Source organism: Larus michahellis, chromosome 3 (assembly GCF_964199755.1).
Source record: "Larus michahellis chromosome 3, bLarMic1.1, whole genome shotgun sequence".
Classification (NCBI taxonomy): Eukaryota; Metazoa; Chordata; class Aves; order Charadriiformes; family Laridae; genus Larus; species Larus michahellis.
The window spans coordinates 16,595,873-16,740,051 of NC_133898.1; the positions used below are offsets into that span (position 1 = coordinate 16,595,873).

Below are 144,179 nucleotides of genomic sequence, written 5' to 3' on the forward strand. Positions count from 1 at the left end.
TAGCTGTAAGTCCCCAGGGATGCTCCTGGGGCCACTGCTTCTCCATCTTTCCTGGGACTCAAAATAAGGACCAGATTGCAGGTATTTCCAAGGAAAAAGCAATTGTGTGATACCCAGATGTTAGAACACTTGGTGGCCATCATAATGATTTGGTGGAAGGGAAACTGGAAAAGAGGCATAAACTGAGTTTCTCGGTATGGGATTGCCTGGGCAGTGCTGGTGCACCTGAGGGGACGGGATTTAGCAACACCTGCTTGCTAAATGGCTGAACTCAGATCCTAGAAAACATTTATCTACGGCTCATACTCTCAAGCTCAGTTATTCAGTTGACCAAGGATATGCTGCATTCAGAGTCATCTTTTGCTTGGAAGTTTAGATGTCTGGTGTTTGTTTTAGCTGTTTGGAAGTGGGTTTTGGCTAGCATGTTGCAATTTTTATTGTCTTCTTTTTTTGCTAACTCATACACTACTCTATGATGAAAGGAAAGGTTTTCCATCAGCAAACAAGGTCTGATGGAAGCGGTAGGGGTGGTGGTGTTATAAAAGCACATTAGAAACCTAAGGACTTTGTCTCTGCTCTTTACTGAACGTTTCATTGGAAGACTGTGATAAAATTGAAATTTTTTCTCCTTTCCTTTTGTTTGCATCTATGCTCATTTTTTAATGGATGCCATTATTTCGTATTGCTGTACTTCTATTGCTCACACTACACCCATCGTACCAAAATACCATGTAACATGCTTTGCAGGCAAAATAGTTACCGTACAAAGTTTCTACAAATGGGCAGCATACAATAATAGCGAGCAATCCCCAAACATCAATGCATTGTATTTTGTATTAGGCTTCAGAAAGGTCAGCAGTCTACAAGAAGCAGAGGAAGCCCCGCAGATTTCCATTTCTTGGGTTGGCATTAGCAGCCAGCCTGTCAGACCTGGCCTTTAGAGACAGATCTGACCTACGGTAAAACAGGCGGTTCAACGGGTGCCTCAACGGAGGGAGTCACTTGATAGGCAGCGGATCTGCAAGCTTCTAAAAATATTTTCTTGAGCAGCCTTTTGTGCGGGATGCTGTATTCATTTAGTCTTAGCCATCGCTTTCGTTCAGAAACACTGCTGGCCTGATTCCCTCCTCATACTCGTGTAACCCTACTGACTTTGACATTGCTGCTCTGAACACCAGTGTCAACGAATTAAAGAGCAGATACTGTATTTCTAAATAAATGTGTGAGTCACTGCTGAAAACATTTTGATATAGGACGGGCACTCGCCCAATTCGCTCAGAGTGCGCTGGGTCGGAGCACGTCAGCAACCCCATACTGATTCCTTCTCCAAGCATTTTAGCCGACGGAGCAATTCATCCGACAGAAACTTACTTGTCTGCCCGTATTCTTACTCTGCAAACAGTCCCATTGATTTCACGGAGTAAGGTGCTGAGAACTTCTCTTGGGAGTCTGGTCCGCAGTACTTCATTTGGATAACTATAAATTAGCCTGCTGCCCGGGTTATCTGCCCACTTTGGGGAGCACGGTACAATCAGACACTTCTCTGCAGATCCTTTGCCTCTGGGTATGCAAATACCACCACAAACGGAGTGCTCCGTGTGGGAAGAAAAATGATAACTGAGGCCATGCTCCCCAGTGCTACCCAGAAAACAACGGCAAATGACGCTGCTGCTGTCTTCCTAACTCGTAAAATTAATGCATCTTCACTGTCCAGCCCGTAAGCCAACAAAATAGCCTAATTAGCAGTATCGGGTTTTAAATAAAATGATTCTTAATACAGGCTTTCCTGGATTTTCCTTCGGAAGAGAAAATATTTCTTTGCTAGGAAGAAGTATAAATAGAACTTGGAAATAGTTGAAACATCTTGTTTTGTTTTGTTTTGATTTTTGCTGATCTTCATTTCAAAAATAGACAAGCTGATTTAAACGTTTTTGCTTTCAACTGACAAGAAATGCGATGTTTTTTAAGAAATGAGTGTTTTATAAAGGAAGCACTGACAAGCTGTCTCACTGCTTGGTACTGCCTGAATATCAAAACAGTTATTTTAAATGCCTGATCTACAAAAGAGTTATGTTTTGCAATCCAAAACAGTAAATAATTCTTTTTAGTAAGTGGTTTTATTTTTCAAGGTATTTAGCAACCTGGCGTCCTAGTGATGGCTGCACAGAAGAAGAGGTTCGTATGTCAACAGCAGGCCTGTAGCTGTCTCTCTGTCTTGCTTTTCCCTTTTTTCCCCTCATCCCTGTACATCTCAGATGACCCGATACATCATTATTTCTGTAACAAGAGGTAGAACATATGTCACGCTTCTGACCTTAAGAGTAAAATGCGCTCTTATTAAAAGTGAAAACTACTCAAATGCCTCTTTTTTTTTTTATTTTAACCTGCCAAAATGAGAAGCCCCAATTAACTGCCGCTTTCACAACTTAATGTGAACCCAAACTCTGAACGCAGAACTAATTGAGCTTCTTTTTATATTGAATAACATGGGCTGAGCAGGAGGTGATGTCAATCCTTGATTACCATTAATAACACCATTCTAATTGCCCTGTATATCTCACTGTAGCTGTCAGCGAGGTGATGCTCGTATACATGACTAAATTTGGCATGCTCTGTAAACCCAGTGCCACCGGGACAACCAGTCTGGCCAGCAGACTGGCAGGCGTTGCCTGATGCTTGCAGGAGACCGCGCTGCAGTGCTGTACAGTAACACAGGGCACGTGATACGAAACCACATTATGAGTGGGGACGGTGGTACGGTTATTTATGTTTTAAGCAGATAGAGGGGCCAGATGCAGTGGCACACCCAGACTAATTCGTTAGCGAATTAGCAGCATCAATAAGACAGGGCAATCTTCAACAAATATTTGCTGTTAAAAAGAGGGGTTTTTTGAAGAGACAAAGATTTCACAGATTTCAGTTTAAAATCATTTCCTCCCGAGTTCACCTGCACAGTTAAGCTGAAATGGATTAAGTTGATCTTCTTTTCCCATTATTTGCTTTTTCCCTTTTCTTGCCAGAAGCATCACATGAATGAGGAAGCGTCATTCTGGATGAACCTTCATTATATCAGAAAGCCTGATTAGAAAGAAAAGAACAGCTGGGCTACATATTTTATGAGCTTCCTTTGAAAGAGAGCTTTTTGAGCATGCTGCTGTCAGTCAGTATTCCTCTGGTTCCTTCAAGTTTCCTTTTCTTTCAACCAGTGTGTCTTACTAATAGGGCATAGAGAACTTACCAGAAAAAAGAATGTGTTGAAAAACAAGGACCAATTTAATACATAGTCTTTTATTCTTTTCTCTAAAAGAGATGTCTGGTTTTCTGTCTTGACCCTGGTACTAATCTTGCACTGCTAGTTGGGAGTATGGGTCCCTGAAGTACTGGATCCTTCCGCAGCTACAGAGTTTCGTGTCTGATGGTAGATGTGTTTCCATCAAAGGACTTCTGAGGATGTAAGTATGCTCAACAAGTGAAGACTCTGCTGGCATCACAGGAATGATCTTGGAACATTGGTTTGAACCTGGAAAATGTTACTAAAATAGAATAATAGGGCTATACTGACTTGAGGGCACGCTACAAGACTGGACTCAGGAAATAGAGGTTGGATGGCTTCCCGTGGAAGAAGGCTCTTCCCCACTTTTTTGACAGTGGCGATTCATTCGGTCTCTTCCATCTCAGTTCTTCCAAAAGAACAAGACTAAGGGCACTTGATGACTCCCTTTGTTTGCTTGTCTCAACTATGTCAGCCTGCATGAGAGTAGCTCTGTCTGTTGTCCCACTCCAAATCAGGCAGCTTCTTTCTCAGTTACGTTTTCATTCTCAGCTACCTTCTAGAGGCTGCTGCCTTAAAAAAAATAAGATATCTGTATATATATTTGGATAAAATCATGCCTATGAAGAAACAGGGAGATAGCCTGATTTGCTAAGTCTTCTTTTATTCTACTCATGGCACAGCCCAAGGATGGCTACGTGGCAGATACGGTAGGAATGTCTCTTCTTAGGAGCTGAGTGAACCTCATGGCACAGACAGGGAGACGGTTAAACAGGATATTTTCAAACAGCATGTCATTGAAATGTAGTCAGGAGTCAACTGCCAAAGCAGCAGAGATATCACCACAGAGCACAGACAAGGGTGTCAAATGCGTACGCTGCTATATTCCCTTTTTAATTTTCACATGCTAATTGCATTTCTTCCATTCACAACATTGAGAACTTGGCTCTAGTTATAAATACAAATTTCAAATCTTTTAGTATCTTTCAGTACATAGGAAATCGGTTTGTTTCCAGTGAATCTGGAAATCTTTCAGAAAGAAAGTAAAAGCATCTTAAAATCTCACTCTTTAAAATGTTAGGTGATGCTGCACATCAGAGAGGGATTAAATCTTATGCTGCAGAGTTTTCTATTAAGAAGCCCCTTTTCAATATAGAAAACATGGAGAGATATTTTAGCACACTTTCTTCTGCCCTTCCCCCCCCATCTTTTTAGATACAAGTATTTTGGCTTGGAAGCTTAGCTGCAGAAAATACCTTCACTGTCAATTTTGCCCCTAATGAGCTCTTATTTTACAGGAGCTTTAGGTAGTTTGCAGTGCTAAAATTAAACAGCACAAATTCTGAATTACGTGACTCCTTAGCCAACAGCTCCCAGGTGCACGGGAGGAATGCCTGTGCCTGTTTTCTTTTGTTTTTAATAGAAATAGAGCCAGAGACTCCAATTTCATAAAATCAATGTGTCACAGCTTTGTGGCAACTCCTAGTGGTTTGCTACTGACATCTTATCAAAGATGCAGCCCCAAAACAGCGAACATCATAGTCTTTGTACATATTTTATTGATATTATTGAGTTTTCATCGATTGCCTGCCACTGCAACGGAGTTGTTGTGATGTACGGTCTTCCGCCACTTTTGCAGAGCCGAACTTCTTGACCTGAAGGACCTGTCAAGTCTTGGGGGTGTATTTTGCAGCCTTGTATGCAACTTGACTCCTGAGCATCACTCCATTGAACTCGCTGTTGGGTGAAAAGAGCAGGAAGAGAAAGGCAGGTAAGAGGGGATAGAGAGATAAAACGGAGGGGTAAAGAAGGATGTGAGCCATTTTCTGAGATTCCCAGAGGCGGGAGATTAGCTGATGAGACTGCTTTATGTAGAGCGCGTCTGGAGGAGGCATCTTGTTGTTTCACATGTATAGGGTGATAGAGTCTGAGTCTTCTTGAAGAAGGGTGTTAAATGACTATAGAGTCTCGTTCATGAGAGGCTGAGGCACTGTGGAGATGGGAAGGAGGCAGTAGGAGGGGATTTGTGGAGAAAAGAGAGCTCTCGAACTGCAGTGAAGGATATAGGCTTATATTTGCTCTGAAGCGCCCACTCAGAAACCTAACTTCAGATAGCACAAAACAAATACAAGATGAAAATATTTAAGATGTAAAACGGAGCACTAGTCACAATCTGATGGTGTTTGGCACAGCACTGTTGATGTGCTTCCTTAAGAATATGCCATTTTTTCCCGGACTTTCTTGTGACACAGAAGAAAACATAACATTGAGCTACGGACCTTGTCCTTGCTAACCACATATGTACGCGTAACGTTTTATGTAAACAGTAAGTTAACAAGGAAGGTGTTGGCTTTTTGAGTATACATAACCATTCCCAAGCATATTTTAGTTACATAAAGCATACTTTTCTTTGCTTTCAGGAAAATAAGGGCAAATAAATCACACTCTCTTGAACCCTTTTACTTTGTTTTCCTTGATCCGGTCACAGTGAAAAGTGCTCGTGTCCGTCTCTAACGTGCTGATCTAGAATGCAGTTCAGAAATACTCTGATTTGCAGGAAACTTTTAGTTTTGAAATTTAACTGTGACTAAATCTGTTACTTAATCTTGGTTTCAAGCTGTATGTTGTTCCAGGCACAACCTAAAATGGGAGAGGAGGGTGGAGGTGGCTGAATGAGTGCAGCCAACACGCTGCGAAGCAGGAATTTTGTAATGTAATATATGTTGGTAATATCATTAACTCTCTGATCTTCTGCCATTCAGAGCAGGGGGTGAGAATGGTTTGCAGCAGCAGCTGAAGAGAGATGAAGAAAAATGCCAGGCTAAAACTAGCTCCTGCATTATTGATTATCTGAAATTTCTGACTTTTGATTTCTATAACTGAATTTTCCCACGGCTGTTTGCAAAGGTTTGCCACTCTTAAGAAGCTACTTCTCGTTACTTATTTTTTGAGAAACGCCTTTTCATAAGGAGTGTGGATACTCTAATTCCAATTTAAAAGCATCTTCTTTCAAATTGATTCTATCCATTTTGAAAATGGATTAATTGAATCCAAAATAAGGCAATCTTTTTTTTTTCTTGCCTTCTTCCCCCCCACCCGCTTCCCCCAATGGATGTCCCAACAGGAACTGTCAGTCTGTTCTCATCTCAGCCTCCAACTTATGCAAATTAATGCAGTTCTGTTCAAGAATTTGGTGGCATCAGAGTTCCCCTGGTTGAAAGGAAGTCAAGACAAGAGCAGTAGATTTTACACTGTAAAATGTCCACAACCTCACTTTGTTCTACAACAGCCAAAGTGGGACTACAGGTGTTAAGGACTTAAAAACCACAATGCGTTGGCAGAAAGATGAACTAACACTTTTGTGTGATTCTGTTAATCTAGTTTTCCATAATTTAATACAGCAACCAGACAAGAGCCTTTCAAAACAGTGCCTATGTATAAAGTAACGTATTAAGTTTTCTTTTGACTCCCAAGATTAGAGAGCATTAGAAAGCTTGTTCACTGTTAGCTTTGTTCCAGTTTCTTCCAGTAATATTAAAAATAACAAAACCCCAAAGGCCCACGCCTGTTCCTGTTTAAAATATTGCTGGTGGTCATCAGCTAGTACTTCAGGGGTTTATTCATTAAAATATTTTAATAGAGCCCCAAATAATTATTTTCAAGAGTGTCTGAAGGGCACTAGAGATCAGTAGCAAACAATAAATTAACTGAAAAAGAATTTAACATAATGTCACACAGCACAAATAATGGTATGAGTTACACTGACTGTAATTACCATTTAAAAAAGAAAACTGGGATTTGCATAGTCTTCTAATAGGCTAAGTTCTCCTCTTAGAAAGAGATCAAGCCTGAAAAACAGAACGGTTCTTCCTTGCTTTAAAAAGACCCCCTCTCCTGCCCCGCCTCGCCTCCAAAAAGTGCAACAAACTGGTGTATTCATAAACGTGTTGTCAGGCTGCCCAGTGTCTCTGTGCTGCCCTGCGCGTCACGCAGCAGTGTGGCCCCGTGTTAGGAGGTCACGGCACCACTGTGCCCTGCGGACGTCTCGCGCTCGTGCTGAAGAAGATGCAGGCACCTCCCCTCCCTCGTTGCTGGTCCCCTTCGCAGCTGAGCTGGAGGAGAGGCTTCAGCCGTGGGGAGAAAGGCAGCAGCGAGGAGCTTGGTCTCTCTGCCTTCAGCATTAGCATAAAAATTACACAGAAATAAAAGTATCTACAGCATTACAAATGCATACTAATTATACAAGAATAGATCGCAGCTGTTTTCTCATGATGAATGGCAGCTCACGCTGCAAGGATACTAATTGGTTTTAGTGGCAGCACTTCGGAGGGTCCCGAAGTGCTCCCTGTACAGAAATACTAATGAGAGTCATGTTAAAATATATATCCAAGTTTCTTTTTGGAACCTCTTCAGATGATAAATAAATATGTTGCTTGTTGTTTCTTGAAAAGAACTATATTAGTATGGAAAAGTGACCACATCAGCCAGAACCGAGGGATTATAAAACTGCCACTAGTTAAGGTAAGGCTATGGTAAGGTTCAAGTCCATAAGCTGGCCTGACCGCCGGTAGCAGACTCAGTTGATAGAGGCTTGTTCTGTTCGCATCTGCGACTACTGGGCAAGCGTGGGGATGATTTTTGGCCTCATGCATCAGTTCCTCAAATTGCCTGTAAAAGTCTGCATGGGTATGTTAGAAAAAGACCAAGCTCACACCTTCATCAGGCAATCCCCTAGGCATGTAGGTTGGGATTTTGCTCCAAAATTCATGCAGGAAGCATCTGATTATTTTTTTTCATATTTTTTTTTTAATAGTGCATACCTAACCTTCCTGAGAGCAAAGGTATTTTTTTCTGACGTGGGTGATGTTGCATGTTATGATGTGTCCCAGTCATATTGCAGTTTCGTTAAACAGGAACGGTGATGAGCTTGATATGGAAATGCTTTTGCCATATGTGAAAGGCAAGCTTCAGCATTAGTTTTATCTAGGTTGAAAAAGGAAAACGTGAAAGCTGCATGTCATTTAATTCTGAAAAATGACCTGACCAGATGTCAAAATTATTAAGAAGCAGCATGACAGCCCTTGGATGCCAGCCCTTGAAAATAAGACAAGCAAGACAAGGAGATATTTCAATATGCGGACTGAAACTAAACTCTGAGTGTGTATGTATTTTCTTAAAGGGACAACAAAAGTCTGTCTATAAATACTGGCTTAATCATTTACTTCCAGCAGTCTGAAATATCAGTTGATGTTTACCAGATTATGGGGAGCTGGAGAATTTCAACCTGTAACTTCGATGATCTGTTATTTCGGTTTTCTCTCAGGGAAGCTGTCTTGGATATATCCCCCAGAGATGATTTACAAAATGCATACACACTGTTTTAAAGGGCTTTAACAGGGGAGAGCTTTGTTTGACTATTCCTTGTTGTGTCCCTTTCCGTTCCCTACCAAAGCACGTTGGTTGCGTAGGATGGAGCGGGGGTGGTGTGTTTGTGTGAGGCTTCATTGACTGTCATCTCACTGACAGTCAAGGTCTGAATTGCCCCAAAAACGAGCTCTTTTACTTTCTTATCCCATGTATAGGTTACGTACGGTCACTTGCAATCTCACCCATAATGTTGACAGTGGAAACTAGATAAATAATTTACTTACTGCTCTATGAAGAAAATGTTTGGTGGTTTGTTTTGGGTTTTTTTTTGATCTGCAAAACACTTTATAATCGTTTCTCATAAACTCCACATTACACATATAGGGTGCCACAAGCAGATGTTTGTCCAACACTGAGGACAAAGTAGGAGTACGCACGGAAGTACTCACATCCTCTATTTGGAACTGAATCTCTGCTCTGTGACAGAACAACAGAGTGGTTAAACACTGAGTTGTTCTGCAGTGCTGCTTTTCGTTCTATTTCTAGTCCAGCAAAAGTAATAAAAAAAGCTGGTTTATATCTGCTGTCCTATTTTTAATTGTTTCTTTGGTGTAATCAGATCTTCATTGATTGATAAAAACATGAATCATGCATTTTTCTGCAAAGATAATTGATTTTCAACATTTATTTCCAAAGCAAAAAAAATTACAACTTCATTTTTGTTAAAACTTTTTATAAACTATTTTATTCTTTCCCACTGAAACTTAATTAAGAGCCACGTTAATTTTTTTTAAGCATCTCCTAGCTGTAGCATTTAATTTATGAATTATAATTACAGCATTTACCATCTTTCATCACTGATGTCAGTCATCAGCTTCAGGAACCTACAAGTTCAACGTAGTCTAATATTTGAAAGCTATACCCAGAAATTGGATATCAAAGTTTCTATAAAAAGAAAAAGGAAATAATATATGGTAATAACATATTCGGTGTGAGAAATCTGTCACCAAAGGAACAGAATTTTTTTAAGCACTGTTATCACTTGCTTGGGGGAACCTCTGAGTTCCTCCAGGCTTTCCTTTGGGCCTGGTTCTGCCTGTGTTACTTGATTCAGATCTTGCTAGTACTAATGTAAATCGCCATTAACTTAAGTCAAGATTAACTGCCTATACTGATGCAGATAGAAATGAAGTTAAGATACTAAGACTCTTCAGGAGAGGAGAGTGAGCAGTTATGATAAGGCACAAGATGACACCTTGCTAATATAGGCTTTGAGCTCATGTCTAGCCAGCTGAAACCACGGAGAGAGGACCTTCTGCCTGTCAGTCCGCAGTCCTGTGACCTTACCCTTGACAGTTACCTCGCATGCCAAAGAAAGAAGGGAAAGGAGCAGACTCCCAACTTCTAGCACAAAGTGTCTTGAAGCAGTGATGTTTAAGGGACTAGACAGGTAAAGATGTATGAAACAGGACAAGATTAGATAGACTTTCAAAGTGTGACACTTGACCCATGACCACCTTCATCCTATATTTCTCTCCCTGTCCTGCGGAGGAGGGGGAGTGAGAGAGCGGCTGGGTGGGCGTGTGGCTGCTGGCCAATCCACCACACGTAGGAAAGAAGAGTCCTAGCCAATCTGCAGATGTTCTTCATACCTTTATGTGATGAGGGCACGTGCTGATCTGATGGGGGTCCATCTGCAGAACCAGAGTCAGCACAGCAGTTCCCATTCTGCGCTAGCTGGGTCTCATGATCCGTCCTCTCTCCCTTTTCCACTGCTGAGCACTCATCCCGGCCTCCCCCTCCTCTCATCCCATCTGTCCTAGGCCACTGTCCTCCCAGACCTTATGGTTTCTGTTGCCTGCTTACCTCTCTCGTCCGGACTCTGCTGCTCAGATCTGCGTCTCCATTCTTTCTCAGGTGTCTGGTGCCATGGGCTTTGGCCTGGACGGGAGGACGAAGTACAGAGTATAACCTACGCACCCACGCAGCCTTTCCTGCTCCTTCCTGCCTCTCTGAAGCTCTCCCTCTGGGTCTTACAGCATGCCTGCTGCTCTTTTGCACCTTCACTTTGAGGGAGAGCTGGATCAGAGAGAGAGCACCCATGGGCATGCAACCCGCCTCTCTCTGCCGTCCTCCTGCAGCATGGTGTTTGTGCCCAGGACCAGCCGGCTTGCCTTGCAGAAAGCGTGTGTTGGGAACAGGCACCACCAGCCACAGCACTGTACGCTCCCCTTAACAGACACGTACCTTGCCAGTGGGAACTGGGGATCTGGCTTGACCTCCAGCATCATGCGGGTAGTGGGATTTTTTCCAGGCCTTCCTACAAAGCCTCAGGAACACGTGCTTCAGAGTGGCAGATTTTCCAGGAAAACAACAATCTTGAGGAAACCCAGAGCTAGAGAGCCTGCCACTTTCTCTAGTAATATATTATCATGGTAATTAATCTCACCGTTAAAAGGTGTGTCTTTCATTTTAGTATGTCTGGCTTTAACTTACACTTCCTTGTCCTTTTTATGATTTTTTTCATAGCTCACTATCTCTCATTGTCATCAATAGACTAACACCATCCTTTAGCAGAAGTTACCATTATCAATGGTAAAATAAGCGTTTGATTTTCAATAAGCAAAATAATGAAGAAAAAAAAAGCAGCCATTTATGTAAGGTTAATACATCACTTAGATCAAGATCCTCAAAAGCGCTGGAGAGCACTAAATGCCACAATAAAAAGAACTATTTTTCTTTCCAAGAGAAAAAAAAGAAAATATGTCCTGTACCATGTAACTAATATCAGCTTGGAAGGGATTCAAAGGCTAATATTGGAAATATGGCACCAGAATTAATTTCAGGACAAAATCCACAAACCTTCATTCTTTTCATGATTTTTTTGAAAAGGGATGTGTTACAAGAAAGCTGAGATCTTCCTTCAGATTAAAATTATCTAAAAATGAGAAAACACCAGGGTGCGTTCGTAGCTGGCAAACTTAACACTGTCTGTACCTCTACTGTAAAAGCTAGCATAGAATTTCAGACAAGGATTTGGAGCAGAGATGGAGGATGAGATGCGTGACCTGGGCAGGCCAGGCAACATTCAGCGTTTAGCAGTGATTATCTTTAGGAAGAAGAGCTCATGGCATTTGGATGGAAAGGTGTATGTGCAGGTAAAGGGGGCAGGTTGTAGAAAGAAGACTGGCAAGGTTGGAGGAATCTGCGTACAAGCGAGGGGGTGTGCATGTGTGTGCGTAGAAAAGACAGGATAAAAAGAAGAGCTAAGCGCACGTCAAAGTTGCCTAAAGTCCATTCCTGTCAAACCAGCCGCTCAAGTAGAAGGGAAGCGTTCAGGCAGCTGTAGTCTCCCCAAGCACCAACAGGACCCACCAAATAAAGCAGCAAAGACATTTTAATCGCCAGTGGATTGTCACAATTTTTGGTTTCAGTTTGCCCTCCAAATGTATATCAAACTATTTCAGCTCCTTGTCATCCGCGTGTCAGGACAGATATTTCAGAACTCCAGAATCAAAATGCTAATGTGGACAGAAATCCTGACTGCACCATGAGGAGGTTAGAGGGAAAACAAGAGGCTTTATGACTGTGCAAGCAGGCCTGACATAAATTTGGAACGGGGTGGTGATGTTGTCTCATGGCCAGCAGGTACCCAGGACACCTAATCCTCTTCTCACCTCTGTCACTTCTGCTGCTAGATGGGGAACACATCATTTCGCTCTCTGTGCCTCAGTTCCCTGCCTGTTTTTCAGTATTAGAAAAAATGGACGATGGTGGGGAGAAAAAAGGAAAAAAGGGGTATACAGAAATAGAAAAAGGCTATTCGATCATCTTTGAAAAGTATTTTGACAACCCTGATGACCTAGGTAGGATTGTGTGTCTTTGAAATACAGTTTACAAAAGCTGACATGCCTGTAGTTTCTATTTGGAGGTTTACTTTGCCGAACAAATAGCATGGGAACTCTGTTGCCCTCTCCTAAATGGGTCAAACTTTACAAGGTCCAAACAGTAGGACTCAGTTGAGCACTGATGGACAGGAAGCTTCGTTCTCATGAAAAAAATATGAGCTTCGTTCTTGTTAATCTCAGTGCTGCTGATTGCTGGGATGCGGGGTTCCAAAATCAGCGTTTGGCAGCATCCTGATTGGCAGCTGTGGTGGTGCAGCGCTGTGTCACAGGGCGGGTAAAGCTCAGTAAATCAGGTTTTAATTTGCATTGTAAAAAGAAAAAAACCCAACACCGCTTCTCTTTAGACAATCTCAAGGATGTTTTGTCAGAAGCAAACTGGGTTCAAAAAGCTGTCTATGACCCGAATTCAAAATCCCAATTCTGGGTCGATTCCAGGGAACTGAATTTGAAAGCTTAGAGCTGTGGTTCTGTGTTGGACACAGACTCAAAACCGGTAATGGCATAGGGGAATATGAACCAAGCTACTATGTGATCAAAAAAAATAGAAATAGAAAACAATACGTTAAAAAGGCAGATAATAACTGCTGGAGAGGGTACACCAAAGGGCTACCAAGATGATTAGGGGACTAGAACATCTCTCTTATGAAGAAAGACTGAGGGACTTCGGTCTTTTCAGTCTGAAAAAAAGATGACTGAGGGGGGATCTTATCAACGCTTATAAATACTTAAAGGATGGGTGTCAGGAGGATGGGGCCAGGCTCTTTTCGGTGGTGCCCAGTGACAGGACAAGAGGTAATGGGCACAAACTTGAGCATAGGAACTTCCACCTAAACATGAGGAGGAACTTCTTTACTTGGAGGGTGGTAGAGCCCTGGCACAGGCTGCCCAGAGAGGTGGTGGAGTCTCCATCTCTGGAGACATTCAAAACCCACCTGGACGCGTTCCTGTGTAACCTGCTCTGGGTGACCCTGCTCTGGCAGAGGGGTTGGACTAGATGATCTCCAGAGGCCCCTTCCAACCCCTACCATTCTGTGATTCTGTGATAATCTGAATAATTTGTCTGATAAATGATGGGTCTGTGAACATGGTGCCAGTCAGAGCCATGCTTACAAAATAGCATAACCTTTTTTTTCCTCACCCTGCCTCTGGGTTCTTGAGTACATCTTGACTGTAACGTTTTGATGGGCCTGATACTGCATGTCTGTGGTCTTGTCTGAATTGAGCAACAGAGTTCTTCCAGACTGCTCTGAGAGTCCTCAAGAGCAATATAGCTATGTCAGCCCAAAGCAGAGTCTGTGTTAGCTAGTGCTGGCAAGTGACAGGTCTTATTAGTGTGCGTGGGGCACAGTGTTAACGTGTCTGTGCTGCTTTTGTCTCTGGCAGACCATCTCCTCATGGCATTGCTCTTGGCAACGTGGATGCAACATCTCGTATGTGTGCTAGTGTAAGAATGTCTCTGCGTGGGATAAACGCATCTAGAATATCGAGGTACGGAGAAAGCGTTTTATTTCTTCTTTCTATAGTCTTTAAAATATTCTGGACAGGTTATTGATTTATTTTCAATTGAATAAGAAGGTGATGAACTCTACAGATAGATATGTGGGGATACGTATGTCAGTGTGATGAACCAGAACTCCAGAATCCTGATGTTGAGATGCTTTGCCCAAATGTTTTTTTGTGTACGTGTTCCTCAAATTACCCTTGGCTGTTAAGGTCGTGTTTTTGTTATAACCATACGGTTGGAGAAGAGAAGGCAAAAAGAGCCCCTGCCTACTCTAGCCCCCATAAGAATGGTCATGACGTAGCCCAGTGACCTACATGTAAGAAGAAACCTGCGTCCAGGTAAACCTGAGGCTGATCCTCTTTAAACCTTAGCATTTTGCCTCCTGAATTGAGGGAGTTGGTGAGCTTTGCCTAGTCAGAGGCAGCTGGGGTTGGTGGGGTAGCTAGTACCCTCCATGCCCATAACATTTTTTGGATTCAGGCACCAAAAATATACCCCTTGAAGACAAAACACTGTTTTGTGCTCTCCATTGTGTTGTGTACCATTCAGGGATGCACCCTCTTGGCGCTTCTCTTTTTGCACAGTCCCTAATGTAGGGATAAGTTAAATGCCAGTGTAGCCCTTGGTCATTCACCAGATAAAAAGGAAATGTAAACGTTACGATGGTGTGAACACTAAGTAGTAATGCACCTAATAAAATGTTCGGTGGTGGAGCTCTCTCACTGGCTGGCGAATGCCATGACCCATATTATTCAGTGTGCATTAAACAAGCTGTCACCTAAGCATATTTGTGAAAAATAATACTGGATGAAAAATGCACTTCGGGTATTTTGAATGTCTGCACCATTTAATGTCTGCTGGCTGTATTTGTCAGAGCCAGCATGAAGTAAGGGTACTAGACCACAAGGACAGTGTCCTCCTGTCAGTTAAGGTACTCATATATTGTCAACGCACAGCGCATCATGAATGTAGGTTGTCCCATAATGTAAAAGTATTGTACAGCATAGCAAGCTCACAAATTCCGAGCTCTTAAGTACATCATAAAACGCACACTGATATTGTCTATGAAATAATCAACAACTTTAAAGTAAGAATTTCTGGGGGAAAAACTAACAATCTGTGGGGAGGAAGAAATGGAAACTTTCCATCCTCTCCCTTCCCGAACCCCAACAATGTAGGGATAAAAGGTGTGAGATTTGGAATAGACTATAAAACTTTTTTACCTGTGGACTCCTAGTTCAAATTCAATTTAGGATACAAGCCAGGGAAGGTAATTAGCTGACAGCTATTCTGTGACCTGCATAGGAGAAATTAGCTAATGAGTGCTGCTGACCATTTTCTTCTTAGCGGACAGGTACCTCTATCTCACCCAGAATGAGTCAGCGCCTTCCCAGGTGATCCTACAGCGGCCAAGGACATCCCAGCCATGGAGGCAGAACTCACCCCAAGGTACCAACACACCCACGCATACGAGGTCATTGGGAAAATGAAGGAGAAACTCTGCACCTCTTCCAGGGATGGAAGGTCCTTCCACGAGTGTGATGCCTGCTTTTAAAAATGTGACGGAAGGAGGTAAGGATGGTTGATGGCACTGGTGAATAAATCTGTTGCCCGGGAGCAGGGTCCTTGGGTGCCACTCACTGCTACCCTGACCTGTCCTGGGGCCGGAGCAACGCCTGGGGGAGCTGAAGTGTATTTCACCTTCCCTGCTGGGAAGGCCTGAACCAGGGTCTTCACCTCAAACTACTACTTAGGGGGGGAAGCTGTAAGTAAGGCAGTCCCTCATTGGCAGGATATAAACTCAGACTGCAGTTCCATAATATTCTCCCTGCAAGACTTTTCTCTTAATAGTCTTTAGACTCAGTTTTCTGTTTTTGCACTTCAATAGTGCTGTTTTCCTTTCCCCATCCTCTGTCATCTCTGACTGCAGCCTCCTGGCACAGAAGTCGCTGGCCCCCTCTGCGTTTACTTTTCATTACAAATGGGTGGAGGCAATGTTGGCTCAGCTATGTTAAAGGAGTCTTTTCTGTCCCCAACTTTGTGGCATTTTATCTTTTCTGTTATTTTTGAGCTACGGTGCTTCACAAAGTTCTTTATTTGATTTTTCTTCGCTTTAATTCACACTGTGTGCAAGTACAGATGTAATGTGGTCATGTTGACTTCATGTCAGACTGGCAGACAATTCCTAATTTTATTCACCACTATTTCTCCCCATCAAATCTATCTCAGTTTCTATTCCACATCTTCCCGCAGCCACTCAAAGGCACCATTACTGCAGAACTGTCTTTGATACCTTGAAATAGACTTAAATACTTTTTCAGTGAATAGGCAGACATTACTTCATATCTCAATAAAGTAAGTGCTGGTCTGACATTTAAATGTCATTTTGACACACTCCTGACCTATATGTCTTTGTTCCTATGAAAAGCTTCAAGGCTGATGTCATATTTAAAAGTATTTAAATCAATCTTAAAGAAAAAAAAAAGAACAATTGTATGACACATTCTTGGGACCTATTTTTTATAAGCAAAGAGAAGCAGTGATTCTTGTTCAGCATTATTATTTTAAAAAGATTACAGAATACGTCTTAGTAGATATGACATTCACTTGAACTTCGTGAGCCCAAAAATTTGCTTCAAGAGGGGAAAAAAAAAAAAAATCATTTCCCAAACCCAGGAGTGAACTTCTCTAGTGCTATACGTATTCTTTGAGTAGAGAAAAAATTCTTTTCCTTTCCTAGTATCAGAAACTAGTGAAAGCGTCATCATAAATATCTCACATCCCATGATGTCACTTAAAGAAAACTTTTTGAATTCAGTGGAATTTGGCTCATCTTAGGACAAATCAGTGACTCCAACTGGGAGACGAGCAAGTTTGTGAGGGATATCTAAGACCCGATCTAATCTCTGGATCATTCTGTCCAGAGATAAAACGAGGGAAGTTTTCAGGATTAGAGTCTGCACATTTTGACATAGGGAGGAAGAACAACTGAAACTGTAGCAACAGGAAGAGTTACAGAGATGAAGCCTGATTACTACCTGGAAGCAAAAAGAGAACAATAGTTAAAGACTATTTTTTGTTCACTTTAGTAGGAGAGCATGAAAAGAGCATTTATTTGCGTTTCCCTGTAATCCTTTAAAATAACAGGAAAGAAATGTTTAAATACATAAACAGCTGTATAAGTAATACCGTCATTATTCCAGTCATATCTAGATTACACAGGAGTAAATATACATGGCAGTAATCTTTATACATTTATCTCCTACTAGGCTGTGTATTTTATCTCCTATCTTTGCAACATCATTTGCAATCTTCTGCTTCCTGCTTGTCGTCCAATTGGCAAGTTTTACATTCTGTATGTGTTGGCAGGGAAGATTTGCATTTTGAGGCAAAAGCCAATTTAAGTGCAATACAACTTTCTAAAAGACTTGGCTCATTTTCCTAACCCATGAGGGCATGAAATGAGATAAAAATAGCTGGGTTTGCCTGTTCCTCCGAAAATGCCCTTGACCAGTAAGACATGTCCAGTATTTCTTAGCTGTTCTTGTTTTCCTTCTGAACTGAGGAAAACAGGCTGTTGTGGAAATGTTTAAAAAAATGTTCTTTTGATAAAATATCTCTTTTTCCATAAAAGCTGGAAAACATCATAGCACACTTAAGGCCAGTGGAAGGTTCAGTGGAAGGTTTATGTCACTGGGTGTTACTTTACTCTAGGATGCCAGGTCTGGAGAGGAGATATTTGTAGCTGAGCTTCTCAGGAAGGTCCGATCAAACACTAAAGGCTCATACATCTGCTCTGGCTCCAGTGCTGTTCCCTGAGATGCTGTGACGTGGCCCTTGAGACTTCCCCTGCACACGAGGCAAGTTAACCGATAGAGAAGTGAACATTATGCGGTGTCCATATGCCAGAGTTTGCAGAGGAGTATGTGCCGTTTGCATGGGAGAAACGATCAAGGCATCTATATGTCCCAGTAACCGTGTGTAACCAAAACAAGGTTGTCACAACCCCGTGTTGTCAGCACGCAGCAGCTGGGAGTTGATGCAACATAAGCTACTATCATTTGGGAACTACCCGTAGGTCTGACCACGCGAGGAGGGAGGTGTGGTGTCCCTCACTCCTGTTTCAGTCTGGAAGTCGTGCACCTGCCTTAAAATTTTTGCAAGTCAACGTACCCCGCTGCCTGGCTGAGGACACCGGTGATGCAGATAGTATTTGCTTGCACCCATCTGCAGCAAAACAATAGCAAAATCTAACAAACATATTTGCACTAGCTACATGTTTGTAGCTACACAAAGTCAGGTGCTGTTGGAGAGTTTAGGTGGAATATTCCATGTTAATTCAAACCTATGTACGGCAACAGTATTTTCATTGCAGGGCATGTGTGGAGAGTAGTTTGAGGTTGGTGCTGTTAATGACAAAGAAAACCCCAGTGGGGGGAGTTTGCAAATAGAAACTGCTGAGCACAGTCACAAAGCACAACAGAAAGTCTTACATATGAAACAAAAGAAATCAGTGTGCAGAATGTGTATGAAGAAGTAATTTACATGTTTATGAGAGCCTATAAACTTTTTTATTGTATAAAAATAGGTTTTCAGCTTGTCTGCCTCTGAATAAGTCTTAAATAATAAAATTTATTTTGGATGACTGATTATAGGACTCCAACCCAGGCAGTTTAAATCACATCTCCTGTCCACTTTAGGAAACAAAATGATTTTCTAGCTTTGACATCATGCATCATGTTAAGTTTGAGCCATAATGTAGTGGGGGCCCAATTCTGTTAGCCTAGCGCGTAGCCACGAGGTCTGTATTTTTAGCATCATTAAAGCAGCCTCAGGTACAACAGGATAAAGCTGTTATCCAGGAATAGCAAGTTAACTTTTGGTCAGCCGGTAAGCATATTTGGTTATGGCTTGAAAGCAGGATGGCAGATGAGGACATTGTCGCTGTATGTGCAGAGATCCTTTCTATTTACTATCAGGAACGTTTGCAGGAAATTCATATTTTCCTTGTTAAGAGCTGTGTTTCTCAAAATCTCTGTAATTTAACTGGCAGGCTGCAGCCCAGGGGCAGTCTCTTGAAGGCTACAGGTAACAAGAAGGGCCGTGCAGGCATATCCGTATAATTGTAAAGGTAGATTACATTTCGTTATTATCTCAAGGCCTTGTCAGATTATTTGGTAAGCCTGTTCTTATTAATGCATTTATAATGGATGGTGAAAGGCAGATGGAGTTTGGATGAATTTTCCTTCCTAGTGCAATATTGCAAATTAAGATGTGCTTAACTTTTTTACGCACTATAAATGCAATATTCTTAATTCCAAGAATATCACAACATTTTTTGGTATTCTTTTTCTGTTTGAAACAATTAAAATGAGGTGTGATAGCTCTTTATTTTCCCATTTAGGAGGAAATGCAAGCACTAGTACGTCTCCCTAAGAGACTGGTAGAAAAGAACGAAGACCTGATTACTGAGCAGTCCTTCCTCTCCTTCTGTGCCGGACGTGTTTCCGTGCTGCAGAGTCCCTCAAAGTGCCATCTCGCCTCACGCTCATCGGCCTCAGACTGGAACTGAAGGGGGATGATGATTCCTCTCCCTGAGGACACTGACATTAGCAACAAGCAGTCAGTCCTAAAGATGCAACCAGAAAGGCAGAGGGGGAAAACGACAGTGGTACTTCCTAAATATTGAAGAAGCTACTCTAAGACAGCAGCAGAAGTATGTGTTGACAATGTTAGAAGATGAATGGCTACACAGTTAATTCCTTTTAGAGATTATTTTTCACAATTATTCATGTACTGTTCATATTTTTTCTTTTTTCTTTTTTTTTTTTTTCTAATTCCTTTTCCCCCCTTCACTATGGTATTTGAGATTGCCTACACTGGTTCTTCTGTGCTTTTATTCTGCTTATACATTGGTTGTCCAAGCTTCTTACAGTTGCCGAGGAGAAAAGAGCATCACCTAGGCATTGCTAGTTTTTATGCTTGCTTTATACCGCGTGCTTCTTCTGAGCGTCCATTTAATACAGGCACTTCTTGGGTAAATGCCAATTACTCGTTTCATTATATTTCAAGCTTGAATCTATTTGAGACACATCATGCCTGAAGTTAACTATCTGCCATCTGATTCCATTCAGTGAAGGAAGCAGCCTACGCATTAACTCACTTAAGAGCCAGTCACATCCACTTGCTGCTTCACGTAGCCATGCATTGGATTTGATTGTGTAGTATTATTTTGCGTCTGTTTTCGTTTATGTCAGGATTACACAGTGAATGAGTTACTTTAATTCTTACATTTCCAGGTTAAATGTTACAAGTAAGCTGCCACGGTTCTTTCTGTATGCAGCGAGCACATCAGCTGCAGTTCTTCGTACTGGGGATACTAATTTTTCAAGGAATTTATTACCATCACAAAATTCTACGAGTATAAAATTGAGATACGACTGCAGTGAGAGCGATCTTAATGTTTTCTTGGATAATGTAAAGACAAGTCTTAAAGGAGGGAAAATTTACTTTTGCTTTACATTCGCAGTGCTCAGGCACATTCAGTCATGTTAAAATTATCCTGGGTTGTTTAAACGAAGTGGTAGCTTGTGTTCTTCAGAAACAGCTTTTGACACATTATCTTGCTGGTGAAGCCTGTGTACTTAATGAGTCAAAGGGAACCGTTTTCCAAAAACCTCAGATATTTTGCATGGATATTCATCATTATCATTATCACCAGTCATCCTAGTGAACACCAGGAAAGCTGCATATTAGTCACAGTGAAAGGTGCTAGGTTGAGCTATACATCACTGCTACCGTCTAATAGACTTTGAAACAGGATAGCGTGATTTACATTTTTTCACATTTTGGAAAATCAGATGAAGGCTCTTTTTCAAGTCCACAAGCATTCACCCCGCCAAATTAGCACTGATTCTTTGCCAGTTCATTACGGGGGGTATGAGGGAACCTTTAGGTAGGGAACACGTTGTCCTTCCTTGCACCTGGGAGTCGTGAGTTGGGGTTTGAGATTGCTACCTGCTGAAGCGTTCAGCAGTCACTTGGAGGACCTAATGAGACTATTTAGCAGCATTGCAGCAGAGTCAAGGAGCTCAGTGGCTGTTCCCCAGCCTACTCAGATACACATTCCAACACGCTTCTCTCTAAACCCCCTAGATGTTGTCGACCTAGTGCCTGTGAACATCCTAGGCGCGGTAGCTCTGCCAACCCGTGCAGCACTGAGACTGGCATCTTTCTTTGCTATTTCTGCTGCCGCAGGAGTTGGCAATCGGTATGGTACAGGAGTCAGTGCAAACAGCAAAGGAGAAGATAATAAACGTCCTTGAAAGCGGGGCCAAACAGAGCCTCCCCTCACTAAGCTGCTCCCTCCAAGTGAAGGTATCTGCTCATTACAAGTCTGTTCACATGCTGATCCAAATCAGCAGAGAATTTCTCAGTCATTTTGGGGGAAATAGCAGAAATCCTGAAGTCCCTGAAAGAGCAGGACTGTAAAAGCGTACGGGCAGGCCCAGAAACTCAGTTCCTGGGGTTCCTCACATTCTTAAATGGAGAGATCGAAATGTGTCATCACCTCCAGCACATCAAATACAAGAAACCTTGTCCATACCAATAAAGCGCTTCTTCAAAGGTTTTTCTAAATCAGGTCCTAGCAGCAGAGTGGGTCTCAATTCAAACCTGTATTTTTCTCCTTGATGCCATTATAACCAGACATTATCTGAGAGGAATTTTGTATAGGTCACAGATAAGTCGTTTTGAATTAAATTTTGAATAGTCTGATGCTCAGAAAACAATTATTCAAATAATCTATCACCCTTTGCTATAATTTGATTGAATTTTTTTGGCTATAATTCAGGTAGGTAGCCACAAAAGGTACAAGTGATAGGCTCAATGGAAATAGAATAGTTTAAAAATACGCTGTCGGGTATCTGAAAAATCCTAACAATAGTAGATATTCTGTATTGTTGATTAATTTAGGGCTTATAAAAAGATCTATGAGAAATTACTACAATTGTATTCATACATAACTACAGCATCCTTACAGATACTTGTGATTTTCATTTTCACAAGCTCCAATACCCTTACACCTACCTGTACTGATTTTATAATCTGGATAAACAACACTGACGTGCTGCTCACCTACTGGAGAATTAGAAAAGGTGATTATCCTTTCGTTAATATGCACAGTAGCCATATCATCATTTTGGTAAAGTTACTGTTACTGCCGTCATATATTATTGCTATAATGCAACAGGACTCCTGAATAGTGTGGATGGAGCTCAGCAAATGATCAATCTCGGATTATTCCAGCCTCTTGCTAGCCACCTTCTCGGCACAGGAACTAATAGGACTAAGAGCCCTCTAACTTGGTTCACCCTTTCTGCAACTATGTAGGTCCAGTCACAGCTGTCTTTCATGTAGATTTATGAGGCTTTGTTTTCTTGTTTGTGGAGAAGTTTTAAAAAAAAAAAAAGGAATTGTTTCTTTAAAAGTTCAAGTTTTGCTTTAACCAGACAAGTGACAAACACTAATTCTCAGAACGAATCCCTCTGAGACTTTAATGATATTGTTGTCTTAATAGTAAAAAAGATAGGATTGGAAAATATTTATAAAATCTGACCCAGAAATCTGACCAGAATGCCGACTGTTCATGCAAAACAAGCCATCTCCCTTTACAACTTACTGCTCTGGCTTCCTCCCTAACACTCAGAATGTTTCTTCCATCTGTTTTACTTCACGACTTCTTGCTATATTAACCATAGTTCTCCGCTATGCAGTGAAAAGTGAGAACTTTCCTTGGCATCCTGTCTTCATGGTGCTGCTGTTCTTGCTGAATGCAATCTCAGTGGTTCACACTGGCTAGATTCACAGGTAACATGTAGTTGTGAGTAGTCATCTAATAAACTACATGTACCTCAGTCATACTGGCATCAGCTCAAGCTTCTTACCTTTGCTACACGGATTAAAAAAATGATTTAATAAGACAACAGATTCAGAAATGATAGTGAAGCCTTTCTCTATGAAGCTACAATAAGTAGTTTCTGCAACCTGGTAGCAGGGTGGAAGAAATATGTACATGAAGAAGAGGAGAACGTTACCAGGAGAGACCATCGATGATGGTGTTTGTTACGTGCAGCTCCTTTTGAGGAAATTCTGTGGTCTGGGATTCTCTTAACTATTGAAATGTACTGTCAGTGCAACTGACATACTGTAATCACTGAAGCCCTCTACTGAAACCACCTGATTGTACTTTTGGCCAACACTGGAGCTTCTACCTATGTAAGCAGAAAGCAATCAAGCCTTAACAAAGTTTTTAATGAACTCTTTTTAATGAACTTTTCTTATATGGATAATAAATATCAGGTGGCAGTGTAATGGTTCAGTGTCACTTGGAAGGGGGCACATCCTTTTATTACTGGGGCAATAATGCAAAGCCAAAGGCAAGAAAGAAACAAAAACGGAAGCGTGGAAATTGCCTGGGAAATAAGTACATTTCTAAACCACTGTCCTAATAAAGTATTAATTAATTTAGAACGTATTAACGCCAGTATTTTAACATACTGGCAAGGTTAAGCTTTGATAATGATGCATTAGATGGCTTTATTGATGTACTATTTCATCAGTAGAAAAACTGTCCTAACCATATAATGGGACACAGCCCCATATATAATGACAAATGAATGTGTAAATTCAGTGGTTTCAGGAATAATAGGCCATTTGAGGATATTGCTTCAGCGCTGTTTTCTTGAAATTAGCTCAGTGCTATCTGTCATTCATCTTGTACTTGCTGAACTAAAGGGGTTTGTAGGTTGGATAAGAAACTGCTGAAGGTTTTGCTTTGTTAGAAGATCTATTGATTTTCTCTGTAAAGAATGTTGAACTTGCATTGTGTTTTATGTCTGCGGTGCAAGGGTGCAGTATTCCCTATTGTAACTTTAATAAGTGCCATGTGACTGTTTAGAAGGACAGTTCCAGGAGACAGAAAGACCCATTAAACACTTAACGGTTGACAACAGAGTGTGTGTAAGCAAACGTGATAGAGAAAGACAAACTCTTTTCCCAGTTTTGAATCATGTTGGATTAATGATAGAATTAACGTTAGGGGATGCCTGTGTAAAGAACAACAATATTTTATTCCACAAAATTGGTGGCATATCAAAGGATGTCTATTATCTCCTCTTCAGAACCCTGTAGGACCACTGCCATTCTTGTAGGACATGCACGCTGAACAAAGAGCACAGAATTATTTTTTTTTTCCCATTTCACATGTCTTTTCCTACTTGTTGGGTATCCCTAGCAGCTGTCAGATATTTTAATGGCTGGTATCTGAACTGTAAAAGCTCTAAGGTGGAGAAGGAAAATTGACCACAGTTCAATCAAAGAGACAACGTTGCTGTGTTTGATCAGCACCAGACCTTTGACCACTCTGTAACTTAATTGGAGGAAAATGTGGGTACCTGTTGCTTTTGAGATACTTACCCCTCTCCCCCTTTAGACCACTGCACTGGCATATCACCACTGACTATATTTAATGTCCCCCTTGCCCCTGCCATGTATAATATCTGGTAAATTGCATCTCAGTATCCTTGTATTAAAAAAGAAGCTTTGAGGACTACCTGGGGGATGAAGGTAAACTAGGCAGCAATGCCCCTAAAAGTTACGCTCAGTGTTACAACAGTGGTGTCCTCTTCTGGAGCTAAGTGTTGTCAGAGTCTATCTTCAGCATAAATCTGTTCGTATCAGCTAAGGACATGGCCTTAGGAGTACAGGACATGTTCCGTCAGCTCCTTAGCTATTTCCACATTCTTCTTTTTAATGACATTTGCCTTTTCACAGGGAACTTTCTCATAGATTATTCTCCATTAAAAAAACAGATTTTTTTTTCTTCATGCTTTAGGGGATGTATGATGCTGAAATCATTATCTAAAGCGACATTTGCACTGTCTCTTAGTCAAGTCTCTGCATGGTTGTGGTTACTTACGCCATATTAGTTAGCTACGTCAAAGGAAAACCCTGATACTGAAGGCGGCTAGCAGGGACGAGCTTGCATTTGTACTGTTCAAGGTTAGCGCTGCTGGGAGCAGAAGGTCTGTGGCTGTACTGCCTGGAGCAGCCCACGGCGAGCGGCACAGCTCTGCGTCTGTGCTTCACCTCAGTGCCAGGCACCTGATTCACTCCCAATGGGAGCAGGGACTGGCGAGGCAAGTGAGAAACACGGGCAGGGGGCCAGAGGAATGGGCTAAAAAGACGGTGCGGGCATAGACTAAATCATTCATTGAATTCAATTTTATGTCAATTCATAACATTTGATCTAAACTTGTAAACTTAAATTTTGCCTTTCTATGACATCTGCATGGGACATATAGTGTAAAAAAATTAGCTTCCCTCTTGCTGTAGAATTTGTTGTGTTGTTTGGTGTGTTTTTATTAATCTGGATATTGCAACAGCAAATTTATTTCTAACTAGTAATACTTCCTTAATATTTATAAGCTGCAGTACCAACCAAGTGTTGCTGAAGGTCATAAAAAGGAAATGATGGAGGGCTTTATTCCGGTACCACACACTTGTACATCCAAACTCAGTAGCTGTTTAATAACCATGACTTAAGTAATTGAATCTGTATGGGTAACTTATTTGCACACAGGAATGAATCTTGCCTTGGTACACTGGCCAACCAGTTCATTGTTCAGCTCACATGAACGCCCGTCTTTTAAACTTCTAATAAGCACAAGCTCAGCCTTTGGAAAAATCATAAGAGACTAAAGGAGCTAAAAAACCCAACAATTCCAAATTTTTGCGCAAGCCTGAGTAGCCCACTGGGTGGGACACTGAAGTGTGACTCTGGAGAACTGGAGCCTGCATCAGCTGTGCTCTGTGATTTGTGGAGATTCACTTAATGCCTCAGTATCCTGTTGTAGCAAGTTTTCAGAACAGGAACTCTATACTGTATTACAGTGCTTAGCACAGTAGAACTTTAGCTAGGGGTGAGATCTCTACCGGAACAGTAATCTAAATAATCGTTTTCTATTAACCAACCTGAAACCACGACCAAGCTTTCTTGCTGCTTCAGTGCAAAAATCTTTAGGCATCTAAATCAGGGCAGAATCAATCTTGTCTGTCCTGGTATCTTCCCTTTATCTCTCCATTAAGTGCCACAGTGCAAGTTTCTAAGTTAGCTGCTACTCACTCACCGATGTTCTTCAGGGCCCAGGTGCCGAAAGAGAAAAAACCAACTTCATTTTACATTCATGTTGCAAAATCTTAATCCAAGCAGAACTTTAAATATTTGTATGGCCTTCCTTAGCAACAAATATGTTTGTTCTCTTTTCAAAGGCACGCCAGAGAAGGACTTGAATAAATGCGAAATGTGAATTGCTTTTTGTGCCAAGTTTAAGTGCTGAATCCCCCAAAGACCTTGTTGTTCTAGAATTGGGAGGACCAAACACAGAGAAGTTATCTTTCTTCCATTCTTGATAGGATGTCAAGTGAATTTCTGTGTTTGTGCTACAAAAATACATACGTTGCCATTAAAGGATTCCTAGATTATGAATGGTTTTTTTAGTTTTCTGTCTGGCTTTACTTTCTCAAAGGAAGTGCATCTCCAAGAAAACACAGAAAGAGCAGAATGGCAAATTGACTGGCTTAGTCAAGGAGCTTAAAATTATTTTTCTTCACACATCTGTGTCAGACCATTTGTTTGATTAGTGCTTTTACATCAGAAATGCTTTCCTTAGTTTTAAATTCCTGTTGGAGTGAAGTAGAAATTTCCTCTTTTTTATATTAGTGCTTTCTTAGCAGTGGTTCTGGTTCATGATGAACTGCATTCTTTATTTTTTTTTGTTTAGAAAGCAGTGCAAAATATTTATATATTTACAGAAATGTATGAGCTTCGGGATGGGATTTAGAAGTTTTTTTCTTCCCAAACCACAGATTCATACTAAATGGTTGGTGTTTGCTTTTCTCTGTTTGTTTTTTTTTCCCTTTTGGAATTGACAGACAAGCTGGCTAACTAGGCAGGGGGAGAAAGTAAGTTTTTCCACAATCTGAGACGTGGCAATTCATTCTGGATCTTCTCTTCTGTCATTTTTGTTTCTTATCTGAAATCCTCTATGGCTTTCTCATTTAGTTTGTTTTTTTTAGTGCCAAGGGATCTAAGCGGTAATGGGAGACCGCATTCTGTAGGTTTATTTGTACAGGAGCCACAACCATAAGTACGGGACATTTGAAATCATGCACGCGTGGGGATGGGTGGGTGGGTGGATGGATGGATGGATGGATGGATGGATGGATGGATGGATGGATGGATGGAGAGGCTTAACTGTCACAATATAGTGCAAACTGATGGCAACTCATTGTAAGAGGTGAATTTCAATATGAATTCAAGTCCTAGGAGCATCCTGTGCAGGGACTTTTATTCTACCTTAAGCTCTTTGTGTGGTTCCGTGTGTGTGTCCATATGCATGGGTGTGTGTGTGTCTGTGTAATTAAGCAAATGTGCCTGTTGACTTAAATCAATACAAAAATGTTAAAAATCCCTGTTCCCAAGGTAAGTTAGTTCTACCCTCAGACCTCTGAACTCTACCCCAAAAAGTGGATTATTTTTTTTGCCTTCATTTGTTCATTTTTATTTAAAAAAAAAAGGAAGGAGGCGGAAGTAAAAAGGTGTCATGTAACTGCAAGAGCATTAAGAGTAGGAGAAATAAAAACAACCACAGTGTTTTCCTTAACTCTTCATCTTGCTCTGTCAAAACAATCCCCAGCTTTCACGATCAGACAAAAGGGCTCTCCTCCTGCTGCCCTAGCTGCTGTTGGTATGTTTCTGACATTTAGCAAAATAGATAAGTTTTGCTAACATGGCACCCGTGATACACTCCTAACAGAATTACTCTAAAAGGAAAGAGCATCTACTAAAAATATAACTTTAAAAGCACTTGAGAAGAATGCGATTCCACTGCTGCAAATGGATAGAGAAGAAATGTTGGCATGCTGCTTTCTCTCGCTTATATTGGTGATGCAGAGTAGAGTAGGGGTGGATATGGTAAGAAGATGAATGCAGACGTTTGTTTTAGAGATCAAATGTCAGTCAGCTTGTGCTTCTCCACTGCCTTCCTGTCAATTAATTAATCTGGAAATCTGAAGAGTTTTTCCTTAATTTGTTAGTACTTAAAACTTTATCCAGCCAGCCTAGTTCCAGGCTCTTCTACTGCTTTGTTATTTGTATTGATTCTGGTCCCAGAAGAAGTACAGAGCTATAACAGAATAAAGCAAAAGATAAACTATTTCTATGGGCTATAAACGTGAAGCCTTCGAACACAGCCTAGCCCACTAATTCTGGCTGTTAGCTTAAAAAAAAAATATCCCTCTGAGCAAGTAATTTACGCTTTCTCTGAAGCATTGTGTATTGCCCGCTGTAAAGGATACGACTAGTGGAATAGCTGACCCACAGAGATGAGCAAGCACAGGATTTCCTGGAATCTTTGGATTTTAAGGCTAAAATAAGCTTTTTTGGTCTTTCAAAAAGTGGTTTTTCTGTTTTAGAGGAAGACTTGAGGGAAAACCCTCTACACTTCCTAAGTGATTCTTCTTTCTGCTATGGGTCAAAATTTAATAGATGTTTAGCTCTGTTGTGGCTCCTGTCCGTTTCTCATTTAAGTTGTTTCCTATTTTCTCTAAAATGATTTCTCATACATGTATTTTTGAGCGAAGCAATTGCATTTTCTGTAGCTAGTTTATACTTTGATGCAACACTGATGCTTGAGAGCACTCAGCGTTTCCTCTGAGGATTCAATTTTAGGCAACACCAGTTTATGCTCAGGTTGAACACTTTGCAAAAAAAGTTGTTTTGCTGCTTAAGTCTGGGCACCTAACTCAATTACGTATGTAGCAACCTGGTCTTCATTGGTTTTCTGTTCATGTAGTGGCTAAAGTGTGTCTTCTGTAGGAAGCACTTCAGAGCACGATCCAACTTGGTCTGAATTGATCTTATCAGTACCCCATCCATTAAACCCAAAGACCAGCATCCTAATTTAGGTGGCAAAGATTAGCTGTTAAGAAGAGCCCTCTCCTTTCCTGAAGTGATATGGAGCCACGTGCACTTGCGGCCTGAGATATCTGTTCTGACAGACTGCATTTATGATAATGTTAAATCACAAGGCAGGAACTTTGATTTATAATGGAGACTTGTATGCACTTTTAAAATCTGAGTGACCAGAAATTTTAAGTGGCAAAAAAGGACAGCATCTTCTTCTGATGCACCAAGGCCCCAAGTCTCCTCTTTTTTGGATTAGTTACCTCTTGCTTACTTTCCTTTCCTTCCACAATTAATAAAAGAGTAAAAATGAAAAAAAGAATAAAAACATCCCAGTCTTTTAAGTTCTAAACTTTCAGTTTGTCAGTCACATATAAATCATAGGTGTTGTCATTGAAGGATAATGTAAAATTCAGATATATACCTCACGCTAAAATAAGATTATCTTTGTTTTAATTACAATACATTTAAGTTGGCCTATTAAGTGAAAAAAGACTGTGCCTGCTAAGCTTGAAATCGGAAAAACCAAATGAAAGACACACAGCTGAGAAGTATTCTTTTCCCCGAAACACAGCAGTCTGTAAGAAAGAACAATTTAAAAAAAAAAACAACATAAGTGCTTTCTTTTATTTTATTGAATTTAGGATATGTTCAGCCTCATAAAGATCCTAGCATGGCCTGTGAACAACATTAGAGACTACCATGCCAAATATTTTTCAAACAGAACTGGAACTGGTTCAAGAAAACTCATTCAGGTAAAATAAGAACGATCTTGAACTTGACCTGAACACTTCAAAAATAAAAAAAATAAATCCAAGGATTTTCACTTTGAATTAGCATTCGTTATTTGCATTTCAGGTACCAGTTAGAGGCTCTGATTAACATCAAGACCTTTATTTTCCTTTGGCCATACAGTCGGAGATGCATCCTAAGAATTAACACTCTAACAAGGGTGTGAGAGACAAAAAAGATCTCTCACTCCTTCACCTTCTTCCTTTACAAGAAGGAAGCATTAGGCTCCTATTTTATAGGAGGGAAAACTGTAGCGTGAAGACTTAAGTGATTTGCTCAGAGTAAAACCAGTCATCACTGGGAAAAGTACCCAGCTTTCATCAGTCATAGACCATTAAGTGCAACACAGTCCCTCTTTCAAACACTACTTCTTTTGTCATGTGAGTTTTCTGTCTTGTTTCCATTCCTGACTCAAAGGAAAGCAGCACAGACTCAAGGAGAAAGTCTGCTCATACAAGATTCGACTGAGAACTCTTTTGAGTAGTTAATAAAAATAAGTATATATAAAACACCATTCAACCTGTTGGAAGGAAAGGAATGATGATACAAAACCATAAAAAGTTATTAATATGTAATGTTGTAGTCTAAAAGTTCTTCAGTTTTTAAAGGAAAAGAAAGGTGCCAACAATGTTCCTTTAAACCCTACGAATTGTTCTTCCTTGAAATAGAGGGAGAAATCTTCTGTAGGGTGTGGGCTTCTAATAAAACGCGTCACTGTGATTTTAAATAATTATGCGCTATCATAAACAACTATGATCGTTTTCTGAGAGTTCATTCAATATTAATAATAGAGAAAGATCAGACATTAATTTATTGTAACAGTAATTTTTTAGAAATATGAAGCCCTATCTATAATTCTTTGTCAGAATAAAAAGAACGGCTAACAGAAAAGACCATGCCTCTAACCCTAGACTTAACTGCAATAAATACAGCTGTTGGGTCAAAGTTATACCTCATTTTACTCCACTGACTTCAGGTGGATTTACTACATCAAAAATTAATATGGTCTAATAGTTCATTTTTCATAGCTTAATCTAATTGTATGAACTTATGAGATATACCGAGAAGTCCTAGCCAAACCATTAGGAGCAGTTCCATATTCCACATTAAAAATCAAAATTTCGTTTTCATTTAACAGCCAGCATTAAAACATTAGCATCATTAAAATGCCTTCAAGCTTGATAGCTGATTCTCACCCTGGATGCGAACAGCCAGCCAGACATTTCCACAGTACATTTTCAAACATCAGCTGCTTTCATTTATCAGAAATTAGACTGACACATCTTAACATTTTATGCAAAGTTAACCAAAGAAGAAAACAGTGTTTGCTCTGATCTCTTTGAAATTTGAATCACTGTACCAACTTCTTCAGGGCAAAAACTCCCCTTTAAAATCTGGATTAGCAGTAGTCAACAATTCCAAGTATGCGATACAAAAAGTGTATGGCAGGCTTTTCAAGATGAAAGAGGAGCTGCTCTGTCCTTGAGTCTTCTCGCTTTAAACAGAGAACAAGAATTAAGATGTTTTTCCATGTGATATGTATCAATCCTTCTTAACAGTATTACAAGGTTTGATGTTATTTTCAGTTCTCAGTTGCTGGCAATGCTAAGTCTGCTAACTCCAGATTCACAAGATAAAAGGCTTTATATATAAAAATGCAAGATACTATCCTTGTAATCAACACCACCCAAATATTCAGCTGAGGCAAATACTGCTCTTCAAGGATAGGTTAGTTGTCCTTTTGAAACAAACCATCTCAACTCTTGTTCCTCTGATGAAAAATACCTCTGTTCAGCTGATTAAATACAAGTCCAATTTCCATATGCCTGGGTTTTAAGAAATAGAATGAATTTATTAATATTCCGAGTTTTGAAAACATACGGATAACGTGTTAAAACTTCCCTCTGCAGCTGCAGGGGTTTGGAATATATTTTTTTTGTAATAAAATATGAGACTTTTTCTGCTGGGGCTGTACTTTCAGAAAAAAAGATGAGTGTGGTCCATGAGCTCCCTCAGTTTGATCTCTCTGGCACACAGAAGAAGGTGGAGATAGTGGTATTTTTCTTCACCATTTTTTCTTTTTCGGTGTTAAGGAGCTATTTAAGGTGAGGGACTTGTAGCTTCAATGGGAATGTGCATTATAGGAGGTAAGGACACCAACCAGCAAAGCACAGTTTTTCTGCAAGTGCAAATTGGCAGTTTTTATTAAAAAATGTTCTTTGAAGCAGTCACATCATATAATCTGAGCAGAGTGAGGCTAATGTAATGACTTGAAGCATTATTTTTTTTTCTCACCATTACAGAAAAAAGGAAGTGGTTGCTTTTACAATGTGGAGCAGCTATTAAATTAAATTAATAGATCTAATATGTCTAGATTTGTAGAAAGCTATTTGACAAAGTTTCCCTTGATAGATTATTGTAAGAGTTCTCTAAATATGGGTGAGGTAATACATTATTAAGATGGAGAAGGAATTGGTTAGAAACCAGAGACATGAATTAAAGGTATCTGTTATTCCGAGAAGTTGGTAAAAAGTGAAATCCCACTGGGCTCTAATTGTGTCGGTACTTTTTAATACTCATTTTAATGTTTTAAATAGAGCTGTAGCATTCTCCTTCTTCATATTTGTGGGTGTTACCTGAGAGAGAAGCATAGCTCAGTGAGATGTAGCCTTTATGGGCTTGAGCCAAAGGTTTTGGGGCAGTGGGTCAGGCCGCGGAGGATTATTTGCACCAGCGAAGTGAATGGCTGCACAGACAGAATTTAAGTATTAGCCAGCCAGAGCACCGCCAACCACTGATGCACACTGAAACAGAGAGGCGATGGTTAAAGGATGGATAGCAAAATATCCCAAACTACACTAAGGCAATACTGGAGAGGTTTTACAAATACAACTAGGGCCAACATTTTCACATTTGAGCAGGTCTGCCAGCCGTGGGAAAGGGAGATTTTGGAGCGACTGCACTGATGGCAGGCTGACAAACAGAAAACATCTTTTCGGGGCAGCGCTATAACATGTGTTGTCCTCTGTTGGCTTGTGCAGGCCATGGTGGCCCTCCCTACCATCCCCATGTGCTCAGATCAAGCTGCGGTCCCTAAAAGCGAAGCCGACCCCTGCACGTGATTTAGATGAAGAAGACCACTAGTGCTCAGCCTCTCACGTGTACCCTCCTAAATAGTCAGGTGCAGTCTAACCCACTGGCATACCTGGTCCATCACAGACCTGACTGAAATCCCAGTGAGGTCTGGAGATCACCGCTGCTGGATTTGGTGGAGTTGCGTAATGTTGCTGGTGACTGCCATATCTGCTCCAGGCAGCTATGTGTGTTTCTGTACGGAGCTACATGGGTAAAAGAGATTTGAAAGGAGTGATTTTCACAGAAGGAAGACTGTGCTTCAGCTTCCCCAGGAGCATGATGATTACCTGACAACTCTCAAGAAAACTTCCTAGACATTTAAATTTTCTATTGTTCCCTTAATAAAAAAAGCCCCTTTTATGTAATGAGATCAGCTATACCAGCTTTTCAGACAATTTACGCTGCTGTTATATATTCATATGGTACACAGTGACAGTGCTTAGAAATCAAGCCAGCAGTTGTGTTTGATCCACAGCGGTAGCTGAAAACAGCATACACCATCTAAACTGGTATATACAACCCCCAGGGGTGAGGCAGTGTCTGAACTTTAAGGACACAATTACTTTTCCAGAGATTGTGACATGAATATTTTATGTGTGGATCAAGATATATTTTTTTTCATTCAAAAGAAAGTGAAATGTAATTTGAATGCATGCTGTCAGATGAGTGACACCAACGGGGAAATTACAGGACAATAATCAAAGTCTGAGACAGAGGAACACTCTGTTTGACCCGGGAAGAAGAGATCACATAGACATTAATATAACAATAGACAGGACTTTTAGTACTTAGTACCAGCAGTCCTTCTGCACCTAAATGGGAGCAAGACAGCCTCAGAGACAAGAATAAATGTCTGTCTCTCTCATCAGTTTTTCAAACATTTCTAGCATTAAAAGTGACAGGTCACTTTTAGTTCAAGTATAACGTGGACGTACAGAACAAAACACTGGGAGAACAAAATGAGCTGATTGAGAATGTGACTGCATTTTGCTTTTCTATGTCTATCTTTAAAGAACCTATATTTGAAAAAAACTCAACCCTTTACGGGCTGAAAAAAGTCATGTGATGGCCAGGGGCAGGATTAGCTGGGGAAGTAGTTTGACTGTGTTAGCCCTGTTAGAGACAGCAAGGTAGCCATGGTAGCCCAAAGCATGATTTTTCTCTGCTGAAAAAGTCTATTGGTTGTCTGCAGTGTATTCATGCCCAGAGCTTTTGCATGACCCTATTCATGAAATGTAAATGTGCTTTTACGTTATTTTTTTTCCCTTCCTCTGAGGTCAGTGATATCATTGTGACTGGAAGAAAGTTAATCAACGTGGTAACAGATGAAAATTATTAACAGTTGTTTTTCCTCCCCCTTAGCCACAATGTGTACATGTGGACTCTCCTGTGACTCATGTTTCACTGTATTTCACGTCAATAAGAGAAAAGCAATGACAGAATTGGTTTTGATACTGGGGGATGGTTTTCTATATTCAGAATAAATATAGGGTGAAGGTTTAGGGGGGCAGGTGTTCATTAAGGAAAGGAAAGCAGCCTACGCAGAAATAAGACTACTATTTAATGAAGAAAGGGGTTTGCTGAGAATGGAGTATGGTGTCTCCGGGAATTTCCAGGATCTTCAGTGTAAGAGTTAAATAGATTTTTTTGGGTAGTAGTATCAGAAGAAAGTCAAATGTCTGAATACCTCCTTTGTATATGTGTGACCTCCTTTGCCTCTCTGCTAAAGCAAAGTCCGCAGGACTACACTAAGTGCTTGAGTTCCCTCTGTGCAGCTCTCCAGAGTACCTGTAAACTAGCAAAGTCATCAATCAGGAAACTATCTAATTTGCTAATAGAAAAACAGGGAAAATGGTTTTGAATTTTAAATCATCAGTATATCTCAAGCAGGAGTCTAAATATTTTGCTGAATGGTATCTAGAAATAGCTGTGCACACAGGATTCTCCTACAGGTAGATGCCTATTCACTCTTACATATGCTTTGCTTTCAAAACATGGAAACGCGGTGCACGGTTATTGTTTTCTCCTGGGAGCAGGAATTTTTGGCCCAAGTCCTAGATCTAAAGACTGTTAGAGCATTTTACAACGTACAAGCAAAATATACACCTTGTCCTTGGAAATGAAACAGGCATCTAAGACTTCCCCCTCCAGGTGCACCTCTGTAGTATTAGGCTAGAGAGACAGGTACACACTGTTGCAATTACCTATGTATCCTGTGCGGATAAGAATAGCTTCTATGGAAATATTGAGAATACATGTTCCACACTGCACGTAATATTCCGTCTGATTACTGAAATCAGACGAGATGGACTTGACCCATCAAACAGAAAGATCTGAATTCTGGTCTTCCTGGATAAAAGCCTTAAAAACGAAGCTGCTGTTTCAACTGATGGGATGGGGAACACCACCATCTTCCTTCCCTTGGCTTTGTCTTAAAAGCTATATTTTAGACAGTACACGCTGGTTCGTCTGCCATTACTTGCTTGCCAGATTAGGATAGGAAAAAATGGTGGAACACTTAGTTTGTGGATTTGGCTGGAACTTGTGTGGGGAAAATACTGAGTCACCTCATAGTGCTAAGGAGGAGAAATTTCTGCACATGCCTGGAGGTCTCCTTGGAGCTCTACTGTTAAAAATTGATCTCACTAGGGACTTGAGGCACTACCAGAGTTGGACCGCATTTGAATAGTTTCTGTGGGTGGCAATTTTGGTCATTTAAATCTGAATCCCAGCTAAGCACCAGCCACAAGACATAAGGATCAGCTCCTGTGAGGTATTTAGGTACTTAATGCCCACCGGTTGCAGTAGGAGTCAGGTGTCAAAGTACATTTGTAGATGTCAAAGTTCATTGTAAGCGTTTAGCTCAACCAAACGGTACAAGTTTTCTCACTATACATGAAACAGTACTCTAGGCTAGTTTTTATATCTGTACTTAAAGCCCACACGCTGTGCAGAGTCCTGCCATCAGAAGTGTTTAACCCACACAGTGTTCTTTTAAAGGAAAATTAATGTTTTCTTTACATAGCAGCAGGGATTTCACAGTTGAAGGCTGAATAATGTATCTTTTAAAAATAGCACTCTATGCTTTCATCTCCAAAGCCTTTTGCTAACACTGGGCTCAGCACTGCATTCCTCCAGGTATTGAACTCCTCTGACTATAGAGCAAGATAGAGCTACAGGAACTGACAGGATCAGTCCCATCCTTATACCCCTCCTGTGAAGTAAATTATTACCCTCTTGTTACAGACAGGGAGACAAATATAGACTGAAGTTGATTTTGTAAGATTACAACGCCGGGCAGCTGCTCACAAAATCAAGGCCATATTTCAAAACAGATTCTATTAGCTCGTTCAGCTCATAATTTTGCCAATACAGTACACTGTGAAACAGGAACTAAGCAGTAGTTTGGCAGTGATCTGTACTTTACTAGGATTAATATAAATTAATTCTGTATTTATACAGAGGTGCTAAAATTATTAAACTCATTAAGAATGTAACATTACAGAGATCCCAATGGATGACACAAAGATTTACAACAAATTTGTTTCAATGAATGAAAGAAAGCATGTTCTTACACTTATATCTTAAAAGACACACGCCCTGACTCCAACTGGAAACGCATCTCTGAATGCAGTTCATGACGATGGCAATTCTCTAAGCTGTTCTTCATCAATCACATTAGGACAGGGGCTCAGACTGAAGTTGTGTCCAGCCTCTAGGCTAGAAAGCAAATCTGTCTTGTCAGGACTTGCACTTCCAACCTGCCTGTGGGGCTTCCCTGTGGTGTCTGCACACAAGTCTTGGTTTTGAGAAAAGACATATGTCTCTTTGAAAGCTATGATTGAGCAGGAGTGTACTACAGCTGTACTAATGGTTTCCAAACATAAATGACCTTCTGTATTTAAAAACTGTATCTTAGTCTGTACTTTCTTGGCTTCAATATCCAGCTGTTGGGTCTTTTCGTAACTTCGCTGACTAAGTACATCATCAGTTAGGCACAACATCCATTGTTGCTGTTCCAAGTGTCTCGGTGACTGAAAGCAACCAGCGTAACTCCACTATTGGAGTAGAACATAAGACATGGCTGCACTGCCATCTAATCCTGTGTCCTGTTGCCAGTGGTGGCCACCAGCAGGTGCCTGGGGATGCAAGCCTCCAGTGACACCTCCTGGTATGCATTCTTACCAAGAATTTGCAGCTCATAGACTTCTCCAGAGAGGTTTAGCCAAATCTTTGTGTTTAACAGCTCAATTAGACTTCTTCTCCATGATTTCATACAGTGTCCCCTTGAGATCATGTAAATGGTTAGCGTTCATAGCATCCTATACCAAGGGTTTCCACCAGTTTAACTACATATCGTTTAACTACATATTTACTTAGTGTGAATTTGTTTCCTGCTAGCTTCATTTGATGAGCCCTAGTTCTTCCACTGGGAAAGAAAATAAGCAAAAACTTTCTGGGGCTATTTACGGTTTTATGTGGTTCTGCCACATATTTGACCTTTTCAAGGCTGTAGAGTCCTGGTCTGCACAGTCACTCTTCATTGGAAGATACACCATACCTGTGATCTTTGCTGTTCTTCTCTAAACCTTTTCCAGTTCTGTCTTTTTGAGATGAGGCAAATAAAACTACATATGCAACATCTGGGTGCAAAATACATTTAAACAGTTACTCAGTTTTGTAGGCACCTTCTGCAATTCTCGACAGTTACTCCATCCTGAATAACTTAACATTATTTGTAAACATTGATACCTCACCTCTCATTGACACCTATTCTTAAGTTGCTTATGAAGCTGATGAACAGCTTTCTGACCACTTACTCTTACATTCTGTTCCCTGTCTTTTGCCCAATTATTTACCCATGCAACTGTCTTCTTATACTGTCTTAATTTCCTTAAAAGCATTAGGTGAAGGATCTTCTCAAAAGCCTTCTGGAAAAGCAGTAGTCAAGCCCCTTATCAATATGTTTGTCAAGTCCTTCTAGAAACTAGAGGTTTGTGAGACAGGACTGCTCATCACAAAAACCACAGGACTCTGGCTAAGTATCTGATATAATGGTCAAAACTGCATTAGATACAAAATAAACTTCTAATACTAAATGAAACAAATCCAGACATTTGATGTGGAGAAGGAAGAAGACAGAAGCAGGACAGAGACAGTAATACTACTGGAGAAGAAAGCTTCGGCAGAGATGGTGAAAATCATGGAGGACTGAGAAACATTTCAAAGGGAAATGGAAGTAGCAGAGATGAAATTTAACTTGAAGTAAACACACATTAGCCTAAAATAATCCCATACTTCAATTACTGAGCACAATTACTGTGCTCTGAGAGGGCAGAACCTCTCCATAGGAGCAAACATAAATAGCAATATCAATTTCTGCCCAGCCTCCACCAGAAGTTAACAATACAGATAACATATTTTTAAATGAGCGGACGAAAATCGAACATATGACATCTTTATATTCTTCAATGCTATTGTTGCATTTGACGTGCTTTGCTAAATGTCTTTTCATTGATTTTAAGGTACAAGGGACTAGCTAAAATGCTATCAGGAAAAATAAGGTTTAGAGGTCCTTTTACTGTAGCATTTAGCAGCGTGAATGGAGAGAAAGAAGAGAAAAGAAGAGGCATGTTTTAGAATTATTGGGAAATATATTTTACATGTATAAGTAATCTGTGGGATTCATTCCTGCAGGAGGTAAAATGTCTGTGATGGCCTCGAATGACTAAATGATATATCCCAAAACAGGGTGAAGGAAATCATATGGGCAAGGACATAAATAGGAATCAGAAAAAGATATTCCACATTAATCTGTAGTATTACAGAACCGATTAGCCACAACAGGAGTCATTGCTCTTTTGAGGAGCTGTTCACTGGATGGTGCAGAACAGGGTGGGGTGCATGATTTTCCTTTTGAAGACTGCAAAGTAATAAATATGAAATGTTCAACATTTTTATTTTTCAAATCCTAACTTAAAAAATCCTAAATTATGGAAGAAGCTAAGGTATGCAATGTTTGATCAACCAGCTAGTTGTCTGCAATATTTATGGGTTTCATGGGAATAACGGTAAATGTCAGAAATAAATGTATGCTGTCATGGCCACAATTGGAAAGTCACAGTGACTTAATTTTTCAGGTCTCCTTTTTAGTGATACAAGGCTTTAAACGTTTTAAAATGCATTTAGAGAGTTCTTTGTTAAAAACCTTATGAGTGTCCAAAAGCTGGTATTTTCAGAAGATTTTGGAATAATGTATTATGCTAAACTGTCTGAGAATGGCTATGCATCATTGTAAGTATCAGTCTGGCTTATTCATCTTCCAGACACTGTGCACAATGAAGTCAAATCCAGAATTCTGATTTCATTGTACCTGCTGTGACTTCAGTGGAGGACCTTCCCGAGTATGATCACAGGATTAGCTGAATGATACGAGCAAGAGCTAAAACCGGTTTTCCTTCTGTTCAACAACTTGCCATGGCTCAAAAGCAAGACATAGGACAATAGATGAACAGAACGCAGGAACTTAAGAACATGTTCTGTGTGATGCTGAATGTCTTAACTTGGATGGATTTCAGAAGAAATGAGCTTAGGTAGAGCTGAAAGTCCTCTAGGAACTACTTATTTAAAAAAACAAAACAAAACAAAAAAACCCCAACAAACAAACCAAAATCAGAAAAAATCCCTGTCAATATGTGTGTATAATTCCTGATTTGGTCATTTTTCAACTTTGCATAAGAGTGAGCTACCAGCCCCTCCTTGAATATTATTGTCCTCTGGTCTTATATTCATTGATGTATGAGAGTTTGAATGATGTATAAAGAGAACAACTAATTTTACTGCAACAATGATGAAAACAGGAGATATTTTTAAGGACTAGATTATATGAATAAGTAGTAAAGCCACTGACCTCCCCATTGTCATATTAAAATAATTGTAACGTTTCATTTCTGTGATTGGTTTGTGAGGAACTAAACTTCAGTTTTATGTTATCTTAGGTAGTTTGGATATTTATCTACCTGGATCTGAAATATCTGTGCTCTTATGATCCAGTCACTTGTCCTGTATGTTGGGAACACTTAAAATTTTGTCAAATCATGTCAAAAAAAAAAGGTCTGTGTGAATGAGTAATTACAAGAGACAGTCATGGAAGGCTTTTCCTATTCTTAAAACTCTTTTTTTGTCAGAAGATACTTATCTAGCCAAATTGCTTTGCAACTCAGGCTGATCAGAACACGCCTGTTGTTACCATAGCTCAGCTGACAGGTAATATCTTATTAAGCTGCATTAGTTTCGCGTCTTAGGAGAACCAACTAAATTCCTGCTCTCTGCACCTAGAAAATGCATTCAGGTAGTATTTTTTGGGTATATGAACTTATAAAGTACCTCATCTTGATAAACAACTAAGTCATCAAACCTCTTCCCTCCACAGACAATGGAGCCCAGCCCCGTGCAGGACGCCCTCACCAGCATCTGTTGGTTCCCAAATGCTGCCTTATGGGGCCCACCTTCCTTGGACCGAGCGTGTCCTGGGCTTGTGAGGGGGAGGTTGTCATCCCTGGTACCTTTCCTGCCTCTCTGCAGACTGCTCGCCCATTAGACCTCAATTCACAGCACAGAAGGATGCTGTCTGAGTCCTGCTGACCCCACGCCAGGGAAGAGTAGGGGGTTAACTGGGTCCTGTTTTACAAAGAGTGCAATTAAAGGAAGCAGGGGTCAGAAGTTATGTTATCCTTCTTCCATAGGTGGTGGGCTTAGGGAAGCCACCCTGATGACAGGACTCCTGTGCAGCTGTGCAGCCACTGACTTCCTAAATTTGTGATAGAAAGGCCTTCAGTTTACAGAGCTTATACATTTTGGTTGCAGAGGATTTTTCTTCCCACTGAAAATATACTCTAGTTATTAGCAATATTATTTAAATTTAAAAATTTTAGTGCTGGTGAACACTCTGCAACAGATTGACAGCATGATAGTCTTTTCTGTTTTCTAGAAATCTTTCTCATTTCTTGAAGTATGTTTTACAGTGTATTTCTTAGTGTAATAATATCGTCTTAAACCTCAGCTTTTAAAACGGTTTTTGGGGAAAAAATCCTGCAACAAAAATAGAAATTCTAACATGTTTTATGGCAACAGTTTTAAATGAAACTGTTTCAGCATTAAAAATCCATTAAAAGTTAAATGAAACCTCCCAGCATAAAGACAAATATCTAGGGATTCAATTACTGAAACTGCTTGCAATCAACTTATTTAAGTGGAAGATTCTTTTTTCGAGCTTACAAGAAAAAAGAATTCTTGAAATAAAATAAGAGAAACCAACGTCAAAGTTTCTGTACATCACAAAGCAATAAGGCAATTTAATACGATATTAACATATGAAAAAGAAGTTAACTATGCTTTTCAAAGAGCTCTTTAAACAGAACTGGGGAAAATGGACTGATGATATGTTCTTAGGCTTCCGTTTTAAAATTGTAATGTTCCATAGTTTCAGAGGAATAAGTTGAGTAGGAAAGTTGGTTGTCTTGTACTGTGTTTGTGCTTCTGGACCTAATTCCATTCAACATTAGAAATAGAGAATATTTGACAAAATTTGTCAGATCTGAAAACAGATTAAGTCTTATCTGACTTATGAGCAAAGTGTCTAGGTCCTTCCTTCCTTCCTAATTAAGATAAAATGGATAGAAATATTTAGTGTTCACTCATATTGATCCAGAACAAATTAAAATAGAACACTGTGAGAATCTGTCATAGCTCTCTGTTACAAGAGGTCTGGAGTTCAAAGATTTGTACTGCTATACATTTACTAAGAAAATAATATCCATCATTCTGTATTAGCTGATGATTTCTTTACCTAGAAAAAAATAAAAGAAAATGAATTTTCTTCTAGAACATTAATTCTTTTGGGAAAGTTTTTCAACTGTTACTTCTTATCTTCTTAACAAAACTAAAAGGAATTCCAGCAACTCTTCTAACCACTCATAAATCAAACATACATACAAACACAGCAAGAGTAGTTACTGTTTTATATTATCTATGTACATTCCTCTTATTCATTTAGAGGTGAACATTTTCAGCCCAAGAAGAGTAACTGTAAGTAGCACGTCTGGGCTTCTACAAATTACAGGCTTAGTAATGTAAACTGGTCACTTCCTCAACTAACTAGTGGTTGAACAAAACCGCACATTGATTTAAATTTTCCAAGTGATGAAAAATCCTCCATTTAACCTGGTAAAACCTTCCAGTGATTAACTGCTGCCTTACTAACAGTATTATGATCTTGAAAGTTAGTCAGAGTCAACACATTGCATGAAAACGCAGCTGTCCTTTCCCTGACATGAGGTAGACAACATAATAATAACATTTTTGTTCAGCTCTAAAGAATCAGTTTGTAAAGTGTGTCATTTACATAGTTGAGTAGTTTGGGGTTTTTTTTATTATATACGTATAAGAAAAGCAAATGTAGGGAAGTAGGAAGTTACTGGAGAAGCTTGAAATGGAGGGTAAGTACTGACAGGAGAAGCGGATTATGAATTTCTGGCAAAGACCTACCTTCTTGTCTGTAAAACAAACACATCTCTAGTGTCACACAGCAGAGAAGGAGGAAAAAAGATAGCTGCAAAGAAAGGCAGAGTTGCGAGAAAAGCACAGACAAAAAAGAGTAATTGCCATGTTAAATGGCAAATAGGGGCATGCCTGCTGAAAGCAGTTTGAGTTCACATGGGTGAAAAAGAAGGAAAGCACTGAGTTCATATATAACTGACACAAATTAGTAATAAGCTATTTATTCTTGCTGCTCCCATCACCTTTGACTAATAATAACCTTTCACAGTAAAGTAATGATTAAAGTCTTCATGACCAAATTTAACCCACTGACCAAGAAGTCGGCAAATGAATCTGCTCTTGTGACTAAAGTCAAGAATGGCCAGTGGTACAAAATTAACCCAATCTTAATGATATTTGAGAAATGTAATTTCATGCTCCACCTCAGCTGGTTTGCCTTGCCTTGTTATATTTCTTTAGAATCACTACTACTATTTTTGAACAAGGGAGACGGCCTTTAGAAATTGAAAATGTCATCAGTGAATTGAAGAGAAAGTTAGTTTCATCCTCAACTCCTAAATGTGCTACTCCTGTGCAAGAGATGTCTAAATTATGGGGACATCACAGTTAAGTGACAGGAAAATCAGTGTCATCCTTCAGAACAGCTAATTTGTCAATGAATAGCACACTCTTCTTTGACATTTTACCTTTGGATTCAGAGAGCTGAAGAACTGAAAGACAAGGCAAACTCCAGCCATTTCCATCTATGGTAGAATCTGCACCAGGTTCTGAAGGTGGACGTCTTACAGGAAAGTCTAATGACAATTTTTTGACAAAAGTCTGACCCATAAGGCTGAACGGGACCGTGATTTGGTACTGTGTTTTGACAAATAGATTATACTGGGTGCAGGCATACATTATTGAAGAAAACTGTGCCATGTAGCAGCAGGACTATTTTGTAGCATGCAAGTCCTAAATGCTCCTTAAAATGAAGCGTGGGTCAGTGCTGCTGAACAAGGACTTAGGCCTGTGTCATACTGAGGGGGTGATGGCAGTGGGAGTCAAGGAAAACCCTGTGGAGAAGTACAGGTCTCACAAAGCTGAATACAGGCCCATCACGGCAACGACAGATCACAGAGGAGCATGGAAGAGGCCCGGCGTTAAATAATAATTTTCTAGTTCACGTTCAGGGCTTGTGTGAGTTCCTCAGTCTGCAGTTCTCCAGGAGGGCATGTACAGGCCACTGCGCCTTTAGCTGATTTGCTCCTCCACAAAGGCCTACAACGAGCTGGTTTACCACAGTGCGGTATCTTCACGTGTGCCACCCATCAGTTAATCATAGCTGCGTACTGGCCACAGCTGCTCTCGGGAACACCCGAAGTATATAATGTTTTATCTTCCTGCAGCAGGACGCTGTCTGGCCTCACAGGAAGAGCTTGGCTGCACGCGGCAGGCGCACACGGCGCTTCGCATGGCGGGAATGCCGGCCTATTCGAGGTGAGAATTAAGTTCGCAGCGTTCGTTTCCCGCCGCCGACTCCCGCTCCGCGGGGGCGGGAATGGCGCGAGGCGCTCGGCCCTCTCCTCAGGCGGGCGGGCGCGCGCGCGGGGCGGTGTCAGCGGCGCTGCCCGCCAAGGCGCCTCCGCGCAGCCGCAGTGGGCGCCCGCTGCCGGCAACGGCTGCGGCGCTGAGGCGGCCGTTAGGGCGGCAACGGCTGCGGCGCTGAGGCGGCCGTTAGGGCGGCAACGGCTGCGGCGCTGAGGCGGCCGTTAGGGCGGCAACGGCTGCGGCGCTGAGGCGGCCGTTAGGGCGGCAACGGCTGCGGCGCTGAGGCGGCCGTTAGGGCGGCAACGGCTGCTTTAGAGCTCGTTTCAGCTCTGCTGTGGCCGTCTGGCCCCGGCGGCGGCTGCTGCTGAGGCAGGCGGGGTCCCGTAGCGCAGCCGGGCAGGCAGGGAGGGAGCCGTTACCGGGGCGGGGGGGGGCGGTCAGCGGCTGGGCTGGAGCCATGTGGGGCTGCCTGGGTGTTGTGCAGCCTCCTGGTACCACCGAGCATTTTCTCTAGCGCTGAAGCCCTAAGCGCAGTGGAGGCCTTGATCCAGCTAGTGTTGTTGGGTGGCCGGGTGACGCTGCCCCAATCTGGGCCTCTCCCTAGGGCTGAGGCAGCAAGGAGGACCTCTCCTGTGGGAGATGTGACCCAGCACCTTGCCCAGAGCACCAAGTGGGTGCACACCCTCAGCCCAGCAGGGTGAATACTCTCAGGGAGGGTAAGGGGAGACTGGCAGAACCTGTGTGGAAGAGCTACAGGTGCAGTGGCCCCAGCAAGGACGGTGGCTCGGCATGAGGCCATGGTCAAACAGAGAGTAAAGGGTAGCTGTCAGAGGGAGGGCTGGAAGCTTCTGACTTCCAGCAACCAGAGGAAGGTTCCTGCTGCATTTGCAGAGCTGTAACTGTACAATGGTTAACAGTGCCTAGTGAGGATGAGCAAGACCTATCAGAGGACTCATCAGAGCTAGCTACATGGCTAACCTGTGTCCCTGTATTGTGCGAAAAGGCAGGTGATAGCTATAGGAGATGCCCTGCTGTGCAGGATAGAGGCACCAATGCTGATCTGATGTCTTGGAACATTTGGTCCTTGGCAGGGGTTGGGGCTTGGGATTGTGCAGAGATGCTGCCAAGGCTTGTTCAGCCTAGTTGCACTTTCTGCTCTTTTATGTGAGCACTGGTGGTACTGCTAGAGGTAACATGGAGCATATCAAGAGTTACTCCAGAGCGTGAAAGATGGGGATTAATTAGTGGCCTTCATCTTTCCAGCAAATAGGAAAGCCTTAAACAGAAACGGACTCATCCAGGTGCTGTTGGCTCTAGTCACGGGCAGGGTTTTGGCTTCTCAGACTGCAGGATCCTCTGAGGTCAGCCAGCCTCACCTCAGTCCCTGGAAAGCTTAGTGAGCAAATACTCTCTAAAGATGTTCTAAACACGTGAAAGGCAAGATGGTTACTAAGAGCAGCTAACATGGGTTTAGTTTAACCAGGGCAAATTAGGTAAATCATACCTGACCAACCTTGCTTTCTGTGATGAGGTGGCTCATGCTGTAGAGAAGGGGAGGGCAATGAATGTTCTGTACTAAAGCTGTAGTAAAGCTTTTGATGCAGTCTTCTGTAAGCTTATCATTATGTTGGTGAGATGCAGGCTGAATACATAGGCAGCAAGGCTGGAAAGTTGACTAGACTGTGGTGCTCCAGAGAGTTATGGTCAGTGATATAAAGTCCAGACAGTGGATGGTAACTAGTAGGGACCAGTTCCAGTTAATCTCTTCATTAATGACCTGAATGATGGGATGGGAGTACCCTCTCAGAAAGTTGTGGATAACACCATATTGGGGGGAGTGGTCAACAGGCTAGAGAGCAGGGCAGGCTGGAGAATAGGGCAGACCAGCACCTACGAAGTTTTGATAAAAGTCAATGTGAAATCTTGCATCTGGGATGAAATAATGCCATGTAACAGTACAGGCTGGGGTCCATCTGGCTAAGAAAAGGATCTGTCCCTGCGGAAATGGATCTGGAGGTCATAATGGACTACAAGTGGACCATAGGCCAACAGCATGCCCTTGCAGCAAAGGCCACCTGCATGCTGGGTGGTATTAATAAGAAAGGTAGATATTTTTTGTGTTTCCCTGAGTAAATGGCAAATGCAATTGCCAGTGAGATTGTTTTGGAGGCTGCTAACTGCTTACATTCAGTCAGTAGTGTACAGAAAATCTTGTTGCCATCTCATTGTAACTTGTTTTCCTTCTGGTATCCTTGAGGATCCGTCAATAAACACATTTTCTTCATTTGGCCAAGGGGTATCCCTTAGTTCTTCCCTAGCTCAGGTTTGAAGATCTATTACTTGAATACAGCCATGAATTTCCTTGGGACCAGCTAAACAGGAGGCTGGATTAAACCCTTCCCTGCTGCTTAATTCTAAATCCTCTTGTTCCATTAAACAAGTTTCATACTGTAATAACCTAGCACTAGTCATCCATTTAGAAGCTCTCTCAGTTAATAAAGCTTTAATTTGGTGCAAGACTTTAACAATGAGGGATCCTCCTGCTGTCAGTTTTCGAGCCTCGGTTATCATTAAAGCTGTAGCTGCACAATTTTGTAGACAATGAGGCCACCCCCTAGCCACCGGATCCAACATTTTGGAAAAGTAGGCCACTGGTCTTTGACTACCCCGGTGTTCTTGCACTAGAATCCCTTTAGTATAGCCTTGTTTAACATCCACATATAATTCAAATTCTTTTTCCTGGTCTGGAAGGGCTAGAGATGGAGCTTTGATTAACTTGTTCTTTAACATTTTAAAGCTCTGCTTCCCTTCTGGTGTCCATACTACAACGTTGGGGCTGTCTTGCATTAAGAGATCATACAGGGGTCTGGCTAAAGCAGAAGAGTCTTCAATCCAAATCCTACAATATCCTATTAGTCCTAAAAATTGTTTCAGCTCCTTTTTAGTCTTAGGTAATGGTACCTCTAAAACGCCTTAAATTTTTTCTGGATCAATACACCGCAAGCCTTCAGTCAAAATATGTCCCAAATATTTAACTTTCTCTTCCACTAGTTGTGCTGCCTTTTCAGATACTCTAAGCCCTTTTTTAGCTAGAAAATTAAGCAATTCTGCAGTGGTTTCTTCTACTACCTCCTCTTGTTCTCCTGTCAGGAGTAAATCATCTATATATTGTACCAACCTAATCCCTGGGGGCAGAGTAAATTCTTTCAGTATTTCTTGTAAAGCTTGCCTGAATAGGACTGGTGCCTCCGTGTAGCCCTGCAGAAGGACTGTCCATGTCAATTGTTGCTTCACTATTTTCCCTGCTTCCACTTGTTCCCACTCAAAGGCAAAATATTGTTTACTATCTTCTGTAAGTGGGCATCCCCAAAAAGCATCCTTTAAGTAGAGCGCTGAATAATAGTAGCGTGAGGAGGGAATTTGGTTCAGGATAGTATCAGGATCTGGAACCGTGGGATGCCTTGGTTTAATAATCTTATTTATTATTCTTAAGTTTTTTACCATCCTACAGGCTCTGTCTGGTTTCTTAACTGGCAGGATGGGAGTATTACAGGAGACATACGTGGCTACAAAAGGCCTGCTTCTAGCAGGGATTCAATAATGGGTTGTAGTCCCTTTCATCCATCTCTTGAAATAAAGTATTGCTTTTTAGAGACCACTCGACCAGGCTGTTTCAAAGTAACCTGAAGAGGTTCCATATCTAATTTTCCATATTTCCCTGGGACTGCCCTCACCTCTGGGTTTACTTTAGCATAAGCTCTATCAGACAATTTGCACAAAGTTCCAACAGTACTTGCTTCTTCGAGTAAAGGGAGAGTCCACTCGGGCTCTGTGGGGTCTCTCAAAATTGCCAGAGGATGCAGCCTCCTTTTATTTTAACTCACCGCCTGCATATGACCCTCCTCCTCTCCCCATTGGCTGAGGTACTTGGAAGGTACAAACTCCCCAGGCACCTACTGCATATTTCCCTCTACCATGTAACCCCCCCTTACATCATACATTGCATGTCTCATTAACTGTATGCCGCCCAGGGCAGAGAAGTCAATATTCGTAAGCTTATTAAGCATGTGTACTAAACTCAAAAGGTAAAAAGCTCATACTGTACTCAATTTCTGTGGTTTCATCTAACTTCTCTGGTACTCTAAGCTATATCCTTATTACATTGTGACATCCCTATTTGTAAAGACACTCCTATCTCTTATCTTATCAGTAGCCAGGTCCAGGAAAGTCATCCATCCCCTGTACTTGGCACTTGTGAGGCTGCCTGTGGAATACTGTCTCTGGTTTTGTACTTCCTGTACAAGGAGGATGTTGACATACTGGAGGGAGTCCAGTAGACCAACAGGATAGTCAGGAGCCTGAAACATGATGAGTGAGGAAAAGTTGAGTGAGCTGGACTTGCTCAACCTTAAGAAGAAAATGCTTCAGTGGGACCTTATTAGTTGTCTACAACTCCTGTTGCCCTGGGAGGTTGTGGTATCTCCATCACTGGAGACGTTAAAGGCTTGTCTGCCCATGATGTCTTACCCAGCGTAACGTAAACTAATTAGACCTGCTTTGAGCAGGGGTTTGGACTAGATGAATTCTTGACATTGAGTCCTTAGGGCTACTTTGAGGAGAATGAACGAGTCTTGACTAACTGCTTATTGAAAAGCTATCATAGACCTTGTGCAGGGAATGAAAGCAGAGAACTTAAGAAGTAAAATGCTTTGGCAGACTAGATCACAGCACATAGAATAAGGTTGGGATGAATTAAGACTAGTTTTGACTTTATAGGGTAGACATGCTTTTAATATGATTCTGTGTGTGTGTGAACTGAAACAACTGAAGAGCAGTTGATTCCTTAAAGTTGTTTGTAGTTTCATATTAATTCACTTGCATTTACTTTTATAAGTGAATATAGATAATTCTTGTTATTTTTGGATCAGTCAAGTATTACCTGGTCTGCTTATTCACCTTCAGACCTGCAGAGAAAAGAAATTTAAGAAGCCTTTCAAGTCTGAGATGTACATCAGTTACTTGTAATTATCCGCCAAGCATTATGAATTAGCCCACCTTTATCATTCTCTGTTTTGCCTCAGTTGGTTACCAAATAATTTTCAAGCCAGTTAAATTGCTTGACCCTCTTAAGTTTTCCCAGGCCGTGGTTTTTTTTTTTCCCTTCTCCTTCGCTTCAGAACTTACTACCTTCTGTTGAACTGGCAATTAATCATAACAACTCTGTTGGCAGGCGATTGCTTGCTCTTTATAGAACACACCGTATGTCTCTTGCTCACAGTTCTCTATAGTTTTTGGATATGTTAAAAATAAAGCTGGTTGCAAATAGCTGAGGTTTTTAGCTAGAAGCTGCTTTTTGGAGTTCTCTGTGTGATAGAAGCAGAGGATTTTGCGCTTCAAAAAAGATTACTGTGTTACAAGGAAAGGCATGAACAATAACCTTTAATTTCTTTACCAGTAAGAATAGATCCCATATAGTCATACAGTTTTGACTCAGATTTCCCTCAGATATTTCAGCAGTGTCGCCGATCTGAAATAGGACTGACTAACAGCCTGGATTCAGAGCAGAAGCGCTACCCAAAATGGAGTCCAGTAGGTATTTTAATCATGTATGCAAGCCCAATGGGAAGTAGCTTCAGCCTGTGCTTAAATCCATGAACAATCTAGAGAGCGTTTATATATACTTTAGAGGGAAGACTGAATGGCTTTCTGAACTGCAAATGAAATACTTAGAATGAATCCTGGTTATCACATTTAATACAATCTTGTGCCAGAAGTGGGCTTTGTTTTTCGTTGTCTTTGAGGGGGGTTGTTTGACCAAACGTAGCTCAGATGATAGTTTGAGAGTTAGGGCATTACTCAGTTTAATCAATGGCGTTACAATCTCTGCATTTAATTCTTCTAATGAATCCAAGTCTTCTCTCGGGTCAGACATCTGTCAGTGTTGTGGTTTAACCCCAGCGGGCAGCCAAGCACTGCACAGCCACTTGCTCACTTTCCACTGGTGGGATGGGGAAGACAATCAGAAGTACAAAAGTGAGAAAACTCATGGGTTGAGATAAAGACAATTTAATAGGTAAAGCAAAAGCGTCACACATAAGCAAAGCAAACTGAGGAGATAATTTACTATTTCCTGTTGGCAGGCAGGTGTTCGGCCATCTCCAGGAATGGAGATTTGGTGTGGGATATCCATCTGGTCAGCTGGGGTCAGCTGTCCTGACTGTGTCCCCTCCCAATTTTTGTGCACCCCCAGCCTGCTCGCTGGTGGGGCAGTCAGAGGAGCAGAAAAGCCCTTGGCGCTGTGGAAGCACTGCTCAGCATTAACTAGCGTGTCCTTGGGTTAGCAGCACTGTTCTCGGTACAAATGCAAAACATAGCGCCTGCAAGCTACTAGGAAGAAAGTTAACTCAATCCCAGGCAAAACTAGTACAATCAGATATTGCTATACCTGTGGATTTTTTTTTTCCCCATTTTTCTATGACTAAGTTCCAGGTGTAATTTTCAGAGTAGATTGCTTTGAGGACAACTGACCATTTATGTTCAATCGTTAGTACTTACTCTTTTTCCTTTGCCAACACAGGGCTATTTTGAAAGGAGTATTAATAATTAGCTAAAATACATATTAATATTTTTATCAAACAGTTAAGAACACCTTTTTCAGGTATGGAGAATAATTCTGAGTTTCTAGCATTTTTTCTTAACGGAGCTGTATTGTTCAAGTCTTTTAATGAATACTTGGAGGGGAAAAAAAAAAACCAGGATTTTTTTTTCACTGAAAAAAGCTGCTGTATTTTGAAATATGGGAAGGGATACAAAGAAGGATAAAATCCAGACTAAATGCAGCCTAAATAACAAACCATCCAGAACAATCCATAAGGAATTGATTTTGCCAACATGATGCTGCTGGTTGTTTTTATTTAAAGCAAAACAAAGCAACCCAAACCCCAAACAAACTATGAAGTATTCATATGTGCTAAATTTCATCACACTGGCACGTTGGAGTATGCAGAATCTCTTCAAGTCAGACTTGCTTAAGGCCATCTTCTGAATTGTAGTTTTAGTAATATTCTGACATGCATTACTACACCTCCTGGTGTTTTGGGTGGTTTAATGCTGTGCAGCAGTAGATTAACTTCAGCTCTGAGGAGTGCTGAGTCATAACAGAAGTGATAAGAAATACAGGCACATACGGTCTTCATGAACTTCATCCTTACTCAGGATTAGTCAGACACATCAGAAAGCAAGGAACAGTAGTCCAAGTGCTTTCCCAGCTTTCTTCTTCCCCATCAGGGGAAATCGGCAAAAGCAGTAGTGAAATAAACTCTCAACCCTCAAAAATACAGTCAGCTTTTTGAGCTTTGCTTGGAGGTAGATAATGTATCAAAAGGGCAAAAGATTAAAGGTTATATGCTGCAGGAATCTGAAGAAAATAGTGCTCTCCTGTTACAATCCTGAATTTGTGCTTGTCCCATTGGTGGCAGGAATTAAGTCTCTTTTTTTTTTTTTCCTTAAGTGTTTCTTTGTTGACCTCAGGCAGGCATGATTTGTGTAGAGGATCTGATTGGCTTCCAGCTTCATGCTGCTCTTCCCTTTTGGAAACCCTCCATTTAGAAATGTCCAGTGCGTAATCTTTGTAAAGGCTACTTCACTTTACCCCTGTAAGGTGGTTTTTTTTATGGATCTTTAAGTTTCCACAACAAAGACTCCAATCCAAGAAGCAAGGAAAAGGTGGAGAGATGAGTGCCATAGTCATATACGTTTAGCATGATCTCTGTAATCTTCATTAGCATGTGGAGGGGTGTGCGCTTTAATATGCGTTTTGCGGATAATGAAGCAAAGGTCACTTAGTGGACACAATGGCCTTCAGTACAGAGAACTAGCAAGCTCACCACACGAGTGGCAGAACTACCTTGTCTTCTCAAGGCAGTCCTCCCACTGCTTTTGAGGCACCAGTGAGCCTTATCAGTTCTTTGAACATCAGACCTGTATTATTTATTTCCTTGTCAGCGTTTGAGGCATTCCATTGAAGGCTTGGAGGACATTCTCTCCCTTGTGAGGAAATCTACAGGCCGTCTCTTACACTCAGTCATGAGGGGTTTAAATTTGCAAGTTTGTTCTTAATGCAGGCAGTAAGAAGGTAGACCAGCGTGGACATTTTGTACCCATTTGAGTCATTTGCTTGTCTAGCTTTTTGGTTTGTTGCGGACACTCTCCTTTCATTAGAGATAATTTCCAAGCAATTTAAAAGCCTCTTTTGTATATTTACATATACTTATGATTTTAAGGGTCAAAGCCATGGAGGGTAGAGAAGACTGAGAAAGCTGTTTAGGATCACCTCCTAAGAGCCACTAAGATGATGAAGAGCCTGGAGCATCTCTCATATGAAGAAAAGCTGAGGGAGCTGGGACCTTTTAGCCTGGAGAAGAGAGGGCTCAGGGGGAGCTTATCAATGTGTGTAAATACCAGAAGGGAGGGCATAAAGAAGACAGCCAAGCTCTTTCCATTGTTGTGGAAACCAAGGTGTGGGATTCGGATGATACAAGGCAGCGTGAGGATTGCCAACTGACATGGACAAAAGAAATTGGGACTTACTTTGCCTCTTTGTCTAGGTAGCAGGTTAAGTAGCAAAGAATTGTGACTTTTGTGACCTTGCCAGTTCATATACTTAGTCTGGTGTTCAAAGCTTTGAAAGCTGGACAGCAGAGTCTGATACATACCTGGGCTTCTTGACCTTCCGGGATTTTTTCAATTTTTGATACCCAAAAGCTCTATTTTTCTCTTCTGCCCTTTCTCTTATGGTATGCTTTCACTCTCCTCTCCACAGGCCTGTTTCTCCATTTTTCATTTTCTTGGAAAGATCCTGCAAACCTTTATATTCCACAGTGTTCTTAGATAGCTAAAGCCATGATCAACTCGAATCAGTTCTTATTTTAACCAGAGTGAGCTCATTTTACCTTCTTTCCTCTGAAACACTTTTCAGTTCTGGACATACCCAGGGAGTCTACTGTGCTGTCTGGCATGATTGGAGGCAGAGTAGAGGCGCCCGAACCAGAAATGTTGAAGTTAATAGGCAGCAAGACATGTGGAGGAGTAAGCTACTGTTTTCCAGATTGCTACCTTGGCTGTTAAAATAAGATCCCTTTTGTTGGTTTGCATTATCCACACTTCACACAGTCCCCTGACCCAAAATAGGCTTCACAAAGCTCTGATGAAGTAGGATCTTAGCAAAACTCCTCTGAAATTGACAGCTATACCCATGCCTGCTCAGCTGAGCAAATTCTAACGGGATTGTCTCACAAAAGTGCAATGGCAAACCTGCACTGGCCTTAGGCTTAACTTTTGCAGAACTGCAGACTGATGGCCTTGCTGTCGCTTTCAGAAGATTTTAGTCTGCAGCAAGAATGATGTAATTTCTTCAAAGGACCTTACTTCTGAACACAGTTTTCACACAGATGTGTGGTGCTCAGTTAATTTGTGGGGCTATTCAGATGGGAGCCTGCAGTCCAGCTCAGGGCTCACAGGGGCTGCAGCCCATTTGAGCCCTGGTGTGCTGACATGCAGAAGGAGCTGATGGGCTGCCCCTTGCAGGCCAGGGCACTACACACTGGTGGGCCTCCGAGGGTAGGCTAGAGCTCAGAGAAATGCTGAGAAAGGAGAGCAAGAAAAGGCTTGGCAACTTCTTTCTGCTGGGGTTTCTGCAACCCTCCCAAGACATAGTTCTGCTGGTAGCCCTTTGGCAGCAATGCCACCTTCCAAGGTGGGGAGCTTGTTCTTTTGAAATCTGTTGTCTTGTATGTGACTTGTAGGTATTTAGTTTGATTAAGCACATACCTAATGGATCTGAGAAACTTTTTCTTCTGTATCATTCCAGGGTGAGAAAACCAAACACATAAGAGATCTAATGCCAGGACGCGGCACAGCAGCTACTTGGACCTATGAGAAACTCTCTAATACATGAGAATCGTCACGGTGTTTGTCAACCAGACATACCTCTCCCGTTTCCGATTCCACCACCTGCTTCTTTGTAGAGGATGAGCAGAGGGTGGTGTGTACAGAAAGACTTTTGCCTGATGCTCTGTGTCTGCTTCCCCTGCAGGGCCACTTTGCTCTTCCAAAGGCAGCTCTGGAAAGCAAAAGCATATACAGCAAAGTGAGTTCTTGGAAGTGAACAACAGCTAAAGCAAAACCCAACCAAAGCCTTAAACCAGCTGTCTCCTTGGCTCTCTGATGCCCTGTTTTCTGTCATGTCTGCTGCACTGAATGGAAACGATTTGTAAAAGGACATCTCTGTGAACAGGTCTCTGAAGTCAGAGCCCAGGCTCTCAAGCTTCAGCTCATCTTGCAGAGCAAAGCATTCATGCTCTGAGAGGCAGTGACCAAACAGAGGCAATGGGAGAAGCAGAGCTTAGAGGACAGCACTTGATGCCCAGCCCTGCTAGAAGTGACGCCGAGGTAGGAGCAGCTTTTGCAAAGCATCTCCTAGATGCAAGCGAAGGGCAGATGCCAGACGTCAGCAGTGACGTTTGCTGTATGAATCCTATCACTCTGACTGTGTGGGAAGCCTACCAGTAAGGAGAGCACCGCTGTCAAGTCTCGAGTGCGAAGCAGCTCCCTCCATTCGCACAGGTGTCCATGAGGAGCACAATAAGGAATAGGACCTTACACAGGGGTGACAACCCTCAGTCCCTTCTGATACCTTTGGATCTACCCACAGGTGCTGTCGACTCCTTGGCTAATCATAGAATCATAGAATGTGTTGGGTTGGAAGGGACCTTTGAAGGTCATCTAGTCCAACCCCCCTGCAGTAAGCAGGGACATCTTCAACTAGATCGGGTTGCTCAGAGCCTCATCAAGCCTGGCCTTGAATGTCTCCAGGGGATGAGGCCTCCACCAACATTCTGGGCAACCTGTTCCAGTGTCTCACCACCCTCACTGGAAAGAACTTCATCCTAATGTCTAATCTAAACCTACCCTGCCCTAGTTTAAATCCATTGCGCTTCATCCTATTGCTCCATGCCCTTGCAAACAGCCCCTTCGCAGCTTTCTTGTAGGCCCCCTTCAGGTACTGGAAGGCCGCTATAAGGTCTCCCCGGAGCCTTCTCTTCTCCAGGCTGAACAATCCCAACTCTCAGCCTGTCCTCATAGGAGAGATACTCCAGCCCTCTGGACCCACTCCAACAGGTCCATGTTCTTCTTGTGCTGACGGCTCCAGAGCTGGACACAGTACTCCAGGTGGGGTCTCATGAGAGCAGAGAACGGGGAGAATTGCTTCTCTGGATCTGCTGGCCACAGTTGTTTTGATGCAGCCCAGGATGCAATTGCCCTTCTGGGCTGCAAGCACACATTGTTGGCTCATGTCCAGCTTTTCATCCATGAGTACCCCCAAGGCCTTTTCAGCAGAGCTGCTCTGTATCACATCATCCCCCAGCCTGTATTGATAACGAGGATTGTCCTAACTCAAGTGTAGGACCTCGCACTTGACCTTGTTGAACTTCATAAGGTTTGCTCGGGCCCACCTCTCTAGCTCGTCCAGGTCCCTCTGGATGACATCTGGCACATCGACCACACCACTCAGCTTAGTGTCGTTGGCAAACTTGCTGAGGGTGCACTTGATCCCACAGTCTATGTCATTAATGAAGATGTTGAACAGCACTGGTCCCAGTACAGATCCCTGAGGGACACCACTTGTCACCCCTCTCCATCTGGACATTGAGCCATTGACCACCACTCTCTGGATGTGACCATCCAGTCAGTTCCTTTCCCACCAACCAGTCCACCCATCAAATCCGTATCTCTCCAACTTAGAGAGAAGGATGTTGTGGGGGACCATGTCAAAGGCCTTGCAGAAGTCCAGATAGATGATATCCGTAGCTCTCCCCTTGTCCACTGATGCAGTCACTCCATTGTAGAAAGCCACTAAGTTGGTCAGTCCAGACTTGCCCCTGGCGAAGCCATGGTGGCTGTCTCATATCACCTCCCTGTCTTCCATGTGCCTTAGCATAGCTTCTAGGAGGATCTGTTCCATGATCTTCCCAGGCACAGAGGTGAGGGTGACAGGTCAGTAGTTCCCAGGGTCCTCCTTTCTACCCTTTTTAAAGATGGGTGCAATATTTCCCTTTTTCCAGTCAGCAGGGACTTCACCTGACTGCTGTGATTTTTTCAGATATCATGGAGAGTGGCTTGGCAACTATATCAGCCAATTCCCCCAGGACTCTGGGGTGCATCTCATGAGGTCCCATAGACTTATATAATATTCAGGTTCCTCAGGTGGTCACAAACCTTGTCTTCGCTTATAGTGGGAGTGACTTTGTCCTGCAGGTGCCTGTCTTGTGGTCCTTCAACCCACGAGGTGTGAGGGGAGAGGCTGGCAGTAAAGACTGAGGCAAAAAAATTGTTCAGAACCTCAGCCTTCTGTTGGCTGAGGTCTGTTGTTTGTGGGGTCTGTTGTTTGTTTCTGGTCCGTTGTTACCAGATTGCCATTCTCAGTCATAAGGGAGGGTACGCTTTCTTTGACCTTCCTTTTCTGGTTGACGTACCTGTAGAAGCCCTTCTTGTTATTCTTAGCATCCCTTGCCAAGTTCAGCTCCAGCCATGCCTTGGCCTTCCTGACCTCATCCCTAAATAATGGGGCAGTGTCCCTATACTCTTCCCAGGACACCTGATGCTGCTTGAACTGCCTGCGCAGTTCCTTCTTGCCTTTTATTTTGACCAGCAGGTCCCAGTTTAGCCATGCTGGTCTCCTCCCTTTCTTACACCTGGGGATTGAGAGCTCTTGTGACCTGGTCAGCTGCCTGTCTCTGTGGGAGCTCTGTCTGGGTTCCCACATGCTTTCTGGCTGAGGCTGAGCACACAACCTTCTTCCGGGTGGAAGCCATAGCTAAGCTCCTTAGTCCCTTCGAGAGTGGGATGACTGCCCTTGTCGTGGTGCTCTCAGGCGACGCCCACTCACCGCTTGTTTACTCAAGTGCCCAGCAACCAGGTCGCTGCGCTCCTGAAAGGCTTCTTTTATGGGGGGGCGGGGAGGGGAATTTACGCCTCGTTTAGACCTGCCGCCGGGGGTGCTGGCTCGGCCCCACGCCTCCTCAGCTGCCACCAGCCCCCGGAAATGCTGGGTATCGGCCCGGGATGGCCACTTTTCCAGCCTTTGAAAAGCCCCAAAAATGAGCCTCTTGCCGGCCTTTTTTTGCCGCGACTCCCTTCCCCAGTATGGGCTTGCCTGCAGTTAGGCTGCTTTTGTCGGCAAGTGACCGTTGGCGTGTTCACGTCCCATTTAGATCTGCTGCCGGGGGTGCTGGCGTGGCCTCATGCCTCCTCAGCCGTCACCAGCCCCCGGAGCTGTTGGGTATCAGCCCGGACTGGATGCTTTTCCAGCCTTCAAAAAGCCCCAAAAATGAGCCCCTTGTCGGCCTTTTTTTGCCGCGATTCCCTTCCCCAGTATGGACTTGCCTGCAGCTGGAATACGTTTGTCGGCGAGTGACCGTTGGCGTGTTTATGCAATTGACAGGAAGGGTCAGCCATCTCCTCCCCCAAAGATGTCACCACAGTTTTCAATCATAAACTCCACTAGCACATTCACTTGCACACATCAAACCCTTGGTCTCAACCCAGCTGCCTTGAAAATGTATCAAGCAGCCTTTCCCATTCCTGACCCGTGCCTTTACACAGAAGGCTGTGGGGTAGCTCTTCCAGGCAGCCACCCCACAAACATTTGCTCAAGAGAGGAGGCAGTTGGGGACCTCTGAACAGCCAGGCTCTGATGGGCCAGGAAGGCTACTGCAGCTGCTCAATACAGTGTGCCTTCTCGGTCCCCTCCAGCATGGCCTCGAGTGGGAGCAGGTCCTTGTTGGCTGGGCTCAGCAGGTTTGGCCCAAGACAGATGGCCAGGTTGCTGTAGCTCATCTGCTGATGGACACGTTGTGGCCGATGTGCTGGAGGAGGGACAGCAACTGACTCGGGAGAAGATTGGCTCCATGCACCCTGAGGGAACAGGAAGACAACATTAATAAAGCAGTTGTTGCCCACAGCTGTCCCTGAAGCATGCCCAAGGCAGTGGGAGCCAGCAGCTGTGTTGTGCAGCTTTCCAGGTGCCCTCAGCCAGCGGTCAGGGCTCCTGCTTAACAGGCAGAGCAGTTCCCACACTTACACTTTAACCTTTTTCACTTTGCCTGCTTGCTTGTCCTCTCCATGGCTTGCATCCAGTCCTCATAGAGGTTGATGACAAGGAGCTTGGAGGGGATGCTTTGGAGAAAGTCCTGCAATGCCAAGGGCTCCAGATGAGCCTTTGAACACTCCAGGGCAGCCAGGAGCTCTTCCAGCTGCAGGTTAGGAGTGTTCACCTTCAAGATGACAGCCAGCAGCAATGCAGTCTGGCTTCTCAGGTCAACATCTGCACTGCTGTCCAGGACTTCCTGCAGCTCCTGAGGTGATGTCCCACTGGCAGCTCTGTGAAATATCCCCTCTGTCGATGGCCCTTTTTGCTGCAGGACAGCCAGCAGGTGCTGTAGGAGAGGCAGGAGGGCAGTTGCTTGGCTGAGGAGCTTCCTTCCAACAGCAGTGGCTACAGAGGAGGCCCCAGACCTGGCTCCTTCCTTGGGATGAAAAACCCACTCCCGCATCCAGACACCCCCTGGCGATACCGACCTCCTCTCTGGAGCATCTGGAGGCAGGGCTGGGGATGCCCTATCCAGGCTGCCTTACCTGGATGGGCTGGGGCAGCGTGATGTCCTCCCCACAGATGGCTGCAAGGGACTGTCCAAAGAGTGCCCTGCGGCAGCCAGAGCCCACCTGCCCTGGTGCCTCGGCAGGTGCTGGGGTCCACCACAAAGCAAAGGGCCAGGGCAGCCCCCTCCTCCTGCTGCTGCTGCTTCTGCTCCCAACTGCAGCAAAGCAGCTGGAACTGCAGCTGTGACTCAGCAACTGTGGCTTGGAGGCTCTTGAGAGGTGATGTGCCACTGGGACAGCCTGTTCCATCCCTCGCCCTGCCCTTCTCCTTCTCTGCAGCAGCAGAGGTTCTGTGTCCCCACAGACCACGGCCAGCAGCTGCTGCCCTGCCAGTGTCCCTCCTCGTCCAGGTGACGTCCTCCCATAGGGTGCTGCTCCTGCCCAGTGGCACTCAGGACAAGTGAGCACCGCTCAACTGGTTGCAGGAGGTTGCCTTTCTTTCCAAAACTCACCTGGTGAGCGATGAAGTCATCCTTTGTTGCCAGATGGGGCCATCTTAGGCCCTTGCTTGGGATCTTCTTGCAAGAGCCAGGCTGTGCTTTGCCCCACAGCAGAAAGTGCCGCCGGTGAGCTGCCACCCGGCACCAGCAGCCTGAGTGCAGCAGAGCTGAGACCCTCTGTCCTCCTGGGCTCTCCGCCCCACGGGACAGGTTTCTTCCCAGCACAGTCAGCCAGGATGTGCTGACATTCCTGATGGCTTCCCAACCCTCTCTGCTCCTTGATTGGCACCGTGGGACCCTCCCTCCTGCCTTGCACAAGTTGACCCCACTCGTGGCACATCTCTGGCAACCTGATACAGAGTTGGGTGAAAGGCAGCCATTGTCACCTTTGCTTGGCCCTTTGTCAGCTTCTCCAGGCTCCTGGCCCTCAATGTTCCCCACGGAACAGCAGAGAAGGAGTGGAAGAAGGTGAGCAGCGGTTTTTCTCTTGTATTTTTATTGATAGTCCAAAATATTGGTTTGTGATCTTCTCCAAATAGAAAAATCCCTTGTGTAAGTCATTACACCTGTAGCTGGTACCACTTTCGTAGAACCACTCAGTCCTCTTCAGTGAGCGTACTTGTGTTACAGGTGTACCTGTGTAATCTGTGTTGTGGGTACAAGCATGTGGCCATCCAGTGGGTTAGCATGTGGGCAGACAAAAGAGGCCTGAAGTCTTTGAAGCGTCTTGTTAGGAGCAGGCAAAGCAAGCAGGAGACGTGCCAAGTGCTCATGGTGCTGCAGTTTAGAAATGTGTGTCAAGAAAATGTGTGGAGACTGGCTGTAGGGTGAGCATGGGACTGCCTAACAGTCTGTCAGGCCCAGAGAAGTCACCATAATTCATTGTTCTTCTCTTCTGGGCTGGTAGGATGAAGTTTGGATATAACCTTGAGAACATACCTGGTAAGGAACACAGAGGAAGCAGTCAAGCACAGAATCTAAGAGGAGTGCAGTCCTGGGCATGTCCTTTATCAAGGTGCTTTAAAACATTCTCGGACTACAGCAGACACAAAAAAAATTGGTCAGCACATGGAAGAAGGCTCAGAATGATGGAAATAATACTGCCATTTACCGTAAGAAAGGTGCAATTTCAACATTTGTTTCTGTTCTTCATTCATTCTAGCATTGTTCAAGAGAATCTGGAGTGTCCAAGATAAGAAGTGACTGTGTCTGGTCCAACGGTTAGAGGAAATCTCCCAGCTGTAAAAGCAGCTGCTACTGCCTGTTTATCAGACGAAAACATGATTTCTTGATGGTAAGTTTAGTTCCACCTTCCTCTTTGCTAATGTCAGCAATGTTGCTGTTAATATATACACCATCAGGAGCAACAGAAGGAGTCAGTGTGGCAACTGTATTTTTGCTTCTGCAGTCATGGGCATTCCTGCCTTTTGTTTGTACTTTGTCTTCAGAAGTAGAAGCAATGTAATAGGGTGTACAGGGTAACTTACCAGTTTCCAGCGGTCTTTTGTGAGTAAATACCAGTCCTGTAAGTTCTAACAACTGCTTGAGAAATGTGGGATGTGAGCCTAATACGATTACTGAATAGAGATTTTTTGTCAAAGTACTTACGCATCCATGAAATTAATAAACAAAATGAAAACACCATGTTTTGGCATAGAATTGGCATTTGCCAATTGGAGTTTTGTTCTGCAGAACTAAGATTAAAATCAGGGCTCATTCCAATTGATGTCTGTCAAACAAATGGAAATGTAAGCCTTGCCTTTGCAAGACAAACGTGGGAGAGCTTGAGTATCAGCCCCCATTTCCATTCTATAGGTTGCTGCGTTCTAGGTTACGCACATCTTCTCAATTAAAAGTCTAGAGGTTAAGTGGATGCTGTGTGTGCTTTTTTGTTTATTTATTTGTAGTTCTGTACAAAACAATCCTATGTGAAACCTTGCAGATGGCTTTGCAATAGGTGATAGCTAGTATGTACCCCCTTGCCATAGTCTCACTTGTAGATTTGAAATTAGTTGTTCTGTTCTATTAAGAAAGAGAAAGCTTCTTCAAATACCAGCTGCAGTTGCTAAGAAACTGGCAGGCAGGCAGGCCTGTTCCTTTCTTTTGAGGGAAAAAAATGCAGCTAATTGTTGTATTCACAGGCAAAAACTTTCATATTTTTTTAGGAGGTGAATTAGGAAGACCTTAGAATTGGGTGAACATGTCTTTTATTTTAATGTGCCTCACTCAATACTTTGTACTGTTATGTGTAATAGATACATTTTCCGTGGTCAAAATAAATTTCAGATATGTTGCGTATAAATAAAGCATTATTTGTAAAAGCAGATAGGCACAGAATGCTTAAAGTTTTATATGGAGATGTGATGGTAGTCTACCTTAATCATTATTTTAACTAATGTTTAGATCCTTACACACCATTCCTGAAGCAAGTGAAGTGAGGTAATAGTTAAATAACTTGGACAATTAGACACGAAACATACATTGTGGAGTTTTCAGATGGCTGCTTTTGCTTCATAAGTCGAAATACCAGAAATATATATAGTTAACAGTATTTGCTATAATAGTTATTTATAGTTCATAAAGGGAAAATGGGCTTTATACAGAATATGCACTTTAAATGAATTCAAGGCAAAAAAGCTTAAAAAAAATAACGGAGGAGCTATAGATATGTTACTGGTGGATAAACAGAAAGAACATACATGAGGTTTTTTCCCTCCTTTCTGAAGGAAAAAAACAACTACAGTGAAAAGAAGAATGCATTGAACTAACTTATGACCAAGGGAATGCAGAATAAAGCAGCAGGAAAAACCAGCTTTGTGAGACAGGGTTAGCAATCATCTTAAGTATTCGTATGTGTTCCCTACATTTTCTGGGTAATCGCTCATAGTGCAATAGTGTGTGTTCAAAATTCTATTCATCTTGCACTTGCATTTTGCATTTTAAAAATTCATAAGCAAGAAGTTTTTTATTGTTCTCCAGCAGTAGAGATGAAATCCAGAGGCTTACAAAAGTCAGAAATATCAGTAGAAAAGAAGAAAAAGATCATTTGGTTGTAATCTTTAAAACTAGAGTTATCCACTAAAGCCTTTTTATAAGACAAGCATCTAGAACACCTTTGTTCCATGGGAAAATAATAAAATTGGTAGGAGAATGGAAGTCTTTCAAGAAAAAAGAAAAAAGAGGGTGTTGATGATGCCCAACAAAAATTGTGATTTTTCTCTTGGATCTTGTGGGTTTTGGTAGGGTGTTTTAGTCCTGTTTTTTGTATTGCTCAAAGTCTGTTAAAAAGCTGTCATCCTATCTTGAGACACATGCTGAAAATATATTGGCTGTTGTAAAATCTCTCTTACCTCATTATTTGAGGGATAGGGGATATGGGTCTGATTTGCATTTCATGAATGTCTGGGGTTCTTAGTGACAGGAAAATATCTCACAACGTCTTTCATGGCATTAAAATTTATTTTCAAATGTATTTTCTTATTGTCTTCTGTATTGATGTTGAATCAGTTAGAGAACAGAAGCCTGAAAAGCGACTTGTTTTGCCAAGCCTAATTCCGATAAAAGAACAACACAAAACAGGTCATTGTTATTAAGTGAATTGGGTTAGTCAATTTTGTTCTATAACACAAGTGTAGTTAGTCTTGGTAATTATTGGTGGTCTGAGTGGTCAAGCAGCAATTTGCATTTAATCGTGAGGAAAGATTATTTTTTGATAGTGGTACATGTAATATGTATGTTTTTATCAGGTTAGAATAAGCTTAAATCCCGTTTCTTTTCTTCCTAGGAAATACCTTAAATGCCTGTTTAAAACGAAGTCCCTGTTTAGTATTTTTCATTTTCATTGCCGTTATTATCTGAATAATTTATCATAGAATAGTTTGGATTGGAAAGGACCTTTAAGGATCATCTGGTCCAACCCCCCTGCAATGCGCAGGGACATCTTCAACTAGATCAGGTTACTCGGACCCCCGGGTCCAGCCTGACCTTGAAAGCTTCCAGGGATGGGGCATCTACCACCTTTCAGAGCAACCTGTGCCAGTGTTTCACCACGCTCAGTGTAAAAAAATTCTTCCCTATATCTAATCTGAATCTACCCTCTTTCAGTTTAAAGTCGTTACTCCTTGTCCTATCACAGCAGGCCCTGCTAAAAAGTTTGTCCTCATCTTTCTTATAAGCCCCCTTTTAAGTCCTGAAAGGTCTTAATAAGACCTTAATAAGGTCTCCCTGGAGCCTTCTCTTCTCCAGGCTGAACAACCCCAACTCTCTCATCTTGTCCTCACAGGAGAGGTGCTCCATCCCTCTGATTGTCTTTGTGGCCCTCCTCTGGACCCACTCCAGCAGATCCATGTCTTTCCTGAGCTGAGGACTCTAGAGCTGAACGCTGCTCCAGGTGGGGTCTCACCAGAGCAGAGTAGAGGGGCAGAATCACCTCCCTTGGCCTGGTGGCCACGCTTCTTTTGATGCAGCCCAGGATGGGATTGGCTTTCTGGGCTGCAAGCACACGTTGCCAGCTCATGTCCAGCTTTTTATCCACCAATACCTCCAAGTCCTTTTCCACAGGGCTGCTCTCCATCCCCTTCATCCCCCAGCTTGTATTGATGCTGGGGGTTGCCCCGACCCAGGTGCAGGACCCTGGACTTTGCCTTATTGAACCTCATGAGGTTCGCATGGGCCCACTTCTTGAGCTTCTTCAGGTCCCTCTGGATGGCATCCTGAGTATTCATCTGAGTATGAATACTTCAGAAATATTAATTGAATTATATTCAGTGAAAACCAGCAACATTTACAGAACAATATATTCACAGAATAGTATTGATAAGGTATAGTTGCAGCACAGACACTGCAGTCTTGTTCTACTTGAGAAGAATGTCTCGAGAGAAATGAAAGGATCTAATCTGCATTCTTTCTCTATAGTTCCAAAATTAACCAGCTTTAAGTTATGTTTGCAGGCATATACCTGGTTTGGGTAATGTTTTTAAGAATACACTTTTAAAAAACTTCACAGTATTTATTTTTTTTTAGGAAGGAACGATAACTGAGAAATACTTGTAACTGTCTATCCAGAAGATAATGATTTTCTGTCAGTATGTTCAGTTGTAGTGCTATTAATAATAATGTTAAGTTCTTATATGCTATTTTTCATCCAGGGATAAAAAATGCCTTAGGAAAATTCATCTCAGCTCTGTGTCACCGTAAGGCTCGTGAAGTGATTAAAGCAAGGACATCAGTGCGGAGAGAGAACCCTTATGTTCCAGGCCGATGCTTGAACCAATCAATCAGTGTTCATTTTGGGTGCACTAGGACCTGCACAGTTCATCCAGGAATACACAGCAGATCAAAGCTAGTGATCAAGCAGTATATTTCCCAGTAAGGGTCATTTAGAAGCAAAACAAATAACTCCTGTAGTCTGAGTTTTGAATATTTCTAGGGAGGCCAAAAAGAGCACGCTGGCAATAAGCTCTTCATGAGCTCTTCAAAGATTTAACGTCTGTTACATAGTAAATGCTGCATAAAAGAAGTACTCAAGGCATTATGAAGAGATGTTATATTACCATAGCATATCTATATTACAATTAAAATAAGGGATGTAAACCTATTTTATGTGTTTCAGAATAGGTTCAGTTTGCAACATAGTAAATGTTACTGCTTACTAGTTGGATGAGTTCATGCATCAGCAGAAGACAGTTAATACACAGAATATTTTAGTAAAGCAGATGAGAGAGGGTTATGTTCAATAACATTGCAATTATTAACCTCAAGTGTTTTGATCAATTTAGGTGTAACACTTCAATAGAACAATCAGTAGAAGTGTATACTATGAGTGATGGCTATGTGGGAGCTATACATCTGGGAGAATACAATAAATCCCTGTGTATTTTGATGCTGTCTTGGCTTGAACTTGAATGGCTATACAGGTCCTTTATTTTGTATTTGTCCTAACATCTGTATTATATGAGTGATGCTGTTTTAAGCTTTTGATACATGCTCTTCTGTCTTCAATGAATTACGAATGATCACAAACATGGAGCTAATGTCTTATGACAGTTCATTTAAGAAAAAAGAAAAAGAGGATGATCATTTGTGAGTTAAATAGAACCAGTTTTACAGAGTCCATTTCTATATCCCCACCATCACCTATTTCCTCATCAAAACAACTTATCCGAGTATACCATTTAATTAGAGGGAAAATAGCGCGCATTGCTGCCATAGCCTTTTAAAGTGACCTGCATGCTAAACTTGTTGCATGTAACTAACCCTGTTAAAGTCCAACTTTGCCTTAGTTTTTAGTAAAGATGGTGACATAAAGGTAGTGCAGCTGGTGGAAAATAGTGTATGGATTGGCGTATTGCCACATCTAGAGTTAAGGCAAAGGACAAAAAAAGTTCTTTGTCCAAATTAGAACCACGTGAATAGCTATACATTTTATAGTAGTAATTTTTATTTTAATAGTAATATTTAAAAGTAATTGTAATAGTTCTTTAGTACCAGAGTTTCCATATGACTGAAAGATGGCAAATGTAGCAAATATACCTTTTAAACAAGGGTGGAGCGGGCTAGAGGTTGCAGTTAGCTGTAGCCCTGTTAGTCTGACCCTAACAGTATGCAAGGCTTCAGAAGAAATTCTGAAGATGTAGCAATACATAATGACTACAGTAATAAATACAGGAAACACACAGTTTTCCTTTATCAAAGGAAGAAAACAGCAACTGTACTAAAAGAAGACATACCAAACTAATTTATGACCAAAGGAATGCAAATTAAAGCAGACAGAAACCATTAAAATCGAAACATTTTTTTTTTTTTTTCCAGAAGGTTAGGGGTCATCTAAATTGTATTAGTACTTCTTTGTGTTTTTTACTCTTTTAAAGTAATTGTTCCAGTTCTGTATTCTTGACGAATTATATATGGGGCACTTATTTCCCATGATCCAGGGATCTTAACTGTTTTTTATTTCAGTACAGTTTTTAGCTTGGAGTGTAGTGTAAGTAAAATGGCTGCTTTTAGCTAGATTGGAAGCCTTTGTAGCTTTTTCAACACGTGTATGTGCTTATGTCTTTGCAAGGTTGACTTAAAACCTGAGAAATAATCATCAGATTTCTGTTGTTACTGGGGAGTTGGTTGAGTTACCTATACTTGCCTGTTATAATGTGGGTGTAGTGATGAACTCTTTACCTTCACGGAGTGGTTGTATCTGCAGTGCAGGTTTGTTATTAGGTGATAGCTTGTAGCTATCAGCCATTATGAGTTTTCCATGCCACATCACTTCTGCGTTTGGAGACAAATTGTTCCCCCTGATTCTACATTAGAAAAGCAATCTGCCTGGATGCATCAGCAGTTTGAAACAAAGTAAGGCAAAAGAAGTTACCTCTTGTGAGTTCTAGTTTTCTGTGAAGAGAGTTTAAATTGTAAAGAAGTCATCAGTAAAACAGATGAAAAGCCAATTATTTGGATTCTTTTTCCCAAGCTTTATCGTCTGTTGGTTTTTAAGCATAGTTTCTTTTCTGACTTCCTCTCTAAGTATAATGCTTCATGTGAGGATGTAATGTACAACCTTTTTTTGCAGCCTTTTAGAACGCATTTCACATCGTTTTACTTCCACAAAACATCAGAGAAATATTCCACTGCAATATCTGTTATGTGTTTTCGAATGTTCAGTGTTTTGCTGAAGTCCTATTTTCCCAGCTCACTGCCATAGATCTGGAAATAAAGCTCTTGATTCTAATGAAAAGGTGAAATCACAGAAGAGAAAGTTTATGGCCATAGCCTTGTTCTTACAGGCTGACAGATTATTTTAATCATCAACCAAAGCATAGAAGCCCCTGCTTGTTACTGCAACCTTCTCCACCTTTGGGAGCAATGTTCAGTGACATCAACGAACTTTATGACAAAATGATACCATCTAATGAGCTGCAAGATAGAGGCATTTAAGATGAAGGCTAATATTGAAAGGGACTGGAGTTCTTTGCCTCTTCTTCGTCTTCAATGTGCTAAGTTAGTGCTAGATTGTGCCTGTCTGTTGATCTCTCCAGAATAAGCAACATGCAGCTATTGTAACTCAATGCCTGTTACCCCAAGGGGAAGTAATTTTCTTGATCTTTTTACCAGGTGTAGCATACCTTCTCCTCTGTTAGGATGAGGAAGTGTTTTTGACCCTTTCCTTGTTCCCTCTACTCGCTTGTTTGTGAGAATGTGTGTGCATGTGTGTGTATAGCCAAACAAACACTAACATCTTATCACTCATCCCATCATTATTTCTTTGGGAACAGTGCAGTAATAATATTTCATTGGTTTTGCTTCAAAGTTTAGAACTAGCTAGAATCTGAACTTTAATACATAAGTAGCTCATTTCATAAAGAGATGACTCATTTAATAAATACATGATCCGCTTATGAGATGAGAGGGAGTAGTGGTGACATTTTGTAGGTAAGGAGAACATAGGCTGGAGTTCAGCCTTTAAACTCTTTGTAAAAAGTTTAATGTATTTTCTTTTTGTGTCAGTACAACTTTCTGGATTTCAATGTGCGACTTATTTTTGTACCCAAACGAGTTTAGACTCATGGCACAAGTCTCAAATTTACATATGATTAACAAACATAGCTTGAAATGAAATAATTTATAAGTTCAAACCTAGCACTTTCAAAATTCAGTACTTTATATATACTCCATTAAGTAGATTTCCCCCAAGGTCCTTACGCAGGCTGTTGTAGCCATGTAACTTTGATTACAGCTCTTTCTAAGAGAGGAGTGATGTGGCCCATACCAATTTGCCTTAGTTTGAGATTAGGATTTAAGGTGTCTCCATCATTTCTTCTTTGGGTGGTCTTAAAGCTACAGAAATTTTGGTAAAAGCAAGGACACAGTTCAACTTATCTACATCTACAGTAAGGCCAACAAAAACTGTCAATCTCGCTCCAACATTCAAGACAACAGAAAGAGAAGTGTAAAATTCAAGCTTCTAAATATTGCCGTATTTGGATGGCAACACTGAAAAAAGCGTAATTTGCATAGGATCCTTCTGACATAGGCTAGAATGTGATAAATATATAGAATCACAGAATCACAGAGTGATACGAGTTGGAAGGGACCTCTGGAGATCATCTAGTCGAACCCCCCTGCCAGAGCAGGGTCACCTAGAGCAGGGTGCACAGGAATGTGTCCAAGCGGGTTTTGAATGTCTCCAGAGACGGAGACTCCACCACCTCTCTGGGCAGCCTGTTCCAGGGCTCTGCCACCCTCAAAGTAAAGAAGATCCTCCTCATGTTTAGGTGGAACTTCCTATGCTCAAGTTTGTGCCCATTACCTCTTGTCCTGTCACTGGGCACCACCGAAAAGAGCCTGGCCCCATCCTCCTGACACCCATCCTTTAAGTATTTATAAGCGTTGATAAGATCACCCCTCAGCCATCTTTTTTTTCCGGACTGAAGAGACCCAAATCCCTCAGCCTTTCTTCATAAGAGAGGTGTCCCAGTCCCCTCATCATCTTGGTAGCCCTTTGCTGCGCCCTCTCCAGCAGTTCCCTGTCCCTCTTGAACCGGGGAGCCCAGAACTGGACACAGTACTCCAGGTGTGGCCTCACCAAGGCAGAGTAGAGGGAGAGGTGACTTTATTTCTTTCTTCTTTGAGTGGCCTATCTGTCCACATTTTGCTTAAAACCAGTTTATTAGTAGTTTATCTTCTCCATTTCTCCAGGCCTCTCAATTTCAAAGTTATGCAACACTCTCCCTATGTCCAAGGCCACCTTTTTCTTCAGGTTATAGACACACGTTGAGTTTTAGTTCGTGTGTCCTCTGTAGGTAACTAATCTGTTCTTCGTAATCAACATTTGTTTCTGTTAACAATATTAGGTTGCACCGTTGCTCTTTTCCCAAGATTGGTTATTTAAAGAAGAGTCCATTCAGTTTTTCCATGTTTTAGTTCAGATTTTAATGATTCAAAAGGCAATTTAATGTCTCTTGTGATTAGCGAGTGAAAGTCAAGGTGTCTGAATGTTCATGTGCGTGCCTGTTGGTCTCAGCTCTGCGTGTTCCATCCCAGGCATCTGATTTAGCTATACCTTTCTCTGTTACTGCTTCTTGGGATATGTTTATAGCATGGAAAAGAATTTCTTTGCTGAGATGACTAGCATGAAGTGTCCATGCTCTGCATATATATCAGTTTGGGTCCCTAGCAAACATGTAAAAGGAATTCTTGAGATGTTCTAAACCCTGGTGAGATCAGCAACTTTCAAATCTTAGGCAACTCATGTCCAGGCATCTTGGCCCTCAACGACCCCACCAAATTCCTGTATGTTTTCTTGGGTTAGCGAAGGCAGAACTAGCATGGGTGAGTCTGCAGAGGACTACTTCAGAGGTAAAAAGCTTTTTAAAAAAGTCTTTTTACTGTTTTGTCAGAACGGTACTTTTATATACTGTAAAATACGGATTAGTGTGTACAAAGTCATTTTGTACATGTTTTATCAGCACCAGGTACATAATAAGATCCCAAAATTAGATCAGTTCCCTTGATCAACATTCAGCTAATTTAGACAAAAAGTATTCTTTCCATTCTGTCACATTTTTGAAGCATGAGGGAAGGATTTAAACAAGAAGTTCTTTATCTTTTTAAATGGGAAATTACAAAGATACCAGGTAATTTATAGCAAGATAAGCTGATTCTCTACAAACCTCTTAAAGGGAATGTCCATCACCCTTCCCTGAGAGGGAACAAAAAAAATACCCTTTAGGTGATTGTTCCATTCAGAAAATGTCTCAGTGGAATATATTGTTCTTATTTATAGAATAACTTCTGTAATGCATTTTAAGAAGAGAAGGACGAAAATTATACTAAAGAGAAGTAATGCATTCTGCAGCCTGAGTGAAAAGTGTAGGAATGAGCTTTTGTGAGCAAAAGGCTGCACAGTGAGTAGGAAAGGTAAGTACATAAACAAAAATCCCACTACTAAGCCATGAGTAAGATAGCAGACAGTATCAGCTGGGCCCACTGAAATCGGATTGGTGAAGCAGGGTGTGCCCAGGTGGCACCTGACAGAACTATGTTTTGTCTGTCCACGCGCACATGTGGTTTACGTATGGCCAGGACCACAAGCAAGTGGCTCCTATGTCAGTGATTCCCATCATTCACTGCTGTTTCCTCTGGGCTTAAGTTACAGGAACTGTGAACTGGTTTGAAGTTTTACTAGGAGCTCGACTTGAGCTCAGAGTACACGAACAAATAAAAAAGTGAAGTATGGTAAGATGGTGGTGTATAAGCTTGCATAAGCTCTGAAGATAGTGTTTATTGTATGTCAGAGTGCATATCCACTGTCGCTAACTCATTTGTAGTTCCCATCATCTGCACTTCTGCTCCGTTGCTGCAGCTGCAGCAAGATTAGCTGCTGGTTGTTTTCGTTAGAGTGGCTTTGAACGTTGTATTCAATGCCTGTAGCAAGCAGAGTCAAGAGGTACTTGATTTTCCTTTTGTTATGGCATGTTTATTTTCATCTTCCTTCTCATTTAATTTTTTTCATAAGCATTCATTTCAGGTAAAAGGAGATCACTAGGAGAAACAGGGCAAGTAAATAAATAAAAAATTTTGTGATCAAGGAATATTCCTGGATAGTCTAGTAAAAGAAAAACTTTGCAAGAATCCAGTATTTGTTACTTAGAATGCAGTTTTAGCTCATTTCTTATTTTCCAAGGAATCTAGAACATTTGCTCGTATTTTCATAAGGTCAGAATAAATAAAGTTCTGTGTTACCTTCACCCGTGGTAACAGCACAGGTGACCAAATTACTAGAACGCAGTTACCTTCCTCTGCCAAAAGAAGTAAAAGGCTTTGATTGTGTCTTCTCCCATTTGTACTTTGTTGGTTGATCGTGACTTTTGTATTCAGGGTATTAATTCAAAATACAAGTTGAAGGCAAGAAAAAGTTTTTTGAAGGTAAGTTTCTTTTACCACATGTTGGCTTACTTATTGTAAAGATTAGCTGGCAGATTGAGTATTAAATCAACTCGGGGCATTACTGGAGGATATTTCTATTTAGGTCTGCCAATAAAAAAGCCAAAACCTAGCTTTAGGCTCTTCATTGCTTTGACATTTCTGTGCTGTCTAAAAGCTAACTGTAATGCAAATACAAAAAGAATACTCATTAAGTTTTATTAATTATATCATAGGTAAATCTATTTGACATGCAATTAACTTATATCACACAAGTAACAAATGCAGTTATATTTTCTAACATCAAGTTAATAACGAAAGTTATATAACATGCATTTAAGGGGTGTTTAAAAATAAAGCTGGATTAAATTGCAAGTGACAGCAAAAAATTATTAACTGGTTAAGAGACATCAGTGTGAAAGTGAAAGGGTTGGATAAGTCATGGGACTGCTACAGAAAAAAGGAATTTCCATGGCTCTTCTCTGACATGTAAGATTTCACAATTTAATGCTGATTTTGGTTATAAATTTTCTAGACTTTTTGTTTTAATAAAGGGTAATTTTCTTTGGTCAGAGTAACCATGCAGATATACTTTATTTGTGAAAGCAGAATTATAGACACAATGCTCTCCCTTTGCTTAGCCACGGTACAGTGTTTTGGATGCAGATGCAGTTTAATATGTATTGTGCTCCACTTCCTGTCTTATTTAGTGTTGTGGTAGACTGTTAAATAGCTACTGGAGTCTTGTCTAAGGCAGTGTTTATCTTCATCAACAAATGTTACAACTTAGAATAATTTTTTATAAAAAGCTTTTGGCATATTCTGTCAGTCGGCTGGTTCTGCCTAGAATATGAAACTATTGCTGCTTTTTAAAATATGTCAGTGTAACAAAACAAAAACAATTAGCTTTGGTTTAAAAGCGGGTGAGTGTTATTGGAGGGGAACAGACATACATTTTCGTGACGTGATAACTTCCTTTGACTTTCAAAACATCTTGGCATAGCAGAAGATCAGGCTGAGAGGAATGGTGTGCAAGTCCTTGGGAACAGGATTCCTTGTCAGTGATTCTGATTTGAGCATCAGAATAAAAAACTGTGTTGTTGGAATATATATGTATTTCTGTTGTTGTGGTACCTAGTTTCCCACTATGTTCAGGCCCCTGGTCATTGTATGTACAGAATGGAAAGACGATGGCTGTTGTGTAGTTTTGTGGCAGTGTTGCAGGTCACACAGGAAAAAAGCACTGTATGCCCTGTTGTTTTCATGGGTATAATAACAAGAGGTTCAGTGAGTCTAGACATAAACAGGCAGAATATATCTGTGTGTATGGATCCATACATTCATACACAGACATAACTGTGATTAAAATACACAGCTAGCAGAAAAGGGCATATAATTTCTAGGTATATAAAGACAAGAACTGAGCCAAATATTCCCACAGAGAAGAGCTTAGAAAACCTGTTGTTTTCTCAGAAACAATGAGTCTCCTAAGGGATTAAAATTGAAATGAGAGTTCAGACTTTACAGGTATTTATACCTGTGAAGTAGAATAACCATCAGAGCCCCAAATTAAAAGTTCTCTTCGAGGAATCTCAGTGGAATGACAACTCCTGATTTCTGTGTAGCCAAGAGGAAAAAAATAATGTTTACGTTTTTATAGTATCTGTCTTTAAGCTTCAGTCCTTTAAAATCTCTTGCTTCCAGCGACGGAAGAAACAAAGGGGCACATAATAGACTTTCTTTTGCACATGGAACAAAGCTGTATGTAACTTTTATCCTTGTCTGCTTTGTTGCTCCCCGAATCTATCCCTCTTTGAACAATCTGCCACTACTCTGTGCCAGCAGGAGCTTTAGAAGAAGGCCATCTGCACTGGCTGCTACGTTTGGAGACGGATTCTCTTAATTCCTAATGTACTGGAATGGAGATTTCGCTCTGTGTCAAGAAATCCCAGCCATCATGGGGCAGGGGTATAGGTCTTACAGACCCTAGGTCTGCTGATGAGTGAGAAATGGCCATTTACTCCCATACTGTGTAGGTGGATACAGCACATATCGAGTCTACCCTTAAAAAGTACATGAAAGTTCTACTATCATTTCATATAAGTACTGCCAAATAAATGAGTAACTTTTGAGGAAAATTTTCATAGTAATATTTTAAGTGGGTCACTTAAGTTATGCAATTCACTGGAGAAAATGTGAAGCCTTCAGCCACAGTAAAGGGTCATCAGATGTTTGTATAGTGGCAGTACTCGAGAGGGTCCCGTTATGCTATGCAAGTATGGAAAAGAGGCAATGCTTGTCTTGAATGTGTTTTCGCAGCAATAAATCATACTTAAACTGGAGCTATATCTCTGCAGTATGCCAAGAGAAAAGGTTATTTTGATTAATTTAGAGACATCAGGCAGAGCTTTCTTCTCTTTAATTCAGTCTTGCAAAGTATGAACTCTCCTAAGTGCTTTCGGGACTCTTGTCTTTCATGTCTTCCTGTTTCCCTCCTAAAAGTTCATTTGTGTCTTTATTATGACCCCTGTCTTTGGGAAGACCATTAGAGTATTGCCTCAGAAACAGAGAGGAGATCTTCCCAGATTCCTTTTGTTCAAGGAGAAAATGACTTTACGTCAGTTAAAAGGTTCTTCTGCCTCTTCCAGTGAGCTCATTGACCTGTCTTTTCCCCCTACCCTCAGTGTAACAGGTGGGTTGAGATTGGTGGAGGCCATTTCCCCCAGGGAGGAAGCATGTTTGCAACAATTTGGGGGTTTGACACTCTTGTCTGGTTCATTACAGTTAGTTGGTATTTAATCTGTTTTTCTCATCCTGAAGCATTGTTCCATAATTGCCATTTTTAAAAGACAAAAGCGATCATAGTGATTTTCTCAGACAAGACACAAAAGCCTCACTGATGATACAGTAAGTAGCACATTTATTAATCCAAGTGACTATAGAGATGGGAGGCATCAAAGACTGTCTGTGTCCTCTATTGAGGTATGTACAATTGTACTTCATTGTAATAGTCTACAAATAGTGAATTCTCCTTCTTTCATTAAGAAATAATGAAAACAGATAGTGCCAGAATAGTTTTTGCCATTTCACAAGGTTTTCTTCAGTGCTAAGCAACAATTGCATGGGTTGCATTACAGCTCTCTTTATAACAGTGGGATCATATACAGCACTAAAGTCAGATACATGAAGGAGTTTGTCATCACAAACCCAGGAATTCAAAATTTGTAAGGAAACATGTAGGATGGGCAGTCTTTAATTAGATTTTAAGTACAGAGTTGAGTTTGACACCTTCCTTTAAGTATTATGTCCAACAAGGACAGAAATCCAGGTCACTGCCAACATAGGCTTGTTTCTGCACTGGGGAACATTTACAGAACATTCCCACTACTGCATCTCCACTGACATTAGTGATATGAGGAGCTGCAATATTCGCAGCTCTCCAGCACTAGCAGCTGTTTCAGCACTGTGTTAATTAGATTGGCACTGAGCTGGTTTAAGAGACATGATGCCACTGACAGCTGCTGGGGTGCCGTCGACACTAGGGCTGCCAGCACTGATGAAGCTGTAGTAGTGTTGGTAGCTGTGGCAATTATTTGCAGAGTTCTCCACAGTAAGTAACTGAGACGTGTGGGATGAAGTTATAGTACGTATATGAAAGCATGTCCGAGATGTAATTTATTCCCTGTTTTCCCCTAGCATCCTACTCGTGTATATACTTTACTGGCCATTTGTGAAAAACTGAAAATCTCATGAATCGTGTATCTTCTGGTTTGATACAGTCTTAGATGAGGGAGAGTGGAGGGAACAGGAAAGCTTGGTATTCACGATCAAGGATGTGAAATACAGTGCGTCTGGGTAAGAGTATAGGAGGGACAGTAATTATCTCAATGTGCATTGTGCGATCTGTGAAGTGGTGATGAGTTGCGTATTGGTTGTTAAAGTAGTTTAAAAAGCTTTCAGTGCTCAACACAACTTGATGATGTTGGTCTCATCCACACGTATCTGTATGTGATACCTGCTTTCCTCTTTGAAGCTAGATATGTTTGCATGAACCAAGCATATTTCTAATGAAATATAATTTATAAAGGTAAAGGAATAGAAAGGTGTCTGTACATTAAAATGTGTTAGATCATTAATTTTTTGTACAATGTTTTGTCATTTGTCTTAAAATTTTAAAGGAGTAGAAACACTTTATTGAAATTATAGGTCTGATCTTTATTTCCATTTTCCTTATTCCGTGTACTTAAAGTACCATAGTTCTTGACAATTTTTTTCCTTTACTTGAAATTCACACTGCTTGGCTTGAGCCATAGGTGAGGTTTCTTAATAAACTCTTTGAAGGATAGGTAATTAAAAAAATAACGTTGGCCCAACAAAGAACATCATTGTCCCCTTTCTGTTCCTTCTAATACAATTACTTTTGAATAAACTAAGATGATATTTTTCAGAAGTAGCCCTTGGGCCTCATATTGAAATAACTTTGAGATAAGTCACTTCTACAAAAAGTTGCTTCTGTGCATGCAAAACCTTGTAAACAAGAACAAGAACAGAATTGCATAGGGGGTCTGTTTAAACCATTTTGTACTCCTAAGAATAGTTTAAAGGAGAGTTTAATACTCCTTCATTCTTGCATATTTTAGTATGTGTTACCTGTGCTGGAAAGTGATAAAAGCAATTGTGAGCTCCAGTCATTTGAGACCATAAGAAAATTGTAATGAAAGGTCTTCAGAAAAGCAGTGTTTATCTATGATATCAGATGACAAGCATATTTACTAAAAATCAATATAATTATTTTACTGGGTAGGGCCATGCTTTAGCTCTGCACTTTTTCTGTGTAGTTAATTTCTAGTTCCTAAGCCTCTGTAGAACTAGCAGCCCTCTTGTGAATTAGACATGATAATGGTACCTATCGTATGCTGTTCTTTGGCTTTTTTTGTTCTTGTAAACTTCATCCTTGAGTAAGTATATATATATTTATATTCACAAGTAACCATGAAATATTCATGGTTGCCTTGTGTGTGGGGAAAAATGGATACTTGATTTTTCACCTAAACCCTTCATCGAATTCAATAGTGAAAGTTTTCTAGAATTAGTGAATTTAGACTAAGGTTTTCCGTAGTTCAATAAAGACTACAATTTTACAAATCCATACAGTTGCAATGAGAACCTTGGATGACCTAAATTCTGTCATCCTTCACTCATTGTGCCTGTTATTTTGAATGTGAAAATAACTGAAGATTATAAGCAGGAGCTGTTTAATGATTTCACAGTATATTCCTGCCCCCAGTTAGCTTGTGTTATTCTTAGTCCTTGTCTTCATTTATAAGTCCATATTATTTTCCCAAGGGACTACATCTTTTTTTTTCCTATGGAAGTGTATAGTTGGTGGCTGTGATGCTGCAAAACTTTTTTTTTACATGAGGTAAGACCCACAAGAGCAGAAGATTCTTACTATTAGTAGTAACACCTTTTTCCATACGCAAAGGAATATTCAAGCCTGACTTGAATAATTGCAAAGTATAAAAAACTTGCAAGGTCTTTCAGTGATTTTTAGCTCCTGGACATTATTGCTGAGAGAAGCATATACATTAGAAGAACTGAAGTCAGCCCCTTGACAATAGCTCTCAGCAAGCATTGTCTGGTAGGTGCTCCAGAGATGAGAGGGATGAAAGCATGAAGGAAACATTTCAAGGATCAGAAATATGGCTCCTTTTCCTCACTTCTCTCTGTTCCCTTTTCCATTCAACTCTTCTGGCTTTGCTCGGGAATTCGTAGTCACAGCATTGAGGAAGTGAGTGAAAGAAACCTGAAACAGTTCTTCACACAGTGTTTTCAAACCTCAGTGAAAACTAAGTGTGTGGGGAAGGAGACTAAAAGAAATGTGACAAAGTTCTAATTCAGAATTTCTAATTAGAAATGGAAGTAGAAATTACACACCAGAAGGCAGTATGGAATAAAAAAAAAAAATAAATTCAAAAATTCAAGGTTTTAGTTCAAGTTAAAGAGTAATAAAACAATGATTTAGTCTGATGAGTCTCTGGCAGGCAGTATTAGTTTGCTTTTTCTTTCTTACAAGACAAAAAGAACTATCCAAAAAAATACTGCATTAAGAACAAGATTCTTTCACCAGCTACTGAAAATTGTCATGCAACTGTCATCTACACTAATTTACAGTATTGCATGTAAACAAATTAGCAATGGGCTTAGGTTTAAGACCAGCAAGGGGGAATGGTAAGGGTAATATTAAGTATGATTAACTGGGTCAATGAAGTACTTTGAGTAGGAATTTAATTTAGTTACTTAAATTAAAGCAATTTTGGTAGGATTTGAAATGAAGTGAACTCAGCACTAAAGTGAGAATAGAGAGCATGAGAAAGCAGAAACGGAAAAGTATTTTTTACGGTAATGTGGGACCAGTTGGTGTAATCTGCTCTTGCTGATTTGAAGCTACAGAGCTGAGACTGTCTTTTATGCAGAGAATGTATTTTAAAATGGCTTCCACGAGCAGTAAAGAATAATGATGATCTCAGATACTAACACTCATACTTTTTATCTTCAGCAAGCCCAGCAGGTAATCTGGGAACTGATCCAGATTCTTAAACATAGCTATCTAGTGCCACCTTACATGTCCTTGAGTATCTGAGGAACTTGGCTGGCAGGTAAAAGAGTATTGTCTTGTAGGATGTACTTCTGTAGAAGCTGCTGGAAGCCAGATTGGGAGACCCATCACATATAAAATGACAGATAAAGTAGAAAATACTTGTGTTCCCCTTACTAGAGGCATCTGATGCCTCTCCCTCATTGAAATACTAGAAACACAGTTACATTTCATTCAAACCTTTTTTAGTGGAAGCAAGTATAAAGTGCAAGTTAAGCTTTTTCTTCAAAAAACAGTGTCTAAGGATACTGTTTACCCAGTACAGTTTTACCCAGACGTACCTTAAGCCAACCATCTGTAAGAGCATTAAGTCTTACTTCCACCTTATGATACACAAAATGTCTATATGTCTGGATGCAAACTGATAACTACTCCATGCATTAAGTGTGGGTATTAATCTATCTGCAGAGATAGCACTTCTGTCATTCTTCAGTAACATACTAGATTGAATGCTTTATTTTTCCCCCTGACATAGTTCTAGCCCCCAGCTAGATAGTTTTGCGGGTGGGGTGGTGCTGTGGGAAATTTTTTCAGTTCGGAGACAGGGCTGGAAATGGAGTGGAGAAGGAACAGCTTCATTCCTGTTCAGCTTTTCCCAGAACAGAAGTATTAAGGCCACCTCTTTCAAAAATTATTGGTAGTATGAATGGGGGTTTTTCTTTGAGAGGAAAACTCTCTTAAATACATGAACTCATCTCCTTGGAGCACTCACCCAAGGATCAACAAGTATATAATAAATGCGAGGTGCCTTATTCATCTGGTGGTGCTTTTAACCCACTTTCCCGTACTGTGAATTACTAATACTTATTTTTCATGCAGTGTAACAAGACTTTTGTTTCCAGTAATAAGAACACATGGGACAAGAATAGCAGTGGAAAAAGAATAGCCTGAAAAAAAATAAAGAGAATAAAAGTGTATTCACAGAGAAATTAGTGGACATTAACAATAGAATTTTCCTACTCAAAGGCAGAAGAATGGAACTTTTCTGCAAATGTCAAGTAATATACAAAATGGTTTGGGGGTGGGAAGTTTGTTGATTGGTTTGTTTTTTACTTTTTTGAAAGTTTATGGCTGTTAGCATCAATTTGGTACAGGGTGCCAATGTTTCAGCACAATGCTTTTTCTGAACTGGCAGCTGGTTTGTTAAGTTTCATGGCCATCATGTATTGGCAGCAAAATTGTGCTCTAGTTCAGAAACTGGAGTAGTCAGAAGCATTTGCGGGATACTTCCATTTTATGCAAGATTAGTTGCTTGCTATAGTAATTTGAAAAACCAAAAATGTACTAAGAGGTAGCGTACCCAACTTACATTAAATGTTTTGGAGTTGAAGGCCTCAGCTGATCTTAGATTTTGAAAAACAGAATATTCAAAAAGTCACCGTCTACTTGTGCACCTGCAGATTTGTGGGAGGTGCTGCACTTGTGAACTCTGTGCAGCCCATGGATCCCGCACAGCACTGGGCTCTCTTCTCCCCTGTAGCTATTGTCCAACACGCTCACCACCCAACACTATATAAATGCAAAAGCAAGAGAAGCTCCTGTGGGCTTAAGTCTGAAAGGACTAAGCCTGAGGAGGGGCACATAGGCAGAGGGCTCATTTGAAAGCTAAGTCAGAGGGAGAATACAATGAATTTGCACCCAACACTAAACACTTATGCTTCTAGTGACCCGTTGTAGCCCTGGTTATGGCACGTTCTGAACACTAAGGAAGGCTTCAAGGGTAGCATGTGGAAGATTGCACAAGGCTCTGGAGAATCCCAGCCTGCCTAAAATCCTACCCTAAATCGGTATCCTTCACAAAGAGAAGCAATTGTTTTCTGCAGTTCACATCATCTCAAAAACTTCCCTGCCCTTTGGAAGGAAGGAGTTTTTATTTAGCTTCTGCAGCCAAGTTCTAAGCAAGATACAGATACAAGTATTTCAGTGGTTTTGGTGGGTTTTAATCTTTAGGAAATTATTCAAATCAATGCCAAATTTTCATATTTTAAATCTTTTTAAAAACTTCTATGATTAGAATGGGGGGGGAAAGAGTTTAGAGATAGACATATGTATATTATATGTGTATGTAGAAATATACTGTCTCATACCATCCACTAGATGGACTCACGAATAGGGCGTTCAGAATCAAAACTCAGACTCCTGATAAGGAGAAATATCTGCCGTTAAGCTACTGCTAGAGTCTGGCTCACAGCAACAGAGTTGGGGAAAGGAGCTTCTGCACCTTCACCTTCTGTCAGTGCAAGGACTAATTACAATTTGCCAGGAGAGAGATTCTGGCTGGCTCCCGATGCTCTCTCTAGTAATAGTGTTGAAAAGACTGGAGTATATCCAGCCAAGAATCTCACAGATTTCTGAATATACAAAGCATTATGTAAGTGCTTGAGGTAATTTAAATTAGACCTCTCATATGTGCTCAGAGTGCATGTAAGGGCGCCATATGGCCATAAAAGTGGGAAAGGTATGTGCTGAAATGCGCTAATAATTAGGTTTAGCAGAAAATTGAATATTCTGCTTGAAATGACAGGCTTATTCACAATCGTTGTCTTAACTTACTTATTTTTTTTTCCAATCACAAGCTAAATTATTATTGCTCTTTGTTTTGGTTTGTTTCCTTACCATAACCAGCTGCTCTTTACTTTAGTTGCTGTATTTGCTAAATGATGCAATACTTTCTCAATCCATAAAATCTGAACAGCTAGCAAAGGTATCAGCAGCAACCATTTCATTAAAATAATTCTCTGTAAATCACCTTGAACATACAGCTGTAGCTATGCCTACAGTAAGGGATAGAAATGACCTCCAGAGAACGCGCTTGCGTTTCCAGCTAGCACAGGGCTGTCATAGCGCTGTATTATCTCCTTACTTAGTTCTGACATCAGAAACAAGCAAAAAAATAGTCAAAAGAGAAAATGGAAAAAGACATCAGCAAAGCTTTGTGACTAATACCCACTCCTATTCCGACTTCTTTCTGTTTCGTGCAGTGTGGAAGCTGAAGTAGATCTTCAGCAGCTGTAATGACACTGGGGCTTGACGAAGGTCCTGGGATACTTGACTGTAAAACCGAGTGGAGGGTATACAATGACTCTATCTGATGCTTGATAAAATAGTCAATGCAGTGAGTAAGTAAGATGTCCCAATAGTAACAAGACAGTACAACACAGTGAAAGTAGAGTAAACTTAATGGAAATACATAATAAACACTGCAGAGGAAAATAAACCTACCGCAGCCGTTCAGTCCCCACAGCTGACTTTAGCTTATTAAAGAGCAGCACCCTAAATGCTCCAATACTTTTTGGGAATTGGATTAAACTTAATATTGAGTTTTTCTTTCAAATACTAGTATAAGGCCAAGTCAATCTTTTTTCTTTATTTCAAATCTGTAGTTGTCTATCGATACGTCTTTCCGTAAATATTTTGTGATAAATACGTGACAAGATTGATAGTGGAATATGTGCTATATAAGTAAAAGTTTCCAGAATCGTGGAGGCATAGGATTGCAAGGAACTTCATGAGGTCATCTAGTCCACTATGGGAATATTTTCCCTGTATCATTCCTGATGGATTTTCCATTCTTAATGCTATGAATGGCTATCCTTTTCTTAGAAACTGTCAAAGGCAGATTCCCCAGGCAATCTGTGGTAGTAGTTCATTATTGCTATCATTGAAAACTGATTTTTTTTTAAATCAAAACCCCCTTCCTTTGTCCTGTGTCTTTCGTCTAATCAATTTTTGTGTCACTGAAAGTGTTACCATGTTCCCCTTTTTTGGCCTCCTTTCCTCTATTCTAAAAAAACACCCTGATTCAAATGATCATGACAGATCTTGAGGAAGAAATCTTATATTCCAATCTAAGCCTAATATTAGTAGATACATCAAGTGGATTTGAGAGGCCAACTTCATTAGATTTTGAAATGAAATTGGGATTCACTTTCCTTCTAGCCGTGGATGACTGGCCGCTCTCCACATAATATCATCCTGTTGCCATGGCCTTCTGTGGGATTTTTGGTGCAGTCATGAGAAAATATTGTAAACTAAAGAAACAAAGACATGCTTAAGATACCACAAGAGAAAACAAGAAGTTTGTTGAGAGACTGTGTTTTCTATGTGGTCTTTCAAATGTGAAGAGTCAACAGTGAGAAGATACATCTGTGAGGCAGGGTTATTAATTGAGTAATGAGGATCGAGGTCAAAATGTTTTAACTGGCTCAGCTGAAGGTGGAGGTTTGAGAAGCAAGAGTCCTTTGCATCTCAGACAGCAAATACCGAGTAAACCTTGTCTCTTCAAAGTTTGTCTTTGGCATAGAAATATACTGGTCTTCTAAATATCCTGGATGGGAGAGTCTTTTAGAAGTTTGCATGCAGTCTGAGTTTATGTCCTAAATTCTAAGCCCAATTTAAAGAAGGCACCATTTCTAGTACATAGGCAGCCTCTTCTGAAACGAGGAAAGTTAAAGGAGAAAAAAAAGAATTATAACGACGTTTAAAAATTACTCTTGTTTTTATGTGGCTTTCTTGCAGTTTTCATCACTGTGAAAATAATACAGTAAATAACCCCGTCATTTTCATTATCTTTTGAATAGGTTCCTTTAAGGAAAAGGACATGTACCGGCTTGCAGTATTTGCTATAGTCCTAGTGCGTAGAATGGAAGATAACACCATATCAAGTTTCACTAACACAGGAAATAAATGCCCTGGATTTTTACATTACGTATGTAGTCAAATGAGTAATTTTCCTGATGATAGGGCATTGTTCTAAGAAAACGTTAATGGAATTTTCTTGAAGGGGCATTTACAGCATTCATGAGAAGGCAATTAACTAGCAGTCTGAGAAAGAGCAGTTCTTTAAGGGCCTCAGCAATGTATTAGGAACTGAAGATCTGAGTTCCATATCCCACTGGCATATTGAGCTGTCTTGCTATGTCACTCCTCTTAATCTGCCTCAGTCTTTGCTTCTGGTTAAGTGGAAACACTGTATGTATAAAGCACATGGAGACCTGCAAGTGAAAGGAACTAGGTGTTATCAGGAAAATATTAATACTAATTAACCATACATTTTTACATAGTATGATATGACCCATACCTCTAGGAATAGGTAAAATCAGTGTCTTGGATAAGTGTTCTATACATCGCATGATCACGTGAGAGAAATCTTATGCTCCATTTCTTTAACAGTCTGGCGATACTTACCTGCTACTAAAGTAGCATCAGAACGAAACTGTGAGTTTTGCTAGATTTGCGTTAATGATGTCTGAATCACACTGCTAAGTCATTCCTACTCTGGCTTTCCAAAATCTGATTTAAAGCAATGACTTGAAAAAACTCGTTACTTGATGCAGAATGTTAACAACTGTAGTCCCCTGGCCTAGAGTGACTGTAGTAACCTATATAAAGGCGTTTCATGTCTATGGTAGTCTTTCTTGTCTCATATCTCTCATACCTTCTCTCAGTGTTTCTCTGTCCAAGGTGGGTTTTGTAGTGCTGTAGTGTGCTGTTCACAAAAATTAATAATCCATGGATTAGCACCCCTCTGTGGAGCTGTGAGACAGGCAAAATGCAGCAATAATTTTAAATACCCTCTTAGTTTCTCTCATTAGTCCTCTCTTACTATTCCTGCTGATACGAGGTTACAACCAAGCTTTCTTTTTTTAATGAAAGCTGCACATCTCCAGTAGTTGAATGAATGTATACTTATATGACACTACAAGCATTTGTGCCACTGGGAAAAATATAAATTATTAAAAATGTGTGATAAAATTGCAAGAGTGGGCAACATTCTGAATATAGCACTATTCCCAGCTCACACCCCCACTGTCTGATGCTTTCTTTGGTTGTAAGCCTGTCCTTGAATGTCGAGAAAGCAGCGAGCACCAGGGAGTGGCAGTAACTCTAGTTCGCTGTACTGGTATTGTTAAAGAGTACATCAGCTGTGACAATTCAGCAGCTATAAGAAAACATGATCATATTTGCATTTATGGAATTCCTGCAGTTTTAAAGAAACGTGGTAAGTGAATTTCTGTCCCCTGCCCTACACCCTTGCTGATGCAAAGGGACTGGACACAGAGACATGCACATTTGCTGAATTAAGATGCTAACTGGCATTGCATTTTCTTAATCTTTAATGCCTGCAGTTGTTGTTATTAAATATTCTTCTTTGCTTTTGAAAAATCTAAAGGCGTTTCTCTTGCCCAGCGTTCCAGTACTTGATCTCATCTGAAACTATATTTGGCTATACCCATATCTATTATACATACAAGTATATTGTATTTAGTCCTGAAAAGAGGAAATTCTAAAACTGATGCCCCTGAGTGAGCTGCTGTTGAATGCGTGAAGCTGTTCTGTATGCTTGAATTGATGCTTCACTCATTAGTCAATGCAGAGCACTGAGAAACCTTGCATATGTATCATGCCATTAGAAAAAAAAGCCACACTCAATTGCTTACTCCACTTAGTTTGGCCCCACAAAAGCTGTAATAAATCATTGTTATTACTATGTTACTTGTTATTGTGCTCAATTAGTTATTTCCTTTAGACATTAAAAAAAATCAGGATGATCCAAATAAGGTGACTTATTAAAAATTCACCTCATATACACAGGAGTCTGGAAAACAATTGTCATGGTCTTAAAAATACCACGTGAATTCTGAAAGTTTCCTATGCGTTACTTCTGGTCCAGGCCTAGTCCAGTGAATTCCCAAAGTCTATCCGCCTGTAATATATTCAGACATTTTTATCAAAGGGTATTGGCTAATCAAGCCATATCTAACTAAAAGGGGATATTGCTACTTACAGATTGTTCTGGTGAATGTGAATAGTTGGGTGAATTACTGCGATTGAGCTCTGTAATGATAGGCTTTTTGGTGCAGTGGGTTTTCTGAGCCCAAACCTTTATTATCTTTCCAAAGGGATGCTACAGATTCTTACATCCTGAATTCTGGTTAGAAGTTTTGCAAAATTTTCTGTCTCTGTAAATGCCTGCAGGATTTAGGGTGGAAAACTAGCAATACAGAAAATCCCAGTGTTCTTTGATGAGTGTCATGGAAAAGAACCTTACTCTTTCAGTACACGTCAATAGAAGTGGATGCCTGAGTTAGTGAACTGTGGAGTTCCATGTAGGTGTCACTGACTGTAGGGAAGGCAAAGCTCTATTTCAGGCATGTGTATTAACTGAATGAAGTTGACTGTGTAAATATCCTGTTCAGCCATTTGAAGTTGGACACAATTTATTTTCACTCATGTTCTCTTATAAGTAGAAAAATCTCTCTTACATGATGAAGAGAATTGCTATGTATGTGTCTGAAAAGAGAAGCGAATAAGGTGTGGAGGAGCATTTAATTACTTGCAATACTAAGTGTTTAAATTGTATAGCGATGTCCATTGTCACAGTTTGCTCAGGCATTTTGCGCCGGCATGCAAGCTAATAAAGCTGTTCATGTTTCCCCTCGATTTAAAAGGAAATTATTTTCCAGTGAGCTGGTGAAGAATTAAGAGGCTTTCCCTATTTGTTTTTTTCTTCTTTGTGAAGAATCTGTGGTTTTCTGTTTACCATTACTTAGTCTGACAATCTTTTTACAGGTTGACAGGAAACTTCTCTCAAACTGGACTAAAAGAGATCTTTTGATAGCAATAATATAGGCAAGATTTAGAGCAGAGGAGCCAGCCAACAGACAAGGCCCCTTTTTCTTATATGTCTAGGTAGTCTCTTGAATAAGAAGGAAGAGAAGAATCCTCATTGGGGGGTGATATAGCAGAAAAAGGAATATTTCATCTTTGGGGGCCACATACATTTCCTGGTACACTGCCAACGCTAACCTTGTGGTGGTAAGTATCCACCTTCCACAACGCCTTGCATGTCACACACAGGTTTCAGGTTTCCACAAAGGTTGGTTTTAACTCGTCCTTTAGCTTCAGGTCCATGGCCCAAGTTTAGTCAAAGCTCTTATTTTCTCACTTTACTCTCTGCACGTTTATCTGTAAAGAGCAATTTCTTTCCATGCTGGCTCGACCTTCATCCAATGGCCCTTTCAAGGGCTGTGGGATCCTTTAAGAAAAAGAATGTATGTGTATTTATGCGGGGCGTGTTGTCTCTAATTTAAACAACTGAATATCTCATGTCGCTTAGACGGAGTACAGCTGCTCATTTCTGTTTCAGTCAACCAGGCAGAATAAAATCTTACAAGCTGAAAGTAGGTACATTAGCAAATGTTTTGGGAGTTGTTTAATACTATTCATGATGTTGATTTTCACTAATATGTCTATCTTAAACGTTCCTTTCCTGTTCTGCAGTGATTGTTTCAGGATAGACTAGGTTAAACTGAGGCAACTGAATGATGTAAGCCTTATTTTTGGGATAGACAGGTGCATGCTGAATTAGCTGTGGATTCTTATGGTATGAGTATAAAACAATATTTCACATCCCTTAAATTTGCTAAGCAGTTGTGTATATCTTTTGCTTTTCAATGGCATATTTTTCCTTTCTGTTTCTGTTAGCTGTCACCTCTCTCGTGATTTCCATGAAGCCCCTGCGATTGCGGAACAGTCTATTCAATGGCTTAAGGATAAGATTCAGCTATGGGGCGGTAGGCAGCACAGTACCGTGTGCTGCATGGGAACTGCGGGGAGGATATAGGTGAAGCAACTATACAGAGGCAGTAGCATCACCGTTAAGCGCTACAGAAGTGGTATCAGTACCAGCCACTCTGAGTGCTCTGGAGTGAACCATGATAGGGAAATGGCAAGAGGAGACATGCAATAGTGCTCACCCTCAGCAAATCAGCAACTGCTGACATACAGAAGAGACCTTTTGCTTATTTGTTTGTTTGTTTTTAATGACAGACACCTCATGAGTATCTCTACCTGGGGTTGTGGAAAACTGCAGAAATTTCCTTTGAGCAGTCCTACCCAACCTTAATAACTGCCTATTTTATCTGACCATGAATTAGACTGTCAGTCTCATGTGCTCTTTGCAATGGTTCATTTCAGAACTTCAGTTTAGCGTTTTTATAAACATCTGCGTCGCTACTTAATAAATTACTCATTGTACCTTAAAGCAAAATGGTAATGCCTGTAATAGTACTTCAGTATAGTAACTAAGTGAATGAATAATGCATGTTTGTTTCATGGTAAGTACAAGGAAATGCTGCTTCCTTTCACTTTCAGTGTATCGGATGTGCAATTATTGTATAATTAAGTTCAGCTTACATGACAGGTGAATGACATTTCTACATTGCTCTTCCAAGTCAACTACTCAAGCACACTAAATATATTGTACAACAAAATTTCAAGCATAAGCAATGCAGACAGCTACTTTAGTGCATTTTGTGAGCCAAAATGGCTTCTGTCTCAGTTTCTGCTACCATGGGTAGGCAAAATACACTTCCGATGACATGTGTATGAACTAAGAGACCCAGTAAGCTAGTGAAGTTCCTTAATTAGAGTAATCATAACAATGAATGAGTGTGGAGCACTGGAATTGTGATGGTTAGAATGAGTGAAGTTTAATCTCTTCCATGGTGTAATTTCTGTCTTTTCTTTCTTTGTTTAAATGTGACTACAACCATTTGTCAACTGACAAGAGGTCCCATACCACATTTGCAATTCTAAATGACTGAGCCCTATGAATCATTCTGCAAGAGATGTGTAGGAAGGCAATCTCAAGAGAAAGAAAATACTCCTCTAATCAAATCGATATAGCCTATCCCTCACTCAGCTCTAAAAAGGGTACTGAGGTAAGTTATTTTAGTTTGAAATGATGGAACTTTTAATTTTTAAAAAAATCACATAGTCCCTGTAATTGCATGGGAATTCACAAAGCTGTAATAGTAACCCTTAAACTGCTCTTAATTTGGGCAGATTATTTTTCACGTGATAAACCGATTAACATTTAGTGTGTGGGAGGGTGTTGTAGAACCACTATAGTCAAGGAATAGCACTTTTTAACTGTGCTAGATTTTTCCACTTATGAGTGTTTCAAATTCAGATTGAGACAACTTGCTGGAAAGATGAGTACTATTTCTGTTACTACAAAGCTCTGAATGAACTATGCAGAGTTGCAATAATTCACAATGTCAAAATAAGCAGCATTCCCCAAGTCTGCAGAAGGGGAAAACCAGAGAATGCTGTTTCAAAGTTCTTTTGTTCAGTCTGTGCTCAATGGGTGTGACTTTATGTTATTCTGTCTTTTCCAGGGGTTTTCAATGAGGTTTGTCTGGGTAGCATAGAACTCAGGAGTTTTGCCCTTCATTTCAGCCTATAATCCAGAGCTCCTTCTAAGGATGGAGCGAAACACAAAATGGTGAAATGTATTGTTTAGATGTGAGCTCAGGTCCACATTTGTTAAATTTAAATAGTGAAGGAATTTGTTTTTACCAAGTGCCCAATGTTTTCTAGTCAGAAACTGTGAAGTGAGCTAAGGTAGCTCCCCACACCTTCAAATCAGAAAATAGGGTAAATGTGTAATCAAATATTTTAGTTCAATCAAGTGGAATTTGAAAAAGGTTCAGAGGATTCTTTAAAAAAATCAATAAGAAAAATTCCTCGCGAGTTCTGTTCACAATGTCTGGAGATAAAACACATACGTAATTTTTTGAAGGCTCAAGGATCTAGTTGTATTTCTCTCCCATTCTGAAATACGCAGCTGATGTTGTGATACAAAAGAAGGCTGATTGTACAGGGATTAAGATTTTTTATTGCTACTGTATTCACTGATTGAGAGTAAGAGGTGTGAAAAATCAAAATAGTAACTATTCCTTCTGAATGGGTCAGCATTCCTATTTCTTGTCATGTTGGGTTTAAGAAATATCAGATATAAAATGACAACTTAAGATTGTCTAATGTAAAAATTTGAGATATTAGATTAGATCAGTATTTGTCCAGAAAAGGTCACTACATTTGTCTGTTACTTCGAAGTTATTAATACAAATTTTTAGAAGAAATTTGTAACCAGTGTTTGAACAATGTGAAATTTCTGTACAGTGTAATTTAATCCCATTTCTGCTATTCCTGTTGCCAGCATTGTTCTTTTTCTGTACTGATGATGCCTGCCAATAGCTGTGGAATCAACACATTCCGTTAGTACACTTCTTTGTGCCAGGGTAACTGATAAAAATTTTGAGTGATTATGTCAAGTAGTTAGAGTTTTTTGCACTGGAGTATTGATGGGCAACAAATCATTCTTCTACTAAGGTTTCATTCTTATACTAAGTTTATTTTGTGTCTTGAAATTTATTTTCATATATATATGGAGACACATATATGTGTATATTTATATTTAATATATATTATATATATAAATTACATTTTAGCTATTCTCTTTGATTAAAATTATTATTACCATTAATGTCAAATCACTATTAAACCATTGTACTGACAAGCAGAAAACAAATCCTTCAAGCTTTTAATCCCTGACTCTATCTATGTTCAGTTCTGGGCCCCTCTGTACAAGAGGGACATTGAAGTGCTGGAGCGGGTCCAGAGGAGAGCTACCAGGCTGGTGAGGGGTCTGGAGACCAGGTCATATGAGGAGAGGCTGAGGGAGCTGGGCATGTTTAGTTTGGAGAAGAGGAGGCTGAGGGGAGACCTCATTGCCCTCTACAACTCCCTGAAAGGTGCTTGTAGAGAGGTGGGTGTTGGCCTCTTCTCCCAGGTGAATAATGACAGGACCAGAGGAAATGGTCTGAAGCTGCGGCAGGGGAGGTTTAGATTAGATATCAGGAAGAATTATTTTACTGAAAGAGTGGTCAGGCACTGGAACAGCCTGCCCAGGGAGGTGGTTGCGTCACCGTCCCTAGAGGTGTTTAAGAAACTTGTAGATTTGGCACTTCAGGGCATGCTCTAGTGACGGAGATTGTAGGGGTTCTTTTGTGTGTGTGTATGGTTGGACTCGATGATCTCAAAGGTCCCTTCCAACCATGAAGATTCCATGATTCTATGTTCAATTCATTTAATTTTCAGAACATTTATCCATCCAATATTTCCATGAATGAAATACTTGCTGAGCCACGATTTCATGTTAATTACTTACACAGGTCCTGAACACCTTGAATAAATAAAAAAAAAAATCCTTTTATGGATTCATTACTGCTTATACCATTGAATATGTCCTTGTTTTCAGTATTGTGCTGAGGGAAACCCTGAATAGGCTTCATTGTCCCTAGCATGGTTAATGTCTTGTTCTGTTTAATATACTGATTGCATTAAATAAATATTTCTTTACCGCCCCTTTGAGATCATTGTATGTCTTGACAAAGCTAACTTTGTTCCTGAAAGTTCTCTGTCTGGTGGAGATAGAATTAAAAATGAATACTTATGTTATGGCTGTATGAAAGATCTCAGAAACTTGTAATATAAGTAGCCTGATCTAAGGAGCATCAGTGGTCAATGAGTGAGTGAGATCATAAAAAATGCAGGATTAATAATCATCTAGTTCTACATTCCATCAGTTAAAGTTCCTAAGTGTACCTGGATACACACGCATTATTCAGAAAAACTCTTCGAAGTACTTTGTTGCCATGAGGACGATTTTGAAGACTGTAGCAAATGTTTATCTTGACTTTCTCCAGAAACAGGGAAACAGTCATTACATTTTTTCACAGGAAGTAAAAGGTGCTCTGTAGTATTGCTTTAAATAAGGGCACCCAAAGTTCTGCTTATGCTTAGATATCAATTGTTTTCAAATATTTTCTTAATTGGAAAACAACATAGTAGCCTGTAAGGCGACATAATTCTGGTGTATTTTGTTTTGCCGTGAGAACGCCGCAGCATCCCACCTGACCATGGATAAGAAAAGACCTAATTAAACATCACAGCTCTATAATTTTCAAAAGCTCTTGTGGATGCTAAGTAGTGCGTTCTGAAGGCAATTTGAGAAGGGATGAATCTTTGATGCTGGTTGCATATTCAGTAATGATTTCAGTATTGTACTTTTCTGAGACTGTCACTGTCTTCTTTTCTGGAAGAGACTTTAGTGTCTTGTTTTCAAGATTTGTGTTATACATTGAAAAGGCTCACAATTTATATATTTGAGTGTTATTTAGCACCGTAACTGATCTACAGATAAGGGAAATTCTCAGCCATGGTGTGTAAAAAAAAAAAAAAAAAAAAAAAAAAAAACAAACCCAAACAAAAACCAAAACAACAAGAACCCAAAAAAAACCCCAAAAAAACAAAAACCAAATATATTTCGATTAAAAATATGTTGCATTTGACTAATGGTTTGCTCCTTATGTATTTTTGTAATGTACTGTATTTTACACAAAGAAGTGCACAACTGCTTGAACTCAAGAAAACGCTTAGTATCTTAATAAGGAAATAAAGTCTGTTGTTTGTTAACCTCATGTTAGAAGTAAAATAAAAGTAAAATGCAAACAAATGATAGCATTCAAATACATTTTGCTTTCCTGGAGAATGTGGTATTAATGAGTAGGTAGAGAAAAAAAGACTTGGGTGTACTTTCTGTAGCTGCCATCTGGTAGCTATATAACACAGTTGTGATGGTCAAGCAGGTGGTGATTAACCATGATTCAAAATGATGTTTCACAGCAGCCATCCACAGCAGGGAATGAATCATGGCATTCATCAATATTCTGATGGAATTCACATGCTGGGGAGAGTGAGGTGACACGCAAGCGCTGTGGGCAGGAGGGACTGGGAGCACGAAGGAGGTTCTTCTCCTTGGGAAATTGTCAGTGTCCTTCAACCGTCTGATAGTTTTGTAGGGTTGTCCAAAGAATTGTAGGAATAAGGACAAGCTGCCTTATGTATACTTTGGATTGGGATTTACATAGGTGGTTCTAGAACTCTGACTATATTATTGAACAAAATTATAAAGGAAGGTCTTTATTCTTCAGCGTCCAAATCGTTCACTGAAAAGAAACAGGCATACTGGACAAAAGTCCAAGTCTTCTTCAAATTGTTCCATTTTAGAATCTGCAACAGGCCAGGTGCGAGTAAGAAAATAAGGGGGGAAAGGGTAATCTAGACAAACCGTAGATGGGTCAGTCTCATCCCAGTGTTTTGTTTGGTTTTGGAACAATTGTTGAGAGAAAACAAGATGCAAATAAAAACGTAGAATGGAATACAATTCCACATTCTTAGAAAAGCAGGATTAATGAGCCTGCTCTCTATGTTTTGTGCAAGAGAACTTGGTGACCATCTAAACTGGTTGAAAGTCAGTATAGTATTTGGGATGCAGAATATGGATATTACTAATATCTTGCAGTTGTAAATACACAAGTTGAGCCTTTTAGAAGAGGTGAAATGTTAGTAGTATTCTACACTGCAAATTCATTTGGAATTATGTGTAATTTGATTGACCATGTAGAAGAACAATTAATACACACTGGAGCGGGCACAGAACAGCAGAATGATCAGAGAAAAGAAAGAATATCATGCAAGAGAGTAAACAAGCTTGGCTTGTTTGATTTAGCAAAACACAGATGGAAGGAGGGATATGATTCTGCTTTATAAATATGTCAAGAAAAATACCAGGATGGGAGAAGAGCTATTTAATCTGAGACTGTGTTTGCACGCACGAAATTTGTATAAAACTGGCTATAAATATATTTAGTATTGAAATTCTAAAATGCTTTTGAAAAAGAGGCAGTGGGCACAGACTGAAATACAGACAACTCCATTTAAATGAAAGGAAAAAAAATTACAGCGAAGGTGGGCAAACACCATTCCACTTACTCTTAGAACTGGGTGGCTATGTGTATATTCAAAGTAATTGAAGTGTACTCAGAAATAGATCACATGTTCTGAGTATTTAAGCCTAATGCTCTCTATTTCTTTTTCAATAGGCTGCCACGGTTCACAACAAGGCAAAACATTTCAAAACATACAGCTCCCATCTATGTCAGAGAGACAACTGATACTGAAACCAGTTGGAAACCAGTAGTCAGATCTTTAGAGATCGACCAGAACAGGTAATACCTGGTTTTCCTATTTCATGGAATCTGACTTACAAAAATCCTGTGGCCTTTTGTTTTTTGGTTTTTTTTTTATTTAGTAGCATAAAATAAAGGAAGAATATTTGCTGAAAGACTGTAACTTTGTTGACTGCGCCTTTGTAAAACTACAGATTGTTAACAAGAAACCTTCCCTGTTTTATGAAAAAGATCAGAGCAATGGTCTTGCTCCAGTATTACCTTTCCAGAGGTAACATTGTAGGCATTAAAACAAAGAAAAAAGAAATCACTGCAATAACTTTCTGAAGAAGGACAAGGCCTATCTTACAAATACTGAGGCTGTTGAAAATGCACTAGTTTTGTCAATCCGTCTAAATTTCACAAAACTCCCCTTCTAGTTTATCAAGAAAAAAATGGTGTTGTTCATACTTTTATGCACAAGGAGTGCTGAAAGGAGTGTTTATATATATATATATATATATAAAGAAGTAAACTTTATGTATAAGAAGTAATTTTATATATATAAATAAGTAAAGGTCTTCTTTTTTCCTTACAAAATATGTTGTCTTCAATTATCAAAGAGAATAATAAACCCTTCCTGTGACTTAGAGTCAAGCAGCATAGTCTTTTTGAAGTTCTTGAGGGCTTTCTTAGCTATTCAAATGCTATAAATTCAGACACCTTCTCCACATCATGCAGTGCACTTAGCTTGCATTTCAGAGAATTTTACCAACACTGCAGACTCTTGTAAGGACAAGCAGATCAATTGGATTATGCATTCGCAGTTTTGCCCAAGGCAGAAAACAATCTTGGTGCAAAAGGGGAGAAATACATACAAGAAAGCTGGCAAAATGCAGTACACAATGTTGTTGTTTGGTTTTTTTATAACCAGCAAAATTTCTCAGGGGGCAGTTCTTTGTATTAATTTTGGCTGTACAGCGTGACATGGTTACTTTGTGTAGTTGCTGCTGCTACCGCAGCTTCTATACCGAGACTACTTTCTGGGCTCTGTATTTTATTTTATTTGTCAGTCTTAATGCTCCTGCGGTCCTTGCTCTGTATTTCCCTGTCACAAAAATCATTTGCCCGTTAATCCATTACGCCTGCTGCCTAATCTGGCTGATATAATGCCTCACAGAATTTCTTCTTCAGGTCCTTCCAGGTGTTGGAACTGATTCAAGCTAGTGAATACCTACCGCTTCTTCACATTCTTGTCCTCTCTCCCACGCATCCCAATGGAGGAAGGTGGGGATTTGTATTGTCGCGTATCATACACTGAGGCTTGTTTTCCTCCTACAATTTACATCTTCTGTTTGAGGACTGCAACTCTGAATGTTTGCCGAAATCCTACTGACTGATCATGTCTAACGCTAAGTGATCAGGCTCCTCGGTAGTACATACTCATAACTCAATTTCTTCTGACCTGGCTACAAATTCGATTTCATTCTTTCCTATAAAACACTTCTTATTTTAATCCTGGTTATATAAACTCGGCTGTGCAGTATTCCATGGAGTGGAACCTTCTTTTCCCTGTACATGCATTCAGCAGTAAAGTAATATTGTACTTCATTCAGTTGATCGTTTTTGGGCATAGTCATAGGATCATCATTTGCTTTCCTGTGAGCTTGGTACAAGGTAGATGATGTAAAATGTGAAAGGACAGTGAGATTTTCTTCTAGAGGGCCAAGACTTAAAATGAAATCTTTATTTTCATGAATGATCTTGCTGATTTCAGTATAACAGCTTGGGAGAAAACTTCTGCAGGATCAGGTGTAGTTTTTTTGTTGTTCTTTTGTTCTTCTGGAGATAGTTCACATGTGAGAATCTGACTATATTGATGATTTACAAAGTATTTTTTGTCATATTACAGTTTTTACCGTGCTCACTGAATTGAGAAACCCTGTGTAGCAACTCTGCATTTTAATTTCTGATTTAGATAGGGTCTATTTATTGCTCGCTTTACTTATTCTAGGTCAACAGCTTTAATTAGTGTATTTTTAGCAGGCCATGAAATATAAATGCATACAGACATGGAAATATATTAACCAGTACAGTTCAGGCGGTTAGTGATGCACCTTTTTGTTCCTCTATAAGCAGAAACAGTTACTTGTAAGCATCACTAAGCATTTGTTTTCTTTTCTCGCACTCACGCTAGCATTTCTCTATGTCATAGTTTTGTTTTTATTCTACTTTTATTTCCCCTCCAGAAACATATTTATAACTAGTAAAATTTAATGAAAAGCAGTCTTCAAAAGTCATGTGTTTGCTCAAAAATTTTTAACTGTAATAGAAAGTTAAACTGATCAAAAGTCCTTTTGTGAAATGTGATATTCATGCCTTTACAGTGGACTGGAGCTGAATTAAGGTGCTTCCTATATTTCTAAATCAAATGTTAGGGTGGAATGGGGGAATTATGATGTTAATATGAATGATAGGAAAAAGTAGATCAATTGGATTTAATAACATGTGCTGGAGATTTTTTTGTAACTAGACTTTGCCACTTGAAAGAGGTTAAAAGGTTTTATGCGTAGGCTGCTTAAAAATAGATATAGTTAATTTCAGTTCAACAATAGTGACTGTTGTTGAATAGATCCTGGGCCTGAGAACAGCGTTGTTGTTTTACTAGTACATCCGTGACTATTTTCCAAGTGGAGGCACTGTCTGCTAGTCAAAGGCTATGTTAAATCTTCAGTTCCTAAGTTAATACTGTTGCCGGCTATTCAAAGGCTATGTTAAATCTTCAGTTCCTAAGTTAATACTGTTGCCGGCGGGACAATCTTGAACAAACCTAGGCTTTTAGTACAATACAATTTTTGTAAAGAATTGGTTAGAAGTTACCATCCACAGCTCATGTTTTTCTGATGTTCAGATCTTGTTGCACCCCTGCTCCGGTATCTGTAGATCCCATCAAGCCACGTGGTGAAGCAGGACTGCGGTTCCCATACGGGTACTCTGGGAGCTATTGTATAGGTAATGTTTTGTATCAGGCTGGAATCAATTGTATGGGAGCTGAGGATAAGGTCAAGTGGAGGACAAATTACCATTGTTGTTCTACAGCAGCAGTTAACACTGATCTTTATAGAATCTTTATTGCAAAATGATATACATTCTGGCATTGCACTTAATGGATTCTGCATGACAAGTAGTAAAAGTTATGAATGACTTCTATCAGGCTTCATTTTTTCCTGCTTTTTAGTTAATATTACAAAGCCTGATGTAATTATCCATTTGGCAGTTCTCCTTGTCAATCATCTGCTGATTCATAAGCCAGTCAAACAATTTATTACACACTGGATCATCTGTGAGGACTTTCTGGCACAGCTCCCAGCATTGAATTCGGTTTTCCAGGGTATCCCAGTAGCATCAGAACTATCCACATTATTCCTGGACCAGTCTTGTTTCCCTGCTGTACACACGGCTGTAGGCTTGTAGGCTGCACCTCTCATGTTGCCTTATATGACTCATACTCCTTTCCTCTCCAGAAAACAGACAACCGTACTTCTTTTGGCATAAGTTTTTCGTGGCCGAAAATGTAAGTCAGGTGTATATTTTGCAGCTGTTTTGGAGATATCTGCAGTTGTGTGAAAACCTACTGTTTCAGCTTGAGGGCATTTAGTTACCTTTGTTTCTTGTGGTTTGGTACGCTCTACCTATTAGGGGGGCCTGATCCACTGCAGATAGCAGCAGAAAGGTGTAAAGGGCGAGAAAGAACTTTCTCTATACTTTTACTAGTTAAAAAAAGCTAGAAAAATTTGCTGAGCACAAACTACTGTCACACTGAAGTTCCCTCTTCAGCAACTCTGTCTCCTTGGTGCACTTCCCCTTCCCTGCTGTAGCTTTCCTCTTTGTACGGCTTTCTAAGTTTCCACCTCTGACCAGTCTTGCTGTGTGTATTAAGTATGTCCTCCTAGGTTACTAAGCACTGACAAGATAAACAGTGCACGCTGTGGAGGTCTACATCTAGGCTAAAAAAAGTAATTGTTTTCACAGATTGTCATGAGGAAATACCAGTTGTCATGTTTTCCTTTTCCAGAAAGGAAATCCAAACAACCCTCGATACTAAACTATGTATGGAAATGAAAGCCTTCAGGAAAACATGGAAGGAGTGATCCCAATATTTAACAGTACTGCAAGGTAAGCTAATTGTGTAACCTGTAACAAATGTTCTCGTCAATGTAAACTCTCACAGATAACTTTAAGATGTGCTGCGGGAAGAATTAGAAGGTGCAGAAGGTTCAAAGCAATTAGTTGCCAGTTTTTACTAGATGAACCAGTTCTCAGGGGACAAATCTTTTTGCAATCTACCCCTTCCCTAGGAAGCCCTGTTACAGCTCCACTCCCACTAGAGCTCTAGGCTGTTTCTCTCTCAAACCAAACCCTAAGCAAAACCAAACCCTAATTAGAGATAAATGGTATTGTTAAGCCCAAGCTAAGCCTTAGCACAAGTCCCTCGTTCCCATCTTTAATGAGGAATTTCTCAATTGAGAACTCTTCTTGACAGCCTGTGCCTTCCATTGGTAGCCTTAGCAGAAGCCTCTATACTCAAGCCAAATGAAGAAGTTCTTAGAGAAGAGATCTGATTGCAACTTACCTCTTGCTTTGGCAGCCCCTTTTCAGCCCCACTTTGTCTGGAGCTTCAGAAAATGCCTCTCACTCAAACGCAGTTCATACAGGGCTGGGCTTGAGAGAGAGAAAAAAGCTAAGTCTGGATTGGGTTACAAAAGAGCTGCCAAAGGGAGGGGTGTGCTGGAGAAAGTGGTGTCCCCTGAAGAATTCTTAATGTAGGGCAGGTCTTTGGTTTTAGGCCCAAGCCCTTGCCTGTTGTTAGGGTTAGGTTTATGGTTAGTTCTGGGAAAGAGACATTGTAGAGCTTCAGTTGGGAGTGGAGCTGGAAGAGGTAGGCTGCAGACACATTTCTCCTATGAGAACTTGTCCCTCATCTTTGGCAGTCTCTTTGCAGCCACGCTCCAGCTGAAGCACCAAGGCTTTGTCACTCTTTGTCACTTAGCCTGAGCCCCTCAAACATGGCCCCAAAGAAAGGGATCTAAGGGGAGAGTGCTCTAACACCTTGTTGGGAGAGTTTGAATTTTTCTAGCAACAAGAGAGCTGTGGAGGAATGTTTGACTTGCCTTTTTCCAACCTCTCATTCTCATGGTTGTCTTGTGAAAGGGGAGCTCTTACAGAGCTTGTAGTTTAGTTGTTGTAAGTCATCCTGTCAATTTTGTTCATACCAGCTGACCTTCACTGGGCTGTACGTCACAGTAAGTCACTTAAAGCCAACGAAAACAGTTAGGCTTAGGCTAGTGATGGACCACCATCTGTTCAATGTTATAGCCTGCATAGAAAATCAAGTGGAACATCTAATAATTTTGTTTTATATTATGTAATTACTGTAGAGGCTTTTCATGCAACTGTGTGACTTCTGAGTTAGCACAAGGTGTCATTATAGTTGCCTTTTCTAAAGAGAAGGAAGTTACCTAAGAGATTCAGTTCTCTGCTCTGATTGTTATTCAAAGTACAAATCTTTTTTCTACTTAGCCATTAACCTATATACACATAAGCAGACACTTATGTGGTGACACAAATTCTGTTATAATTGTCACTTCTGTTGGTGTGCTGGAACTTTGCCCTGTCTCTTGCATTTCCCTTTAATTAATATAGATTTTCACTTTAATGCAGTTCATAGCTTTTTATCAAAGCTTTCACACAGAAACCTGAGAGTTTTAATGTTTCCTTTTACCTTTTAACAGATGTAATTTCAGTGCTTGTGGGAAATGTTAACTAATGAGAATGTTTTGAAGTAATTTGTAGGAATATATTTTTACGAATGATAAATTAAATGGGAACTTATTTGCTGACCACTTATTAGTCAGGGGTAGGAATTGAGAGATGTTAAACTGTTACTCCTCTTAGGTTTATGCTTAAATATATAACCTCTTTTTGAAAAATTATTTGTCAGGATTTTTTCGCAGTTATTTGTGTGTTAATAAAATAATTAAAAATTAATTACAGGACATTATCCAGAAATAGGAATAAAAACTAGAGTGAATTTGATTGGAGGAAGGAGAAATGCTTGGCCAGAAGTTACACACAACTTATTCTGAAATCAGGAAAATCCTAACTATCATTTTCCATGTTTTATTCATTTTTACTCACCTCAGTTTTCCTTAGCAGTCACTGAAACTGAAGAAAGAAGTGCCAGAATCTCATGCAGAAAGGGGCTCTTACTTTATTTCTAGACAAAATGTAGATAGAAATTGCTGAAAATTTTGGTAGGATGTCTTTTATTTCTTTTTCTTCTTTTTTAATCAAAGGTGTGAAAACAAAATAGCTAGCTTTCAAAATAGCTTTTTTTTAAATTATTTTTCCTTTTACAAGTCAAAGAGCATCTGAAAACTGAAGTGTATATATCTTTAGAAGAAGGACAGCCCTCAGACACATCATGGAAACCAGATGACAGGGACCATTTTGGCATAAAAATTGAAGTAGTAGGTGTTAACTCTACACTGTAGTAGTAGGTGTTAATGATACACTGTATCTGAAAATAAAACATCACTTGAAAACCAAGGTCGTTTCTTAAGAGGATGCTGAAGCTCCCTGTGTAAGACTGTCCGTTTTTTTATTATTCTGTTTGGCAGTGTTGGAGGTAACAGCAGTAACTTTAGATTAACATTACCAAGGTTAACACTCCATTGATATGAATGAAGAAATTCAGATTCATATTGAGACCTCTAGGTATGACAGGACTAATGGATTGTAGTTATCGAGGTTGCAGAATGACAAAGGGCTAGACAGACTGGCTTAAAATCTCAGCAGTTCTGCTTTTCTGCCACATGCCTATCAGCAAATTTTTTACAGGACATCTGGGCTGCATCACACTGCTTTTTCTAACGCTGGAGTAGTGACAGACAGGGGATTAAGATTTTCTTCCCACTGGAAAATTCTCCATTACTACAGTAGGTCATAATTAAGTCAAAATGGCATTCTTGCTCTCTCTCCAGGAAGAAGCTGATATCCTGACTCCCATGTTCACCGCGTGCTCAAGTGAACAGTGTCTATAAGCTGCTCCAAAGTAGCCCCTTACTTCTCTGGGCATTGATGAATTCTGGTCTCTGTGGTGTTGGAGCTATTTGTTTCCTGGGGCATGAAATTTAGATAAACTCAGCATACAAACTGTTGGGAGAGATTGGCACTGTGAAGTTTTGCAAAATAGTGGCAATAGCAATTGAACATGTGCTCTTATTTCAGTGCTACAACTGAGATAGTGAATGAAATTCTTATGCATGTGAGCAAGAATAGAGCAGTTGGTATGATTCTGATATTATCTCTGTATGTGAAATAAGTAAGACAAATGTGTCAAAGTCTGCCTTTAATTGATGCTAAAAAAACTGGGAAGTATGCAGAAAGTAATTAAGAACTACCTGATCTAAGTTCCAAAGACAAAGCTCTTTTCATTAGAGGCCTGAGAACTGTAATCTATATTTTTTTTCCAAATAAAGTTTAAGACGTGTTGAAGTGTACCTCATAGCAGATGACCATTTAGAGGTAACAGAAAAGAACAGAAAAAGACCCAAACATTAGAAATTCAAATAAGAAATAAACCGTACATGTTTAGGAATGAGTTACTAACCTCTGGAATGGCTTATCTAATGATGTGATAGATTACCAATTACTTCTAAACTTGAAACCAAGTTAGGTCCACTTTGCTTGAAATCCTTGAATTTTTCATGTCTTCCTGCACGTGAAAATCATTGGTTTATTACTAATCTATAAAAATTATCTTCTTTCCATCAAGTCAGATTGTGAAGCACTCATAAAGAGCAATAGGACATTGCTACTCATACATGCATCTCTTCTTTTAAAAATAAGATTGTGCTAAATTGTTTGCCAAATACCAGTATGTGATAGTGTCTCCTTAGAAGAAGCAAAATGCAAAAAGTAGTTTTTCCACGTGGGAAAATGGTATCTGCTTTTAAACTGACAAGTATGATCCAAGCATTCAAGGTTGTGAATGCTGAAGAGGATTCCCTCTCTATACAGTGCATTCATTTCAGCATTACTATTTCAGCTTGCCTTCAGCAGACTTTTCGATTCAGCCATAAGTTAAACTCTCAGTGCTGTAGCTGAGCTTCGCCTTGGGGAGTATGTTCCTGACTGCTTCCATTCTGCTTTGGCCTCTCACCTTTAAACCGACATTCTCTTTTTCACTTTGCCATTTCACTATTGTGCTAATGAGCTTTTCTTCTTACCTGAGATGGTTATTGTGCATCTTTTTGCTTTGTTGATACTCCATTTACAGCAAAGCTCAGCTAAAAATAAGTATTTTCCAATGCCCATTTTCTTATTTTCTTACTCTGATTTTTGTTATGTGTAAAGAGATATGTGCCAGTGGCTTACTACACCTCTTGTAAATCATTGATAAACTCCAGTCAGAAGAGTGGGGGCACTTTATGATCATGAAACTAAGCTTGTTACTGCTTGGTGTTTTTTTTAATATTATCTAACAAACGAAGTTGTCTTTTTGAGATCTGTCCTTGTGAATCCAATTTCAGGATTAAGTGTGTTATGCTGTATTTGGATGTTCCTGGAAAGTATTCGGGATATATTTTAGAATCAACTAACAAAATACATATACATTATTTTTACACATTACGCAGCATTAGTGCCAAATGTGGCAGAGCCATTTCTAACAAACTTGAATTCAAGAGGCATCTGCATTTTGCTTTTTGGTATGAACATTACATTTAGAGACAAAACAAAAGATCTGATAAGGAGCTGGTATTAGACTCCAAATAAAGTTCAAGCCATGATTTCTGATTAAATCTGGGGAGTTTTGATTCACATTTATATTTGATGTCACCAAAATCTCATTAATTATTCTCAAGCTTTAGTGTTTCAGTCTTGAGATGATACATAAAATGGCTACTTGGTATGTTGTATAATCTGACTAAAGAGAAAGGGACTCAGGTAGAAAGGGACCAGCTGCCTTCTGCTCAAGATTGAGAAAGGCCCGAGATTCCAAAATATGAGTCTTTGCATTCCTTGAAGCCAGCTGTGTACAATGGAATACTTCATGCTTTTTGACTATGATTCTGACAATTTCAAGCCTCATGTTTGGAGGTATTAAGGAACACGTGCATCATCCACAACTTCTGTGTAAGGAGTGGCCCTCAGCTCACACCCCCATTCAGATTACCTGGTGGGAGATCCACCTTGACTCACCCCAGGCTGTGCCATTTCTTTATGAGGTCCTGATCTGTTTTACTTTCCAGCCTCACAGACATGAGAGAGGTACTGTGGTCACTTAAATCTGCCGTGTTGGCTGGCAAACAGTTCAAACAGACAGAACAACCTGCACAGATGCATCTAAACAGACAAATACAGAGTTTGATTTGAGCAGAAACATACTTTGGCACTTAAATACAGCAGAGATCTAGGATCACAGGAGAAGAAATTGAAAGCATTGCAGCTGATCTTCTGGAAAATTTAAAATACCTTTTTTCTTTACTTAAGCTTCTAAATGTTTCTCAAATGTATTTCAATCTCGGCATCTATCTATAGATAGATGGCATCTATCTCAGAAATTTTTCATCCAGCTTTGTCAGTCTTCATGTCACCATGAGTTTAACAGTTAATCCCATTGTGGCTTGATGGAAGGTGACCTATCTTCTTCGCAATTATCTTTGACTGTCATGCACAAGCAGGAGCGTTGTTGAATCAGAACCTGTTTGTGCAAGTTTCTTTATTATTTTTTCCCCCTTGGGAGAGCATTATTAGTTATACTGCTGGTGTACGTGGCCTGCTGATTTCCCTCACAGGAAATGTCACTTTTCATGCATAGGACCCAAAACAATGCTCATGGACATCAATAAGAGACATTGTGTTTATTTCAGTGCACTATGTCCGGATTTCCCTAAGACTGTATCCTTTTCCAGTTTCATTTGATAAACATCTCTATGAAAGAAGGAGTAATTTTGCAATGCTACTGTTCTTGTTAAAAGAAGTGGTTCACACTTCATCCTGCTTTCCACAAGTTCTGCTTATTAAATTCTGTTTTGTTTTCTTCTTACTCTTTGGAGTTCAGTGAGTGTGAATAGTAAGGAATTTGGGACTCATTCATTTCTTCCATGTAGGTCTTACTCAATTTTTGTGCAAATTTTTTTGAACTGCTCTCTGTAGAAGCATTTGAACTGTTGCTTCCCTAGACCCTTGTTCTACCACATCTCTTCAAGGCATTTAGTGTTTGTTTCTCCTGGTCCTGTTTTTTATTTCTTTTTGGAGATCTTCCAAGTGAATGCAATGTAATCTGACGAAAACAGTTCTCCAGTTCTCCTTTTTCCACTTGTTTTTCTACTGGAAGGTGATGACAGTAGGTTCTCTTGTTCATCTCATTTCACATCATTAATTAAATAATCTGAAATATTTCCCTAATTTTTCAAATGAAAGGTTATCAAGTTTAAACATTTCTAGCTCTTCTGCGTGTGTAAGAGGCTCCAGAGGTGGACAGCGCTTTTGCTAATTCAACCTGTAGGATGGTTGTGTATGACCCAATTTTATTCACATTGAAATCTATTAGAAGTTTGCTGTTGACTTTCCTGTCGTTAAGATCAGTCATATAGACAGGTGTTTTTTCAATAAACACTTAAGGAGGAGGAAGCGGTACTGCATTGAAGCACATTAGATAGTCAATTGCGCAGTGGGCATAATTTACTGTGAATGCAGCTTAGGCCCTGAGAAGTCCTTTTAGGCTGGAAGGTGGCTCCCAGGGCTGTCCTCTGCAGAACAGTTGTATGGACTGGTAAGTGGATTTTAATTTTAAAGGTATTGAGGGTAGGACTCGTGTGGAAATTATCCCGTAAATCAACTCTAAGAATCCGGTTACAGACCACAGAGTTACTGACTTAGCAGTTTTATCTAAACCATTGATTCTTGAGAGCTTTAAGGATAATTTGCTTAAATCAAGGTTACCTTAATTATGGAAACTTGATTAATTGCTGCAGTGCTCTGGCTTTCTTAAAACATATTAATCCTAATACAGGCACCTGAGTACCAAAGCCTTGACAAATACCAAGTGTTGTGTATATGGCATATAATTTATGTTATCAGCAATGTTAACTGTTAGGTTCAAAGACACGCTGTTTCCACCAAGTGTTACAGCACCATTTTGTGTAATTGTTCCTGACTGGCCTAGCAATGTGTATGACAAATGAACTGTAATACAGTCAAATACCCAGGAATACATTGTGCAGTGCTTGCAGAAATGCAGCACATCAATACAAAATGAGCAAGAAAGAACTGAAGTTGACTTTGATTGGAACGTAGGGGAATAGTGTAGTTCTGCTCCCCGTGTTGTTCAAACAACGTGGAAAAGCAATTTATAACTCAATAAAGTGCTGGATGTACTTACCTGAAATTGCAAAATAGAGCTGCCTGCATCTGAAGTTCAGATGAAATCATATAGTGTTCTTTGTCTTCTACTCCTTTCATTTAATCTCTTCTCAGAAGGGACTAGGTGGCTAAGGGACTTAGCAATGAGATCTGGCACTTTTCCTTTTTCTTGGTGACACATTGCAGGCATTCTTAAACTGTGCTTTAGTACTGGAATGACACTCAAAAGAAGAAACAGTTAAGCAAGTGAATGCTTTATAAATATTCAACATTAATATTTTCCTTCTCTCTCTTACATTTGCCAGTAGTGGTAAACTGTCAGGTTAATATTCCCCTCTGCAAGTCTGTCACACCATTCCTGTCATACATGACATCACATTTCAGCACGATAGTTGCCTTCAGCATTAGATTCAGAATTGTCTAACTGCCAGCTTAAACAAACGAATTTGGGGTTTTTTTATTGACAAGTGTTTCTTAGCTTGTTAACTTTTTGACTGTTTGGCTGTACATCATGGGCATCACTTAGTTTTCATAGTTGCTCACCATTTCACTCGCTCGAAAGACAGACACGGCTTGGGTTTTCAGCGATAGCTGAGCAGCGAACAGCATAGCTTCAGAAAAGTAGGTACATGAGTGATAATATATACATACACCCACTTACACCCTCACAAGCAAATAGCTTTATAGGGGAAATTTACAAAAGTGCGTAGGTTTACAGATGAAAAACCAGGAGGCTGATGGACTTGAGATGCTTAGGCACATTTATCAGCCTCACTAAGCACCCACTTGAATCTTATAGCATCTAAATACCATTTAAAATATAGCCTTGAGCAATACTGTGCTCCTTTGATCCCCAGAATAACGAGAGCGAGCCTGAAGGCAGTTCTATATCATGTGGGTTATTTAAGGTTCTAGTAATTTGTAGCCAGTCATGACACTGTTCCTCCTTTACACACACGCCAAGAGCTGGGGTGGGTGGTGGCGAGGGAGCTGCCCTGTGCTGCCTTTGTGCTGTGGAGAGCCTTGCTGCGGCGGAGAGCCCTGCTGAGTGCCAGCTCAAGTGTGCTTGGGGTTGCTTGAAGCTACTCCTCCTACAACAGAGACTAAATTCAAGATGAAATTCCGGTCACAGATGGTGAATGCTCAAAAAGGAGTAAGTAAAGGCACAGTGAGTGGTTATGTAATCTTGATACGCAGAAAAACATACTGGTTTTAAAAGGGATTACAGTTCTATGAAAATGTAGGCTAAGGCTTGGTATTGCCAGTATCTAGAATTCATGCTATAGAAATATCCAGTTACCTAACAGCAACGATGCGATGTTTGGAGATTACATGTAAGAAAAGCTCTCTCTCTCTCTCTCTCTTCAGTTTATTATATGACTCAGGAAATGGGTATGAAGTGTGTTTTCATCTAGTCAGGCATCTTTTTAAATAATTAGGAGTGGGAAGAGAGTCCTGTAATCAATGTCCTGGATCATCTGAGATGTAAGAAATAACGATTGAATTGGAAAATAGAGGTTGTTAGGCCTTATTTGGAGTTTACTTTGCTTCCTCATTGTTGTCCATGTTTTTGTGCATCCCTGGCAATCAGATAGAGATCCTCTGAAGAATGGGCATATCATAGAATCGTAGGGTTGGAAGGGACCTCTGGAGATCGTCTAGTCCAAGCCCCCTACCAGAGCAGGGTCATGTTAGAGCAGGTCCACAGGAACACATCCAGGTGGGTTTTGAGTGTCTCCAGAGATGGAGACTCCACCACCTCTCTGGGCAGCCTGTTCCAGTGCTCTGCCACCCTCAGGGTAAAGAAGTTCCTCCTCATGTTGAGATGGAAGTTCCTATGCTCAAGTTTGTGCCCATTACCTCTCGTCCTGTCCCCAGGCACCACTGAAAAGAGCCTGGCCCCATCCTCCTGACACCCACCCTTTAAATATTTTCAAGTGTTGATAAGATCCCCCCCTCAGCCGTCTTTTTTTTTCCGGACTGAAGAGACCCAAATCCCTCAGCCTTTCTTCATAAGAGAGGTGCTCCAGTCCCCTAACCATGTTTGTCTCTTTGCTAACAACAAAGTACCATACAGTCTCCTAACATGGGATTATAAGGCTCTGCTTAGATTTTATGATTTATTTGGTATCTAAGTGCCCTGCTTAGAAATCAGCAAAGTGTATTCATTTAAGAAAAGGTATAAATTTTTACTTTACTATGGGTAAAATAATATTTACATGGGATGTACAGAAATGCAACTTAGAGATAACAAGATATATTTTTAAGATAACACAGAATTTAATAAAAAATAGAAGGTAGTTATTTAACTAAAGTTAGAAATACTGCTTCTAAATATACAGTACATGTTAGAAATTATTCTTTTTACTAAATTTTAGATACAGAGTCTTAAATTTAAATAATGTTTAATCCTCTTGAAATTTGGGGCTTAAGTATTCTATATAGCATCCATGGTCCCAGACTGAAGTTAAATCTGTAATTTATACTTTATTTAGATATCCCAACTATAGTAAGATTGCATATAATTATCTTAATGATGGAGTACATTGCAAGTTTTCGATTCCTTATATTAAATCAGGAATTATATTGCATATGGTAAACAACTGAACATTTCAGCTCTTGCTGAAATGAATGGCATGAATAGCAGAGACCTACCATCAATAATCTTCTAAAGAGTCTATGTATTATGCCATCTAGGAGGTATTTTTTTGGTGGTGATAGTAGTTCTTGCTACATAAAAATCTGTGAACATGTCTGTAAGACAAAGAAAAACAGTAATTCCATCTGTTTGCTTTGGGATAAGGTTGCAAGTGCTATCTTAGCCAGTGCTGTTAGATATCTTCCATGTGAGGAATGATTTCTCCAAACAGACATTTCAGCAATTACTGTTCTGTACACATCTTAACTGGGACTTCTTTCATCCCTTACACTTTTTGATTTTATTTTTCTCCTTCATTTAGGTTTTCACACTACGCTCATCACCACGGACTCTTTCTTCTGAGTCCCTTTGACTGCTCCCAGGCTGCCTGCCATCTGTGGATGCAACTCTTTATGAGCCACCCCTTCAGTTAAAGGGCTTGTGTTTGTAAGACAAACACACCCATCTACCATCTAATATACCTCTGGTTGAAAGCTGTATATTACATTTCTCATTGTCAGTGTGCTACAGAGGTCCTGTGTACATGAGGCAGTTAGGGTGCAGAATGGTGGAGTGGGAGTTTATGGCATAGAAGCTGCTCCAAACTAACCCCTGGGGTGACTACTCATCCTACTCAAAGCAAGACAGCTCGTCCCATTTTCACTCAGTGTTCCCTACCACAGAAGCAGTCTCATTCACATGGTGGGCTACTGTGCAGTCTATTCCCTGCTTAGGCAAGCCTGAGCATATGATTTTTAGCAAAAGCACTGAAGACAATTGAGTGCTGAGAGACTGATCCTTCAGGACGTACGTGCTCACAAGCCAAGTGGAGGGAACAACTCGGGAGTCCTGAATAACAGTCCTTTTAAACACTCCGAGGTATTTTATTTATGAATCATGCATTACAGTTTAAACATTAACTAATCTGCTTACTTCAAATGATGGGGCATTTGAACAACTTGGCATGCCACACATTCCCCAATGAACCATGAAGTTATAGAAGGAAAAATTGAAACTCCAAGCAGAAAAATACACTTGGAACCTTAGATGTCCTAAAGCTCAGTGCAAGTTTTTCGGCCTTTCGGAAATTGAGAACATCCACAGAAAGGATAAATTATTTCAATGGATAATCTAAGTAAAACATACATGGAGATTTTTTTTTAATAATACCACTAAGATTAAACATTTGTACTGCTGGCATTACATGGCACAAGTTATAATCTAGGTTTCCAATCAACAGTATACACAGCAGGACATCTAAAATATTAGAATATAAATTAATTAAGACACATTTTACTCCCAGACCTCAGATGTTTCACACACTGTGTCACTTGAATAGAGCAAGTAAGTCCTCTTTTAGTGTACGTGCTTGTTCTTGCTCTCCTGTAAGCTACTGGAATTACTCATAATTGTTTTAAACAAATGAAAACTTTGACAAGACCGTGTTCTCCTTCAGGTTCTCTTTATAATCACCAGCCTTTGTATTTTGTACTTCTAGATTTGTTTTTTAAAGTCCATTTTATTGCTCTTTATCTAGCCCCACAATTTACTGGATTTTCTTAATTGCTTATATATTTATTTGCCGACATGACAACTTTCTGTTCTTTCTACATGCCTTTGTCATAATTGGCCTTTTAAAGACATGTGTCTCTGCATGTATATGTGACACACAGTGTTTCCTTAAATTAAGATACATTCACAAAGTTGGAGATAGAGTTTTACTTAAGTACGAAGTTCTAAAGGACAGATAATGTTTCATTAATAGGAAATTGGCCACAAAATTTAGCCTGTTACCGAGTCTGAACCATGAATTTTATCCTATTGCATTGTTATAAATATGTGATGACTTATTAGTACCGGAGCAACACCTATTGATGTTCTTATGAAAGACTTCCATGTTAAGCTTCTTGTTAAAAAGCCTTGCCGGTATACACATACTTTTGAGGATAACTTTTTTGAAATGTTTTGGGTGCCGTTTATTTTTTATCTCTAAGGAATTTAGATTTGGATGCAATTACTGTGAGTAGGAATCACTTCAGTTTTCTCATCTACACACAGATAAAAAAGACATTCCTTGGCATCATATATAAGTACTGTCAGCTTCATAAATCTGTATGTGTTCCCCACACCATTAAAAGTTAAATAGTAATTTGTTTTAACATTTAGCTCCATCTTTGTCTCTCTTGTCTTCTAGATAAGACTGTTACCTTCGTAGAGTCTGGTGTTGCAACCCCTATCCATAAAAGAAAGCCTTTGGGATTTCCCTGGAAAATCATGAATACGTGACTGGCCACAAGCACTCAGGATTAAAAGTAAGTAATATTACATATGAAGTGAAAGAAATTATTCTAGATTTTGGCTGTAGAAAATAAAAAAACACAGCTACCTCTTGATTTTTTACACACAGCTCCTCATCCAATTGAAACCATGTGATCAAACCTGAGAAGACCTGAAAACTTTCCTCTGAAAGGACTGACAAACATCCTTCTCCTCTTGCCTTCTTAGCATTCACATCTATGGCCCATTATTCAAACCAAGGTAGGAGAGGAACTCTGAAGTCTCCGCTAAATCAGCTGAGATGGCAGCACAAAGAAACAGAAATCCCTCCAACTGAACAACGTGCTTGGTGAATCAGGTGTGGAGCAAAATAGGATTCACCGAGAATGAAATGCAAATTCCTCATCCAGTTCTCTGTGTGGATTCTCTGCAGGACTGCTTACGCAACTTTCTTTCTGGTGTATAACATTAGTGATAGTCAACATCTTTTAAGATCAACAACATTCAAAGCAGAAGGTGAATTTAATAATATCAGCATGGAATCTAGCTAAATTTAAGTGCTAGGAGGAGGTCACCATACATGTGCAAGATCCAAATTTCTACTGAAATAAATAAGGGTCTTTCAGGAAGCTTAATTTTGAAATGGCAACGTAACAAAAAAAATTTGTTAACCTTACTCCACGAAAAAGGAAGTTGAACTTGCCTCCAAATCAAGAATTGGCCATATGGCCAATGTATGGTTCTATGGAGCAAAAACTTAATGCTTGCCTGTAACAAAACCATTGTGAACGTAGCGCACCCATATCCATTAGCACAGGCAGGGAAAGGCAGGAGTTCCCAGTACCTGAGTGACTGGTGGTGGCTTAACTAAAGAAAGCGTCGGTTTCAGCCCACTCAGTACTCCCTACACAACATTTGTACTTTACTGAAATGTGAAAATTTTTCTTATCTATTACCTAGGACAATTTAGCACTCAAAGTGAAGATAGCAGTGACAAATAATCTATTTGCCTACTATATTAGAAGTTAACAAACTCATCAGGTTTGAAAATGTTTCTGTACTTAATGAACTGGTTTTACACTGAGCCATCACTAATCGATAGTCCAGCATCTTCTTTCTGACTTTTTTTCATAATATTGTTCTCCTTGCCACCAGAACCTAATAGTGTGTGTCTGTTAGGATTACTGCTACCAAATGCTGATTTGAGCTCTTCCAGGTAACTGAGAACTTTCAAATCATTTTTATGTACAAGATAAACTTGTCACGATCAGTAAAGATCTCTGTCACTTTTCGCATTGACTTTCTTCCCTCTATGCTTTTTTAATACCATCAGATCCCAAGGAACTTGCAATTTAAAAGTAACATGTAAAAGGAAAAGTAATATGCTGATTCCCTGAGTTCCTGCTGCTACGCTGTCAGATAAAAATAAAGCACAGTAAGATGAAAGTGATCATTTCAACAATTTTATGACTGTCAAGAGAAAAAAAATAAAAAAATCTCCGATTTCCTTGCCTTAAATGGAGTCTCATCTGATTACCAGAAAGGGTAAAGACTCAGAGCTTTAGAATCAGATGCTGCTGTTCACTCTCAGTCAGCACCTTCCAAAAGTCGACTTCCTATTCTTAACCTGGATTTCAGGGACACCTTACTTGATCTCTGCATACCAGGAACAGCCAGGTACTTCAGCTGGTGAAACCTGGTTGTCAGTCATCTGTCTACAGACGTGTGAATAGTTTTAATGATAGTTCAGTTTTTCCAGGTAAGGAATTTAGTGCATGGCTGTGCATTGGTGCTAATGCTGATATTTGCACTGACAGTGCTAAGTGATGAGAGGCGAAGCATCTCAAAAGGTGTCATGGGTTATTCTGCTTGTAGAAATCCTTCGATTTTGGCAAACCAGGATGCAATGTCAAAGGCAAAACTGGATGCAGTATCTAGCCTAACATCTGGAATAAAAAAGAACATTTTATTTATTTAATCCGCTAAATTGTGTCAGACTAAAAGCTGTTCTGATGAAAAATGTCTAATATTGGTCTGGAGACATCAACAGATAAAAATCAATGCTTCTCTCCAAATTTTGTTCCATTAGTTCATTGTCTTCATTCTTAAAAGCTCTGAAAAATCAGGACTGTTTATATCTTCATTGAGCTTTCAGAGGATCTCTGCAGGTTGGGATTTCCTTTGCAATTGGGTGGACTAATTTTCCTCCCTGAACAAAGCCCACAGGAAAATCCTCAGAGAATGACAGTTCCAGCTTACTAAACGCCAGACAGGTCATGCAGGATTAGTATAGCAGGCTCTTTGTGACATTTGGGACCCTTTTTTCATAGCTCTAGATGGGCACATCCCATTCCGCGCACCTGCACTAATATTTCCTTATGCCTTTATTGTCATAGAGCAGATGACCTCCATAGTTAAAACATGGGAGATTCCTAATTCAGTGTAGAAAAATGTTCCCTTAGTAAGACTTTTTTTTTTTTTTTTTTTTTACATTTACATTGTAAATGTGGTAATTTAATAGGTGTTTTGTTTTGGATTACTTTAAGGCAAAGTTTGAATGACTGGTTCTATATTTTTTCTTCAGTTAGTTCATCAAGAACACCTGTGATCTTCAAAAAATATCGAGGTTATAAATACAAGTGTTGTTCCTTCCTGAAAGCCAGGATCACTGTCCATTAACCATATGAAAAGAGGCAGAACATCTACAGAGCGGTAAGGAGATTTTGGCTGAGGCAGAATTTGACCCCATTTTCTCTTGCAATTCTGTCGAAGCAGAGATGCGATTGACAATTATTTGTTTGCTTGCAAACTTCAGGCACTCAGAGGGAAATTTTGTTTAAGAACTATATCCCACTGTAAATAACTCACTAGGACCGCATGAGTTCAAGATAAAAATTACAATCATTTGAATGTCTAGAGCGAATTCAGTCTATTCCATTTCCTGACATGTGTGGTAGCTGTATGAAGTAACAATTGGGAGTTTTACACAAGTTATTTTAAAAGCTAATTAAGCCTACTACTTCATTATTTCATCTTGAAAATGATACCATGCACGTGTGAAGCTTAAGAGAAGTGCGGTGTAAGTAGCTGTGGTCACTGTCAAACTGTTGACCATCTGCCTGTCAGAGTGAAAGAACAAGTTGATAAAGTGAATGTGTGATAGTTACCTTTCACAGGCATACCCAGCTTAGAAACTGTTTTCTTCCTAAATAACAAATGGTTGTAGTACCAAAAATTCCAAGAAAATGAAGTTCCTAATTTCTAGACGTTCTTTATTAATTTAACTAATCACAGTTTGTTTATTGAGGATAATTTTTTCATTTGGGAAATGAGAATTCCAATTGGTAGAAAATTGGTTACAGCAAAATATTATCCATTTTTTCTTTGTATTCAAATAAAAAGGGATCATTTGGGGTCACATCTCAGAGGTTTAATCTTCTCCTAGGATAGTATTCATTATGTCCATGAAGTACTTAAGGCTGTATGTACATAGTATACTGGACAAAGAAACAAACTTTCTCAGCCTTCGTTTTGAGATTAGAAGATGGGACCCAGCTTTGATCTGTGTAATATTACAGCTCTTTCTAAGATATCCTTTTTCTCATCAGGATTTATTATCTGTAGTTTAACCACACTGTTGCAGGATCACTTGCCTTATGGTTGGCATGTGGTTGTTCATGTGAGTACATGAACACTGATGCTAAAGTAACAAAGGATTTTGTTTTTCAGGCTGAGGTCAGCAATGATTTTTTGTGATCAGACTTTGGGAGGAAAGAGGTGCACATGCCAGCATTTTAGGGCACAAAATTCATGAATTCGTATCTGTCCATAGACGCTGTGTGTATGTATTTCATACATTAGGTCAACCCGTATGGTTAGCGAATGTTGACTGATTAAAACATAAAAGGAAAACTTGTTTTCCACCATGCTCTCTCCCACCGTTACTCTCCAATGCTGGATCCTTCCTGGATATCATAGAAAAAGAAATCTGAAACAACTAATCACAAACCCATACCCCCCAACAATAATACAAGCAATAAATAAAAGCCAAAACCCAAGCCTGTCTGTTATCCTTGCCAGCAGAGAGTAGGACACACTGACACATACTTTCCTGACCTTGAGAACTAATTAGCTGAGTTCTTTACACCTGGGAATGAAGTCTCACACTCTGAAAATAGTTTGAATAGTTTCAAGGACAAAAATCCCTTTGGTCTCAAAAAAAACCAAACCCCAAAAAGCCACCCCATTGTTCTGCTCTGTACACTCCTCTGAATATGAAAAATACAGGCCAATTCAAGGTATTTATCCTGATATTTAAAAGTCTCCATGGAGATTTGTCCTGAGAGGAATTTTCAGCTTTGAAGTTGAAACTGTCAGCCACAAAGAAGGGTCAAGCAGGTGAGTGGCAAATACCTCGGAGAGGTAAACAATGACTATGAAATTCAGTGCAGTGGGAGATCAGACTGGCCATGTCCCTTTTCACCCTGAAAACAGCATGTGAAGCTATCATTTTTGGCTTGACATCATTTTTTCACACAACACATCCGCTCACAAAAACAAGCCAAAGTGTACAAACCAGACAAGTTATTTCCGGTGGCCAATCAAGGAAGTATAAAGTGAGAGAAAAAGGGAAGGTTATAAGTCTTATTTCTGGGTTTGTATATGTGCAGTATTTCCAGATATTATAGACACATGCACATAAAAAATATAAAGATTGCTTTCCACTTCTTGAGGGTGTATAGGCTTTTGAGTCATCAGTGCTATACTGCTTGTTACACACGCTATGAGATTTCTGCATAGATGTCAAATTAGATGATGTTGATTTTATCTCAGCCTTGCTCCATGAAACTAGTGTAGGGACTTATATCACAATTTGCATCTTTAATATATTAAATTCCAAAATATATGTATGAGGTAGGAAATGTCTTTATGCCCATGTTACAAACTGGACACTGTAGCACAGAGAGGTACTTCTGTTTCCAGTGAGGGTCCCAGTGATGCAGTGATGGGTAATGAGGTGTTCAGAAATGTCTGGGCTCCTATCATCACATCCAGGCTTGGTGTACATTATTTGCTCCAGGTCCCATTGGCAGTGAAAGGAACAGATCCAATTTCTTGAATGACTTGTCCTGGCAATCTGGCTGGTGGATCATCCGTTTTCTCTCAGGCATGAAAAAAGGCAATAGCCACAGACAGCGAAGGACAGCAGACTGACAAGTTCTGATTATACAGTGCAGCCTGTGGCAACGGCATTTGTTCTGGTTTTGGTTTTGGGGGAGGAAGTTGGTAAGAAAATACTGTATTGTAAAAGCAGCTGAGGTTTGTCCACTGTTGTTTTCACATGAAAAGTTTTTTTGTCTAAGTGGTACACTTGTGTTCTTCTTTCTTGCTGTGTCATACATATCTATTTTACATGATACAAACTGACATGAAACTGTGACACTACCCGCCAAACTGTGACATCTTATCAGCTGGAAGCTGTTACCTGGGGAGAAGGACATGGAGTTCTTGTAGTACAGGGTATTTGCAATGACCCCTCCATGAGGAGAAAGAGCCTAAATTTCTCCATGCCAGCTAGTGCCCTGAACATGGAGAAGGTATGCAGAAGTAATTATTTATTTTATTTTTTTAATGGGTGATGTCGTATTTGCTTTGCAACTCCTAGCTGGGCTTCTGTGAAGAGCTCAAGGAAGACAGAAAGTTTGTGCTCTCCATCTCTGACACAGATGCACAAGGAAGGACAAGGACTATTGCTACAGAAACAAATTCCCCAGACGCTGGTACTTCTACTTTGTGGAGACGGTAAAACTTTTCTCCCCTTACACCATCAAAGAAGAGGCTTGCTCAAGTTGCTAACTGTTCTGGAAAAGCTGATCAGGCCCCTTATTCTCCCGATTTCCTTCTGGGACTCTTTAATTCTCTAAGGACAGCTTCTGCTGCGGTAGACAGTGTGTAGGTGACTCTGCTGCATCCTCAGATCTTCCCCACACAGCTTAACCTTACACCACACTGAGACCTTATTAAGGTCCCCCCCTTTAAACAACCAGATTTCGTGTTCAGTGGAAGAGCAAAGGCAATCGTGTGTGTATACAGCTATGGATCTATTGTGCTTTCATTATTGAACCTGGAGATTTTGCTGGTTGACTGTATATCCATCAAACATACATTTTATATTCATTATGCAGTACAACAAGAAATGGATACTGGATTGGGACAGGGAAAAAAAAAAGCACAGAAGCGCTAACAGCACCCTCCAGCAAAAGCATTTCAAATGTTTAAGCCACTGTATTCCAGGAGGCGAGATTTCGACTTCTATTATTGCTCAAAATGACTAAATATAGAAGCAAATGAAAAATCTTCCACGGAGGGATGTTAACATGAAGGGCATCTTTTTTCCCCCTCAGAGATATATGACCCTGCCTGAATGGGGGTTAAAGGGATGTAAGTAAAAGCAGCATATGACCGATAATTCTTCAGTTTCCTTTGAGGTACAAAAGGCAAGCCTGAGAGGCGTGAAGTTGGCCTGAGTGGGAAAATAAAATCTTAATGAAATGTGAATAAAGTGAAAATAAATGGAACATTCCCTAACCAGGGTTTACAGTGTCATCTCCAGCCCAAGAGACAGCCTGAACCATGGTCTCTGCTGGTACCTCTGCTTTAGCATCACTGGCTGTGGCTGCTGCTGCTACCCACAGAGCTTCTTAACAAGTAGAAGCTGTTAGCTGAACTAATGAGCCTGGGAAAAGTGCAACGAAACACATAGTTCACTAAAGCTTCTGCTGTAATTCTGGGTCTTTTCTATTCTTTGTGGTGAGAGATGCAGCAAGCCCTGCCTTGAAAATACAGGCACTTGCTGAATTCATTCCCGTTTTGGAAACCACTGGAAGATTTTCATAGATTCGAATGAAGATTTTTCTTGAAACTGCAGAGAAGGGTGTTTGCTTTGTTCTTTCCACCCAGTTCTTAAAATCTAGACAGCCCTGAAATCTAAGGAAATCAAGCACTTCTGCACACAAGCCGTCCCCTACATATTTCCCAAACAATTGATACTGATAATTAATACAGGCTATCCTGGAGCTGCTTGGTCCAGTTGAAGTTCCAATGTAACTTATGCGTTTGAAGCTATAAAAATGATATATAAATAGGGATAAAACCAGCATATTGTCAACTTTGCCATGTAGTGGATTAGGCAGGCAACTAGACCATCCTTAGCCATGCAATTAGGAAGCTCTGCATGCATTTCATTTCAGTAGAAATGCTTGCCCATTTTACTGCTCCATGCTTCATCTTTCTATCCTAATATTATTATTTTAGCTGTTTTTTAAGGGAAAAAATCTTCACTTAATATGTTCTTAAAATTTTCACATTAAAAAGAGGGGAGCTAATGGCATCTTGTCGTCAGATATATTTTTTCACATACCTGCAAAGCTAGATATTACTGTCTCAGTGATACGAAGTTTGAAAGGCATTTTGCCATGAGAAGGCACTAGAAGATACCCTGCAGAGCCAAACCATTGCTAATCTCCGTACACTATATGACTTACAAGACCTGGACATACATCAAAGAAGAAAAATTTTGCCAGATTTACTTGTATTTTTTAATCTAAGCAAGACATTAGCCTTATGTAGGCACTTCTTGCAGGTGTTGTATGACCTGTGTAACAAACTTACTTTGTTATCATGAGTATCAGGCTGTTTGATGTGTTTGTTAAAGCATTAGTTCCTGGGGGCATAGGAATATGAAAGCCTTTCGATTTTTGTTTTAAAACATCTGAAAAATCTCCCCTTGTGGCTGCAAAAGAAACTTTGTAAAATCCGTGCCATGCAGGTTCAAAAGTCAGAAAGAAAATATAAAAGAACGAAAATATAAATTTAAAAAGTCTAGAAAAAGAAAAGTTCAAGATTGGTGTTAGTGCCTGACTCCAGATTTTTTATTGTTTAGAATTGTTGAGACAGTACTATATTAGTGAATTTTACTATAAACAAAACATAGTAACACAAAAATGAATGTTAATGTTGCTTGAAATAGTTTTTTCCATGATCTGCATGTAATTCTGACATATACCAGTGTTTCAGTCAATATGTAATACAACCTTTTTAATTTCTTTTACCAGAAAAAAATCACAATTTCTAGTGGAAAACCTATTCTGCTAATATTTCTTTACCATTTCCACTACTTTTTGGCACTGAAAATGTCCTTTGGAAATTGGAGGACAACTTAGCAGTTATTTTAAACACTTCATACTAGTTGACTTGCTAAATCAAGATAAATTATAGTCAGCCTTAGACATGTTTATGAGCTTGTCGAGATCACAACCTACAAACACATGAAACAACACGGGCTATTCCCTTCTGTATGCAAGCTCCATGAGCAGTTTTAAAGTCATGAGGAGACATGAGCTCTGAGTTCCTCTTGAGCCTGAGGGCTTTAGATGGCAGCACACTGACTGCTAATTACAAGAATGAAAATATATGTTTTCTAAATGTCTGATAAACTGCTCTTAGAACGTGAGAACCAGCAAATAGGATGTGGTTTTCAGCTACACATTTTCTAAGGACTCTATGTAGTTGGTTTAGGGTAGGTTTTGCATTCATTTTGCAAACGCTGTTTTAACACAGGACCTAACTTGAAGTCACAAGACTTGGCATTTGAATATTTCTCACATTTTCCTTTTGGTCTAAGGTATCATCCATGAGGCGGTGCTACTACGTGCTATTCCCACTTCAGTAACACAGCTCTCAGGGCCACAACGTAGAGTTTGGCAGATGCAACCTTTAAGTTTAGCTTTGTGATGTGAAGGTGGGATATAAGGCAGTGTGGAAATGAAGTGCATGCACTTCCAGTATTTCGGAAATGATCCCTGCAGTGCACTGGTCCAGGTTTTGTTGACTGGGCCAAGACTCAGATTTTCCAAGATGCTTTGCAGCTACCTGCCATTGACTGTGGAGGAAGGTGTGTTCTTAAATACTGGGCTGCCTGGAGCCTGCTGCTGGAAACAAGCAACTCCCAACAATGTGATGGGAGTTGCGAACTGCTGCCTGCCTTTTTTACCGAAATGCTCGCTTTTGCAGGATGTTTCAAAGGGGGTAAAATGCTCCAGCTTCAACCACAGAAACTTGTGGGGTTGAAGCATGCCATGCTTTGCAAAATGCTATAGACTCCTTCTGCAAGTACTTAAATGACATGATCATAATTGCCGTTTGAAAACATTGCATAGTTTCTATATAAAGATTGCACTTCAGATGTGTAGTATATATATAAAGATTGCATTTAAAATGTGTAGTATATATATAAACATTGCACTTACCGGCATGAGTCTTCAATAAGATCCTGCGACTCTCAGGTTCCTCTGCCCACCATAGGCCAGCCAGGTGGGCTCCCGCTGAAATTCAGAGTGAGGAGACAAACTGTTCTCTCTGTCAGTCGCGTCATACCCATTTATTTAAATGACATATTTTGGCCTTTGCCATATCTTTGAATATATTATTATTTATAGTTGGTATTTTAAAGTCATCTTCTTCCCCTCTTCCTGCCACAAGAAAATGAATGCCGGTACATTTTGATCTCATTTACATGCCACAAATCTAGAATGATTCTGCTAACCCCATATCCACTGATTATTTTACAAAATACCAATTCCTGTATTCCAAAGCACTTTCCAACCAACTTAATGGGATATTTCTCGCCATTGTAACTACAGCATTAACTTGAGTCATGATAATATATGACATGCAGTCTCTACTTTTTGGGCTGTGCATTGAACTTATTTCAGAGATCTGCCTGCAGAATAAACTCAGCACTATATACAATGATGTCTTTCTGTTATGTGTGTAAATACTAGCTTAATAATTTATTATTTTTTTTCAGCAGCAGTTTGCAGTACGCAGGTGGACACTGATCAGCCTGCATTTGGTAGTCATATTGAAGATAAAGGTGGAGTCATGCTTGGAGGGCTGTACAGTTACAGAATCAGCGGTTGCACATGTTGAATGCTCTTATGCTTAAGGTCGAGGTAACTCTTCTTGCAGTGTTTTGCATATGATATATTGGACAACTTGTGTTCAGCAATATTCTGCTGCATGGCTGGGGTATTCACAATTCAGCGTCATGGGCTTGATTCTCTCTGCAGCAAAAAAAGAAATCTGTGGTAAGCATTTCTGTTAATACCGCAGTAAACTGGTGGGTTAGCAGATGGTTTATACTGCATTTGGATGCCCTTTTCACTGCTTTTCTGTGACTAGGTCATGTCAGTGGATGTAGCTGCTTGTGTTAAGTTCAGTGCTACCAACTGCAGGGGCATTTGTTTCTTTTGTCCCTTTTTTGTAAGCAGGTGATTTGGGGTCAGAACTGGAAAACAGTAAATTATTTATAGGGCTTTTATCACTATAATGCTCTAGTTATCTCTTCATCCTTCATTTTCATTATTGCAGTTTGACAAACTAAATTTAAAAAAAAAAAAAAGATAAAAAAATATTACAATCTCTGATAGTTCTTGAAGTAGAAGTTCCAGATTAATACCCGTGAAAGTATTCAGACCAGTGCGTGCAAACTTTTCTTCCTCTGAGATGAGCTTTGCACATCAGTAGTGCAGGTGGATAAGTGCTTGCCAGTGGAGGATGAGCCCTAAAATTGTAGTACTCATTCTGGACCTTTTCAGAAACAGTCCTTGTCACCAAATCAGTTTGTTTTAATATGGGTTTGGATTGATCCAAAGAAGCAGAATTTCAGTATAGTGTCGTGACAGGATATGCATAAAGTTTATTCAGTCTGTGTACCAGGGAAGCAACCTTTTATCTTAAACCAGGCAACTTCGTGATGTTGATGTAAAGTATAATACTAATTAAAGTAAAAATTCATGTGTTTTGTTGTAATATAATATAGTGTTGTCCTGCAAGGTACTGAATGGCTTTAACTTCCATTGTCTCAATCTGAGATATAAGCTTGTATTTAATGGTGACATTGTCTTCAATGTAAAGTAAGAGCTGATGCTTTCATAAAAATTTGCATATTTTTGTCTGCTTTGGATTACTGTTTTATTTATTTTGCAAACAGAAGAGCTATTAGTGAAATTGTTTCCCATGTCAATGCTGCAATGAGCATTTAACCCAGAAAAATGCTAGCAAAACCCCAGAGACTGTGTCTTGCTTTCCCTGTAACTGTTTTCCCTACTAATGAATATTGGAAATCATTTATGTTTTAAAATATGTGATTTGTTGGCATTTGTTTTCAGGCTGGGTTGTAAAGCCACCGTATTATGGTGAGAACCTCAAGCAGTGCTGGGAGGGAAAGATGTGTGCAAATGGCTGGAAGAAGGAGCGAGCTGCAAGAGCTTCCACGAAGTGTGGTGGTTGTTGTAGGGATGTCCCCATCCAGACAAAGGAGGAGAAAATAAAAATAAAATAAGTGAATTATATGGATATGCATGCTGTGGTGGAAGGGATTATTTTTGTGTCCTCTTTGTGTCAAACAGAAAGTTTCAAGCAGAATAGTTTAAAGCTACTTTGAAGTTTTCCTCCCTAAGTCATTAGTTTCTGTACTGGAAGGGAGAAGCAAGGCTTTTTCTGCCTTATGAAAATCATGAACGCTTCTTTTTTCCATGTTCATCATCAGCAGCAACAAATTTTAAAAGCTTGGGGAAAGAAAAAAGACTGAGATATTTGAATTTTGGCCTAGTTATAATATGATTGTGGTGGTCTGGAGAAGCTGTTTTACATTATCTTCAAGATTGTGTGTTTTGTGTATGTGACCACTTTATATTTCCACCTCAGGTTAGTATTGAAAGGAACATTTGTTCTAGATTACTTTTCCATCCAAGAGTTCTCCTGAACAGCAAGTGTTGGAGCATAAAGACCTTCTGTACTCATTGAGCGTGGTGTCACATTGATAATGATTATGATATAAGTGGGTTTTAGGATTTTCCCCTGTATCCTTTTCTTGGGAAGCTTTTCTTTGAGAAGACCTGCTGCTAGCAGGTTGTGTGTATGTCCCCAGAAAAAGCAATAACTGTAAACTCCATTTTGTGCCTAAGTTTTTTCCTGCTTTCCTGCTTTGTTAACCACTATCACACTCTGTGTAAGTGTTAACCTGTGAGAGTGGCTGCTCTGATGCCTTTCAGCTGGCAGGGCTCTTCCCCCAGAGCACTGCTGTGCAGGCAGGAGATACTTTTGGTTCTGACATGCACTTCAAGCTCTGCTGTGGCAGGGTTGGTGCTGGCATATGCACTGCTGCCATCCCTGCTTAGTGCAAGAGGGAAATAACGCAGGCAAGATTTTACCAAGGTAATCCTTGGTGAAGATTTGGTGGGAATAGGCCTCACTGTCCCTGATGTTAGAGCTGCCCTGGACCTGTAAACCTAGACCCACCTGAGACGTGATGAGTCTGCTCACACTCTGGAGATACAGAAGAGACGGTTGGTGTCCTGGAGTTACAAGGGTCAAGGTCTCTGTGTAACAAGGGTGTGCAGAGGAAATGTGCAAGGATGGCTAAAAGAAGTGCCTGTCCTATAACCTGCATAAGCGAAGGGGAACTTGATAGGAAGAGATCAAATGGACGGGTCCAATACAGCTGCATGAGGAATGTCTAGCCAAAGGAGAGCTCAGGCAAGGCTGTGAGAATAAGATTAATATTGGCATTTTTCTTTGAATAGAAAAGGAAGCATGTGCTTCTCATTGTTTCACATAATGCATTCAAAACATATGCTTGATAACTGTGGAGAACATTTGATGGCGTGTTTACAGAATAATAAGCAGAACGATTAGAATAACAGATCATTGTGTGTCCCTGGAACTGCTCCTATTTCCCCCATACCCCCTTTCTGCAGCTCTGTTGCGTTTTTTCCCATTCTTAAAGTCTTATTAGATTGTTGCTCTTCTGGCAGTTTGGGCTGGTTTTAGATTTCTCATCAAACTATTTTATTCACTTTGACAATATATTTTGTGTATGCATCTTACTGATCCACAGATAACAAATCCCTGCTGAATTTCAGGGTTTGAGCTTGAGCTCAACCAAAAAATTTCCCTCTCAACCACCTATTATTATGCTGCCTTTGAATAACCACAAGTCGGAAGCCTCTAAAACAGCCGGACTGACAGCAGCAATCCCACACTTCCTGGCTTCTCACCTTTTTCACTTGACTTCTCTAACCTGTGTTTTAACAAGTGCAGAGCCAGAAGCAGCTCAGATTGTCCCCAGAGCAGTGTGGAGGAGCTTAGAGTATACCTGAGTGCCGAACACACTAAATAAGGACTTAGGCAGAGGTCAGCGTTGGTGCCAACTGAACCACAAGAAGTCAGACGGTGGATGTCACTGTTGATGTAATTACTTCTTCTGTCTTGATTACAGATTTCCATTTGTTGGCATAAGTCACGTTCCATGACAACAGATATTTAATTGGACTTTGGCTCTGTGTTCGTTCACCAGAAGTTTCTGAAGTTAAATGAATAAATAAAAAGACTGTGATGATTTTTGTTGATGTTTTTGGCCAATGGTTTCTTCCATCAACTGGTAAGAGTAGCTTCACATGAATTCACATATTCAATTGATGTAATTGAACTGGATAATTTTGAGTATTTTTTTCACCCCTCTTTCCCCCCTCCAGAATTCAGTGAAGTTTGAAATATGAAAAATTAAAAAAATTGTTTAAAAAAAAATGCAGAATCTATCCAGTTTTGTTGTACCTGTGGGCAACACAAAAACTCTGAAATTCAAGTCCGAACTAGATTTGTCTCTGACATTTCCCTTGATCTGAAAGATAGCAAAAGCCTAGATATATATGCATTAAGTGTAGCTGCTTACCTTATACTGTATGCAGCAGTAGTACGCATGTGGATGGCTGTGCTTGTGTGTGTGTGTGTGTAAGACGAAATAAATCCAGCTAACTTTCCCATATCCTTAGTGCAGATCTGATGAAGCCCTAGAATAAAAAGAGGTAAAAAAAATGGAGAAAGAGGTATAGGACTTACTGTGCATTAGTGTGGAGACTGAAACTGCTGTAGGGTTCATGATTCATCTGTGACTGATGCTGTGGTATAAAATTATTCCATGCCATTAGCATAGGAGATCCCTAACGTTATCTTAAGGGTTGTATTTTTCTGGTTTTTGACTGGCTTGTACTTTAGAAATGTCAGACACCTGGAGATTTAGGACAATCACAGAATCACAGAATGGTTCGGGTTGGAAGGGACCTTAAAGATCATCTAGTTCTAACAATCAGCATCTTTCTATAAGGAGAGTTTCTCAAAAGGGGAAAAAACCATCTTGATGTGCCTAAATATCTTCATATCACACATCTGATGGCAGGTGTTCTCTTTCTTTCTGTCTACCAAATGGTGTGCTGAAGCTGGCAGGGAAAGGGAGTAGGGTTGGACAAGCAGCTCAAGACAGATGTTTTATAAGTTTTCAGATATTTAACTACTGAATAAAATTTCAAATATCCTGGTTATTTTTAGATTTTGTGCACTGTGTGTATTTTGGGAATATTTCCACATGGTAGCGTTAACAAGAACGCGGCCTTGTTAAAGTTGCCTCAAAGGGACCATTTGAAGGAAAAGAAATTCTGTCATGAATATTGGTTTTGCATAGTATGTGAAGCTATTCAATAGGACGTGTTTGAAGTAAAATATTGCATCTATCAGAAATATTAAAAATCTGTGTAGTGTTCACAGTTTAATACTTAAATGCCCTGTTACTTCCTTTTCACTTTCTTGGTACATCAAAAAAAATGTTACATTGGTATATTAAAAGCACGTTGTATTATATGACTTGGTTTTAGCTAGATGGAGCATATTAACTTTCTTTTAGTCCCTCAGTTGACAAACATGGGCTTGGCTTTGCCGTAGCAAAACTCGTCCACTGTATTTCACGGTTCTACAGAGTATTCAAATAGTCTGGAAGATCAGGATGAATTAAAAAAATGACCTGGTTTTGTTTGTCTACACCAGTCTAGAGATCCATTAGGAGGGAGTTGCAGTAGGAAACCAGACTGAAGCAGTTCTAGAGGAGCTTGAGTTACAGTCTGTGCATGACTGCTACAGCAAAGTGAAAACTTTCAGAAGTTTTACTTTTTTCACCTTCCCAAAATAGGAAATATGCTTAAAATTCAGCTCTGTGCAAGATTTGGTTAAGTTGCGTGTGCGGGGTTGCTAAAGAGGAACATGGTTGAGAAGGGCAATCTAATCTTACATTCATACAGAGGTTTGTACACTGTGGTTTGCTTCATAAATAATGTGAATTTGGGCAAACCAAAGTTCAGCTATCAGAACTTTCAGAACTTGGAAAATTAAGTTTTCACAGATTAGGTTAAAAGGATAACTCAGGTAATGTGAGTATTTTACTACAGGCAATCATGAAATACAACTGACACTTGTCTCTAGTGCAATGCCATTATGATAAGGTAAATAAATTATGGGAATCTTTCATTATTCTCAAACCAAACATTTCAAAAGCTGGGAAAATATGTTGTACCCTGATGTGAATGCATTTTTGAAGCACTTAAGAAATTTATCCTTGCCTTTTACCTTGAGTAGTACGAATGCAGTACTTTTAAAGCAATATCCATTTTGTTTGCAATTTCAGATTATAACCGTAAGGACACTTTTTTCTCGCTTGGATATTTTAATATTACTTATCCTGGGTAGAGCTAAGGTTTATTGAGTGACTTAATTTTTACATTGCCATATCTTAGTGCAGTAAGACAGTGTAGTATTTCTGAAGTCATTGAAATATTACTGCAGTGCTTTCACAGTTGAGAAACTAGCAGCAACATTCCCAGATTTAACTTGTGTTGAACGTACATTACATCTGGGAGTCTTCTCCTTCTTAATTAGTAAAATTTTCGTACAGGAGGAGTAAACAAGAAACCTAGAGAGAATGCTAACAGCTTATATTTTCCAGTAGTATGAAGCTATATATAAATATGACGTTAGGCATCCACTTCCCTTATGGAGCAAATATTCGTAATTGTCAAGATGGTTGATTTTGAAATAATAACCAGTTTATCATTGGTGCTATTTCAGGGAGAAGCCATAAATACGCTGGATCTGACCCTCCTGTCTATAAAAACTTCCATTAGTAATGCTGGTAGGAAAGGCACATGCTAAGAGATTATTTCGGTTTGAAAGGAAGACATTTTTCTTGCAATGTTCACTATACATTTGACAATAAGTGATGTGACCTTTATTCTGGCATTTTCAGATATTTACATAATGGTTTGAAATATGGTTGTGCGAAAAGAAAGGTGTAATCTGCTTGCTAATAGGTTCCATCAGGCTTTTTATTGAGGGTGGTTTTTTTGTAAGACATACTAAGTGACAGTTACATCTCAAGATTTTGCATCAAAATAACTATGCTTGTATGAAACTTCTTTATCTTGCATGTTTTTACACTTTCATTCCATAAAATCTTATATACTCTTAAGTGACTCTTTCTTTGAAATTTGCAGCAGGTTGCTCTTTTTCAACTCAAAACATAAACAAGTGCTGGCTGTTCATGGCCCAGTACCACACGTAAAATATTTCATTCATATATGAAACCCTGACTTGGCAGATCAGATAAAAAAAAAAAAAAAAGCAGAATACACCCTGCACCCAGACCTGCTTTGTGGCTGGAAAACTTAGAATTCTGCTTTATTTGGGATGTTACGGTTATTTTGCCATCCGTTTCTGGTGGCTTTTGTGCTGTCTTTTTCTTCTGCATCACTAACCTCAGCAAGTGAAGAGAATTACATGGCTCAGGGTTTATGCATACAGTTAGTTCTCCAGCCCTGCTATTTCTTTCTCAAGTGCATGGTTGCAAAAAGTATGAGGTATTCAGCTGTGCATGAAGCAGCCCTCCAAGCCAGGTGCAGCCAATGCACCACATTTAGTTGCCAACAGGAGGGAATGCAGGGCTGACTGAGGAAAGCGTCGGTCAGGCTCTCGAACCGCAGGATGGAACAGGTACATTTTCATGCTGCAGAGTAGTCCTCCTGCAAAAGGTGATGCCTCTTGCTGGACTGTTCTGTGCAGGAAAGCAGCAATGGCGTTTAGCCAGAGCCATAGGAGTTACAATTTACCCAGCAAGAGCAGGTGCTGGTGAGCAGCCAGCTGGAATCTGGCTTTGCTAAGTCAAAACAGGACTTGAAAGTAGCTACCGCGTCAGTGTTGGGCTCCCCTGCCTTCTGTTCTTGATAGTTATATCTGATTTATCTGATAGTTATAGCAACCACCAGTTAGTTCTCCACCTATGCATGCCCTCCTTCTCCTGTGATAATGTCACCGAATCACAGAATCATACAGAATGGTTGAGGTTGTAAAGGACCTTCGGAGGTCATCTTGTCCAACCCCCCTGCTCAAGCAGAGCCACCTAGAGCTGGTTGCCCAGTACCATGTCCAGGTGGAATATCTCCAAGGAGGGAGACTCCACAACCTCTCAGGGCAATCTGTGCCAGTGCTGAGTCACTCTCACTGTGAAAAAAGTGTTTCCTTGTGATCAGACAGACCCTCCTGTGTTTCAGCTTGTGCCCATTGCCTCCTGATGTCAGGTACTAAACATTTTGCTGTAGCAAGTAGAAGCAGAAATGTAACCTCTGTTACACCTATGATCTATAGAAAAAAGGACAAAAAGGCCATCTACCAACTGAATACTTTGCAGTCTAAGAAAATGCCTCTGTGTTCTTGTTGTCAGTTGAAGGGCTCTTTACACGCATTTCTCCATGGGAAGTACTCACGGGTTGGTCTTACATTTCAAGGAACTTTTCCATCAAGCTTACTTTTTGACTCTGTCCAGCACAAAAAAAGAGCAAAATAGGTTTGTTTTTTTATATATGTGAGAGGATATACCTCTGCACATGCCACAACCTCTGCCTTTTTACCTTCTAGGTGATGTATCTTCAGTTTATGCAAATGGTCCTTGCTACACTGACTTCTGTAGCACTGGTCTGGTTCTCACCAGCCTGTCCCTAGGAGTTACGGTCTGATGTCAAATAGTTATCTGATATGTATGTGCATGCATCATACATTTACAACACAGTGTTCCTTGCTTTCTGCCTCCACCTCTTCGTCTTAAGATGTCCAGTAAAAAAACCCTCTTAGTTTCCAGTCCCCATCAGCAATCTCAAATATACAAAAGTGGGTTGTGGATTAGATGAGCGTTGAGTAGAACTGGCTTAATGTCGATTCCAAATTTACTTCTCCTTGTCTGCAACTCCAAGGATGGTATCTGCAGAGGACAGAGGGCTTTTTAACGCTGTGTTTCAGGACCTTGGTTCTGCTTTGTTAACTCCGAAGACGTGTGATATATATGACAAAGGCTGAAAGCCATTAGAGCCCCACGTTCAGTTGACAGTACCATTTTACACAGTAGTTTATTGCCTGCATGTTATCTTTCGGGAAAGTAGGAAGCATCATTGATTTCAACTTGACTTTTCTTTTGTTCACTTAGCAAATAGGCATTGTGGAAAAACTCTCGGCTTTACCCAAGTCTTTTCTTTAAATATCACAGATGATTGAGTTAGGCCAAAATATAGCCCTTTGTGAAAAATGAATACAGAACCATAGTGTGAGTATGACTGTTGAAGGAGTTTTCCTAGACTTTGCTGAAAACAAAAAGTTTTAAAGTATGAGCTGTTTTCTGACACTATTGAAATCTCTGAGACAGCAGTATTTTACTGCTTCATAAGGGCTGGTGAATGTAACTCACAAATATCATTTTCATTTGTCCCAAATCTGCCATTGTCTCTGCTAAGTCTTTATGTCATTAAAACTCCCATTCCTATCACAGCTGCAATCAGTGGAGCAATGCGGGGGATGAGGTAACATCAAATAGATCAAACAATTCAATTCCATGACAACAGGGTAAAAAAGCTTTCCTAATTTGAACTAAACTTGATATTTTCTTAAGCTTTCTCTTTATTTGTGAAATAATGTATTAGCCACAAGCAAGAAAATGGTCAGTGAGAGTAATCTTACAGAAAGCTCACAGCACTGAGAGGAGGGTGACCACCACTTTCAATTTTGCAGGGTCCTGACTGTGCTGTGATATGGCTTTCACAGCAGCCATATCACAGATACACTGAAAATGCTAGAGGGGTCTCCATTGTCCTTGGCTGTTATCTTCGCTCTTGGTCATAAATCTATGTTAGAAAAATGATGAGAGACTCAAAAGAGGAGCCAGCCTTGACTCTTAGTGGTGGGTCTAAGCTGTGCCTGCCGATGTAAAGATGAATGTTGTCAAAACGCTTCCCATTTCCTCTCTGACATGGGTTTTAATTGCGCATGTTTTCAGTATTTGTTAATTAGGAGCAACTCAAAAAAACATAGTGTGAGGACTGGCAAAGGTTTATTCCTTCACTTGAAAAGAAATGAGGAATAAAATATCATAAATCAGACTCTTTAAAATGTTTAGCTGCGTACCAGCACCGAGCCCAGTGACAGACACTGAGTAAGCCTCTGTAAGTAGCATTGCCAGTGATACTGGTTCTACCCTGCAGCACCCTGGCTCTCCTGGCACTGGGGCTCTTCTGAGAGGGCCTCCCCCGCTGCCCTGCGCCATGCCAAACTGGCTGGTGGCCTCCACTTCGGGCAGCTGCTCACTTGGGCTGAGACCACAGCGACATTCTGAAAACTGAGCAGGTAATTTAGTCAGAAGGGATAAAATGTACTGAAAACAAATCAAGAGAAACCAGGGTAATGGAGACCGATTGATTAATACAATGAAGTGTGGAAATTTTGTCCGTTTGTTTGGTGTCCTTAGGCTGTGATAGTTCTACAGTTTGTGTAGCTGCTTTACTATTTAATGCTAGATCATTTGAAAGAATGGATTGATCTATTGACATTTATAGCAAGGTAGGCATTAAAATACTCTGCTTGACTAGCTAGGGGTTTTCTGTCTCGCTGGAGGATTCTGAATACATTGATAAGTAAAAGGAAACCGATGAAAATTTCCTCTTAGGTTTTGCCTGAGCACTGGACTCCATCCTGCCTTTTTCTATTGTTTTGTGAGTCTAGTCCTTTTCTCACGTGCTTTTCTTCCAAGTATCTAAGGCTAAAATGTTCCAGAAAATCATAGGTTTAAAAGTGCTCTGCATTAGCTGGGTGCAGCAGACATGTAAGCAGTGACTTATGTCAGTGATATTAACCCCATCTTCTTTAACCAAGAGAAATTGGAACTAAGCATATAATCTATGAAATCAGGCTGTCTTGTCTGCTTCTTGTAGCATAGCATAGATTTTTGTCCAGTTATTCTTGTATTGAACACAGATCCCTGTGTTTATGTGGTGTCTGGGTTTCAGACAAGATACCTTGTACCTATTAGAAGAGTTTAGAGGCAGTGGATATTCTTTTCCTTCAGTACTTTCTTCCAGTGGTTAACCCCGTTCATTGCCAGCGTGCGTAACTTCTCTTTTGAAATTGTCTAACAGATTTCAAGTTGTTGGTTCTTTTGCCGTTGACAGGCTCTCTCAGCGTGATAACTGTGTGTAAGACCTATCATCTGAATTTGCCTTTCAGTCAAACAGAATTAAATCCTTTAAGGTCTTCTTCACACAGCCACGTTCCTCAGCTCAGAAGACTTTTGGCCCTCAATGCTGCTTCTTTAATAGCCTTTGTAGAGTATGTTTAAAATGAAAATGTATTTAAAAAGGAAGTTCAAGTATCATTCTTGCCAATGCTGTGTGCTGTTGTGAGAGAACCACCCTTTCTAGCTTGCTGTTCTCTCTTGAACCATGCAAGCTTTGTGTTAATCCCCTCAACCTGAGCATCACCCTGCAAGTTGTTTTTCAGGTTTTTTGTCTTCTGTGATTCCTGCATCTTTCATACCGTAGAGCATCTATATAACAATGCATAGGGGAGCATTTACTGACCTCTCAGGAGGAGGTGCTGGGATGAACTTATTGATGAGAAAGGGAAGAAAAAGAAGAAAGAAATGAAGTGCTATAGTCAAGTGCCTTTGTCCCTCAAGCAGGTTATTGGAGATTTGTGTAATAGGGATATGGTGGGGGCGAGGTAACGCCATGAAATCTCCTAAGAATTTTAATTTGTTTTTGAAAGGCAAATGTGTTCCTCAGCCAATTCCAGTGAACCTGTATTTAGTGAGTCTTTGGAAGAGATATTCAGTATTCAGCCATTCTGGAAAGAAAAAGTGAAACAGTAGATCTTTGAGATGGGAGAAGCCAGTATGAGTGATCTACTCTGTCAACATGTTACTTAGCTCTGTAGGACTGACCACTTCAGTGCATTTTCTGGGTTTTGTGTGTGTGTGTGGTGTTTATTCAGGGAATTTGTCCAAGCATTCAGTTTCAGTATGAATTAGTCTTACTTTGTTCTTTGCATTTTATGTGAAAACACCTGGAGGGCCATGCATTCGGTAAGTTTTAAATTGTGGCACTGTTATAAAGTTTCAGGCTCAAGAAATATGTTAGAAAGGATCAAGGTGTTTTGATCAGGGATTAAGTGTGAGAAAAGTTGGTTGTTTCATAGACAGAATGCACAAGTAAAAGTTGCCTGCACCAATGAGCCAAATTTTCTGACCATTAAGAGCGAAAGTCGCAGAGATTCTCTGGATTCATTTGCCCTTTGCTTTACTTTAAAGTTTTGCCGTAAAAGTTGCATACAGAGGGTAGGCTCAGGTCTCTTACAGCTACCAAGGAACCAGGATGCCTCAGCAGCCCTGGTTAGTTCTTTCTGCTCACAGAACATGGTGGTGGTTTTCAACAGGGGAAAGCGCCTGAGGATCTCATCCGTGTGGTATCACTGCACAGGTGTCACTCTCCACAATATTGTTGCAATACCAATTTTTTATGGCTGAAGAAAACCATTTGCTGTGTTTTTCCTATTTTTATTCTGGTTTAAACCCAGAAACTTAAATTCAGAGTATGCAGCTTTCATGGCATTGTATTTTTTCATCTGTTTGCAGTAAACTTCCAATACGGTTTAAACTTTCTTACTGTTCAGAGAACTGACCAATCTCAAACTGTTTTGTGAGTTTGAATATTACTGGATGGACTGCTGTAGATAAGGAATTCTTAGTGCTATCTTACTGGGATGTGATACTGTGGGGTCGTTTTGCTCTCCCTATCAAAACAGCATGGATTTTTTTTCTCACACTGCTTTTTTTTTTTTATTTCCTTCAAGTACTTTAACTCACTGACTGTTTAACTGATCAGTGTGACAAAAATTCACTTTTAGTTCAGCCACTGACTCTTATAAATGCTAGGCTTGAAGAAAAGCATCTTTTTAATGGCTCTTTGAAAACGGAGATTAAAAGCAATCAAAGAATACAGATATTTCTTGACTTGGGGCTATGTTTGAACACGTGGAGTAGAAAAGGCTCATACAAATCCAGTTAGGCAAACAGTTTAGTTTCCATAGCCCCCCCAAAAAGGGAAACTGATATATCTGAATCTTTGGAATTTCTTTGAAGTTTGTTTCAGAAAGCTGATGTGTTTTCAACCCCACAAGCCCCCACAATGCAGTATTTCTAGCTGTCGATATTCTTCTACATTCTTATTTCCCGTCAGCACCATAATATCACTGTCATGAATCAAGAGCATGCACTGGTGATGATCAGAACAGCTCAGTCAGAAAAGCCCCTGTGTTACAGGGGCTGGGCAGTTATCACTTGAGAGCATGGGGATTAGTGGTGGAAGCCTTATTGCTTCCCCTGAATTGATAATTAAAAAAATAAAGTGTCTTGTCCTTTGGTGAATATGCTTGTTCCTTTTTGAGTTGTAGAATGACAGCAGTGTGAAAAGTATACAGAAAGGATACAGAAAGGTTAAAAATTATAGATATGCAGGTGACTTTATATACTCTCAAGTCTTCTTGCATGATAACTAGTGAACTAGCGTAGGCTGATTGGCGCTAATACACAATAACTACAATGAGATTAAGAATGTGTATTCCCTTTTTTCAAGAAATACGGGTTCTTTAGATTCTTCCTACCAAAAGAATGACATACCTATTTAATCAAAATCAGAACATTTTTCATTGCCCTCAACTCAGAGCACTTTGCTGCAAATCGGCTCAAATTAGTCTGGTATGTCCAGTGTCTCTCTGCGTCTGCCTTCCTCTTTTCTTTAGACTGTATCATAGGTTGGTCTCGGTGCCTTGTGCTGGAAGGATATTCCCCTGACTGTGTGATACGTGATACCGCATAGGCAAGCAAAATCATCGTGAACAGTGCATCTGCCCAGTTACCCATCAAAGAAAGTGTGTAAAGTTGCCCAGATTCTTAAGACCTCCTGAACACAGCGTCGAGTTGACTCAGAACCAAATCTTTTGATGCAGAAGTGTAAGAGCATCTTAAATTAATCTGGTTGAGAGGAATGTCTCATGAAATGGAGTTAATATTTCCGATTTGTCTGTCTTATTGAAGCTGTGAGTTCTCCAGGTTGGTATTTTGACCTTGCCTTTGTCTCTTTTTTACAGAAACCTCCCAAGGCAAAGTTTGTCTCCTTTGAACTTTCTGCATTCTTCTCTGCCTTTCCTCTCCTGCTTACAGAATATTAAAATACATGGGTAAGGCTAATTCTGACCCCACCAGAAGAATCTTTTTATGCCTTTTTCTCTTCACTGGCCAGACACTGTTGCTGCAGTACAGAACCAATTTCATCCTTGTCAGGTAACAGAATTTACTGCTCGATTAAAAAGTAGTCCAATGTAGAGCTTCCAAATAAAACATGTATCCTCATGGTTGTCCTTTTTTTTCCCCCAGTGTCCTAAAATGACTACAGGATGCTACTGCTCTCAACAAAGCTGCTTTTCTTTAATGTGAATGCTAGCCAGCTCAGCGTTTGGAGCGTCAAAAAGATTTTTAGTCTCAGCGTCCCTGCTTAGAGGGACAGAGATTGTAGGCACATAGCAATTAAAGCATTTTACCTCTCATTACTGGCCATCTTGTTTTCAATATAATTCTAGCAAAGGTCTGAATTGCAGAAATCAATATTTTTGCTGTTAATACTATCAGAAAAGAAGCAGAAGTCTGTGAAGAGGTTGTCAAGGACCCAAGTTGCTCATAAACTGTATGGAAATGAATAGAATGGAAATTCAGCTTTGTAAAAACTATAGAAAGTAACCATTAAAAACCTGTTAAAAGCATAATACAGTAATATACAACAATCTTAATAGAATTTATGTTACTTGCTTTACCTCCTCAATCTGTATTATTCAGTGGAGAGGATGGTCTTTATCTGGGGTTGAATCAAAGCAGCATATTATTTCCAAGACCCTTTTACATTGTTATAGGTCCCATGTAGTAAATACACCAGACATTCACACAGGGGCATTAACATAATATGATGTTAGCCCAAGATTGTTTGCTATACCCCTTGTACAGTATTCCTGTTGGATCCTGAGCAGTTTTTTGTATGGGATCACTAAAAGCAGGATTTAGTTGCCTAAAGATAAGGAGTACCTAATCCAGATACTTCCAAAGGAGACCTGGAGCATATCAGGAGTGAATATGCAGCTCTGGGGATGAGGGGGTGAGCCGTGGGTGGTTTCTCCTTGATCCTGCTGGTTAAAAGACAAGGCTTAGGGAGGAGCAGACCAATCCTGTGGGTCACCATATGGTGTCTCGACTGGGGTTGTTAACAGGGATTTGACTTTTAGGACCATGGGACCTTTTTAAATGATCAAGGACCCATGGGGAGAGGCAGGATCCACCTAACAAAGTGGAGCAAAAGCATCTTTGTCAAGAGGCTGGCCAACCTGCTGAGGGTAGCTAGGAATGAAGGAGGAGGGAACTTACTAGAGTGAAGGAAATGATTATTGCCCTCTACTCAGCACTAATCAGACTGTATTTAGAATATGTGGTCCAGTGTGCTCCCCCCACTCCCCTTCCCCAGTACAGAAACAAGTATTTTGTTTCATGACATGGACTGGGGAAGACACCAAGGTGGCCAGGCCCTGGGAGGAGAGGCTCCGTGACCGGGGCTTGTTTAGGCTGGGGAAAGGGTGTCTTGGGGGCCCCAGCAGCAGCCCTGAGCACCTATGGGGAGGGGACTCAAGAGGTGGAGCTAGGCTCTTTGTAGCATTGGGAGATGACAAAAAACAATGTGCGTAAATTGAAACAGGAGAAGTTCAGACTGGAACTAAGGAAAAACTTTTTACCCGGAAGACAATCAGAATTGCTCAGAGAAATGCCATTTCCATCCGTGGTGGTTTTCAAGCTACAACTGGATAAACCCCTGAGCACCTGGGCTGATGACAGAGCTGACCCTGCTCTGAGCTGGAGGATAGATCAAAGAGATCCTTCCAACCTGAATCATCTCGTGATTGTATGCTCCCATCTTGAGGCAACTCAATTTTGCCATGCCAAAGCCATCTGGCTCATTTTGTGTGAGGCTAGATGGACACACGGTCCTGAATTGCAGATGTGATAAGGATTCATGACAGACAAAAAAGGTCAGTTTTATCTATGCCAATAAAATATAAAACCTGTATTTTAAACTTTAATATAAATTTTTAATTTTTTTCCAAATTCAGGCCTTATGAAGATTGGGTTGGTTTCATTTTTCAAACTAATGTAGTATCTTTGTGCTTCACTGTTTCTATGAAGTGGTTTGTGCACAGTCTTCGTGCAGGTGTTGCAAAATAAATGTGTTATTTACGAACTGGTCACAGCAACTAATGTAGAAGAAAATCCTTGAGGAAATTAATAATTCCATAACAGGATTTTAATCATGTAAAGTGAAGAAGGGATAGGATTACAAATTTAATAAGGGAGATAAAACGTAGAGGTGGGGATCTGCTCATTAAGTGAGCATACTCTGTCTCATGAGTTGACTTGAGTCCTGTGAAAGAAATAGCAGGTGAGCATGTAATTAAACCGAACGTCCATGAGTACTGCGCCTACGTAATGGATACACACAAAGTAGAGGGAATTTAAAATTGAATTGACAAAATCTGCTATAGTTTTTCTTACCTTTTTGTATGCTTCACTACCAACCTTAATGCTTCCTGAAGTAAAAGCTTTTTGGTTTTTTTTTTACCCATTGTTATATCTTTTAATTCCAACGTGCCAACGTGCATATCATGCCAACTGCTCAAAAGAGAAGCAAAATAAAACTCTCAGATAAATTTCACGTGCAAGTTACAATCGTTTGGGTGGAATTGAAGCTTCTGCAAAATTATTGATCTGACACATATATATTTGTTGTATATGCTCCAGGTTGTGTCCGGTATCCATGAAGACAGTCGCTTCATGAAAACAACCAGGTTGCAAAATGCCGTCGCGGATGTTGTCAGCTTTTCTTACACTGAAACTTCTGTCCTTGGTGGCCCCTTTCAGGTTGCAGTAGGGCACAATGCAGTCTAACTACAACGCAGCTGTAGCCGTTGGCACTGTGAGGTTTCAATGTACTGGAAGACTTTATTTTTCACATAGTGTGAAATTTGATAGAATGTAGATAGAGTATATACATTTCTCTGGGAGAAAAAAAAAAGGTTTATATACGAAATTGTAAATCACCAGTATTTACTTTAAATTTTAATGAAATCCAATATGGTACAGACTGCATAAAGCACTTCAAACCGCTTCTTCGTACATGCAGAGAAGTATAAATAAATAGGTCTTTACTCTGTCTCAGTATTTTAGTTATTTAATAAAATTTTCATAGGTAAAAATTTATACAGGAAAATAAACTTATTTTGGAATACGATGGCACAGCCTCAAAACATAGCTTTACAAGTCAGACCAGAGGGGGATTGTTTATGTATAAGCTGAGTAGAAAGAACATACAAATGAATTATTGCTGATAGGCAAAGGGCTCAGCTTGTAAAAAGGTAAAAGCAGAATTGTTCTCACTGCAAAGTACTGTAGGAATATTTGCAGGCAAACAACATGTGCTTTATATCTTTGCTAGAGTAGATAATGACCCTGTAGTGGCAATGAATCTTCTGATAAGACAGGCTTAAACAGTTGAGCGTGTCCTAGCTTATATTAGAAATGGGTTCAGGGCCCCATCGGCTTGAACCTGTGACTCATTTCCAGTGAAAATGTTTCGAACGGTTGTACATGGTCGTTGCCATTGGTCTCCTGTCTCGCCTTCACTACTGGTCAAAATGTCTTTGCCCTTTAGACATTGTCAGGTTGAGCTGGTCAGAACCAGAAAGGATTCGGAAGGAAAATAAATATACGAAGCAGTTTACATTTCACAGGCTTTGAAGCTGATCTGTCCCTTTCTCAGGCTTCATTAAATTTGATGTTTATATCTTTTAAAGTAAACTAGTAATATTTTTCAGGCAAAGGAGAAGTGTCATACAGGGTGGTATCTATTAAGTGAATTTTTTGAAATTTTTATCTCAATATTGATAAAAAGCAGTTGCAAAATGGTGTGAAAGGCTGAATGTGTTTTACTTTTTCAAGTTTCTATATACAATTTACATGCAGAGGGTCTATTCCTATGTAACCTGCAATGATGAAATGACTGGCCTACTAGATGAGGGAAGAGCAATGGATGTTGCCTACCTGGAATTTAGGAAGGCTTTCAATACTGTCTCCCGTTAGATCCTCACAGAGAAGCAGATAAAGTATGGGCTGGATGAGCAGACAGGGAGGTGGACTGAGAACTGGCTGAATGGCCAGGGTCAGAGGGTGGTGATTGGTGGCACAAAGTCTTTTTGGAGGCCAGTAACTAGCAGTGGACCCCAGGGGTCAAGGCTGGGTCTGATCCTGTTCAACATCTTCTTTAATGATCTGGATGAGGGGGGCAGATTGTACTTTCAGCAAGCTTGCAGAGACACAAAACTCGGAAGACTGACTCTTACCCCAAAGGCTCATGCTGCCATCCAGAGGGACATTAGCAGTCTGGAGAAATGGGCTGACAGGGACCTCATGAAGTTCAACAAGAAGCACAAAGTCTTGCACCTAAGAAGCAACAACCCTGTGGGCCACCCACATGGAAAGCAGCTTGGCAGAAAGAGACACGGGGGTCCTGGTGAACACTGAGTTGAAGATGAGCCAACGACGTGCCTGTGCTGCAAAGATGAGTAATCGTATCCCGGGCTGCATTATGAGTGTTGGCAGCTGGTAAAGGGAAGTGATACTTCCCCTCTACTCAGCACTAGTGAGGCCACACCTGGAGTACTGTGTTCATTCTGGGCTCCTCAGTGCAAGAGAGACATGGACATACTGGAGAGAGTCCAACGAAGGACCACTAAGATGATGAAGGAACAGGAGCATCTTTTTTTATGAGGAAAGACTGAGAGAACTGAGACCGTTCAGTGTGGAGAAGTCAAGCCTCAGGGGTGATCGTATTCATGTATATAAATACCAGAAGGGGGTGTGCATAGAGGGTGGACCCAGACTCTTTTCAGTGCCCAGAGAGGTTGTGGAATCTCCGTCCTTGGAGATACTGAAAAGCTGTCTTGACACAGTCCTGGGCACCTGGTTCTACAGAGGGTTGGATCAGAGGTCCCTACCAACCTCAACCATTCTGTGTTTTTCTGTGATTCAGTAGAGAAAAACATCCACTAGAACTTGAGTACAGCCATGCGCACAAGTGTTTCCTGCTCCACATAACAGGAAAAGAATAAAAATAACAACTTTAGAAGTTGTATAAACTTCAAATCTTTCAAAAGTAGAAATAAAGTAAAAATACATACTTTTTTTTTTTTTACTTTTTTTTTTCATACAGAAACAATCTTCATGGAGGTACAGTGCTATTAAGACTAAGGTACATGATACATGTGAACTGATTAAGCATAACAGAGTAGAAATGGAGCCCGTCCTTAAAAGCATCCATTTTTTTCAGAGTCTGATAGCCTCACCACAGGAGTTACTTTCAGGGTCAAACACTGTCAGCTCTCTTCTTACTGAAAAGCGCAGTGTGATGTACCTTGGGCTGCAGTTCTCCTCGGTGCCACCTAACAAATTTGACAGTCCAAGGCTTTGTCTAAGTTTTGGGTCAGAGTGCCTGCGTTCCTGGTGGAGGCGTGGGCTGCTGTGCCCGGTGCTGGTCCCAGCACTTCAGCTGGTGTCAGGCAGAGTCGGACCCAGGCAGTCACGGGAGGAGCCTGGCAGGGGACAGCTTAAATCGGTATTTTCATACTGCTGTATCTTTAAAAAGCATAACGTTTTCTTTTAATTTCATGCAAGGTTTCGGTCATCCTTTGGAGGAGACTATGTTTTTCATTAACATGCTGATGATTACCGTCATAACTCCCACGGTTCCTTAGTAGAATATAGCACCCTTTACGCCACAGATCAAATGCTTCCCTTATGGCAGAGAACTCCAGAAGGGTGATATAAAAAAAATAGCCAAGAGATACTTCACTATGAAAAATAGTTCCCAAATTTGTTGTCAGACTCAGGAAATGAAAAAGAAGAGATTTGTTTCTCTGTTTCTTTAGGAAGCAATAATAAAAGGACGACGCATCTATATCCCAACAAAGAAAAGGTTTTATCCCTTTCTGAATTTTTAACATCAAGTGAAGTATGAAGGAAATTCAGCCATGTCTGTAATAAAAAAAAAATAATCTAGCTTTGTTTGTTTTTAAGTGTGGTAAGGAGAAACATATTTAGGAACCAGCCACAAGGCAGTAAAATTGATTTCTGGTTTATCTGGTGTAGCTCTGAGTCTCTCACTGAGCTGGGAAATAATTGATTGCTCGAAGCCTTGTAGCAGTAGTTAAAAATTGATAAATGCTAAAGCCGGCACAGTGTTTTATAGGTTCTCAAGAATTGTGGAGCCTCCATATTTCTTTCTCATCACCAGCTCTAGATCATGAGGTGAAATTTAAAAGACGCTTCATCTTAGTCTTAGTAAATTATATTCAGCAACTCTGAGACCTTTTGCTGTGGGAGACAAAGCAAAATCTTTAGTTACACAGTACAGATCAGTAATGTATGAAGCCAAGTGAGTTTTTTGCAGGTCAACATGTTGTTTTAGATCAGCTGATCAGATTACATTAAAAACCAACAAAACATCTATGTCCGTAATCCTGGTTTGTTAAATCAATGTCTAGAAAAATTATTGGTATTGATAGCTAAGATCTCATCCCATGAAATGAACTGCTGTAAAAAATTGCAGAACTGGGTCCTGTTTAGCAAAGAAATGGTGAAAGATTTCATTAACACAAGTTTTCCTGCATTAGTCCAGGAAGTTGGCTTTTTATATCAGCTGACTGCTGACTTTTATATTGAGGTAAAGTTTAACATCTTCATTAAAATATCAGGAGCCAGATCTTCTCTCACCCCTTCTAGATGCTTTACATACTGTCAGCGAGAGAGGGAGGTCCAAAAGTTGCTCAGGTGGTCATTTTGGATGAATATCTAGACTTTCATAACATTATATAGAGTTGTCATGTTGTGAAGAAAGAGAGACATTAAATTCTTTTATTTTAGATACTTACGGGTCTCCTGCACTGAATATAACTTAAAACAGATACTCAGATTAAACTAGAACTTATGGGGTCCGTGACACAGCCCCAAGCTGTAACAGTAGGACGATTTATACAGAGAACCTAGTTACTAAATGACTTATCTCTAGTAATTCTTGTCGTCTTGAGTAGTCCACATAAGAAATCTCGGACACAATGCAACTGTGTACAATATAGTTTAGAACTGTGAGCTGAAACCTAAGTTTTATTTGAACAGTGGCTGAGGCTAAACTGCAAAACTTTAAGGTAGTTTACCAGCATGAACCCTTGAAATTAGTTGTAAAATTTACTTTTACTTCAGGTGTACAGAATCAGAGTCAAAGTACAGGAGAAATAAATCACAATTAACTTTTTGTTTTTAAATTGTTAGCTATATGCGCCTTAGCAGAAATTATCACAGCATAATGATGCTATTTCCATATCAGATTAGTAAGTACTTACTTTAGTTTCATAGCTGTGCTTCACTGAAATAGAAAAGCAATAAGTGAAATAGAACAATATTGAGGCAAATTTCACTACTAGTTCCTTAACTGTATAGAAAATACAGCAGGCAATAGAGCTCAGACTCTGCCTTTTACATCGTCTTCTTAGATTTAAAGGTAGGGCTCAAATTATTTATTTGCTGACTATTTTGCTTAGCAAACAAAAACATTTTAAATTGTTTCTGTGAACTCAGCAACTCAGTACTTATCTTCACCGTTGCTGGCAACATCTGTGATCAAACTGCAGTTTCCATTTGGAGCTCAGTGAGACAGGTGATTAGCATCAAAATAGCTTGTTTATTCATAAAAGTCCTGCTTTTTATGGCCGTGGGCTTGTGCTGATCTTCAAGTCGGAGCACCTCCTGCACGACACAGGCTGTAACATTTCACATTGCGATGGTTGTAGCAAACCCAAGTGCCTTAGGAACACTAGGCAGGATACACTGAGGAACACAGGTAGGGTATTTGTATTGTTCTTTTCAGTATTATGACTGTTTTAGAACACTTCCAGAATATCAGTTAATCAAGACTTAAAATGCAATTACAATAATGATGAAAGTAAATCCTTCACCTCCATTTGCGCCCATTCTTTTTCTGCTTTAGGGTGGGTCTATCTACTGCCCCAACAGCGAGGACAGAGAGGGAAAGAAATACAGGCAAACAGAACGGTATTCTGAAGGTGCTGCTTTCTCCCTGAATCACAAAGCACTGAATAAACGCTAATCAGAACGCTTATGGAGAGACTGACTTTTTTTTTTTTTTTTAAATCTGGTTCTCCTTCCCCCATTTCACCTCACACGCTGTGGAGTCGTCTGGGGCTCCCATCAGAGCTGAGGAGCCTGCGAGGTTTCAGCTTTCTCCTCACCCTGCGCACACGCAAACTTTTCTAACCCAATTAACTTCAGTACTCCACTTTTAGTGATGCTGGCAAAAGAGATATTAAACACACAGCTTTGTAGCTAGAAGTGCTACATTCTCTCCATGCAAATAAGCGCACATGTGTGCTTTTCATCAGCTTGAGCTAAGAGACGTGTGTTAATATAATCAGCATGACCTAGACTTGAAGATATGGTGATGACTTGCCACCAAGAATTTCTTGCTGAGGAATGTTATTTGCCACCAGAAATTTCTTGCTGGGGAATGTTAATGTTGCCTTTAAAAATACATAATTTAACATGTATTAATTAAATTATTAAATACATTAGTGGAAATCTCTCCAAAAGACCAGAGACTTCTGCTTGGCCCAAACAGCTAGAGTTTGGATGCTATGAGATAAAATGTAAGTAACCTCTTTGATCTTCACCTGCCCTAATAAAATTTCTTTGACCAGTTTTTAAAGAAAAACCTCTTTAAACAAGAGAAGCTTGAATCATCAGAAATCTACTGTCTTTTACCCCAATCATTAATTTTGTATGAAGAGTGAATTTGCCCTACTAAAAAAAGAGTGGCTCAAATTGAGCAATAAGGTTCAGTGGATCCCAGATGGTGCTTTGAGTTGTATTTGAAGCATATATTTAACACTGGCCTCATTCTGTGCCCTTTGCACCTAGTAAGAGTTGAACTTTTTCTAACCGCTTGAAGTTCAGGACTTGCTATCAATCTTCTGAATTCCTGCTCTCGTCTTTCTGCAGCTTTTTGGACTTAAGTGGATACACAGATTCATAGCTGGGACACACTCAGATGCAAATGTTGTGCTCAAAAATACATACCCCACAAATGCAACACTCTGCTGAGATACAGGCTGAGGGAGTTGGGGGTGTTCAGCCTGGAGAAGAGAAGGCCCCGGGGAGAACTTAGAGCCCCTTCCAGACCCTAAAGGGGCTCCAGGAAGGCTGGGGAGGGACTCTTGATCAGGGAGGGGAGCCATAGGATGAGGGGAAGCGGTTCTAAACTGAAAGAGGGGAGATTTAGATGAGTTATCCGGAAGAAATTCTTTACTGTGAGGGTGGCAAGGCACTGGAACAGGTTGCCCAGAGAAGCTGTGGATGCCCCATCCCTGGAAGTGTTCAAGGCCAGGCTGGATGGGGCTGTGAGCAACCTGGTCTAGTGGGAGGTGTCTCTGCCCAGGGCAGGGGGTTGGAACTGGATGATCTTTAAGGTCCCTTCCAACCCAAACCATTCTGTGGTTCTATGATTCTATACTGTGTGAACAATGTATGTCATTCATCTTCCTAATGATATATATTATTAAAAGTAGATAAGTAATAGTGTAGGATGCAAAACAAACAAGCAAAAAAAAATATTATTTCTTAATGTAGCAAACTCTTGCAGGTTAATAGGGAAAAATCCTCTGATTTTTTTTAAAGAGACTAGATGTAAAAATTGTTACGTTTTTAATTAGCTCATCAAATCATCCTACTGAAAGCTGAGCAGAGAACCACCAGTTCCTACTCCAAGCTCTGAGGTATGTCTTTATCTAAAAAGAAACATGATGAATCATCACATTTGCACAGTTCTTTTCTTTAAATATTTTCCATTTCTACACAATTCAGATCACTCTGTTGCAATAAGAATATATTGTCGTTATATGACTTAAAGTATTGTCATATAATATGACAGCATCTTTCATTATGGAATCTAATTCCATTCTTTTGAGTTTAAATTACTTTTCCTTACTCATTACATGTCTTTTCTGTAACTTTCATTACAGGCATTTTTCTTTTGATAATTCACAAACATCCATAACTTCTGATAACTTTGTCTCCAAGGACAGAAAGATAAATAGGGTATCCTTGAATAGTTCTAATCTTCTTGATCTTGAAAATGCAACCACATTTTATGACGGGTGTTTAGCAGCATACAAACAGAAGAAAACTGATTAATTGCTCTTTAAACAAATCTAGCATTAGAAATGCAGATCACCTCTAGCAGTGAGCTAAAAATCTTCAAGTAGCTGTCAAACATGTTTCCAGCCAATATTTAAAAGTTGAACTGGGTTTATCATGCTATGTTGTAAGACTTCATAAAATGGAATCTTATAAAAAAACTTAAAAATTCTTTATGATTTCTCTGAAAAAGGGGGGAAAGGGGGGAAAAAAAGGGATTCAAGCATATTCAGATGTCTATACCAGCCTGTGAAGTCCACAGAACAACACGAATAAAATCATGGGATCATGTACCTAGCTAATGTGGTGTGTCTGCATCATGGTCTGCGTCACTGGCACATGACAGTTCAATCCCAGATGCACCAGTAACAGAGGAGTACGTGGCTGGACATTCTAGAAAAGGCAGCTCACTCCACGCAGCACTTTGGTCTGTGTAGTCCAAGAAATGAGATTTTTGCCTTTATTACTGACAGGCCGTTGGCCTATTGACCTGAAGGAGCTGGGTCCCAGGACTGGGCTTGCCTTGGGCTGAACTGGTTTTAGCTTGTTTTTACAATTGCCTGGTGGTCAAGCAACTCCTCTCCAGACCTTTTGAGCTCCCGCCCTGAAAATACTGTGTAGGGTAAATTTCTGACAGTCTGGTGTAACCACTCTGTGACGCGCAATAGCACTTTGTGGCGGCTGGGGCTGGGGGAAGCTGTTACACAGTGCCAAGGGGTCTTAGCCTTTTACACAGCTCAGGGCCTTTCATTGCAACTCGATATCCTATCTCTCACTGCAGCTCTGCACGCTTTCACCCACACTGCTCTGGCAACACCTTCCAGGGCCCCCTTGGGATTATTTATCACTGTTTGTCCTCATGCTGCTGTTCTTGCCGTGTTTTTCTCACAGCCTTGCACCTGCAAACATCAATGTTGTTATCACGGAGGGTTCTTGTGGGGAGTGACTGCCACCAGTGGGAGAATAACCCCTACTTCCTCCCTTTTTTGTACCCCTTGGGTGTAGTTTTTGGTTTACATTGGGAGATCCAGTAAAAGGGATGCGCAAAGCTTAACAACAGCCAGCCCCTGATCAAAATACGCTCCAACAACTGCAGCCCTGGACTTCAGGTGAGAAGATTCTGGCCTCCTCGGGCATGTGCTTGGAAAACACCCAGGGGATACAGCCCTGGAGAGAAAGGGTCAAGGAGAGCTGGTTAATTTTCAAGGATCAGCTCCTTCAAGTGTTGGTCCATCCCAACACACTAGAAGTCAGGCAAAGGCAGCAAAAGACCTGTATAGGTGAACAAGGATCTCATGACAAAACTCAGTTATAAAAAGGACGCATACAAGACACGAAAGCAGGGTCAGATGACACAGGAGGGTTATAGAGCCACTGTCGGAGTGTGCAGAGATTGGATTAGGAAATGCAAAGTCCACCTGGAGTTGAATCTGCTGGGGGACGTGGAGGACAAGAACGGCTATTAGAGGTAAATCAGCAGTAAGAAAGAG

At 40.3% G+C, this 144,179-nt stretch overlaps 2 long non-coding RNA genes across 2 annotated transcripts; both read left to right on the forward strand.

Moving 5' to 3' along the window:
- The first annotated feature begins 13,959 nt into the window (after window positions 1-13,959).
- LOC141740011 (uncharacterized) lies at window positions 13,960-54,330 on the forward strand. The gene is made up of 3 exons (XR_012585856.1): window positions 13,960-14,034; window positions 15,398-15,622; window positions 53,956-54,330. It is a non-coding gene; the product is annotated as an uncharacterized LOC141740011 (long non-coding RNA).
- Window positions 54,331-59,212: 4,882 nt separating this feature from the next.
- On the forward strand, window positions 59,213-109,666 carry LOC141740010 (uncharacterized). Its single transcript, XR_012585855.1, has 7 exons — window positions 59,213-59,713; window positions 60,408-60,539; window positions 87,392-87,544; window positions 92,615-92,740; window positions 96,756-96,856; window positions 108,943-109,060; window positions 109,156-109,666. It is a non-coding gene; the product is annotated as an uncharacterized LOC141740010 (long non-coding RNA).
- Window positions 109,667-144,179: the final 34,513 nt, after the last annotated feature.